At 39.2% G+C, this 144179-nt stretch overlaps 4 protein-coding genes and 2 long non-coding RNA genes across 7 annotated transcripts in view; 2 read left to right on the plus strand and 4 right to left on the minus strand.

The window, feature by feature from the left end:
- Positions 1–18508: 18508 nt before the first annotated feature.
- On the minus strand, positions 18509–19929 carry LOC119895414. Its single transcript, XR_005443061.1, has 2 exons — positions 19335–19929; positions 18509–19202 (listed from the first exon to the last, which is right to left on the minus strand). It is a non-coding gene; the product is annotated as an uncharacterized LOC119895414 (long non-coding RNA).
- Positions 19930–21694: 1765 nt separating this feature from the next.
- ugt5d1 (UDP glucuronosyltransferase 5 family, polypeptide D1) lies at positions 21695–27822 on the plus strand. Its single transcript, XM_038708534.1, has 4 exons — positions 21695–21851; positions 23338–23636; positions 24473–25174; positions 25701–27822. Exons 1-4 carry the CDS (start codon positions 21848–21850, stop codon positions 26283–26285), a joined length of 1590 nt encoding a protein of 529 aa, XP_038564462.1. The 5' UTR covers positions 21695–21847; the 3' UTR covers positions 26286–27822.
- Positions 27823–37659: 9837 nt separating this feature from the next.
- On the minus strand, positions 37660–61204 carry LOC119895445 (periostin-like). 2 transcript variants are annotated; one of them, XM_038708580.1, is made up of 23 exons: positions 60926–61204; positions 60121–60219; positions 53812–53876; positions 53530–53687; positions 52236–52400; positions 51975–52121; positions 51602–51743; positions 50072–50284; positions 49830–49964; positions 49411–49559; positions 48812–48948; positions 44581–44711; positions 44262–44392; positions 43089–43191; positions 42928–42995; positions 42761–42806; positions 42640–42675; positions 40845–41063; positions 40699–40728; positions 38964–39008; positions 38638–38724; positions 38516–38551; positions 37660–38222 (listed from the first exon to the last, which is right to left on the minus strand). In XM_038708580.1, exons 1-23 carry the CDS (start codon positions 61042–61044, stop codon positions 38167–38169), a joined length of 2517 nt encoding a protein of 838 aa, XP_038564508.1. In that variant the 5' UTR covers positions 61045–61204; the 3' UTR covers positions 37660–38166. The 2 variants fall into 2 exon arrangements, with proteins under 2 accessions (XP_038564508.1, XP_038564509.1); XM_038708581.1 differs by lacking the exon at positions 38964–39008 and having other exon boundaries at positions 60926–61202.
- A 2878-nt stretch (positions 61205–64082) lies between these two features.
- trpc4a (transient receptor potential cation channel, subfamily C, member 4a) lies at positions 64083–93282 on the minus strand. Its single transcript, XM_038709460.1, has 15 exons — positions 91708–93282; positions 87932–88161; positions 86601–86819; positions 79835–79975; positions 79132–79308; positions 78546–78746; positions 70152–70497; positions 69070–69209; positions 68776–68976; positions 68561–68676; positions 68099–68294; positions 67778–67972; positions 67095–67136; positions 66620–66709; positions 64083–65824 (listed from the first exon to the last, which is right to left on the minus strand). The coding sequence occupies exons 2-15, from the start codon at positions 88088–88090 to the stop codon at positions 65105–65107; spliced, it is 2943 nt and encodes a 980-aa protein (XP_038565388.1). The 5' UTR covers positions 88091–88161; positions 91708–93282; the 3' UTR covers positions 64083–65104.
- Positions 93283–101463: 8181 nt separating this feature from the next.
- LOC119895960 lies at positions 101464–102793 on the minus strand. The gene is made up of 2 exons (XR_005443139.1): positions 101836–102793; positions 101464–101718 (listed from the first exon to the last, which is right to left on the minus strand). It is a non-coding gene; the product is annotated as an uncharacterized LOC119895960 (long non-coding RNA).
- A 38246-nt stretch (positions 102794–141039) lies between these two features.
- The window catches only part of ufm1 (ubiquitin-fold modifier 1), a 14958-nt gene continuing 11818 nt past the window's right edge, over positions 141040–144179 (plus strand). The window contains exons 1-2 of the mRNA XM_038708822.1: positions 141040–141124; positions 141226–141282. Of these exons, the coding sequence (XP_038564750.1) occupies positions 141123–141124; positions 141226–141282 (59 nt within the window). The 5' untranslated portion in view covers positions 141040–141122. The remainder of the gene's footprint in view (positions 141125–141225; positions 141283–144179) is intronic.

A 144179-nucleotide genomic window follows, 5' to 3' on the forward strand; every position in this document is an offset into this window, starting at 1 on the left:
AGGTCTTCAGGCTAGTTTGTCTTCTCATAGTTTTTAGATTCTTGTTGTGCGCTTTCACTCACCTGTGTTCTCTTCTGCCCTCTCCAAATCATTCCCAAGAAACTGACCCTCTAGAAAAGTATCAGCTCCACTACCTCCGAGGATATTCTACCAGACAACCCGCTGCCACGGCCTGACCCCCTGCTTGTACCCACTCACTCAGTCCGGACTGAATTCTTGAGTTTTTTGAGAATAAAATCTGTAAACGTCTTCCCCCGCTACCGGAGTCTTTCTCTGCACTTGGGTCCACCTGTAACTACACATCACTTCCCACATTTTGTCATTACAATATGTAGGTTATGTTGTTTGTTTGTCAACTATGGTAAAAAGTATTTTGCTATTGTTATTGTTTATGATGTTGGAGAAAGAGGATTGTCTAAGGTAAAAACTAAAGTCTTTCTCCTACGTCTTGTCACGACCTTGGACTTGATTGAGTGTGGTGTTTTTCTGTTATTTTGTTAATGTCCATTCCTGTTTTACGCTTTGCCTCTGTGTTCTTGTTTCGATTTGGTTAGTTGATCATAGGTTCCTTGTTCTCTGTCTGGTTTCACATTTCCTTGTGTATTGTCAGTGGCTTTACTTCCTGTTTTATTTTGTAATCATTGGTGTTTGGTGTTCTTGTCTAGCTTTGTTTCCTGTCTGCCCTCTTTCCTAATGTGTCTCACCTGTGACTAATTGTCCTGCCTGCTTCTGTGTGTGTGTGTGTGGTTTGTGCCAGTGTATATTGTGTTCAGTCTTTGTTGTAGTCTAATGTTGAGTGTTCTGCCTCATGCCCTGTTTTCCACTGAATTTCCGGATTTTTCTTGGATTACTCTTCCTTAATTGGATTTACCCCCTGTGTTTGGATTACCTTTGCCTTTTGTTTGGACATTTCTGTTAGTGATTGTTTCTATTTTCTAGTGTCTGCATTTTGGGTCCATTCCTCAGTTTGTCTACCGTTGCACTCTGTCTACCTGATACACAGTACAATGCAACAATGACTGAACACAACTGAGGGCAATATATACTGTTGCACATGTCTCATCCCAAGTCGTGTGAAAACGCCTCTTGGAGCCACACTCAAAACCCAATAGGAAGTCAGCCATTTTGATTTGAACGTGGAATTTCAGCCATTTATGGCCTATTACACAGTCTGTACTTTAACAAACCACTCCTAGAGAATAAATCAGAGCGACTTCAAATTCTTGCTGTACATTCTTAAGGCATTAACGATGAAAAGTCGTACTATTTGTGAGTTTTTGTTGATGGGCGTGTACAATGGTGTGGACTCAAAGATTGATGACTCACCATGAAACAGGAAGTTGTTATAGCTTCACTGTACATGCTCACATCTGTACCAAACTTTATATGATTCACTTATTGTCATAGCACCACCTAGTGGCAACAGGAAATTAGCCATTTCTTTCAATCGTCGTTTGATTTACAAGGGTTTTTCACAGCATGGTCCACACTTCATTTTAGGCACACAACACATAATTAGCGAGTGTTCTTATTAATTCAAAGTGATATAGTTCTGAAGATTTGTTATCTGAATACTTCTTTATTTGAATAAGTCTATAAATTAAATTTTAATCACTTTAGCTTTTGTAAGCAGTTTATATATTTGTTATATATAACAGTGTGTAATGATTTTTTGTTAGTTTGATTAGATTAATTAGATAAAATTATGGCAAGTGGGTTTATTATTGAATGTAATAGGTTTTTAAATGTGTTGAAAAGTTACTTTTGCAACTGCAATAATGGCTTCACTAAATACAAATGTGTACTGTTCCCGTTACGTATTATATACAGCTTGTATGTTAACGTAAGTAAATACCCAGCCAAACTCAATTTTCACGAGCCAGGAAGCGAGCGCGTTGCTCCTTTATTGACTTTGTTCTTCCTGTTTGACAGGTGAAAACTTAAGAGTGAAACTGAAATAATAAATAAACAAAAGGCAGAAAATACTTATAATGTCTCTTTGATAACAAACAAACAATAAAGTTGCTGTATGACTACAAAACAACTGGCCAATAAGAGCTAACATTAGCCATCAACCAAATTACATGCAAATAATGTGTTACCGTTAGCATCTAGCCTAACTTTATCACAAATTAGCATCTCTGTCACACTAGAATAAATTCCTGTTAATTCTGTGCATTTACAACTAACATTGTACACAGAAAGTAAACCTAGGTCACTTATACATGTCAAATAATGTAACAGCCAAAACACTTACAGCCATTGCTTTTGGGGGACAAAGAAAAGCGAAAACACAGGAGAAACCTTCACCACGTACACATCCATGCCTGCAACTTTCAATTGGGGTTTCCTAATCCAGCCTGCAAGGCATGTCTCTTGCAGTAACAAAATAAAGGTTCATCTTTCAAAATAAAAGTTCATACAAACCAGTTTTACTGATTATAAATCAGAAGGCAGAACAAAATGTGTTTGGTTTTGGTGTAGTTAATGTTTATATCAGTTTACTTAAATAATTGCTAGCCTTAAAATTAAAAATTAAAGAAATTCAAGTAGCTGTCACTTACGTTTACTTTATATTTAACAATTTTTATTGAATTTCAATTAAACCATGTAGCTTTTTCTACAGCACATATTGGACCAAATGTATACAAACGCATTATGGCTGTATTTTACAGATATTGACCAATATGAAAGATACCCCCTGACTGTTAAACTGACAAAGGGACACGAACCAGCGATTAGCATTTCCCTGCTAACCCTATCAAAACTGCCCCCCACACACACACGTAACCATGGCAACTATACTGGGTCTGTGTTTCATTACCCCATCAAAGGGATACTCCTGGTCTCACCCGCTTGTGACATAACCCAGGAAGCCGAACTTTACATAAACAAAGACTGCAGTCTCCAAAGACTCAAAGCATTTAATTAAGTTTAATTAAATCTTTTAGTTACTTGATTACGTTTGCCTCTATTTGAGTAGTTATGTTACCATGTTGTTGCTATCTGTTGCTGATATTAGTGCTGAAAAGAATCTAAATAAGTTACTTTTGCAGTGTTTTGTATTTTCAGCAAGACACTCCCTCATCTAATGTGTAATCAATGCTTGTTCATAATACTTTCCTACAAAATTCCTTTAGAAATGATGATAAAGAAATGTCTTACTATACTCTTAATCGCCAACTTGAATTTAAGGCTGAATAACTAAATTCCCCAGTTCCTAAGGAGAGATGGTCTTGGATTAATCTAAGCTTTCCTCATGTAACCTGAGCTCCCCCAAGTGGACGAAATAAGTATTACCATTGTTGGAAATGCCGTTAAATGTATAAATATCCTGACCAATAATGTGACAATTGTTTCCTGTTACCAAATGCTTAACTTAGAACGGTACAACCGTTTGACCATTGAGGTTCGTTTGTGGAATATATTTGATTATAATACGCGCAAATAGATTTCTTTTCTTTTAGACATTAAGTTTAGAAAGGCAGTCCCTCTGGAAACCTGAAACGCCCTCTGGGGAACCATGGCCCAGGCAACAAAAGAGTGACACGCGACGTTGTTCGCTCTCTCTCTCGGCTCTCTGCTCTTCTCCTCCCCTTGTGCCCTGGCCTTCCGGTCTGCTCTCTGGATACTTCGGCATACGTCCGGCGTGCCTCGCCAGGCAACGCCTAAGAGTCCTACCAGCGCAACAGGCCTTTGTTCGCTTGAAGCTACACACGCGAAGTGCCGCAACATCGATCTGCCCCTCGGTTTGTTTTATTTTCTTTCTTTCTTTTGTTTTGTTAAAGTTATCAGTCCGTTAAGTTACACCGGACTAATTCAGGAACGACCAAGTTCCATTTTTAAGCTTTTTCGTTGAGCCAACTTCACCGAGGTCAGACCAAGCCACGTCCCAGATAGCAAAAATCATGCAATCCTTCATAAGTTCTGGGACAGATCTTTAAAACGGACCCGGGCCGGTGTCCTTTAGCACAATGGGCCAATGCCTGTGCGGATCCGGTTTTCACATCTGGGCCGGCACTGGTCCAGCTCCAGAACGGATGACAATTATTATGTAGTCATTTGGCCCAAATGACTACAGACCTGGACCAGTTCCATACTGGATCTGGCCCAGAGTCTCTAAGATACTGTTGAGGATCCGGTTTTCACATCTGGACTGGCACTGGGCCGGCACTGGGCCAGCTCCATTTATTAGTTCTGGCCTCTTTCATAACCTTGATCTATACCCACAAAACATATACAAAAATGTGGATTTTTTTGTTATGGCAGGAGCTGGTCTATATAATGTATAACAAATAGTGACTTGTATATCACTAAAGGTACACTAAGATTTCTTGTTTTACTTTCGTTTTCTTTTTCCTTGCATTTTAAACTCGATTACTTTTTTCTTTTTTCTTTAAAAAGCATGGACAGTCAAAACTACTGTTACACTCTGTTACAAAGACTGTTTCTATTTGTCCTACACAGAATTTCAACAAAGAAAGTGATAGAACGGATGAGTGACACATTTTAAATTTTATTTAAAATACACATTTTAAATTTTATTTGAAATGAAACTTAAAACAAAGTAGATAATTGCCAAACTAACAATCAATCTAATAAACACATTTTACAGCTCATTTCTGTCTTTAACAACTGTAGGAACAAGAAACTTCACTCCAGTTGACTTGCAGGTGACAATTAGTTTCTAGTAACTGTACAGTAACCACACACCTATGACACAGGTGTTATTTTTAAATGAATGCAGAAGTATTAAACTCTAATAATAGCAACAGTGTGGCTTAGTTAAAAAGCTCAATACATTGACATTGCTAGCAGTCTTGCATAGTGTAGTGTACCATTAATAATGATGATGGTAAGAAAGTAAGATTTCTTTCTCCCTGAGAAACATATAAAGCTAAAGCCAGGAGACACACGAGATTCTACGGCCTAAACACACAAGATAACGTTTTAATTAACGACAAGCGACAAAGATTTTATAGGCAAAATACAATATCCAACTCCAACTAGTCATGTGAAACCCTGAAAAAAATGTAAAATGTTCATACACATTGTTTGGTGGCTTTACGGGAAACATTGATGAGGCAAGTGGAGAGGTGGGAATGCCATAACCCTCACATGACACCCAACAAATCAGTAGTGGAAGAGTGGGGGATGGCCGATGTGTTAATTTTTGCAAAGGATAAAAGAATGGGTGATTACTCAACTGATAATGGCAATCACAAATTACATAAAATCCACAGAGATTAGTCATTTTAAAGGGGGCTGGACTAGACTAGGGCTGGAAGATTTGACCTAAAATCAACATTTTACCGCGATTACAACTAATGAATGATTATATAGTTTTTTTTGCCCTCCTAGTTCACTGACCAGGCTTGTACCGCAAACATGCTCAACTATTGTAGGTGGGGTGGTTTTTTAGACTCACAAATGTCAAAAAACGATTAAGTAAATGTTAATTGATAAGATAATGTTGAAGTGCACACAACAGACGTACTCCCCCTAAATTTGGCATATTGCCACTGCTCACTGAATGAGTGCCGCTACTAATATTTCACATGATCAATTAATATCAATGCGCATTAATCTCGTGTAACAGTGTTGTGTGCATGTGACCAAATGTGAGAGAGTGAGCAGCTGAAAGTGACGGTGAAAGTGAGCGAGGTTGTTGTAAGTGTGGCAATAAATGATCAGTGTGGGTCAAAGTGTGTCCATAAATAAATGCTGCTGGAAAATTAAGGAAGTTAGCACTAGCTAACATCTCCCTGTGCTCCAGACTCTGGGAGCTGAGCAGGACAGGGCGGAGTCACTGACTACACACAGTTTTTTAAGGGGAAAGTACATAAACACACACACTGGGGGACATTTTAACAGGAAATAAAACAACTAAATAACTGAAATGGTAACTAACAGCTGTTAGAGCTCGGAATTTGGGTTTCAATTACTTCAATTAGACGTCCAGCCCTAGAGGGGAGACATCATGAAAAACTCCCCTTTTCTCTCCCCATTTGGGTATCAAACTGTGAAATAAGACAACCCAGACAGATTTTTGTGGGTTGCCTAGATCACAAAACATGTGCTTCAACAAGCCATTCAGATTTGGTTCTCCTTCCTATGTCACATGCAGGCTTATTAGAATATAAGATAAAATAAGATACAACTTTATTAAACCACTGCCTTCCCCATCTGAGTATCCCCACTCAAGGTTAAGTACCATCTTTGCAAAGCTGTGGCATATTTTTCTCGCAAGCCAATCAGAGCAGACTGGGCTTTTTCAGGATGGGGGCTTTAACGAGACAGGTGCTAAAATGGAGCGTTTCAAAAAGAGGGTAAATACAGATTTACCACGGTTAATGCCTCTCTGGCCATGGCACGTTCTTTGCAGCCACCTCCACGGTCAGAGGCCAGGTTGAACCAGCGGATGGCGTGCTGGTTAATTTTGTTGTCCGATGCGCTGCTAGCAGCTTGGTTCTTCCGTACAGCCTCTGTTAAGAGAGAAGGTCAATTGGTTGATGAGCTGTCATTAACAGACATTTTGAAAATTATCTGTAAGCCAAGCTAATAACCAACTTTTTTGAGAAATGCTTTAGAGGGTTGAAAAAAGTACTCAATGCCCATGTTTACTATTGTTGGTGTGGCAGTAGACCTAATTTTCTATAGCATTTAATTTAGTAACTCAAACAAATAGAATTTCACTCATGAATAACTAATTATTAAAAAAATCATTCTGATTATGAACTGAACAATTATCAAACCACATCTGGATTGTATTGGATCAGCCTTAAATCTCAGTGCATCTTATCATTACAAATTTATCTGTGTGGATTCTGTATCAGGTCATGGAAAGGCATTGGCGGGTACCAACATTTCCCCAGTATCTCCAGGCAGAGGACATTTAGGGGAATCACGTTTAGTAAAAAAGTAAATAAGTAAAAGCTCTCAATTCAACTCCATGTAAAACATTACAGCAAACAAGCTTCTCGTGCTTTTATTTTGCTGGCAAATCTACAAAGAGGAAGTGATTATGTGAGTAACCGGTGCTGTCATGACTGAGATCTATTTCACCACCGCTATCAAAGTATTTTTTATTTTTTTATTTTTTGGCTTTAAAGTTACATCCCTGATATATTAAAATATACTATTTAAATATTTTATTTTACATAAAAATTCGTTCTCATCTACTAGTCACCTCCACATATATTATGTATACTAAAATACTTACTGATCAACAGAGTTCTTGTTAGCATTTCTTTAAAATATTTCTTTTCCCTTTACTCCTTTCCAATTAATCTGTTTGGCCACTGTGTTTGAGAAAACCATTGAAAGTATATTCCAAGATTGAACAGTAAATACTATTAACAGAATGTTATCTGTGAAAGTTGCTAAAATAAGGATGAAAGAGCACTGTATGCAGATCGGTGGTGAGGTTACTAGTACAGCAGAGCTGACCGGAAGTCAGACAAAATGTAAAAAGTAGTCAAAACACACAAAACATTTTTTACATTTGACAGTTATGTGTAACGTTACCTGTATCTATATAATCATATGAAAAGGACAATAAAAAAATTAAGACCTTTGTAAATAAATGTAAGAGCCTTATTTTGAGAATATTAAATTCAATGAGTTTTTAATTATTTTAAGACACAGTGGGTAACGTTACCCTGCATGACAAATGACCCCAGGAGCTCAGCTCTGCTAATGTTACAGGTTTGCACTGCATTGTGATTTTGGAACAAACCCCAGTGGTAGTAATGTTATGTACAAAGCCTGCAACAAACAAATGTGAGGCAAATTAAAAAGAATGAGTAATGCTGATTGTACCACTGCCAGCCATCTCAGTGTACTGATATCATGAACCTCATTGTAATTTTTAACTGTACAATTTGATTAATTACTGAGAACCATCAGCCTCTAGACAAAATAACATTTCTTACAGCTCCTGACAGAAATCTGAGGGTAAACACTTGGTAAGCTTAACATAGCACACTATATCCCTCGGAAAACGCCCCAAATAAATATCCAGAATGAATCAGGAACTGCTCCTCAACCATAATACCGCAGTGTGATTTCATACAAAGTCAATGAAAAGACACGGAGAGAGGAGATTTCCCGCCCATAGACCTTATTTGTCATAATGAATTTACGTTTTGATTAATGTCAGATGAAAATTCCAACTTCTTTAGATGGCTTTGATTTTTTAAACACTTAACTTACCTATCATAACTTTATAACGTTATGCTTAAATATAGCCAAGATTTGAAAATCAAACAAAGCCAAAAATACTTAAATTAATTTAACTTACCCTATAATCCCGGACTCTCAGCCAGTGGTGAAGAAAAGATTGAACCTAAAAAAGGAGACAGGTGCTGTCAATTGGTGTTGTTGGAAACTAACGTTACAACATCGTTGTAAGTTAACTAACGTTAAACAGCATTAAAGTTTTGTGCTAGCTGCACACAAAGTTGTTTATTAATGCTAGCTAGCTTAGCTATCCGTTCATTCAGTTAATTTAGCTAACCCAGCTAAAAAGCTAACGTTAGCCAATGCCTCTTCAACAGTTTTAGCTATTTTAAGAAGTTAAAACCCGGTCAAAACATTCCGATGTGACGATGTTAACAAGCATTACACCACTATTAAAAACAATCTCACTAAACTGTTTGACTGTAACATCGTTCAACTTACCGTTATAAACTCTTTACCCAAAGCTTCCAGTCCGAACTGATCCAAAGAAAGGCAAACAGTTCGCGCGCTCGTTCCGACGGCCCTGGGCCAGAACAACTACGATTCTGCCGACTGGTATGAACCGGTTCGAAAGAAAAAAAAAGAAACAATTCGCGCGCTCGTTCCGACGAGTCCGGGCCAGAACTATTATGATTCTGCCGACTGATGGATGCTCACGCCCACTCCTGAGTGTACACAGACTACATGCTGTGCTACATGCTATATCTGGAACGGGGCAGTAAAACCGGCGTGACTGTTACACGGATCTGCCGGTTTGGAGGTGGATTCGGCCCAGAGTGAGCTGCTATCTGGGGTGGTCTCGCCAGCGGCAACGAAGGAAACCTGAAAACAGCCAAATTGCCATACGGAGGACGGCGTTTTCTTCAGTCAGACACGGAGAACCCCGGAGAATCCCTAGCAAAAAGCCAGGATCGGGCAGCTAGCGTCGGACCCGTGCAACAGGCCAAAGCAGGCCGTCGACAAGCCGTAAGACCTAACCAACATTCTGTGGTCAGATATGTCCCGTAAGGTTAATATTTCCTTTTAACTCCTAAACTTATTGCTTACTTTTATTAGTTCTCCTATGCCGTATGAGTCAAATGCTTCCCACAATCGAACCTCCATTTGTCATTGTTCAGCAATTGTTTATTTTCCCTGTATTTAACCACCCTTTTATATCATTAGTTAGAATAAATTCACTGTAATATAATCAAGAACTGTGTGTGTTGCCTATTTCTACGTCCCTGCCAAGAGAATTGACCCTTTAGATATGAGACTGACTGATTGATTTAAGATAATTGAGCGATTATTAACTAACTGATCACTAGTAATAATTGTATAATTATTAAAAGCTACCTAGAGGTCCGGAGACTCTAGGATTATAACAACTCCGGTGGTGCCCTGAAACGAGGAATAATTTTGATTTTATGAATATTAAAATTCATAATTGGGTATTAATTATCATAAATTTATTAAATTCATAACTAATGCTATGTGCCATGCTACAAAGGATTACAGAGGTATATACAGTATAGCATGATGTTACAAAATAAGTGATTACCAGTACAGTGAAGGAATGAGTGGAGGACATAAAAGAGGAATAATATAATAACAATAATCAAAAGAAGCTATCTAGATAAGTCCAGTCAAAACAATAAAAAATCATATTAATCATAATTCACTTTGATGACAACTCCATCCATATTTAATCGTGTTTGCAAACTCTCATAGTACTCTAAAAAGGGGGCCCAGACCTTCCCGAAAGCTTGCAAGGAGCCATTGAGTGCATATCTGATCTTCTCAAGCTTCAGGAAATGCATTACACCTCTTATCCACCTTGTGAAGCTGGGTGGTGCTTGCTCCTTCCAGGAGAGCAGGATGAGATGCCTGGCAATCAGGGAAGTGAATGCTATAAGAGGGTGATTTTGGGGGTGATTTTCAGGGGTGAATCCAAATAGGGCAGTTACAGGATTGGGAGTAATGTATTTTTGGAGCGTCTTAGTGTACGCGCCAAAGATATTGGCCCAGTACGTATTAATTTTAGGGCAGGACTAGAACATATGTACATAATCCGCTGGCTGGCCTTTACAGCGAGGGCACGCAGGATCCACATTAGGGAAGATTTTCACCAGCCTCGTCTTGGTCAAGTGCGCTCTTAGAACTATTTTAAGTTGTATCACGTGGTGTCTGGCGCAAGGAGATGATGTATGAACTGAGTCAAGCACAGCTTTCCAGTGAACATCTGTAAATTCTACCCCGAGATCATTCTCCCAAAGTCTTCTGACATCCTGCAGAGAATGCGTGGAGACATTGCATATACTGTTGTAGAGAGTCGAGATTAGACCTTTATGTGAAGGGGATAACGAAAGGATATGGTCAACTATGTTGCTCGCTGGAAAATCTGAAAAGAAGGTTGTGCTTTTCTGGACAAAGTGCTTAATTTGAAGAAATCTGAAGAAGTGAGAAGTAGGTAAATCGAATAATTGAGAGAGTTGGGCAAACAATCAGAACTTGCCGTCTACATAAAGATTGGAAATGGACTTAATGCCCTTCGAGGACCACGTTCCGAAGGTAGAGTCTGAGAGAGAAGGTGGAAAATTATAATTATTCTTTATGGGAGAATGCACTGACGTTGTCTGTAATTTAAAATGTCTTCTAAATTGAGACCAAATTCTAATAGAGTGATAGATCACTGGGTTGGCGCAAAATTGGCTTTGAGGGGGAGGGGAAGGGGCACAGAGTGTGGAGCCTAAATCAAACAAGCTGGAGGAAAGCTCCATTTGTGTCCAGGCCTCGTGCCCATTGGGACCCCCTCTCCCCATCCAGTGTAGCATTGTCTTTATATTACATGCCCAATAATAGTAAATAAAGTTAGGTAGAGCTAGGCCAGCCAGCTTTTTAGGTCTTTGGAGGGTGCTTCTTTTGATCCTGGGTGGTTTACCGTTCCAGATAAAAGAACATATACTACTCTCTAATGAGCTAAATAATGATTTTTTAAATCAGGATAGGGATATTTTGAAAGAGATAAAGAAATTTAGGTAACATGACCATTTTGATAAGATTAATTTGCCTTGCTAGGGACAGCGGGAGATTCCCCCATCTAGCCATGTCTTTTTTACATTTTTCAAACAAGATGTTGAAATTCTTGGTAAAGAGGGTAAAAAGCAGGCGTAATCTCTACCCCAAGATATTTGAAGCCCTTGGTGACTACTCTAAATGGGAAATGTGATGCAGAGATTGAAGCATCTGCTTGATTAAGAGGTGAACATCTCTCTTTTTTCTAGATTGATTTTATAGCTGGAGAGGTTTCCGAATTGAGACAGGATGTTGAGAATGGAGGGGACAGAGCTTAGTGGGTCTAGGACATATAAAATAATGTCATCTGCATAAAGGGATCATTTCACCCCAATGCTCTATGCTCCGGAAGTCCCCTGACTGTCTAAGAGCAATGGCCATGGCGAAAAGCAGTGGAGACAGACTGCAGGCTTGATGTGTGCCTCGTCAAGAGAAAAATACTCTGATTGCTGTCCGTTAGTAATTATTGTGGCTGTAGGATGAGAGTAGAGGAGCTTAATCCAGGAGATGAAGGAGTCTCCACACCCGAATTATTTCAGAGTTGCAAACAAATATTGCCATTCAACTTGGTTGAACGCTTTTTCAGCGTCTAGAGATATAACCATTTCCAGGGGGATGGAGGGGAATAAACAATATTGAAAAGTCTTCGGAATTTAAACTAGAGTGCCTATTTAGGATGAAACCTGATTGGTCCGCTGCAATAACTTGTGGGATAACTGTCTCCAATCTAGCCGCCAAAACCTTGGATAAAATTTTATAATCTACATTCAGGAGAGAAATTGGACGGTAGGAGGAGCACTGAAGTGGATTTTTATCCCCTTTTGGTAGAAGCGTGGGTGCAAATTTTTTTATAAAAAATATAAAATGGGAATACCCATCTGGACCAGGAGGCTTGTTGCCTTTTAGGGAATTGATAGCTTTTAGAATCTCTGTCTTGGAAATCGCACCTCCCAGTAAAGGTTGTTGTTCAGCTGGAACAGAGGGAAAATGATGAAATGAAGTGATTGAGCTGTGAAAAGTTACCATCACATTCAGAGCTGTATAATTTACTGTAGTATTGTTTGAAGGTGTCGTTAATTTCCAAGTGGTTTGTGACAATTTCCCCTGTTTGACTATGAATCTTGGGTATAAGGCGAGATGATTGGGCTTGGCAAGCTTGTTGGGCAAGTAGCCTGCCAGCCTTATCCCCTGAATCGTAAACTCTAAATCGTGCTTTAGTGAGTAAATAAATGGCCTTATCCGTGGAGAGTAAGTCATATTCTGTCTGTAATCGCAGTCTCTCTTTGAAAAGTGTTGGGGACAGAAAGGAGGAATATTGACTATCAATCCTTGCAATGGCTCGTGAGATGTCATTGGATTTTGAGTCTCTTGCTTTTTTTGTCCTGGAAGAGTATTCAGTTATTTGCCCTCGAAGATAGGCCTTAAGGGTCTCCCATAAGGTCGAATGGGAAACTTCCGGAGAGGTGTTGGTTTCAAGGAAAAAGTTAATTTGAGAAGAAACATGATTTACATATTGTTCATTGGCAATGAGGAGTGGGTTAAGCCTCCAATTGTGAGAGGGCCTAAGGCAGTTGGGTAGAGCTATGTGAAATGACACAGCCCCATGGTCTGAGATCATAATACTATGATATGAGCAAGAGCTGACATGACCCAGCAGCCTATTGTCTAAGAGAAAATAGTCGATGCGAGTGTAAGTGTGGTGGACATTAGAGAAGAAGAATACTTTTTGATTATTAAATTTGAACCTCCAAATGTCCGAAACACCATTGTGCGCTATGAAATCTTTGACCACTTTTGCAGATTTGATGAGGGGTTGGGTCTTGTTTGATGATCTGTCTAACACGGTGTTGAGTACGCAGTTAAAGTTGCCACCTATTTTCAACTTATAATTGTTATCACAGGGAATGGCGGAAAATACTTTGTTAAAAAAGTTGTCATCGTCATGGTTTGGAGCGTAAACATTGATCAAAATGACAAGACTGGTGAAAAGTCAACCTGCTACAATGACAAATCTCCCATTTCTATCAGCAATCACTTCCACAGCTTGAAATGGAATGTCTTTATGTACGAGGATTGCTGTCCCTCTGGCCTTAGCATTAAACTGGGAGTGGAACACTTGACCAACCCAGCCTTTTTTAAGATGGCTGACACTGTCATTCTTAAGATGGGTTTCTTGTAGAAAGACTATGTCCAATTTTAATTGTTGTAAATAAGTTGTTATTCTTAATGTTATTCTTTTTCTTTTCACCCAGGCAGTCATACCCTTGGTATTTAGAGAGACAAAGTGTATGGGCCGATTGTGATTGTAACTAGTTTTAGATGTCATAATTTACAAGACTATAGTGGTGTGTATAGTGAGCAGCGGCGTAGGCGGGGAGTGGAGAGGGGGGAATAAGGTATATAAATAAATAGAAATTTAAATGTATAAATTTAATAATAATAAAAATAAAAATACATAAATAAATAATAAAAGGCTAAAGAAAGAAAGGCATCTGGAAGGGGACAGGGATCTCGAACGGAACTCAGAGCTGCCAGCTTAGAGAACACCAAACTTACACTAGAGCTCTGTTCTTCAAAAGAACAAAACAATTAGACTATTACAGATTTCAACGTGTAACTATACAAGACACTGTGTGTCAGGGAAAAGCAATTGGAACAATTGTAAGCTGTAGTCACCAACTTATGTGAATATTTATGTGTAAATAGCCAGAGCACTTGCAGCCGTAGGAGAGAAATGTTACAGAGGCAAAGGATACCGCCAAGGTTTCCACATTTCGGTCTGCCTGTGTTCTTAGGGCTTGTGCGTGCAAGTGTGTATGTGATATATATTTTGCATACATGTGTGAGTGCATGGCTGTATGCAAAAGGAAGGGCTTCTATCTTAGAGGCCTATTATGTGAATTTAGAATCCAAAGACTCATGGGTATTCCTGGTAAAACATTGAACTGAAAACAGCATTTTAGATTAGGTGCTTGTCAACTTAGATTGTATATAAGTCTGATGATAAAAGCATAAACAGAAAGCATGACCTGTCTTGGCGAGTAGTAGAAGTGGTGAGGCTGTGTCAACAATTCCAAGGCACATGTACCATATATGTCCAACAGCCTCAAACTACATATACAAAGTATAACGACATGAGTACCAATATATATGAAAACGAAATAAAAATATATAAATAAATAAAAATAAGCAGACCATAATAAGCACCAGGAGTAACAGATCTAATAATGTTTGCAACACTGTCCTGCAAGAGGCTACATGGCCGACAACAGAATTACACAACGTGGGGCGATGAAAACCCAAAGATCACCAGCAACAGGATGGCTGCTCACGCCTCAGAGTAGCTTTAACGCCGTCAACATCAATGTTTCATGAGGTAGAAGGAGAAGAGGGAATACCTGGCCGGTTGTTTTGAAGAAAGGCTGAAACTTTTTCAGGGGAGGAAAAAAGTAGTTTCTGAACGTTTTTGTCGGCGACTTGAAGTTTGGCAGGAATAAACATCTGATATCCGAATCCAGCATTCCTCAACTGTGACTTCACTGTGTAGAACGCTGCTCTTTTCTTGGAGACTTCCGCGCTGTAGTCGGGGTACGTGTGAATCGGAACCGTGGAAAGAGAGGGACCCAGCCTCTCTCTGTGAGAGATGGCTACTCTATGCGCCCTGTCAACCGATGGGGGTGAGGGAAAAGCCTCTGCGCCGAAAGTTTCTTCTAGGAATACCTCCGACTTTTTCAGGTAAGCTGGTAATATGGATAGTCTTAAGTTTGAGGGCCTCGTTTTCTCTAGACAGGGTCTCTAGACAGGGTTGACTCGAAGGTTAGTAGCCTGGACATATCATTAAGTGACGTTTCCATGTGTTGGATGGTCTTGTCATGCCAGTCAATAGTTGCTCGGTCTGCAGAGAGTTGGACAGACAGTTTGGTATGGGAAAATCTAAAGATATTTCTTTTGCCATCTCAGTCACATCTTCACCCACTTCAGCTCTTGCTGTTTGGGAGTTACTGGAACACTGCCTGACACAGTGTTTCCTCCATCATCAAATCACTACATAAAGGTTGTCTTGGAAGAAACTATCAAAGAGTTTTGGCCACCGGTAGTCCTAACCACTGTAACGACTGTCGTTACAGCAACCAGGAACACTAGCAAACCAGCAGTATCGATGACCCTGGCAAACGACCCCACTGAGGTTAAATAGCTGAGTTTCCCTGCGAGTCAGTCAGAACTGAAGAAGTCCTTTGGATGAGGGACGAAACGTCTTCAAGTATCTTCAACCAAGTCCAGTTGCCCGTGACTTTAACCTTTGTTGGATATCAGAGTTTCATCCTCTTCAGCTGACTTGTAACACTTTACAGTTGTTGTTTTTTTTACAACTGCTTACAGAAGTTTTTTAAAACAATGTCTCCTTTTTTAAAAACTCTACACAAAATTCCCCAAACTGCTCACATGAAATGCAAAATGCCTCATGTCCTTCAAAATGAAGCATTGGCATCAGATGTCAAACGCTTTATTCATAATTGTAAATTATTAGATATGCCATTTACACACTGTTGTTCTAAATCTAAAGCTCTTTTATCTTTCATAGGCTTATGTGTATGTTTCCGTACAGCGTTGTAGAGTGAAACTAATCTTCTATGAGGTGTTGAAAAGTACACTGTAAACACCAATGCAACGTTGAAACAGAAATTTGGCAAACATTACTGTTGTAACACTAGCACAGTGTTGTATCCATTAGCATACAAGAAAAGGAAACCATAAACATATGGAAACCATAAACATATGTAAACAAAAAGTATCATTTTTACTTTTATTGCCAAATAGTAATACTTACGTTACAATAATGTACTGCTGAAAAAAACAATAAATTGTTGCATACTTGTTCTAATTTGTTCTAATAAAGTTGGGCTGGACTCTCAATACAGCTTCTGTCATTGTCAATCTGTGGTTGATCACATGATCAATAAGTGTGATCTCATCAGAGATGGCTCTCCTTCCTTCTCTTCTTTGCCCTCGTCCTCTACCAAATCTTCCAAGTCCTCGTCCTCCTCTTCCTCTTAAAATAAAGGCTCTTTCCATATATGATTTACAGTTTTTAACAATTAACAATTGCTTACACACAAAATCTTTACATGTCACACAATCTTTGAAACCTCTCACTCAAAGAGCAAAACCTCACCTCAAAACCCCAAAGCCATAGGCTATTTCTCAGCCTTTAACTCAGTTTTCCTTTGCATAAAACACTTTTTAAAAAACACTAAACACAATTCTCTACCTAAAACACAAAAATCTAACAGGAAGTGACTTGTTTTCCTGTTCAAAACACAAACAGTCAAAATGCTACACTTCTTCACCACACACTCCTCACATGTGCTAAACTAACTGTTTAACCAATCACTACTTTAGTATACAGTAGGTCACATTACCTGTTTTGAACAATGGATGCCAACAATAGACAGAGATCAAGGGGAGTAGGAGGGAGAGGCAAGGGATGACAACGAGGACAAGTTCAAGGAGAAAGAGTTGGAAGAAGAAGAGGAGGAGGAGAAGAAAACAGTGATTGGTTGGTGATCAGTTAAGCCATTAGTGTCAGATTGTCAACAATCAGAAATTACTTTGTAATTTTGTGATAACTGTGTGCTGCTCTGAGAGATCGTTTTCCTTTGCCTATAAAGGTATGCACCCGTATATCAAGTTCACAGCAATAAGACACCAGGAAAAAGCAGCCAACAGGACCCTTGTTAGACACTAGAAAAATCAATGGATAATGTTTTGGTACTCAGGACCAGCAGCTTGATTTCCCCAATGAGTGAAATTTCAAAAGTTCACTAGCTTAATTGCATTACCCCTAAACGTCAAGAGATAAACACAAACACCTCATAAGAGAAAGCCATGGACAGTCAGGTAAGTAACAACCATTTGCCGCAATAATCAATAAATGAAATCTCATCCACAGTGAGAAGTAAGCTGGACATACTGTTGCTCATATGATGTATCAGTTAGTGAATATACTCATCCATCCTTATGCGCAGTATTTTTTTCAGAGAGGTATATTTAATAAGCAGATAGAGATATTTGTCTACATGACTGAAAACAGTACATGAGAAGCACAACAGCAGGAGCCACAGTTGATTCGTTCAGCCACATAACCGCTGTGCAGAAGCGTTATAGCAGACCAAACAATCATATACAGGCGTGAGGCCCTGTTCTATTTTTCAACAAACAATCTGTCCAGTAAGCAGCTCTGATGGCATTGCTACACTCTAAAAAATAAAACATTGGGTCAAAAAAAAAAAAAAAATTGTTGTAGAATGTTTTCCACTAGAATTTATGTTAAGACTGCTGGCTGAATTCAAAGCAATGTTTTGAGTGTGGTGAATTACCTTTTAGGCCACAATAAAATGCATTTCTAAGTAACATGAACTTAATAATAGTCAACATGAATGCAAGTATTTAAGTTGATCCAACATAATGTTTTAAGTTAGGTGAAGAAGCTTTTTGGCCACAATAAAACACATTCTGTTACTTAGAAACTTAATTATTATGTTTCTAAGTAACATGAACGGAATAATTAAGTTGATCTCTGCAAGAGTTAAGTTGTGTGTTAGTGAGTTATCTTTAGTATTTCTTATCTGAATCATAGTCTAATAATGTCTAGCTAATGTTAGCCAGCAAACTGGCTAACGTAGCTACTTGTAGTTTATAAACGCAGCTAGCCTACATGCTAACTGGAGCGGTGGCTAATGGGTAATACCATATTACAGTTTTTCTCAGTCGTTAACAAGCGCTTACCCATACTTCAGATACTTTTTCTAAACTCTTAACACAGACTCACACCTACAAAACACAATTGGCCAAATGGATAAAACACATTTTGTTAAATATATACTAACTCTTCATTTCAAAAAAATAACACATTTTTCTCTGCACACACTATCTTTACCAAAACACTGGAAATCTGACTCAAAATGAAATTATTCTGTCAAAGAATGACACTTGTTTTCACTTCACGAAGTACATGCAGTCAATCAAAGTACACCAGGTTTCAAAATACTGGCTATTGTTGACATTACAAAAACTACATAGACTTTTATGTTTCAGTTTTACAGGTATTTGCATGCAAAACATGCAATCCACCGTTTTTACACTAAATTTCTTGGTTGGTAACTGTATGTCCACAGTAATGTTCACATTAAAAAGCATTCCAGTAAAAATCAAATCCGTTTTTTTTTCCTTTACTGTTTACTACAGGAGGTACAGTAGAAACACGGTATGATAGAACAGAAAAAGTTTACAGTATTTCTTACAGTGAACAAAATATCCGTGAAACACACATTCTGAACAAAAAAACAACAGCAAAAAGTCCAGATAAAAATTGGGGGAACTAAAAAAAAAAAAGCACAACATTGCTGATCTTCAGGGTTAGGCCACATGTTTTCGTCAACATCACATCTGATATTATCCAAGGCAATGCACCTGGGATAAAACCGCTTGGTATGTCGGATCCACCCTTGACAATCCTGAACTGTGATGTCCCTGCAGCCAGCATCCATGGCTTCAAGGAGGGACATCTGGTCATGTGGCTGATGGTCATAAACCTTCCACCTCCATGCTGAAAAGAACTCCTCTATGGGGTTGAGGAAAGGTGAATAGGGTGGAAGGAAGAGACTTACCAGTCTTGGGTGAACTTCAAACCATGTTGTTGCAACCTAACATCTGTGAAGGAGTAATCCTGCATTTGCAATTGCTGCACACATGGTAATGTTTGTCCCTCTCTGTCCTGGCACATCAACTGTGGCCCTTTTTCCAATTACATTTCGTCCACGTCGACGCCTTTTGGCCAGATTGAATCCTGCCTCATCTATGTAAATGAATTCATGAGGGGCCTGGTTGGCCTCCAATTCCAAAACTCTCTGAAACAAAGTTTATGTAAATCATGTCATTACTGTAATCCATACTGTACTGTAACCTATTACTGTGTAGCTTACCTACTTGCAAAGTGCAAAGCTTATAGAACTGGACATTGAATTGAATATACACTATACCTGGACATATTGTTGTCGTAGCTCCTTGACTCTCTCACTGTTCCTCTCAAAGGGAACAGTGTAGAGCTGCTTCATCCGCACTCTGTGTTTGGACAATGTCCGCGTAATGGTTGTGAGGCTGATGCTATTGATGTTATCAAACATCTCATGGTCCTCCACAATTCTAGTCTGAATTTCACGCAGTTTTATTGCATTGTTTGCAACAACTATTTCTACAATGGCAAGCTCTTGATCATTATTGAGGAGCTTTCCTCTTCCCCCAGAGGGTGGAAGACGTTGCATTCTTTAGAGGGACAAAAAAATTAAACATATGCATTACTGTATGACCTTATTGACATGTCAAGTGAGAATAGAAACAATCCATGTAAAATGCAATACTTACCTGTTGGTTTGTTGAAAGATGCGTATAATGGAAGCAACCGTTGACCACCTCAAATTGGGCTGCACTCTTCACCAGCCTCTCTTAGTGAAAGACCGTGGTTGATTACATGGTCAATGATAGTGGCACGAATTTCATCACTGACTACTGTTCTTGGAGCCCTTGGAATGCCACCACCACGCATTCTTACATCTCCTTGCTCCTGCACCTCTCACTGGGCCTGCTCTTCTCCCTGGGCCCCTTGCTCTTACTCTTCCTCGTCCAGACATTACAGTGTTTGTCTTTTTCTGTTTCTGTTTCCAAACACATCACTCCTCAAACCTCCTTTTATATATGTGTCAATGTAATAGAAGAAAAAAACCCTGCCACTAAGCCAGACTGGAATCAGCTGTGGTTGGCCCAATTTACCCAACATAAATCAGCTGTGTGTCAATTATTTAAATGTTTGTTAACATTCGTAAATACTACAAAAGTAATCCATAATTTTGTTGGGAGGTATAGCTTGTCTGTTAAGAAAATTTAAGCATTGTTGAAATGTGTTCACTGACTGCGTATTGTGTGAAAACGACATGAAATGTGTGAATGGTATGGCCACAAAAGACCGATGCTGTGCTAACTGTGTTTAGAGTTTTGAAAATGTGACAACTGATTGGACAAACGCTTGTTAGCGACTGAAAAAAACTGTAAGTTAGCTTGCCAAAATGTTTTCCCTGGCTGCCTGGCCACCTATTACTCCCGCATTTATGCCTACTCAATCAGTGACAGGCTACAGCTACTAGCTAACTTTACCTCGGCACACAGACTGTACTATCAACACTGCTCAAATTTCAGAGTAAGGACTTCCAGATTTCGGTATTCGGTTACAGTAGGCTATCACTAACAGAATCCTGAGCGAATGCAAATATGTGTAATTAAGCATAAAATGACTTACCATTCAACACATTACGCTTCAATGAGTTTCAGCTGTGGCCCTGTGGTCACTTGTCTGCCTTGAATATGCCCGCACATGCAAGAGAGGGAAACTGTGGGCCTTTTAAACGTCAACAAATTGTATTTTATGTTAACAGAACTAAAATTATTAAAAAATTATTAAATTGTTAAATTATTTTTTGATTAACTGAAAATGTTAAACTCTGACAAGTCATGATAGTATATTGAATCAATAGGCATAATTTGTGTGTCATCCAAGCTCAATAAAATAACAAATACAAGTAAAAAGTCTAACAGTATCTCAGAACTTGATTTTTTTATTTCACAACAACATATATATTTAAGTAATGACTAAAGGTCCCCTGAATTAGTTTTTAGAGTGTAGGAGGTGCATTATTGAAATATAAGGAGCTGTTTCTTCTGAGCCAGTGCAGAGCTTCATGCAATAAATGTCAAAGCCAAAAGAAAAATTATTCTCTTGGTTAAACTCGTCGTAAGTAGCGGTGGAAAGTGACTAAATTTACTCAAGTTGAGGTACATGTACCTTAAATTCAGTATTTTCAATAGGGATTTTACTTGTAATTGAGTATTTCTACAGTGTGGTGTTTGTACTTAAAAGTGTCTAAATACTTCATCAACCTCTAATTTTATGAGTAAGTTTATGCCTTATATCAAGTGATTTCAGCTCTGAAACCTGTAACTGATTGATTGTAGTAAAGAAAACTCCTGGTCAAATACCTGGAGAAAATAACTGTGACATTCTTAAAGCATAATAGGTTATTCCCAGGAATCCCATCTGCATATTTTCTTCAGGTATTTATTTGTGCCTTGAATATGACATTTATGGGACACGTGTGTTAACGGTTACACAACCCACTTTAATGAGCTTATGAAAAAGGTCAGTGGTTTGGACCCAAGCATTGTTCTCTATCATTTCATTTACAAAACTCCACTCCACAGAATACTACCAGTAGTTTAACAACAAAATTACTAATTGAAGTAACAAAACTATGATGATGTATCAAAGAAATCACTTTATCTGTGATTTGTAGAACATGCATGGCAGTGCAGTATCTTCATGTGACATGAGCCACATGTAACTCATTTACCTTTGAGACTGGAGTTTGAACTCAGATGCGTAAGGAATCCTTTAGATGGACATTCAGTCTGCCTGCAAATAGGACTACTGTTGCCCCTCTTGAGCATGGGTAAGTGAATTTCACGCACATTATGGCTGGCATCATACTATAGGCCTATTTTCTTATCAAGGTACAGGTTAAAATATAAAATAACCTGTAGATTCATTGGTTTTCTTTTTACCAGCAGAAACTTGTACCTAAAAATCCATTGTTAAGCACATTACTTTTAGATCATATCTTAAGCTGAAGAGGTCTTGTGGGGTATAAATAATAAATGAAGGATTTGATGGAATAGTGCTGCAAGATCAATCAGTCAGAGTTTTGGTTCTGCAGATGGTCTTTATTCTTCAGAACTGAACTGCACTGGCTACAACCCATCTTATATATCCTTTCCCCACAAATGGTATTTTAGATCATCAACCTTGACAATCTTGTTCTCGGAATTTACTATTTCTGTTGTTACTAGTTTCATGTATGTGCTTGTAAAACTCTGTAGTACTTTCACAGCATTTTTTAAATTTGCCTCACTCCTATTTTTCCTTGATCCTATCATCTCCTATTCTTATATTTTACTCATCCTCGGCATGGACTGCATCAGTCATTGCTTAGCCTGAAAAATGAATCATCCCTCTTTAGTCACTGTGACCACCCCGTCAACACACAAATTCCTCTTAACACCTCTAAAATTGTGTTAACATCACCTCTGGTGTGCCTAGTTTTTCTCTGTCACTGCTGGTAAACTGGTCTGTGCCTCTCAGAGAGAGAGAAGTGAGGATGAAAGTAGCATGTAAATACTGTATAAGTTGTCTAATCAAAGAAAATATTCTGATTACTTATAACATGCAAAATATGATGAATAACAACCCAATGTAAAGGCAACTTACAGTTTTTCTCAACTGCTCAAAAACATTTCTTGAAATTAAGGCTCTTTTCTCAAAAGTCTAAACACAAATCCCCAAACATCCTATTTTCAGGTCAAGATGAAGCTCTCCACTTAAAAACCAAACTTTGCCCTCAGATATAACACACAAGCACTCAAACACACACTACAACGCAGTCTTACACACTGGTGAAATAAATTCAAAACAATAGTATAAACATTGTTTATAAGAAATGTTGCTTGGGGTTCTCCCCTCAAAAAATATTTTCACATGATGAACACAACAGAGAAACACCAAATGTATACATTTTCACAGATTTTATTCCCTGGTGTACTGTACAGCTCAACACACCAAACCACAAATTATTCTGGCATAGCATCCTGTCTTTGGTCTGGGAAAGGCCAGAGATTGTAAACCTCCACCTTCACCTCCTCTTCCTCCTGCTCCTCTCTGGTGTCCTCTACCTTTTCCTTCACATCCCTCTGGATTCATTGTTTCAAAACTGAAGAACTGACTTAATGAATCGAGGAAAACTATGATACTCAATCATTATCTTAACTTTGACTGTGTAGATAGTTACTACGTTATATTGGAAACTGCTTTCTGACACAGTTTGGGCTAAGTTTTCCTTCCTACAGTCAATCATTATATAATTTCTCTCTTTCACATTTTAGGAACCATGCCATTGCATCGTGTGTGTGGAATACTTGTATTCCTCAGTGTTTGTCTGATTTCTTTCACACCGTCTTGCGGTGGAGGAAATATTCTGGTGTATCCTGTAGATGGCAGCCACTGGGTCAATATGAAGATCCTGCTAGAAGAACTTCATGCCAGGGGACACAACATCACTGTGATCAGGGCATCCACCAGCTGGTACATCCCAGAAAAGTCTCCTCTCTACACATCCATTACCATCAAAATGAATGAAGGATTAGAGGATTTCTTTGAGGTGTACCTAGAGGAGCATATGAGGGTAATAATAATAAAATAATAATTTTTATTTCTATAGAGTGTATTGACAGTGTTTCAAAGTGCTTTAAGATAAATATGATTAAATAAATAGAAATAGTATAAATAAATCAAACATACATTAGACCACAGATTTAAGAGAAACTAGGGACTGTCTAGGGACTAGCCTACTGTCTCTGTATTCAGTAGGCAAAGACTTCCATCGTTTGGGGGCAAAACGGTGACATGGGATTAACTAGTAAGCCCCCATCTGTGGATCTCAGTTGTAGAGAGGTCGCATACCGGGTAAATTAATCAGAAATGTATTTAGGAGCAATGACATTAAAGGCAAGAGCATAATAGTGAGCAAGAGCATTTCAAAATCAATTTGAAATCTAACAGGGAGTCAGCGTAGGGAGGTACAGGGATGATGTGATCATGCTTCTTTGTTCTGGTAATGAGTTGAGCAGCAGTGTTTTGAACCAACTGGAGACAGTGGAGGGAGACCCGGCTGATACCTAGTGCAAGGTGCATTGCAATAATCAATCTGAGAATAGATAAAAGCATGTGCCACTTTCTGTAGACCTGCAGTTGATAAAATATCAAAGGTAGCACTTAAGTCTGTAATAACTGACATCTAGCAGACACTGTTTGCAGTCAGCAGTAGGTCAGTAGATCTTTAGTTACCTTACCAAGTGCTGTTTCAGCAATATGAAGTCCTCTAAAAGCAGACAGGATAAAGTTAAAAACAGAATTATTAATCATAAAAGAATGTATTGGGCCCCATGTGATTAATGTAGTCATTCAGATGAAGAAGAAGAGAATCACTTTCTCACAACTCTTTTTCTAACCATTTTTCAGGCGCAGAGAGAGGGGGCTTCAGCACTTACTTTCTTCAAACTCACCAAGGATTTCCTTTCAATGATTTCTAGGGCCCATTCAGTGTCCCTTCAAGTCTTTGATGATGAAAAGGTGATCAAAACCTTCATGGATTCCCAATATGATCTTGTTCTCACTGACCCAGCCATAGCAGCAGGGGTTGTATTAGCCAAGTATCTAAAACTGCCCATGGTGCTCAATGTTCGCTGGATCACCAGCGGAGAAGGCCACTTTGCGATAGCCCCCTCACCGCTCTCTTACATCCCAGTGCCAGGGTCAGGCTTAACGGACAAAATGAATTTCATCCAGAGGATCAAGAACATTTTTTTCTACAGCATTGTAGTGTTCCAGCAGAAATTCATGGTGGGACCAAGCTATGATGCCATCTGTGATAAATATATCAAGGGTGGATGTGACATCATCTCGCTACTTCAGGAGGCAGACATTTGGCTGTTCAGGTCAGATTTTGTGTTTGACTTCCCTCGGCCCACAATGCCGAATGTTATCTACATAGGAGGGTTCCAGTGCAAACCAGCCCAACCTCTGCCAGCAGACCTGGAGGACTTTGTTCAGAGTGCTGGGCAGCACGGAGTCATCATCATGACTCTGGGCACTTTGGTCAACGCTTTGCCCAAAGAGGTAGCTGATGAAATTGCCAGCGTCTTTGCCAAGATGCCTCAGAAGGTAAAACATACTGAGTGATTCACTTTTGCAATGACATAAAATGTAAATGTTTAATCCAGAGAAAGATATTCATGCAGCAATGAATCCATCAAAAAAGCAATACTTTACAGCTAAATTGATAAAAATACAAAAATCAGTCCTCCAAGTAATACCTAAAATAAAAATGTATTTTTAGCACTGTGACAGACTCCTGAAAGCTGCACAGGGAGTCTAATGAGTGGGTATAGAAAATGGATAGACACAGATTAATGTTACCTAATAAATGGTGGACTGTGTAAATCAAGGACTCCATCTGTACAACACTTTACACTGCACTACACAATGATCAAAACCCACCTTTTTAGAACTTCGCTACACTATTACACTACTCTGGACTTTCTTACTTTTCTCTAGATTTCAAGGTTCTTTTCTTTACAAAGTGCTCTACATACAAAATGTATTATCATCATTAGCGTTAATACATGATGTAAAACTGGTGTAGAGATATACAGTTAATTCATAATGATTCTTTTCATTTTCTGATCAGGTGATATGGAGGCACAAAGGGGAGCGTCCCTCTACTTTGGGCAAAAACACCCTGATAGTGGACTGGATGCCACAGAAGGACCTCCTGGGCCACCCACAGACCAAAGTCTTTGTTGCTCATGGAGGAACCAACGGAGTCCAGGAGGCCATTTATTACGGGGTCCCTGTGCTTGGCATACCCTTGTTCTTTGACCAGTATGACAACCTTCTACGTCTGCAGGAGAGAGGAGCAGCAAAGATCATTCAGCTGGGTGACGTTAGTGGCCACAGTTTTGAGCGAGGTATTAATGAAGTGCTCCATCAAGAAAGCTACAGACAGAACATGCAAAGACTGTCACGTTTGCACAGAGATCAGCCAATGGCACCCATGGATCGGGCCATCTACTGGGTGGAGTATGTGATGCGCCATAAAGGGGCTCCTCACCTGCGTACAGAGGCCTATAAGATGCCATGGTACTCATACTACTGTTTTGATGTACTGCTACTATTGCTGACTGCAACGACTGTACTGCTGTTTTCTACTTTGGCTGTTTTCAGGTTCCTATGCTGCAGAGGTAGAAGAAAGACCAAAACCAAGCAACACTGATTATGGTCAAATTTGTTTAGAAATGTTCTGCACTGAGTTCTCTAAAGCATTACATTTAGACAAAACCATACATACATATCTTAAGGTCATCTCATTTGTATATATTTATTGTTTATGAAGTCAATTGATTTAGCCATAACAATTATAAATACAGTATGCAAAATATTTTCTGTTTCAAAATTAATTGCCAGATGTATTTGAACAACTGTAAAATATCCATAAATCTATAGTTTTACATCCACTGTAATAATAAGATACGGAGCCACTGACTCAATGCACAGACACTGATCATGGTCATGATCTTTAAAGTTGTTGCCATCAATTTCCGATACAACAGAACTCTGAGCACTTTCTATCTTTCGGTTTTTTTAATACACTGTTTGAGACTCCTGATCTTACTGATGAGGAAAGCAAATCTTTGAAAATGCTCCAAGCTACAAAGGCAGTGACGGGATTTATGAGGGCTAGAATAACATTAAGTATAACATTCAAAAGAAATGGATGAAGAAAAAATAAGGAGAGAGAAGATTTGTGCATCTTGCTGTAGGTTTGAATTCCTAATGTGTGTATAGGAGTAGTGTGATGTGTGTACAGTCACCTATAATGTTAAAGTCCCATTCAAATTAGTAAAACGGAAAAGTGTAAATCACATTTTAATGACGTGGAAAAACAGACCAAGCTGATTCATGTAAATCAGTCTGTTTTATTTAAACAAACACAAATCTAATTGGAATTGGTCCAACAACTTACTTAAGATGACATTAATGCAATTGCTGAATGCCTTTATCATGTGGTGTAGACAGTCCAGTTTTCCCTTTATAAGTCAGATTCAGCACTTCCAAACTTCAGAGAGATCACACACCTCCGTTGTGTTGCAGAAACGTGTCCTCCTGGCAGATGAACTGCATTGTTTCAGAAAAAAATATACTCTCACGGTCAAGGACAAAGCTTCAAATTCAGCATTAACTGCACCCTACTTGTGTGGAAATCCACGTAATTCTGAAAAGCTGCTCACTGCACAACTTAAAAATAATTTTTGCCCTGAGGCACCAGTCGAGACATAGGGTCAGACACCCTAACATCTGCTGTAGGAACAGCCAACATGCAGACATAAAACAGGTGCTGTGCATGTCCCTGTCTCATCACTGGTATCAGCAACTGTGACAGTGAGGGCACAACCTTTCTCCCTTTGTGTCCTCATATCCCTCCCTCGATCAGTTTTCAATTCCGGCTCTTTTCCTGTCTTTCTCCCACCCTGCCTCCATCTGTGATTTTCACCCCCTGTCTGACTGGAAAATCATGGTGTGATCATGATTTGTATTGGATGATGTCACTGTGCATGTTCTGTGTTAGAGACGCTTGTTAGTCAAGGCTGGACTGTGAATACAGGGAAAGCAGATCCCTACATTTGATTAAATGCTTTTAAAAGTTTTATTAAATATTTTGAGTTTACTTTCACCAATGCCTAGATTCTAAACAATAAAGGTCAAATAAAAACTAGACAACTGCCAAATAATAAAGGAATGACAAAAAACAATGCAATGCAAGGTTGAGAATTTAATTTCATTGTTTAAGAGCGGAAGCATCTCTACTTCACTTTCTGAAACTGGAAACAAAGAATTATAGCCAATGTTTGACCCAGCAAGGCCACCTTCATTTGCCTGGATTCCGGACAAAGCTCAGATTTTTCAATGTAAAAACACACGGGCCACGATTATGCTTGTACACTTTATTCTGAAAAAAATACAGAATACTGAAAAACTAAAATGTTCATAAATAAGCCGATGCTACGCAAACACTAGCCTTTACACAAAACTTTAACCATCAAAACTACATGCATAACCTTAACCCTACTCTTAACCTATTTGTAAGCTAAACCCTAAACCTTAAAAAAGCAGTCTCTACCTCTGGGGACCAAAGTGGAGTCCCCACCGGGAGATAAAAACATGAAACACACGCACACACACGTACACAATTCAATACAATTCCTCCTCTTTGGCTTGTGCTCCCAACAGGCATATGTAAGGCGTGACATCATCCTCTCCACAGACACACAGATCACATAAATTGCTATCTCTAGGGAAGAGCTACTGCCCAGAAGCACTAATGGATCCCCTGATCTGCACAGCAAATCCAGCTCTGCTTTGGTTTGGGTGTTTGCACGTGTTGCTGTCTGCTGATACTTGGAAATATTAGTCATACTTCAGAACTGTGAAATTCTCCCAGAGAGAGGACACAATATTCCATTCTCCAATATCTGTTGGATCATATGGCTAAAAACATGGTGGCACCTGCAGTGTTTGTGACATTTTTCGGAGTCTACATGTGTCTTGATTATGCTTCTTCTCATTGTTATTTGTCTTACACTAGTGAGTCCCCTTAGGGTTAGAGTCCCTAAGTGTTAAAGGGTTAAGGCCTCTACGTGTGTACCTACGCCGTAGGCTATGCACGTATACCCTACGCAGGAGTATGCATTTATACCATAGACTATATAAAAATGGACGTACCGTCCATGACGTCACCCATTGGTTTCTGAAGAGCCAAAAATGGGCAAAGAGGCGGGTCGTAGGTGGAGCTGAGGTGACCTGTTGCTGAAACCAGTCCCGCCTAGCTCGACGTGACCGAGTTAGCTCATGCTAAGGAGCTAATGCTATTCTGCGGTACTGTACGGTGGAGGTTGGAGGTTGTTAGCAGTTTACCGACATTACCAGCTAAAGTCAAGGTAAGACACTGGAAAATATTTAAATAACTCACATATCTGTTATTGACATTATACTTCACAAGGTTATAAATGCTTTTTAATATATAAATATGGTAACGTTAACGTTATTTTAAAGTTAGATTTTGTTGAGACCAACATTGACAGTTAACATTAACTATGAATCAGTTATTAACTACCTAGTTTACTTTACGTTACAGCTCAAACGAACAGTTTCAAGCAAATCAATTAACCCTTTTACATACCGTTGGTTACAGCGGTTACGAGTCGTTTATTTGGACGTCACCTCAGTATGTTACTCGTAATAAGCTAGCGGTAGAGTCCTTAGTTACATGATGGAAGCTGTATATCTTGTAAAATGTTAGCCATGGCTGTTATCATGTTAATTAATTCCCAACACCGCTATTTTGAGTAACGTTGCTGCTGTCGGCAGGGCTGTGTGGGATTATTGTCTGGAATAGGACACTTGTGAGAGAAAGGTACTTTTTATATTTGTCACAAGATTGTTGTTGAGGATCTGATGCCTCCACATCTGCTACTCAAAGCTTAAACTTTGAGTCTAAAATAACGTTGCTAGTCTTGGCTACTGGACATTTGACAGCTGATATAAAATTGTCTGTCTTAAAAGGACAACACAAAAACATTTAAAGAGTCTCCCTTGATCCATTTTCTCCCACTTATGTGACATAATAGTGGTGTCAACATTAAAACAGTGAGGCATCTTTTAGAGGAGCATCTCTAGAATACTGAGGAAAAGTTCATTGTGAGCATCAGAACCAGACTGAGAGAGTTAATTAGCTGATTAGAGAGCTCTTCTCCAATTATTTCTGTATAATTGATAATACAGAAATGTATTTTTATTCTAAAATGTTTATACATTTTGAGATAGTGGAGTTTTTATTTCCATGAGCTGTAAACCGTAATCATCAAGATGAAAGCAAAAAGGGTTTGAAATGCTTCACTTTGTGTAATGAATCTAGAATATATCAAAGATTCACTTTTTGAATTAAATTACGTTAGAAAATTAACTTCACCACAATATTCTATTTATTAAAGAATCATCTGTATTTACTTTTTACTTTTTTTCTATTTTTTATCACCTTAAGAATTTATTACACATTTTCCTCCTAGAGTCACACTGTGGACCAGATGTCCCAGCTGGTACCAGAGAGCTGCAGAGACCTGGAAGTCCTCATTGTGCTGATCGGGTGGACTGATGTGGAAAGGCGTTCTCTCCTTCTGTTTACTTTGACTTTTAAATATTGTCCATATTTGTATTATAGATCCATTAAAAAAAAGATATTGTTTATGGTTCACTTGTAATAAATTCTATATATATTAGCACTCCCTGTCTTTACTACTTACTGAAAAGCTAATTGTATACCACAGATAAAACATGAAACATTAAAGCTGAACTCTTGCTTAAGAACATCAGTCTAAGTTGAAAAGTGAAAATACTCCCAAACATGTTTCACATGAAATGTTGAAAAGTAATTATGTAGTGTATTTCTGTGTGTGCAGGAGTATTTTTACTTTCTACCTTATACTTTAAGATAAATAAGGAGCCATACACCCAGTACCCATATACTGAATAACAGAGCCTGAAGTTTCTGAAGAGTGCCTTGTTTGCTGCTCTGATATAAGTCTAGTTTAAACACAGAATAATGTGGGCACATCCAAACCATCCTGTGCATAAGTGCTGAAACAAAGAATGATCTGCACAGAGTAATTATGATTCCCACTAGGTGGTTTTTATTGTGACCTTGCAAACTCTGAGGTCTCAGAGCTGATCAAATGCACATGTAGTAAATAGGTGAGTCTATACAATGTAAACCACACAAGACCTTCTCAGAGGTCGCAATAAATGACACCTCCTACAGGGCTTCACATCTTTTCAGTGTGCAGATAATTCTTTGTTTTTCCACAACAGAGTAACTTCTCAGTCAATGTCACATTTGTCTCTTAAAGAAATGTCAAAATAAAACAGTATGTAACATCAACCTTTCATTTTTTACTTTCTACTAACATATGTAAAATGTTAGCCTGTAAATAACATCTTAATATTTTCATTTACAGCTGTTAACTATAATATTGTTAAGTTTAGATCATACTATTTAAAATTAAAATATGAAACTGATGATCAATGAAGAATGATTTTATTATGTATAAATAGTTTGATACACTTTATAACAAAGTATTCCTAATACACAAGCAATAGTTTAATAAATTAAACTCTTGTCTTGCATTCATGAAAACATCAATATTAAAAGGTTACAAATGTAAAAGTAGTTTTGTATGACTTGAAATGTGTTGAGAGTTATAATAATGATAGAATCTGTTGATAAGGACCCAGTGTCATAATTTCACATCAGTAGTGTTCAGGTGTTGTGAGCTGGAAGCTGGAGCTGTTCTCTCCTGTAGAGCTGGAAGCTGGAGCTGTTCTCTCCTGTAGAGCTGGACACAGCTAATCACATCTGGAGGGTTCTGCAATCAGCTCCTCTGGCACCTGTAAAGACAACAATGGGTAGACAGTTAAGCAGCTTCCTCCAAAGAGCCATAAAGCTACTGAACTCTGAGATCGCCTCAGCATGATAACCTCTCTGGCATGTGACAGTAATAAGGGGTGGCAATGTGAAATACACTGTTTACTAATATGTGCAATTTACAGTTTTCTGCTGGACACTGCAACAATAACTACTCAAGTCAGATCTTATTGAATGTTTATTATAAGGATCTTATTTTGTATTTCTTATTGAACTGTACTACCTTTTTTGGCAAATTCTAACCCACCAAACAAACTCAGACGGCTCTCACACACCTAATTTCTCGCCTTAACTAAACCATCGCCCTAGTTAGAGACCAGATACCTGTCTGCAGGCATAACGCGCATTATATGCTGACAAAAAAGGTGGATGTAAATCTCTGCTCAGCTGTTCTGCCGAATTATGCATCCACCTCTTAAGCTCCTTATCAGAAACGTCGCTGATCAAACGCAGTTATCACTGTTATCACTGACTGTTTGCTGAATCTCAAGGAATGCTGCATGTACTAAGTGTAATAAACTGATGACTCTAAACTGCATTTAATATGTACTTCGAATCAATCATCCCCACTGATGAACCCCACAAAGAGTAGCATAACGTTATTGTTTTTAAACAGAGGTGCATGGCTCTCCTCGGGAGAGACAGCTAGCTCAAATAGTGGCATCAGTGCTCCTCGGTGTGACAGTTTCAGGCAGAACTCCGCAGCCGCTCCCCCCTTGGCTCTCTGCCTTTAAACCCTTCGTGTCCATCGGGATCAGGTGTAGCCACTAATAATAGTATCTGACTAGTACTGATTAGTGATACCGTTACAGGATGTAGCTAAATCTCACATCGCCTGTTAGTAAAAGTTACCAATAACATAACGTCAGCTAACAGAGCTGAGCCTTTACTTAACGTTACAACTTCACACAGACGCCTTTTCTTCAAAGCATTATCACCCTAATGTAATGTAATAATGTAATGTAATAACACTAAGGTTAATCTAATAATGCTACATTTTGGCTTCTCCCTTCTTGCTGACTTGTCTTTGACTCATTAAAAGCTGTGGTTAGAACACACTAACTTACTTACTTAAACTAACTTAGCAGCTTGGGTCTGCTCGTATCTGGCTAATTAGCGTAACAAGCTAACGTTAAGCTAACAAGCTATATGCCAACAGTGATACCTGTTAAATGTTAACACATAAATAAAATACAGGAATTTCACTCACCAAGTAGAACACAGATTTACTGGAGGTTCTCTCTCCAATGAACTGCACAGCCGGCCATTATTCATCCAGTATCTGCATGTAGAAATGTCCAAAAGGCTCCGACAGGCTGAGCCTCAGAGCTCTGTGTAGCTGAGTGAGGCTAATAAACGGCGGACTGAGTGCTAGCAGTGGCAGCGGCTAATGGCGCCTGTCAATCAAAGCAGCCACACCCCTAATAATGCAGAACTTTAAGGCTTAATATGATTTAAACAGGTGAGTTAAAAAAAAAATTCACTACCCTCACAGTTGTCACAAAGGGCAAAATTAGCGATATGCACTAAAACCATTTTTTGAACCAGGCTGTAAACATGTTTTATTCTGCTGTAAAGTTGGGCATTTTAACATAAGGGTCAATGGAGATTGGCTCCCTTCTGCAGCCAGCCTCAAGTGGCCACTCAATGAATTGCAGTTTGAGATACTTCCGTATTGGTATCGGAAGTGAGAGCCGGAGGTTGCCGCTTGATTTATACTTGTGCGTAGGTGTGTCCGTTATTCTGCAATTACACCCCCAAACACTAGTCAGCAGTAGCGCTAAAGTGTCCACTGTGTTGACTTTTGCTGGCCGAGCAGGCTAAGTTCCGGTTTAGCGCTCCGCTAACATAAATGGGGGTAAAATTGTATACGTGCGGCTGGTGTAGCCTTTTCAAATGTTACCGACAGAATGGATCACATTCTGATAGTGAAACGAGTCATTTCGCTCGGGTTGCGACGGCCAAATATATTGATTCACTGTGTTACAGCTACCGTTTTGGCAGCTAGTAAATGTTACTTCAAAGCGCGGGGTACTTCCGGTCGGCTTGGAGGCATTGCGAGGCTACCCAGCCGACCAATCACTAAGCTTACGATCCGCATCGACTTGACGTGTAGTTACATTTTTGAGGAGGTGCACTTAAGGCGTAGCCCCATAGCCTACGCCGTCACCTACGCCATCGATTTGACGCAGAAGTATAAATTACTCTTTAGAGTTCCCTTAGGGTTAGAGTCCCTAAGTGTTAAAGGGGGGATAGAGTGGGAGATGGGGAATCAAAGGAGTAAAATAAGCAAAGGTGGGAGACCTACCTGTTTTTATTTTCTATTTAACTTTTAAACTTTTTTATATTTTTTATATTTCCCTGTTGCTTTTATGTTTTATGTAAAGCACTTTGAATTACCTTGTTGTTGAAATGTGCTTGTTGTGTACCAACAGCGTGGATTTGTGCATTTTATTTTCTCTCCCAGAGAGAAGGAGGAGGGGGTTTGATTATCAACCCTCTACAGACATCTGAAGCGACTCCAAGGAAGAGGTGAAAGGTTTCTCTCCCTAAGTGCTGTCTCTGGGAAGTCTGATCATAAAACTTGCCACCTCTGATACCGCAGCCAGATAACGCGGTGCTTGATTGTTAAAATGACACAAGGAACACTGACCAGAGATTAGCGTTTTCCTGAACAACTCTTCTTAAGAGAGGGCAGGAAACCCTAAACTGCCCCCCCACACACGTAACCATGGCAACTGACCTTCCTCTTTGTTCAATTACCTCACATCAAAGGTTATTTTTCTTTCATGCCCAGGTGTGAGAAGCTCCAGGACACCAGTGACAGCCCTGAACTTCTTTGTGAAAACAAAGCATTACCTTGTTTAATTAAATCTTTAAAAGTTACTTGACTAGGTCTCTCCACTACATCCACTACACATTTGAGTAGTTATGTTATCATGTTGTTGTTGTTGCTATTTGTAATCGAAAAGAATCTAAATAAGTTTTGCAGTGTTGTAATTTTCAGCAAGGTCACCTGACTTTGTTCATTTTATTTTGTAACCAATGCTTTGTTCACAATACTTTCTGACACCTCCTTTAGAAATGATGATAAAGAAATGTCATCCTATACTCGATTAATTTTCCAGCTTGAATTTAAGATTAAAAATGACTAAATTCCCTAGCTTCTGAGAAGATTGTTTTAGGATTAATCAGAGCTATCCTCATGTAACCCGAGCTCCCCCAAGTGGACAAAATAAGTATTACATGCCATCTTCTGAAATGCCGTTAATGTATAAATGTCACTCGGTATTTATCATGTCCAATAATCTGATGCCATTCGTGTGTCTTGCCTATATTCTCTAAGAACGTGTAACCGCCAATATATCCAGCTAGTTAAATTCTTCTCCTCTGATGTGTGTCATTCTGAGATGCTAACCTCAAAGTTGAACTACTGACAATTGTTTTCCTTTTTATCAAGTGCTTAAACTAAGAACGGAACAACCGTTTGACAATTGAGGTTTGATTGTGGGAAGATATTTGATTAAAATACGTGCCAATAGATTTTTTTTGATTAACCTTAATATGTCTAAAGAAAAACACTCTCTCGGGGACCCGGACAAGCCCCTCCTAGGGAAACAAAGGAATGCCCTCTGGGAACCACGCCTCAACCAACAAAAGCGCGACACACGCTGTCGTTCGCTCTCTTGTCCTCTGCTTGTTCCTGACTCTCCAACTGCGCTTCGGCACGCGCCCAGCGTGTCCCCTCTCCCGTCAACGCCCTAAGAGTTACTTAATTAGGGATTGTAAGTGATTGTAATCAATACACTTTTTGTTAAATTCAGTGAATATTTCCTCACGGTTCACTAGCTCTCTGTTCGTGACTTTGACCTTGTGTTTACCCCAATGTCAATCTGATTCTTGTTTGGCCTGATAGGCTTTAGCACATAAGTTTTCTTATACAGCTCTGGTTCTGTAAATGGAAAACAAAGATAGTGGCAACAGTTAGTGCTCATGCACAGGAGTGTTGTGGGGAGGGAGGCAGTGAGAGAGAGAGAGTCCTATATGTTGTTAAATGTGCTGGATTCAAGGCACTGTGAAGAAAGAGAGATGGCCGAGAAACAGCCAAAGAGGAAAAGGTCTGAAGAGTATAAACAGAGAAGAAAGTTACATGACCAGGCAAGGGCAATAATGTTTCAAAGCTGGAGATACCAGACATTTGAAGTTCTGGGGGCGGAGGGAGGTATGTATTTGTTTGGCAGTTGAGTTCAAAAATCAACAATCCTTTTGCAGAATTACTCTCACTTTGCATTTGTAAGGGGACAATGGATCTGAATTAAGTCAGAATTTTATCCTGGCTGTAACTTCAATATTAAACATGCCATAATATGTCATCTAAGTACTTAATTATCTATGTGTTGCTTGTCTGGTCATTTGGGGATGGACCAACCATCTACAACTGTCCAGACTCAATCTTTGTGCTGATCTCATGATATCATGATCTGAAGTTGGGTTCAAAAGAAATGTATAGAGTTGTGTCATTGTCAAAACGAATAATCCATCATTTCAAGCCAGTGTATGGTCCAGGGGTGCAGCTTCATAATGTGTTTTTGCAATCAAAAGGAGCCAAAGAATCTGAGCTTCTAAACCCATGTGCTCCATGAGCACACCTACAGTAAGCTCACATTTATCATGACCTCTATTTGTACCTTGTTATCAGCACTCAGTGACGTTAAGCCTGCAGTCCTTGTGCACACTTCAACTCCCCTCTGCTGCTGTCAACTCCCCTCTGCTGCTCATTTCTAGCTTATGGTCCCATGTTTCTCTTCTTCTCAGAAGGAAAATCTGATATGCTGCAGGAAGAAAATTAGTCCAACAGAGAGAGCATACATGTGTAATGTGCTACAGCAAAAATTTTGCATCGTGTAGCTATTATGTAATTCCTTACTGTACAATGTTTTTGTACATATTTTTACCATGCAGATACCCTTTGATCAGGACATAATGTGAGGTACGCAAGTGGTGGTCCAAAGCCAATAAGAGACTTGCAAGTGCAAATACTCAAGAGAAAGAACTTGCTCTTCTCTCCTTGACACACCCTCATGTTGTAAATATATGGAAATATTCTTAAAGGTATGTGTAAAAGAAAAATCAGTGTTCATTAAATAGCAGGAACTAGATAAATTTTAAAGGAGTGATTAAGAAAGATATATACAGTTTTTGTGGGTTTTTTTGTGTGTCTGCATAACTCAGATACTAATGAGTATACACAACTCCCATACTTAACACAGTATGTTATGCATGCTTATTAGTATCTAGTGAGAAAAACACATAATGATCATGAATGGTGTCTAGCGTACCGTCGAGTATACAATATGTTAACACCTTAGATAAAGTGAGAGAATGATAAAAGATAAAGAATGTGATATAAAATGTGAAAATTATTTTGAAAAGCTATGGAATTAGTGAAAACCTCTTACTTATTATTCATAAACAAATTTGTGAAACCACAAAATCAAGCCAGAGATAAAAGGCAGCATCTATAGAAATTGTGGACTCAAAATATGTTCTGTATTAAGCTTTGGTTTATGATCCACATGGAAATAAAAGTTTGGGGTTGCATTAACATGTGGCTAATGGTGGGACTGAAACTTTCTACTGACCTACCTTTGTGGTGGTAAATTACATGACATAATGCAGATTTGACTCATCTCATCTCTAACTTTTAGACATTGATGTATGTTGTTCAATATGTAATATTTTCATGATGTATTTTCAAGGACTTTATTTGCTTCCATTGTCAAGGTGAAAATCCTTACTGTTAGCATTTTCATATATGAACAATAGAAAGAAAAGATTAAGACATTTTTATATAAATACAGAAATTCTGTTTTATTTTTATTTGGCCACCATGTCAGTTTCAAATATTATTGAGGCAGGTAGCAATATAGAAAGGTGGCATTACTGTAATGAACACATTTAATTTCTGTAAAAAGAAATATGTGATTGTGAAGCCTGATTGTACAAGGGCGTACACTAGTCAAGCTCACATTCAACAGCATGAAACATTTTGGTATAGTAAAAACAGAGTAAAAACTGTCTTGGAAGCTGTAAAGAATAACTGAAAACAATATAAAAATTCACGGTAGTCTTTAATTACCATGTGATAATTTACAGTGGTACAGTACAGCATATAATGCTAGCAAAACACTGTTTGACACTGTTTGACTCGTCCTAGTCATTAAAATGCATCCATTGCAAAGAATGCAAGCACCATAAAAAGCATAAAAGCAAACCTTTAAAAAATTTCTCTCAGTGGAAGAATATATCTCACCTGACACACCATCACCTCACAGCAAAAGTTTATATTTCCCTTGCACACTTACATTACTTACATGAAGGGTATGCTAATTTCATTGCATGAGTTTATACATAATACCTATCAAATACAGTATGGTCTAGATGAAATAGTAAACAATCTTAGGGATTCCTATTGATGGTTTGGACAAAAAAATAGCTAGATTGATTTGATCTCTCCCTATTGGTCCACAGTTTTTCGATCCTCCAGCGCTCGACCAGGAGCACTGGAGATGGATTCAGTCTCTGCAGTGAGCGAGAAGGTGTTTAGTTTCTGTAAGATTCACTCTCTTGGCTTGGAGTGACGCCTGGCTGGCCTTGCTCTCCTCTTCATTCCAGCTATAAAAGAGGAGACAGAGTTAATGGGGGGAATCAAAGGTGTGACTAAGTACAAACATAAAAGCAAACATGTCAAGGAGGAAAGACATGAAACAAGTGAAGAATAGGTGGAACGATGCAAAGATAGATAATGGAAAGAAAGAAATCACATGAGCGAAAGGGAAATCAAACAAATTGCTGTTAGATAGTTGCTATGCATATTTTCCAGCCGTGATTATGTGGTTTCTGTCAAACTCTTTTTAGTCTGATCCAACATTGTTGATGAATGCTTCATCAACTAAATGTAATCTTACCTGGAGCTCTCTTGGCCGCAGCGAATCTACCTCCCTCTGCAACATGAAGAGACGACACAGTCAATCACTGAATTTGGACTTACACACATGCAACTACTACACAAAATTTGTGCAGTGTTCACCTTGAATGATTTTGGTGATTCTCTCTGATTCCTCATCGATCTGATTTAGGTTGCTGTGGATGGTGGTAATCTTAGAGAAGTCTGGGCCTGAGCGTCCAAAACAAAACCATCAGATCCAAAATACAGAGTAATATGTCCCTCACATACAACATCATGTAGTGAGTTACATCAGTTTTAAAAATGCATCACATTCTTTTTTCCACCTTGAAGTAACCACTTGTTTGAATTAATACATATTTGTAAACATGATTATTTCAGGGAGGAAAGGACACAGACATTTAAAAGAAACCTGTTTGGTGTAAAGAGTTTGTGTAAGGAGACCCTACCCTCAATGATATAAGGCTCGTTCACCGTGGGGAATCTGGCTCCACCTTCAGACGGGCAGCGGAGAAGGGTGTTGAAAGTCACTTAACGACTTAGCAACTGTACTGACTGACAGACGGACAGACTGACAGGTACATACACCCTGATAAAACACCTCCTCCGCCACCGCCAACACAAAGTCAAGTACAGATGTGCAGTATTTATGAACACACACACACACACACACACACACACACTTGCACGCAGTCCACAAACTAAGCTGCAAGACACCAATGAAGCTGCTGTAGGTGAAAACTCACCTTCACCCACACAAGCCAATGGCTCAATGGTCTGATTTTAGCACCCCAAAATGGCCCATTATAATTTGCACACTGCTCACACACACAGCTGTGTTAGACAGAGAATGGGTAATATTGTATGTTTCTTGAGAGACAAGAACACTGACAGAGAGATGTCAAACAGATGGATATGTGGTGAGATGGACAGGCATCCAAATCATGGTGCACCACGGCCAGTAGAAGAACATGTACAAAAACTTGGCTTTAGCTTTATGTAGTTATGTGTGCCTACCCAGAAGATGAACTATAAAAATCAACCTCCTGAACATCATTACTGAGCCTATACCAACAACATAAACCAGAATGAGCTTGTGATGTTATGAATGGTGATTGGCCAAAGATTGTCATAATATACTGTAGAATCCTGTGTTCTCTATGTAAAACACATCTGGCTCTATATTATTGCAGCATGTTATTGCAGATGATTTGTGGTTCTCCCCCGAAAGTACAGCAGCCAGGAAGCAACATAACTGGCCCAGCAATTAAACATACATTGAAACTGGCTTTCTGTCACTGGTCTTTTTCATGAGCCTGACTTTTGTGACAATATAGGCAGGTAGGACTGTTTAGAATAAGAAACGTGAGCATTAAGTGTAATTATATTGAACTGTTTTTCTTCAGGATGATATCAGAGGTTATATTTTGTGTGATTAGTGGTGGTACCCCTCAGATTTACTTGGATACATGGATAGATGGGTCTAGTCCTCAATACAGGTTCTGCTTTACTTATCTTTATTTGCAGCCATTGATGAATTTGTTTTTTGTTTTTGTGGGGTAATAACATATCTCATGATGCCACTGGCAAACAGGTGGATGTGAAATACTCTTTTCACATTCATTCAAATGTTTAGCCACTGCTTTTAGTGGATGTGACCATGTCAGGTGTTTTATGAGCCAAAATTGAAGTCTGATCAAGAAGTTGAGAAACTGAAAAGACAGGCTCATGCAGCAAGAGGAAGCCAAAAATGCTAGCCTTAAAGACAAAGAATTAGCTTGAAACCATCGGTGGTAGCCAAAACAAACAAGTCACTATGCTAGTGACTTTAAGCTAGTGCTTATATGATTGTTAAACAAGCGTAGCACAGGTTTTACAGTATAACATTCTTAAATTTGATTGAAATGGTTTTGATTTTCAATTACATTTACCAATCTTAAAAACCTCCATAAATTACACAAAAATGTGCCTTTGAAGCTAAAATGGTGCACACCATGAAGGTTTTCTGTCTGATGATTTAATTGATGAACACCAAATAAAATGTCAAATGAAATGTGAAATGAAATTCACATTAAATGATGATGCTCAGTTAACTGTGGGCAATAGGACCTTGGATGCATTTGTTAAAAAGAGATATTAGAAGATCCATGAAAGTTCATCACGCTCTTCAAGGGAGAAACTGACCTGTTTTTCCATCTGTATCAAGAGCTCCACCTGCATTAAACAAAATGTGTTGTGTCATCAGAATCTATGTTGAGCTCTTTGTGAAGTTCAGATTTGATTATCTAACTTATCATTTGCACATAAAATATGAATGATTTAAATCTTACCTGCGATGACTCTTGTAACCTTGGTGATGGTAGGCTGTCTTTCAATGACCCTGGTAGCTTTTGTGGCCAAAGGATCTCCCCCGATGACCCTGGTTACTTTGGTAATCACCGGCTCCCCCTCGATGACCACCTTAGTGACTACTGGTTCTGTCTCGATTACTCTTGTTACCTTGACTGGCTCCCCCTCAATAACCCTGGTCACCTTTTTTACATCAGGGACTGTAAAGAAGCAGAGGTAACATGAGCGTCCATTAAGAATGATAGAGAGAAAGGTTAGCTTTAAAACACTCCCACATTTTCTCTGTTATGATTGAGGAGGGAGGTTCAAGCTACAGTATGTGAAGTTATCAAAGCATGCAGAACAAATAGAGGCTGCGTAGGATATTAGATTTCACCACTGAAAAGAAAGTCTAATAATTGCTGCTGTTACGCTTCATGGTCCCGTGAGCTGCTCCCTGTGGACAGATTTCATTTTCGCTTCTACTTGTTGAGTTTCAAGCATCACATTACAGACATGTTTACATTTTCATACATTTTCATGAGTTTTGGTATTAAAAAAATCTTGTCTACTGATTTTAAAATGATACAAAAGGAGAAAATGTGACATGTTACACAATCATAACAAATTTTTCTTCATTCAATTCCTGTCTGGGGGCAGATATGTTGGCTCTGCAAAACCTTACAATTCCTCTTCTGAATCAGCTTCAACAGAAACTTCAGCCAGGGACATTCTTTCAATTATTTTATATTTACGGCTTTTGGGCGATGATTTTTTTAATGTGACAGTATTTATATGAGCTTTAAAGTGTTGAAAGCTGACACACGTGTTTTAATCAGAGGGTCTCTAATCTTTGGCCTGAGTTCCCTTGATACGTGGCCTCGTCGGGTAATCAGAGCCAGACTCTTGTTTTCTCTTTCAAACAAAGTCATTAAGAGATTTTGGTAATTTATACTTTAAACTGACTGTTTTGCTTTATGAGCGTATACTGCTACAAGGATATACATGACCTAATAGCTTATTCCGCATATGTTACAAACAGTAAAAATAATATAATGATGGAATTTATAATTGTGTGCGTGCACATTTGTGTGTATTTGGCATGTTTTTTTTTACCACATTTTGTTTATACAGATATTATATGTGAAAACTATTAACACAATTCCAAAAAATAGTCATTGAGACCAAAAGTAAAATATACATTGTAAAACATTGATCAAGTATAATGTATTTCCATAAATTTATAGCATAAAATGGCAATCCTTAAAATTAAATCCTCTGGATGTCCAGACTTTCAGGTGTATAGTCCATGTAATGTGCCTAATTACCTTCGAAGAATAGGACTTCATCTCTCCTATGTTACCCAATACATCAAGGCATGCTCCCATCTGTGTGGAAGTGCACTGGCATCAGCCCAACTGAATGAACAACATCCAAGAGTCCTTTAGGGTCTCTGACCCTGTTTGGCTTTGACAGCCAAATTACCTCATCCCTAAAGGAGCTGATTAAATATGCCAAGAGGTCCAAGTGGACTTAAGCAATAGCGAAAGTGGATAATCAGAGGAACAAAGACGGGAACCACAGAAGAGACCTGAATGGAGCGATGATCTGCATTTAATATGCCTGTGGCTGCAGGTTGGACTTTAAGAAGAAATGCTCATTATTGAACAAAGAACATGAATTAGTATCAAAGGCAGTCATGTCTTTTGTATTCACCACCAATGATAACTATATCGTACAACCACGACAGATTCCAAACATGTGTTTTAATAAAGTGGTTAGGAATAGCAGTCTTACCTGTTTCAAAATAATGTGTAGTTGTGATGGTACTCTCTGTGAAGTAACACAAGAAGTTTTAAATTGTCACAGATACAATAATAACACATCATACGGTGACAGTGGACCTAAGCAAACTTACTGAGGAAGGTGAGTGGGATCTCAGCATAAGAAAATCCAGAAACAAACTAAAGAACAAAAAGCATACCAGAATGAAAGGGAATAAGAATAAAGACACACAAAAAATAATAAAAAAATTATCTTTGATCTGTACATATTCAGACATATGAATATGTTCTCTTTCTCTACCTTTATCTGGATGTACTTAATCAATTTCTTCAGGAGGACCAGGAGGTCCTGGCGGCCCACAGGAAGGTCTGTAAATAATATGCATCATCAGAACATAACATAATGCCTCCCAGCACAGTGTGCACATTGCATGAATATATCATAATGCATGCTGTTCTCACCGGCAGGATAGAGGACATTCTTCACCACATGGATCACACCATTTTTCGCCATCAGGTCACTTTTTGGCACATCCACAGAGTTGACATGAATAGAGTTGTTTACCTGGGAAAAACAGATTTTTCAATGTATTAATAAACACATTCTTATTTTATAAGCTACATCAACTACTGCCTTAAAAATACAATACCAAGACATTTATTGTCTAACACATCTAAATTTACACTTTTTCAAAATAGTTTGACATGAGTGGTTTTGAGGAAATGAATCAGGAATTCATTTCCTCCAATTTAATTATCTCCATGGAGGTGACTGAAGGTGGACATGCTGAGTAGAATAGAGATAGGTTTCCTTTCTCCCCCTTTATTTTAAAACCAAACCCCAGGCTTCCATGAATCACTGTCCCATTTTTTCTAATTGAAGCCTCAATAGCCCACTGTCCTGTTGGTGAATTATCTCAAGAATGCTTTCCTGTGCCCATTAAGGAATGATCTGAGACCTGATAGCACGATAGAGCGGGAGCAAAACTAAGGTAATGGGTTAAATGAAGATAAAGCCGACATGTAGACTGACAAGCAAGCAAGAGCAAGGCAGACAGAATGAAATGGCAGGTGGAAGGTATCAGAATGGGAAGCAGGGAGTGGTGTGTGAATACCAAGACTGGGTGTTGATGGAAATGACGGGAAGCTAGGTTTTTATTACGTCTGGCCTTGCTCCAGAGACATCCAGCTTTGAAGTAATAGATTAGCACTGGCCCTTAGATGCTATTATTTAAATGAGAATGTGGGGAAAGACTGGGTTTAAGTCTCACAACAGAGACCTGAAAAAATGTAAATCTTGATGCCAGATATGCTCTTAAAGGAAGAGTCAGCCCTTGAATATGGTCTCCTCTGCTTCATGCGTTTTAAAAAAAATCTTAAGTGGGCAGTAATTGAAATCTAGCTGCCAGCCAACTAGTCTGCGGGGTGTAATCATAGATGAACATCTTACTCAAAAGACAACATTCTCGATGGGTGGAATTTCATGTGCGGATACATCTGTTAATGCATTTCCAAATTGTTTGATTGATCGATGACATTTCATCCCTGTTTGATTGATCGATGACTGAAATCAGTCCTTTTTCTTTGATTCTAAGAACACAAATACACAATCAAATGATGGCTGATTCCACATACAGACAAAACTTGCAGGTTGTTGCCCTGGAGGGTTTTGAGCAGATTGGTAACTCCTCCCTCTAATCCTCCATTGATGAAGATACCATTACTGAAGTGGTACAGCAGAATGATCCTCAAAGCATTCAGATCACCTATGAATGACATGAACATAAGGCAAACTTGAGTTACCTACTGTAAAGGGGAGTGTGCATTCTACGTATATTTTTTTTCTTTTATATAATTACATATCAGTACAAACTAGTTCGACACCTATCCCTAGTCTTATAATTGAGATAAATGAAAGGATGTTGGTATGTGTTCATTTCAGTGGCGTACTCACTTTTGAGCAAAGCCAAGTCTTCTCTACTGAGACCATCAAACGCATCATCAGTTGGTGCGAAGACAGTGTAAGAGCCTTCTTGCTTCAGCAGCCCAGTCAGACCTGCGGTCTCCATCAGCGACAGGAAAATCCTACAGTTATTCAAATAAAATAAAAGAAAGAAAAGAAGAATGTCAATAATTCAGACAATCAACATTTGTATTTTTTCATAGTGTGTGAGAAAGCCTACATTTTTAAACTTTTGGGTTCATGGAAATGATAATGTTGAAGATGTTTTACACAAACAAAAAAGAACAGAAATAAAAATGAAAAAACATTTTGAGCCCTACCCCAGTTTTTTTAACGTAGTGGTCAGTGACATCACATAAGGGATTCCCTAACCCTGACACAGTGTTTTTTATAGACAGACAGATATAATTGAATGTGTCAAATTTTTTCTCTTTTCTTTTTTTTGCCAGTTCTGTGAGGAACTACTGTGTTTCAGACTGCACAAACAAGGACACAAAGAAAAGTACAGCTGTGGATAATGGCAGAATGATTAGTGTGCTGTTAGTAGACCAGATTTTATGTTGCATTTGGACCAAAAGCATGTCATGTAAGACAGAAGGATTATGGTTTTGGCAATATTATAAGATGGAGTTCAAGCTGGGATTTGTGTGAGACTTATGTGCTTGTGTGGTCCTATTGATTCAAACATCTGCTTCCTGAGTTATTCATCATCCGCCTTTACTGGTGCCAATATCAGTCATAGAGCCAGAAACTGTGAAATGTGTTTTGTCAGGCATTGCCACTAATGTTTGCTAATTTTTTTGTGATGAAGGTAACATTCTCCTGACAACTCAATTTCTCACTTTTCCCAGTATCTTAGATAACTAGCAGGCTCATCATTTTAAGTCTGTGTTCTATCAAACGTGTGAGCACAAACCAACCTTATCAGCCTTATCATGTTTTTATTATTGTTGTACTTTCTCTTACCTATTGTAATGACCCTGTTTCTCCTTACAAAAAGGAGTCCACATGCCACCGTAAATGTGTGTGTATGTGTGTGTATATATACTTTTGTTTTACTTTTGTGATAAAACCACTGAATGTTTTTGTTATCTTCGACATGCTAAAATATGGTGTAACAGTTGCACAAGTAAAGGGGCATCAAAATGTTGGTTACAAAGTAAAAGCTAATGTTCGCGAACATTGGCTAGCATAAGCTACTGGTCATAGAATTTAAGGCTGTGGCTACAAAGTGCAGCTGAGTATTTTGAATTGAACAACGGAGTGTTTTATTTCTTATGAGTTAAACTTTTCAGTTATTAGAGGACAATGTTGTTATTTTTTCTTTAACACATTATGTAGTCTCTCTTTAAACATACAAATTGTGTTTCCAAGTCAGGAAAGCAAATATAATAAAAACAACAAATAAACACAATGATGAAAATAATTAATGTAAAACCAAATACAAAAAAAAAAAATCCATGTATGTTTTTTTCTTTGATTATTTCGTTTCAAAACCAAATCAGAAAAAGTTGTTTTTTGGTTTTTCCATTTTAAAACCAAAACGGAAAAACAGGTAACTGGAAAACAAAAAAACAGACATCAGTTTTTGTTAATCTGTTTTAAAACCAAAATGGAAAAATATTGATTTTGATATTTAATGTGTCCGATTTGTGTAGCTTTGTGTGTTGCGGTGCCTGATTAGCCTAATTGTAATTAAGATGAGCTTGAACATCAACATAAGTGGTAGTAGTTTGAAAAACAGGACAATATTATATAGCTGCAGTAGGGAAGGCTGCACCTATTGGCTCAAAGTTCAGTTTGTAACTCACTAGCAACAGGAACAGGAACGCTTTCCTGAGAATTCTCTGGTTTTTAAGATTTCTTCAGTATCACATTAATTCAGTGATAGTTGGCAGTAGCCTACATCCAATGGTACACAGCAAACATGAACTGTTATTAGTTAATTTGGCGAGCTGTATATTAACAAATCATACATGGATTAAAATTTTCGTTCAGCCACTCTAGGCTACACTGTTTTGACCTGTCCTTTATTTTCTGAGATGGAAAAATTTAGAAAGTTGCACAGCGCTGCGGAGAGCCACCAGCTGCAGGAACACATGGATTAGGACAGTGGTCGGCAATAGGCAACCTGGCCAGAACTGGCCAGAAATCAATAATATCTGGCCCGCATAAAGATTGCTTTGATAGCAGAAATATAAAAAATAAAACTATTGATAGTGGCTGGTTCTGAAATAGATCGCAGACATGACAGCTACAGTTACTCACTTAATCACTTCCTCTTAAGTGATTGTGCTTTCAAAATAAAAGTGCGAAAATGGTTTTTGCAGTGCTTTATGTAGAGTTGAAAAGTTCTGAAGGCCATTCAAAAGAGTATCTGGCTTGTTTGACACACCTCTGAAAAAGCGTCAGTAAACAAGTGATCGGATTAACCTGAATTTCCTCAGGCAAACCAAAATAAGAGTGCGAATCAAACGGCGGTGTGGGTACACGCTGCAGCACATGCTTTCTTGTGAGCATGTGCTGTTGTGTGTTCTTATAATGAATTTGTTTAACAAGGGAGAAAAAAGGTCCGCAGGATGTTGGGATCAATCATACAATCCTGCCAGCGGGAATCTCGCACACTACTGACTGAACCAAATGTGCACACGTAGCCTATGTTCAAGGATTTTAAAGAATTTGATTATATTCTGCCCCGCCATGTAATGGCTTGAAAAAAAATTTGGCCTGATGCCAGACATATTTGCCGACTCCTGGATTAGGAGCATCGGACTTCATCCAGCCATAGGGAACGACCACTGACCGTCCAGTGCACCGGTTCCACTGGCAACACAACTCATAGTAGGTCTACCGCGCGAGAGGGAGCGGGCGCTGGAGCCTACATGGCGAAGGAGAGGACGCTGCGGGAGCGACCTGCTGCAGACGATCCCTTTGGCTGGATGAAGCCCACTACTGATTTATGCATGATCCATCATGATAGGCTACAGAAAAATAGAAATGAATGGCAAAAATAGCATATTGTCAATATTTTAGAGACCCCACAAAATATTACAAATCATGTTTTCAAGGGAGGTCATGTCTTATTAAGAGGAGTAAAGCTCCCCCTGGCTCCCCCTTAAGCCTTGAATATAGGCCTACTCTGGAGCAGACAGGGACACAGATAATCCTTGCCAAAGTGCCTAGATGGCACCCTGGCCGTAGCCTCAAGACAAAACCCTTGATAAATATATTTAGGTATTTTCTTAGATCACTCAGGTAACCAGCTGCTTCAGATCAGCCCAAAACAAAATGCTTCCTTGATGCTGACGAGGCTAGAAATTGAAAAATTGTGAGTGCTTGAGTGGCTCCTCCAGCTTGACTCCAGCTTTTTTCGTATGTGGCTATAATAGGCCTGTAGTGCTCACTTCTATAATCAGATTCACCATTGTTGATATGGGATGCGACTTGAAAAGAAATAGCCTTAGACTATAGGCTATAAAATAGAATAAATAGCTTAAATATATAATATTGACTTTTTGTTTCACACTGGACATGAACACCGTTCTCCTTGTTCTGGCCCTCCATTCACCCCAACCACATTCTCAGTCTTTTCTGTTAAATAGCATCTACCTGCCTTTACCATCACAAACTGACGCTACAGGGTTTTCACCACTGCGTTGACCCATGACACTATAGGGATCCCCAGTGCATTACAGACAGACACCGATAGGCCTTAACCAACGCATTCTCATCTCAATGCGTCATAACTGACGCTTTCAGACAGCGTGAAAAAGCGTAAGGATTTTACGCTAAAGGTACCCTTCAGCGTCCACATGAAATGCCCCTGTTTGCTACGCAGCAGAAGGGTTTGCCAGTTGACATGCATAAAGTCAGTGACTTAGGTTAAGGTACTAACATTTCTGATGGTTATGGTAAGGGTAGGGACTAGCTAACTAGCACTTCGGGTCTGTACGGGACGTCCCAAAGCGTCTCATATAGACGTTTCCGGAAGTGTCTCATAGAGACGCAACCTTTAGCGACAAATAATGTTTTCCGTTATGGGTTTATGGATGGGATGTCTGTTTTTTTGTTTACCGTTTTTCCATTTTTCCGTTTTGGTTTTTCAGAAAAAACAAAAAATGATTTGGTTTTTTGGTTTTTCCAATTTGATTTTGAAAAGAAATAATGAAAGAACGAACCATAAACGGATTAAAAAAATTGTAAAATACAATTTAGTTCTTACTTGAACCGTCCGTCAGCAACCAGGAGCTGGTAGATTGATTTCTCTGCAGGTCTGATGAGGGATTTCATAACATGGACGGCAGACTTGCTTCCCTCTTTACTGCCGCGCACCATACATGCATTTTCTATGCACACAGCCTAACAAAGGGAGAACATTCAGAGAGCAGGGTTATAGGCCTAAAAATCCCTGTAGAAATCTGGATACTATTCAGCTGACTGGAGGGGTCACACTGTTCTGTTTGATTGTAATCAATCAAAAAAATAATACAAAAGTTTCTGTGAGTAAATTAAACGCAGCTGTTTCTAAAATCTGAACCACCAGAGCAGGAACACACTTTATCTGCCAAGAGCTGGACTAATTACCTGTTTTATTGCATTTGTTAACAGTTGAATGACAGCAAGATCATGTTAACACTTGGTTAGGGGCCTGGTAATAGCTTTCAGATTTCCATTATGGAAGCAGACACACTTAACTGTCTTTTCATCACTTCCCATTTATCTTTTATTTCCTGTTCCTCCCTGACTCTGTTTGACTCAATACACAACAATATGTACACGAACACACACACACACACACACACACACACACACAGGTCTCACAGTGCGGTAAATGAAGACTCTGAGCAGTTTGCCACCCAGTGTTTCCAGCAGCTGTCCATTGTAAAGCTCACTCAGTTTAACTTTGAACTTCACGATGTGGTTTTCCAAAATGAGTCTCAGCAGATTCTGGTCTGTTGACTTCACCTCATCTGACAAACAAAGAAATAAGTTACAGATAGAAAAGACTTTGGGTAATTAAATGCCAGTCCTGATAAAACATTTCTTTCAGTGTTAGCCTTAAAAAGTCCTAGTAGTGGAAAGTATAAAATTATTATTATTATTTTTTTATTACATATGCCAGTTTTGATCTGGAAAAAAACAAAATATATATATTTTGTTTACATCCATGCTCAAGGTAATTTCTCTAAATAATTGTGCCGAACTGCTGCCCATAAGCACTTGTCTGAAGATTGACTCACTAGTGAAGGCAGTGTTGAGAGGAGCAAGTAGTGTGTACTCCGTCTTTGGACCCAGGGAAGCAGCTAAGCCTAATTCAGACACCATGTCGCTGAAAGTGCTCTGGGAGTCTCCCATCAGCTCCTTCCCTTCCTTGGCTGATATGAATCACATAAACATGACATGTCTGAACAAAAAAAATATTTGAACGAATAATAACATTTGCTGAGGGAGAACTTTGACTAAGATTCAAGATTTGTTTTACCTGAGTCAGGGATGAGCACCTGGTCGATGAGGTGGATGACCCCATTAGTGGTGACAATGTCCTTCTTCAGCACCATATTGATGCCATTCACTGTCAGACTGTCGCCATCACAACCAATTTCTATTTTACTGCCCTCTGCGGTCTCATACACATTCCCTGCCATGATTGCTTCTGCACACTGCACACTGTTCAACAGGTGGTAGTTCACCAGGGCTGAGTACATGGGTGGAAGTGGGATGGAGATGGAGGGACAGAAATATATTTGCTGATCAGATTTCACACTTTTATAGACTTTGTGGGTTGCCTGTAATTATTTTTGTAATCTGATGACATAATTCAAGCTTTACATGAACACAGACACATATTCTTTCAGCTCTTTCAGAAATATTTAGGCACTTCTATCAACATTTAGATATAGGCTTACACCTCCGACTGAGTCCAACTGTCAAACTGAGCTAGCAAAACTGGCCTGCAAAAGCAATGCAATGACAATGTGAAAAACCCTTTCAAAACCACAAAAATCATTGTGCACTCTGGGCCAAATTACTCTGTGGTCATACTGTGGTCAAACCTTCCCTTGTAGAAACAAGGCACAAGGGACAAGGCTCCATATGATCTTTACTTTGGATCCTGTTCTAACGTGGTTGGTCAGCAAAGTCTGTTTGAGGTGTCCCCAGTGGGACCTACTCACTGAGGATGCCGCAAACTGGCATCATGCTAATAAGGCTTTTGACTCAGCAAATAAGCAGATAAGCTGCCCCTTTGGAGACATGAGTTTCCCACTTTCATTCTGTGGTTTGTGGATGTGTGTGTATCTATTCCTTAACCCCGGAGAATTTGATGGGCATCCAACTTTAGGCATGCTTTTGGTAGGAATTTGCAGACTGGGTTTTGAAGATGGTATCAGTAGTTAAATTTTAATTTGATATTAACTTGTCAGCATAATTCAAGTTAATTTCAGAGTGGGTGTCAAAATCAACCAGAATAACAGACTACAGCCATGCTAGAGAGTCTGTGATGCTGTCTTTAGGGACAGTGGTGCTTTGAGCTAAATGCTAATGTGAGCATGCTAACAAGTTCACAATGGCAACGTATTTAGTCACAAACCAAAATATTGGACAAATTGAAATGTCTGAGGATGGTGCTAGAAGATAGGAATACCCAAACTCATTAGGATCATCTGGGAATCTCGAATGTCTGTACAAAATGTTGCGCAAATCCAAACTGTTGATATTGACATATTTCACTGGTGAAAAGTGAAAATTTTGATCTGCTGGTGGCACTAGAAGAGTCAAGGGAGGACCAGAGTCAGTAGGATTCATACTCTGGGGACCATGGAAGTCTATGCAAAATGTCATGGCAATCCATTCAACACTTGTTATTTACGTTATATTTCATTCTGGACCAAAGTCATGATCGTCTGACCAGCTGACATTGCCATCCATAGAGCCATCCCATTTTAAGCCAGCGTGGCTAAAGAAACTTGAGTGCTCTAAATGTCATCATTAGTGTTGGACATGTACAACGTACCTACAATAACAGCCTTGTCCTCCATAATGCGCTCCAGGTGGCCTGGGCTCAATTTGTTAAAGGCTTCATTAGTGGGAGCAAACAAGGTATAATGGCCTGACTGGTCCAGCTTGTCCATCATACCAGAAGCCAACACTGCAGCCTGGGTAAGAAGACACATGTAACATTTTGTCATACTGAGATACTGAACTGAATTAAAAATGTTGCTAGAAGCACTGAGTTTCCTATTGATACTGTTTTAAAATCTTTTTTAAGTCTATTTAGTGTTTTTTGTTTTTTTACACACGTTTGACTTTAAGCACATTAGTCAAATGTAGTGTTGGCTTTGTAACCCGTTTTCAGAGATCAGCTTAAAGTGCTGTGCATTACATACACTGAAGGAGGAGAGCTCATCACTGTTATCCAGGACGTCCTTGATGGTGTTGCCCACAGCGGTAATGACCCGATCAATGACGTGCACCACACCGTTTGTGGCCACCTGATTACCATGGACGATCCTGGCACAGTTCACTGTCACAACCTTCACAAAGAGGAAATGTTAAGCCAAGAACATCACTGGGGCCAGAAGGCTTTCATAAAGGTAATTCAATCATGGATTCATACTTGTTCATTTCTACACTGTGCATTAACTGACCCCATTTGAGTAGTGGTTGATGTAGAGCCCCAGGTCATTGTACATGGAAGTGACAGTCATGTCGTTCTTCATGTCTTTGGTCAGAAGACGCCGATTCACCATGTGGAAGTGAAGAGCGTTATACAGCTCGATGTTCACGTTGCTCACAAGTGCAGACCGTATGGTCTGGGGGAATCAGAACATTAGTTAAAGTGCAGTAAGTGTATCAGTAATTATTATTAGTGCTGGGCAACGATTAAAATTTTTAATCATGATTAATTGCATTATTTTCGCGATTAATTGCATAGTTATGCGTAAAATTGAATAATGAATTCTAAAGTAGTGTATTGCGCACTTTTAATTTAAATGTACTGCTATATACACAAAAGTGCAATAACATGTGGTAAGCAAACACTTTAAACAAATAAGGTGTTTTTTACCAGCAGCATTCCCTTTACACAGTAGCAATAAAATATTTCTTGTAAATCTCAACTTAAACATTAATGTAATCAAATCAAATATAAAACCAAAGCTATTTGCCACTGCCAGGGCATTACCTTTTATAGCTTGTTAAAACAAGTAAGAACATCATAACAGGCACCTTCAAGGCAACAGGTTAATATATATGAGACTGATTCTCGCTGTTTGTGAGTTTCCAGAATCTATTACTGTTTAGACTAATAAATAGGACATCAACAGGAGGAAATTCGCATGGCAGAGCATCCCCTCAAAACTAGATGTGGGCCTATCAGGTAAAGTTATGTATAATTTTGACTTAAGTTAAATAGGCTACAGCTGTTTAGCGCACAGAAGCCGTTGCCATCGTTAATCTCAATAGAGCGCCTGCCGTTTACTTGTTGCTTGTCTCCCTTTCTGATCACCGGAGCAAAGAGCATCCCCAAGGGGCCAAGTGACTACGTTGTAATTTTAAGACCGTTTAAGACCAACATCTTCCCCAATACTAATCATCATGCAGTGTGTAGCTATACACTTTGCTATGGCATTTGATCGCTTGTCTTGCTTTTGTTTATCTGGCTACTTCTCCCACATGCTGCACTCAGCATAGTCTCCCTTCACTGCTTGTTTGGGTGGGTGATTTGCAGGCTGATCAGCATCCCACCCCTCCTGTGACACATGGTGACCCATGATTTGACAGTATGTGTATACAGAGCCAGTGAGCAACGGACTTTCAAAATAATAATAAAAACTGCGTTAAAGTGCGATAAAATAATTGTCTGCATTAATTAGGCCCAGCCCTAATTATTATATTTATATGTGTTCCCAAAGACAAGTTTTAAACCTCCAGTCTACTTACAGGGTCCAGCTGATCCCAAGCATCATTGTTTGGGGCAAACATGGTGTAGGAGCCTTTCCCTTCAATTTCCTCTCTCAGCTTTGACATGTCAGAGTATTGCTGTGTGGTCGTAGCCTTGACGAGCCCCAGCGTACCATACACATTGTCAATGGGAACCACTAGGGGAGAAAGCACAGGAATTGTTCATGCTCAGAAACAGCCTGACTTTGAATAAACCCCAACTGTGTGTGGGTTAATAAATATTTTAAGACCATTGTGTGTGGTGTGGTGAGAGCTACCTACCTGCAGGGCATCCTCTCATGCCGTCCAGCTTCATGTACCCAGGACAGCACTCATAAAGGACCACGCTTTCAATAAAAAAAAAGAAAAGCACATGTTAGACCTGTGAGTGATAGAGTAGATAAGCTGATCATGAAAAAAATACAGTAAAGTTATTCAGGTAGAGCTATACATGACAATGAGTGGCTGTTTTTGAAAAAACAAAAAGAAAACTAGAACTGCAAGCAGTTATAAGTGGGGTTAAAGCCTCCCGGCGGAAGCCGCCCCCCTGGCCCCGCAGAGGGTGCGAGTCTGCCCGGGCCCGCCATGATTTATTGTGCACGGGCCTTGCTGTGGCTCAGGGGGCCTGTGGAGAATAAATGACCAGGGTTCTAAATGCGTTTATGAAGATGTGAAATGAATGTATGTCTGTGGGATTGTTATTTGATTTCCAGTTAAAAGCGCCACCTAGAGGCTGATTGACGCTAAATTTCAGACAGACAAATTTCCTCTCGGGAGGGCGTGCCAGATAAGGTCCCCAAGTTTGGTGTAGATCAGACATTGCAAACGTAAGATCGGACATGACACCCTGTTTTTAGTGTTTGTGCAAAAATTTGTTAGCTTGTAATTATGACATTTTTTATTGGATGAAAATTCCCTCTACAAACTTTATCGGCTCGGTCCAGAGATGGTCCGTGCCAAGTTTGGTGCCGATCGGCCTTGCAGCTTCGGAGGAGTTAATTAAAATAGGTTTTCCAGTTTTTGCAATTTAGCGAAATGAAAATGTCATCGCACAGAGGTGTGTCCTATACCATCGGAATCGGCAGCATTCCCCAAAGATGTAGACATAAGGTTTATGAATGTGCGATGTCGTAGGCCGTAGTTATGAGGCCAAATGTCCTTTCGTTGAAAATCCCATTGATATGAATAGGATTGTCCAACGGTATTTGAGCTTCAATTATAGCGCCACCTTTAGGCCGAATTGCACCAAACACCCTGTTGTCTATGGGAGTGTTTGTACAAGTCCAATCGGATTTGCGGCTTCGGAGGAGTACATTAAAATAGGTTTATCAGTTTTTGCGATGTAGCAAAAAAAAAAGTCTCTGCGGAAATGGGCGGGGCCTATACCAGGAGATTTAGCTCGATCTCCCGAACGCGTGGATGTAAGGTTTTTGATATCTGCCTTTGTATTCAGGAGTTACAGCAATTTGAAAGTTTGGACCTTGCTTGTAGCGCCCCCTAAAGGTAGAAGTGAGCGAACTTTTTTGCATGCTGTCTTCACATGGGCCTGAACCTACCCTGTGAGTTTTGCGCCTGCAGCACTTACCGTCTAGGCTGCAGTATTGGAATTAGGCGAAAACGTATGGAAGAAAAAAAAAAAAATTTACAAATTTAAATCCGAGCGAAAACAATAGGGTTCCCAGCTGCTTTGCTGGTACTGGGATGCCTTGCATTCGCGGGTTCCCAGCCCACTCGGGCTTGGACACCTAATTAAAACGTAGCAAGATAAAGGTAAAGTGAATGTAATGCAAGTTGAGAAAAGAAAAGAAGCTTGCCAGATCAACAACGCAGAATTGACATCTGAGAGTAAGAAAAACAACCCCTGGAGCTGTGATGGGAGAGAATGGCGAGCGCTTGGACTGAGAACAGTGAAGACAGTCGAGGCCGGAGTGCAAGCCTGCACAAAGAGGGGATTTTACTCACTGAATACAAATCAATAATTGGGCTAGGGCACATTTGAAAGTCAGAGCAGAAGAAGTGACAGTGTAAGAAAACATCCCAATAAAGTAAGCGAGTCAAGGAGAATAACAAAAGACAAGAAAAACACCATTTACATGAAAGTGGTTCATTAAACACTTCCACAAGAAAACTGGCAGGGAGCACACAACTCCCAGCAGGCCAATCACAGAGAAACACTGGACTGAACTGAGAAAGAAAGACTAACGCTTGACACTTGTTTCAAGTGAGCCAGGCAATGTTATGTCCGATATCTCAAGCTACAGCAGTAAACGTAAGCATATGAAAAACAGAGACCCGTAAGGAAACTCATAAGCTTTAAACTATTTTGTACTCTCCCTACAAACTTACTGTTGAATAAAAATGCTAAGGAGTATCTATATAGGCTGTCACATTAATCACATCTAACAGCATAGTCTCAAAAACTTTATGGAAACCCACGTTTATCAAATTCCTAAGGAAGTCAGAGCTTTACAGTAAATACTTTATGTTCATCTAGGTACTGTTAATATGCTAAAATAAAAACCAGACAGGGGTGTCTGCTGCCCCCCTGTCTGGTTTTCTTGGCCATTAATCTAATTCCCAAGGAAGTCTCCAAGAAAAACAAAGCCTTGATATACAGTCGACTTCTTGTGCCCATGTTAATATATTTAGAGGGAGGGGTGGAAGTACCAGCTTATGAACATTTGTGAAAACAGAGCTCAAAGAAGTAGAAATATCCTGGCAGGAAGCGGAGAGGACCTGTGAACACTAAGCAAACCAAAGGAGCTGTGCAGCTGACCCATGCTTTTCATTCAGTTGCATGGCGTACAAGAAATCAAGTTGCACTTTCTTCCAATGTTATGAATGACAGCATGATGAGTGAGAAGAGTGGCAGTGTGGATCACAAGTCTTTATTCAGTAAAATTGAGGTTTAATGGAAGAATAAATTATAGTTTTCAAGTAGAGCTGAACCAAAAACAGTAGTCAAATCAGAAACACAAATCTTCTAAGATGGAAGCAAACTAGCAGTGAGTCAACACTAGATGCTCAGCAATGATCCACCAGAGGAACAGCCATGGAGTTTCTGAACGCTGGAATAAGTTTAATTGGTGTTTAACCAAAAGCACTTCATGGCTTCCAGTTGGAGCTTTCAGTGTGTTTGCTAAAGAGGTTTGCTTTGAGAGCTTATTACATGTTCACTGCAACTGGGGCCAAGTTTTAAGGTTTCCTGCTTTCTGTTTTCCCATGTTTTCCCATCCAAAACAAATAACTGTTTTCTTCTCTGTCAACAGTAGTGATACATTATGCAAGAGCAACTCACTCCCCTCATAGCTCACTGCAAGCAAACACACACACACACACACACACACACACACACAAAGCAACATCCCTCACTTTCTCCCTTCAACTCCCTAAAATGACTCACATGTCTGGTAAACCTCTCTAATCCATGTAAATCAGCATTTGTGTGTTTATGGAGATGTGTGCGATTTGTAATTTTTGTGCACATAGTCGCGCCGCATGTGGAGCAATGATTCTATGCTTTGACACTAATTGTTATAATGTAAAATATATATACATCCATGCGCAGCTGGCAGTCAGGAAGGTATGAAGTCACTGCTCCTTGGCCGTGCTCTGACAGGATAATGGATGCAGTAGAGACCAGAGACAGAACTAGCCAGCACGCTGCAACAAGGCCTCTGGCAGTGTCACTGCATGAACCAGCTCAATGTGGCTTCCAGATGAGCAGATGTGCAAACACAGGGCATGAGTGCACACACATACACACATACTGTACTCACACAGCAGCACTAGGTGGGGTTGTATGGCATCAGATAAAAACATTACGGTTTCTTCCTGATATGTAATCTACAGTCTCCTGTGTCCTTAACAAGTGTTTTTTTCCCTTTGGTGCCAATGGCTTCCTGATTACTGTGCTAATGTTTTCTAATTTTTTTTTAACATGGTAATGGAGTGTAAATTTAAATAGCATAGCTTTACCACTTCTCTGATATTTTTATGATTTGACAACCAATTAGCTTGTTTTTAAGCATGGGCACTAGCACCTCTGCTTCCTGCATCTTGTATTTGTAAGCTTATCACATTGAAGATAATTGCTTCCATCTGAACCTCCAGCAGCTGACTTCAAGAGTTGTTTGTGGAAATGAAGGCATTAAAAAACCCCAGTGGTATCATTTAACTCCAAAGTACATAATTAGAAGATCACAATGCAGGTTGGATTCACGTCAACATAATTTGTTCTTTATACCCGCGGCCTCCAAGAGATTCAGTCCAGATATTAATTAAACTGCTACACACTCAAAGCTTGTTTGAACACCAGCTTGTTCGTACACCAACCTGCAGTAAACACTGGGACATGAATAGCCACACAATAGACCTTAACACCCTTTCCTAATCTCTCACCAACACCAAATCCAACTCAGACATAACCACAGCTGGGTGGATTTCCTCCACTGCTGCTGAACAATGTCTTCATTGTGACCACAGACAGAGGGAGAGAGAGAAGAACCACTTTGGTGAGCTTTTTGTCTGTTTCTGTTCTATTTTCTTCATATTGCTATTTCAAATTTGTATATGCTTGCTGATGGAAAATCTGAATACTTTGAATATACATAGTGCAATATATTTCATGAACGTATAATTGATATAGTTTATATGGCCCTATAAATGCTACGTGTTTCTCCATTTCACTTTTTTCACTTGGTAAGAAAGACTGAAATGTAGATGAATTGATGTTTCTGTTTTTTTTACATTTTGTTTGTTAGTTGGTTGGTTCTGCAGGCGGATATTTTACCTTTAACATGATTACATCTTTCTATTACTTTGTTGTTTCATCCACATCTTTTGGCTAACTAACATATTTTATGCCAAACTTTAGTTAGTTTCCTTTGAACTTATAATAAACTTCTTTAAACTTGTTCTAAGCACCTTACAGAACGGACGTAATGGAGTAATGGGACTTTAAAGAGACGAACAACACAATAGATGATCTTACCATCATGTTATGTTATCTTATTTTTTGTGGTGCCATTTAATTTTATCTCAGTGTCAGTGTACTGTGTTGGAGAAAATGACTCACTTCTGGACTCAATCAGTGTTTTATCCATTCTTTCTCCCTTATTTTCAAGCATATCCTAACAGAGCAGGTGTTACAGCTGTATGCACAACTGGGTGTGTATGTGTATGTGTGTTCTTGTATGTGCATGCATTTGTATGATTGAGAGTGACAAAGAGTGTGCAGTTTTTCTTTCAAGCTCCCACCATGCTTTAGTCACCTACAAGGCAGAGCAGCTCCAGCCGAACCTTACACTCCATCAACACATCAGCAGCTGTATTTCATATTTTTACTCTAATTCTGCACATCACTTCACAAGAAACATTACACTGACTATCAATCCATCAACAACACGCCCTCTGATATATTAAGCAGAAGCCAAAAAATCTAAAACAATTCAAACCACTCTGCTCTTTTTCTGGTTACCAAACATTATGTATTATTAATATTTTAGAATTTGGCATTTTTCAACCAGAAGAAACAAATTCTTACAGTTAACATTGACTCACTCTAAAACAGCTATCACTCCCGCCGTGGGACAGAAAACTCTTCACTTAAAACCACAGTATTAAAACGATCTTAGCTGTTGTTCTTTACAGCTCTCAAGGGAGGTCATTTGGTTCAAAATAACGAATAACTTTTTTAAAACTCAGTATGACACACACACACACTGTTGCATGCATAATCATACAGTATAAATGAAGTACCCACTGCCCACGCCAACAACCCAAATCTGGTGAAACTAAAGCTGCAAAATATCGTTCGCACAACTGCACACAAACACTAAAAGCTTATAGAATTAACTCTTTTCCTGAGCACCTGAAATGTGTCACAGAGGAAGTGAGGCATCAATCACTGTTGAGAAGAGTTTACAACATCAACAGGCCCATTAAAAGAGTGAACTACTGGCCCGCAGGCTATATAGCATGTTCGGGCTTGAGAGGAGGGGAGGGGTGCATGAGGACAAAGAGAGATAGTTATACATAAAGATTTGATGTGTGGGAGAGTGTGAAATCCAGTTGTAAAGGGAAAAGAGACTTTATGTCTTGAGCTAAAGCGCTATAAAAAACAAGAATGATACACTGTAGTGTGTGGTCCTCTCTCAAATCTCTCAAAATCCTTAAAAATATGTATTTAAATGTGATTAAATATTCAGTCATCCTCATCATGAAATGAACATGAACCCTGTGGGGTTTTTTTGACAAAAGTGAGACAGCAGCGTGTTCAGGTAACTCGAGACAGAAAGAACCTGAGGGTCCAGAAAGCAGGGGTCATACAGGGCTGACCTCTGCTGTTTGCAACATAATAAAGAAGGGACCAGGTAGCAGCTGAGGAGGTTTGTCTACAGATGAAATCCATACGCATGCACAGACACAGGTACTGTAAGTACTTATTCTTATCTGACTTGTATTGACATTTCTGAAATACTGCTGTCTATGTGCAGGATGTGTGGAAGTTGGGAGTGGTAAATAAAAAAAACAAACAACAAAACAAAAACACAGTTATTTGATCCATGCAATCTTTTGGTAAAAACTTACGCCTTCTTGCCACAGATGGAGCCTTTGTACCAGTTCCTACATGTGCTGAAGTACTTCTTTTTAGTCCCCAGGACCTGCTGTAGAGCGCAGACATTGGGTCTGTAAGAGGACGGAGAGGAGGGAGGGTGATGAAGGAGTGACAAATAAAGTGAGATGCAGGTGAGACAGGATGTGTGTGAGCGTATGAAGGTGGAAGACGGTCGAGGGGGAAGACAGAAAAGGTAAAGAAGGAAGAACGATGAGAAGAGAGAGGTGAGGGTTGTTGAGGGAAGGCATGCATACAGGTAGAGAAAATATTCGGAATATTATGTACAGTACACACAATGAATACTTTCACTTGCTTATTTAGTCTAATCAGCCTTTTCTTCATTATAGGTCATTTAAAAAAACAATGAAATTCCTTACACTTAAATTAAACATTTCAATTTCAAACCCCAAATGGAGCCACATTATTTACAGTAGAAGAGTGAATGAATGTGAGAGACACTATTGAATTTTCCATAATGGCTTGAATCAATAATTTTATCGATGTGACTGACCTTTTTTCTCAACCTAATGTGATGTGAAGCCATGTGATTTAACACCACCTTAAAACATAGCACAAATATAAAATCTGACATGCATAGGTACATATCTGTCAGCTTGTGACTAATCATCAGTTATCTGCTGAAACAAAAACAAACAAAAAAACATCAATAACTGTTACACTGTTCTTTAAATTTTGCATGTATCGCCTCTCTCTCCCCTCACAATGCCTCTCATCTCTCTATTCCCCACGACGTCCCCCCAAGTCCCATCTCCTTACCCTTCCGTCCTGGCCCGTATGCGACTGTGGTATACTATCTTGTCATAAGATGAAGTATCCAAGCTCCCTAGACAACAGAGTGGCCCCAGCACTAAGGCCACCAGTAGCAGCTGATGCATCCTGGGGAGTTATCAGTCCTCGGCACTGCAAGGGCACAAGCAGTCTTCTTTTCTTTTCAACACACACACACACACACGCACGCGCACTCGCTACCCCCCCAAAAATACACAGGAGATATGGGACTGCATGTGAGAGAGGGAGCTTTTATACCAACAAGTCTCTCTCTCTCTAACACATACCCGTACCCACCCACTCTCTTTTTACTCCCTCACTGTCTTTTCCATAATGTTACGTTGTGCTCTCACCCGCACACGCCCTTCTCTTTAGTCAAAATCCTCCCCCCAGCTCTCACTCGAGCACAAGCTTATTGTCTACCCCCTCCCTCATTGTGTTTCATATGATTTCTCATAAATTTTTCAATTACTACCATCACATCCCAGAGGCCCGAGGACACCCTGTAACTCAAACCTTACATTGCTCTACACTCTATAATGACAGACAGTTTTTCAAATGTGGATTGTCCTTCAAATGTATATTAGAGTGCTCTGTAACACAGAGGTTTTGACCCATGCATTTAAGATTGATCGAGTATTTTGAGCAGGGAACACTCTTGGAGTTCCCATCACGGTTGAAAGATGCACAAAAAGAAACAAGAAATTATAGTGACTAATTACACGTCATTCTATTTCACATTCACACCTAAGCTCACACACATAGAGGCAGTAAGTACACCTCTAATATCAGTCCTAGGGATATTTGGCAACAATATATGGGAATTATATTGACAGAAATGTTTTTAATAGGCTTGAAAAATAGGGCTGTAAATCAAACTCAGAGACCCATGGTGATGAATCTGTATAGATGATATGTTTACACTTTGCTTGACAGAAGCCTAAGTGTATTTTTATCATCCATTCCCTGGGTTACACTCTTCTTCTCATTGCTTTCACGATGTAGATTCATCATTCCCACCATCCTTTCCTTTCCTTAAGAGCTGGTCTTCTACCTTCATCCTCCCTGCTGTCACGTTCGTTGTTCATCAGCTCAACTCTTCTCCAGTCTCACTGTTTCCCTGGCTGTCGCTGTCCCCCACGCTGAAGCCAGATCTGATAAAGCTTCAAAGGAAAAATCCATCATGAAACAGCGCTGTGTACAGTCTTGACTTGTGAACACGAACAGGTCTAAACTGGAGACGTGCAGGTCAGCACTCCCTTGATGTTGTTCACTCACAGCTAAATCTTATGATTGATGACGGTTACGCCACAAAATGTGACCACAGAGTGCACCCAGGTATAGTTAAATGTTTTGAGTCTTAAATGCATATGCATGTGATGCAGTAAATCACTTATTATCGTTCGAAAATAAATAGTATGTGATCAGCAGAATAAAGACAGCAGATTTTGTTCTTTGAATGATGAACTCACATTTACTAAGCTACAGTAGGCTACATCATTGATCTACTCACTCTTTATGAACTCTCATGACCTCTGATCCCAGAGTAACATGCAGGAGGCTGAGTCTTCCTATCTGTGACGTCTTAGTATATTCAGATCAGCCTGAAACTTACAGTAACTTTCCAGCTATTTCTTTTCTTTTCTTTCCCTTCCCTGCTTGAGGCTCCTCTAAGATCCCCCCAAACACAATGCAGATATCTTTCCAAAGAGGAAGCAAAGAGCAGGAACTCCATCCTGTAATTCCATCCCCCCCTAGTGGCAAGGACTTGTCAGTACAGTATTGTTGAGGCTTGACCTGGATAACACACACGTTTTTAAAATGGCATTACCGCATGTAAATAGAGGAAAACTAAAGTTGCTATTTTCCCAATTTTTTGGTCTCACAAGGACTAGTGAATATTTACCAGTCAAAAGGTCTGCGTTCACATACTTGTATAATTAAAAAACAGACATGTTTGTGTTATTGATTAAAGTGGCTCATCTTGTGTAAAAGCTCTTAAGGGCCATGATGAGTAGTATGAAGTCTACACAATCTATTTATTTAATCAAATATGTATAACTGAATATATTACAGACTCTAGTGTGCAGAAATTCTATTTTGTTCACCTTCTTCTAAATTTTGAGTTACACAGGTCCTATTTGAAAGTTCAGGTGAGCTCACAGTGATTCCTGAATCCTGAATCTGATTTCATCCTTTTTGTTTAAATCTAATTAATAATACATTTTGATCCATCACATGCACTCTAAATGTATTACATAATACTAATATACTGAATAAGATCTAAGCATTTAAAATGTGAGTGTGAGCACATATGCTAGTTTGAAAGCTTTCTATTCATATGTTTCTCCATCTGTGACAGCCTGCTTCAGTGCAGTTGGAAGAGCCATCACAAACCCGGGAGCGTTTCAGCAGTAACCTTTTGATCATACGCAGAGTGCAGTTTCATCATCTTTTAATTTCTTTTTCACTTGCTTGGTCACTCACTGTTAGAATTTGCCAGCCACTGAGAAAAGGTAAGTGACAGAAAGCAGTCAACACTGGAGAAAACAATAATTAAAAATAAATTAAATATCAGGACATAGCGTGACTGGCTTCTGTTTTTAACAGCAGGACAGTGTGATGAAGTTGTTGGAACATAATATTTCTGCTGGGCTTTAGTTCTTCTTTGTATGGTCTTTAAAAGAAGAAAAATGTGTCTTTGTCTTTCTCTACATCTTTCTCCACTTACAGAAAGTAATTAAGAACGGTTTGGCTACCTGGATTGAAGTATGATTATAATGTAATGACTGTAGTACACATTCGATTAACAAACTCATGCTGCTAATAGGAGTTTTCAGTAAAGAGACTAGTTGCTGAAGTGCAGAAACAAGCTGCCAAATAAATAATACATTTACAAATTTCCTCTCATTGTGTGGTTTGACTGTTAATGGAAGGACATTTCAGCTGTTAATGGACAGATTGTTGTTGGAGCAAGAAGGAAAAGTCTTCCAGAAATGATTCTGTCATCCTGTACAGTACTTGTTCTAATTTCGTTAATGCACTCATTATATGACATGAACCTTGTGGATAAAAGTTTTTTTTAATGCGATCACAAGCCAAGTTAATAATAAGAGACTGTCTGGTCAATTAGCCAGACAAATAAAAATGTGTAAGCTTTCTGATGATCAGGTCATCATGACGGCAGTGTTTACCTATTCTGTTCATGTCTGTATCTATCTGCAATTTGCAATGAACGAAAAAAAAAAAAAAGCCAAATTAAGAGTTTTCTTTATGGTTTTAATCTCTATAACATCATTCATTCAAACTAACATGACATCTAAAGGTACTAGTTAAAAACAGCAAATTTGTTCAAAATGACAAGTTTATTTTCTGTAGGAGTGAATAATATGTTGCTTTAAATGGTTGTGGCTGTGTTCATATAACTTGCGTTGTTCTTTGACTGACAGTTGGCCACGCTCTAATTTACACAGTCATGAACTGTTGCCGTAAAATGTACTATTATCCTCTTCAGAATGATGAGAATGACAATCCCAGGTTTTTGCATAGAAAAACATTGACAGAATTGTTGTTGCATCTTCAGAGCTTGACACGTATTTGAGATACTGTGTGACAGTGTGTACAGTGCAGAAACGGACAGAGTAAGGCAGAGAGTTGGGTCTATAACAAAACACATCTATTGCTCTAGTGAGATAAGGGTAGGCAGAGTAAAGCAGTGTAGAGATAAACAGGAAAGGAAAAGAGGTAGAGAGATATTGATGAAGGAGTGCGTGTGGTGAATGATGGGATAACTTGAAAAGAAGGGCACATGTCAGATCAGGGACAGGGAGAGAGAGGAGGTTAAAAAAAGAGAAAATTATCAGTTTAAGGAAATAATTACTTTCCTATCATCTGTAGGGATGAGATCAGATGAAATGACTTTAATCTAAATCCAAATCTAAATCCTTGCAAGGCTCCCACAGAGCTCAGTTCACCTTTGCTGCATCTTCACTGCTAATATAACAGCATTTAAAACACTTCAACCAAAGGCCTCCCTGAGTCCACACAGATCAAAACTGATCATCAGTTTAGTAATAACTGGAAAGGTTAGACTCTTTGTAAAACAAACAATAACATCCTCACTTGAATCCTACATTGATTGTCAATCTCTCTGTCTTCAGGCCAACATTACTTGGCCTGTAGTTCTTCTCTGGATGACCCTGACAGACATCCACCAGCTACTGTGTCACTGCAGGGTAAACTCTCATTGTCCTTGTCCTCTCTGTCTTTTTGCCCACTTCCATCCAAACTGTTATTCATATTCGAGACCTCGCTACTTTCATTCATAGCCTCATGTACTGCAGCTTTGTCCTTATTTTCTGTCTCCAGGAGTCCTTTCTCATCCGTACCTCCTGTTGCATGCTCTTTGTCCTGCCCCTCTGCTTCTGAGCCCCCAGACTCGGTTGTTTCTTCTGACAAAGAGTACATCTTTCTGGAAACCTCTGTACTTGACATGGCTTCATTTCTGCCACAGTGGTGTTTCTGGAATAAGCCAAAGTCATTAATATCTTTGGGGAAATTTCTCCTCTGGCTTGACTTTTCGCTGGAGCTCTCATCAGAGGCCACGGACAAGAGTCCATTAGGTAGACCATTGAAGGCTTCAGGCGGCCTGGGTGAAGCTGTAGAACTGCCCTGCTTGAGGATTGACGTGATGAGCTTGAATCGATTGAGTTTGCTCTTCACCTGGCTGGTCTCAGGGCAGGGAGAAACCTCGAGCGAGGAGCTGGGGTAAGCAAGATTGGAGTCCATTGAGCTGCCACTGGCCTTTGCCCCCTGTAGAGCAGGCTTCCCTGTCTTCATCATGCCCATCACCTCATAACGAAAACTGGAGATATCTTGTTTGAGCTCCTGTGAGAGTAAAGCAAAAAGTGAGCTCCCCAGGTAAATTACTAATGCTTTTCATTTAATTATGAGTCCCAGTTGGTATCAGCAGAGCACTCCATTGAGTATCGAATCAATATCAACTAAGTGGATCGAGTGTAATATCATAAAATAATCATACAGCACTTTATTTTTTATAACAAAGCACACACATAGATTTTAATATGGGGTAATTTTTAGGCAATTCCATATCTTGGAAGATGCAAATCAAAGACAATATGCCTTCACAAGCCGAGTCTATAATGCTTTTTGTGTATGGTAAATGTATTTATTCTCTGGCTAATTAAAAACAAAATATCACAATTCATTAATTTCATCATCATGATACCTGCAGTAACCGATTTGTTTGGCCTCTTGAGGGCAGCGGAAACAAGCTTTACACACTATCACTATCAGTTGATAAGGCAAACCTGTTAGCAAATAGTTGCTTACTTGTTCATCCAGCAGAGATGGCGCAACATTATAATTAATTTGTTTGTGTCCACTTGATGACTTCATGTTAGTCTTACATTCACTCTAGTTTTAGCTCAGTCTTTGTTCTCCACCAACTCCTGAGGAAAATATCTGGCCAGTAAACCAAAACAATGAGTTTAAAGGAACTACAAAGCACCACCCAGACTACAGAGTTGGGTGATAATTCTCTGTGGTTTTGTCACTATGAGCTACACATCACATACATGTAGTAGTTATATGATCTAGTGTTAATATAGAGATATTAATTATAGCCGCTTTAAGTCTTTGCTCTGTAGACACCTTGCTTACCTTGAAATTCTCTTCAGTCAGGCCTTCCTCTGTTTTGGCATCTCTGATCATGGCGGCCACATAACGTTTCACCAAGTTCCTCAGTACCTCCTACATACAGAAAAATACATTTAAACACCATCTAATACTGAATGAAAGTGTTGCATGAATACAAAACTCACAGTCAGTCAGACAAATGTAGACGCACAAAAGGAAACACATTTCAAACTGCAGCTGTAAAAAAATACTACAATAACCACCTGCAGATATGGACAAATGGGAAATAATTGAACAGAGAATGGCGATGAACATCCCACTGAGTGTAATTGTTATGCCTATTGTGTGAGACATCACAAAAGCATTCTATTGACTGATTTAAATTTAAAGTGTAGAAAGGCGGTCGAAGACACGAATATCTGTCACTCTATCACACACACACACACACAGTAGAGGAAGATAATCAATTTCAGCTTGCTTTGAAAGAGACTACATTTACCTGATACTGATGGTTTACCCTCAGGTTCTCTGCTGCTCGTCTCTGCACAGACATCCGATGCCAGAGAGGTTGAGTTAGAGAAAGAATGGAAGATGAGAGAAAAGGCATGTTTAATTTCTCTTCACAGTGTCACACATTTGCATTAAATGTTGCTGTCTGTGGGTCTCACTGCATGTGCCCCCTGAGTGTTGCAGCACAAAACAGTAAAAAATAAAAATCAGATTACTGCCATCTAAAAAAAGGGATTCTACTCTTTAAGGCTGCAACTAATGATTCCTTTTATTATTGATTACTGTAATCTGCCAGTTATTTTCTCAGTCGATTAATCATTTTGTCTATGTCTCACCATCACTATCTCACCAGTCAAATAAAAAAGATATTCACTTTACTATCATATGTGATGAAGAAGGGCAGCAAATCCTGACATTTGATAAGCAGAGAATGTTTGGAATGTGAGCTTCAATAATGGCAGAAATAACTGATTATCAAAACAGTTGCCAATTCATTTTCTGCAGATCGACAAATCAATTGACCGATTCCACTACTTATCGTTTTAGCCCTACAACTCTATCAAAATGACTGACTGCACTAATAAGTGCAAGTGCATGTGTCTGCTAGACAAAATAATAGCACATTTCACAACTCATACAAACGTGTCTTTAAGTGTTTGAAACCCAACTTACTCCGAGAGCTCCAAAAGTTCCGGGGCGCTTGGAGCTTGTCCTCTTGCACACTTGCCTCTTGATCCAGCACATGAGGTACCAGAATGATTTGGGGCTAGGGACGATGTTGAAGGGGGGCGGCAGTGTGGCCCCTTCTTCAAAGTAACTCATCCACAGCTTTGTCCTGGCAAACTTCCACTCAATGTCTGCATGATCCTGAAACCAAGATTAGGGCGCATGATACGATCTACCAACACAAATACTCGATTACATTGCATTATCTATTGCACACACTCGTGTTTGTTAATTTTTTTGTACGCAGTATGACAGATATGTGCTCACAGCAATGTGCTGGTAGGAGTTGTTCATCATGGCTATGAGCATGTTGAGGAGCACCACCAGTGAGATGATGTTGTAGGTGCCGAACATGGTGGCACCGACAAACTCAGTGAACTGATGGTCTGCATCCACGTTGGTCACATACAGGCTGATCAGACCAAAGATTGACCAGAAGAGAGACTGCAGGGTCTCAAATAAACTGCAAGGGAAGGATATGTGTTACTCCGAGACATAATATTTATTATCACTGTTGGGTGAACATTTTATCAGTTGAAGGATTTCACATAAAAGTGGAGAAAATGAAATTCAGCTACATGAGTTTCTCTTTGCAACTGACAAATAAGTTTTCACACATTTTGCAACCAGTAACAGCGATACGCACAGAACACTCTCTTTCTCTGTCACCCAATTTCATAACGTAACTCAACTTCACAAACAAGTGAGTTTGGATTTATGCGAACTCACGTGGAGAAAGCGTTATTCTGCTCCACACAGCGGATGCCCTTGCATTTGGCATCTGGAACCTTGGTCTCATAGTAAAAGTACAGCTGGTTCAGGCCATTTGCAAAGGCCAGTAGGACCTGAAGAAAAAGAGTAGAGTGTGAGCGTACCCATGTGTTTGTACCTTACTCGTATACTTGTTTATGTTCCCGCCTGCATGCAAACATTTGTGTGTTTACCAGACAATAGATGAAGAGGAACTTAAGGATGTCGAGCAGCATTCTCCCCAGAGAGATCTGAAGTGGCCCCAGGTGAGAGTTGGCTGTGAACAGCGAGATGAGGCGCAGGGAACTGAAAATGTTTGCTATGGCAAACACTGCCTCAGCTACAAGTGTTGGGTGCCACATCTCCCACTGGTTCCTGGGTTTACTACCACTGTACTGAACAGGGCGAGAGGATGGCGAACAGATAAAGTCAGAACATAGGAAAGTAACACTACACCTGTATGTTCTTCTGCTGTTCATAGTGGTTACCTTCGTGTAGGCTACAATCTTGAGGGAGATGGTGGCCAGGTATAGAGAGTTCATGACAAAGTCCATCAGGTTCCACCAATCATGGATATAGTCTTGGAAACCACCATCCCACATCTGTTTGATCTCTGCCCAGATGAATCCTAGAAATATAGAGATTGTCTGATTATCTTTTCAATAAATATCTTTATACCATGGACACAAAAAATACTTGTTCCTTAATGTCTGGAAGGTGTCTCCTAGTATAGTATAGACTAATTTCTGGTGTCCCAGGGTTGTGCACACAAAAATCCAGCTCATTTTATGCATAGCACTTTTAGCTTGGATTTGCATGAAACTCCCTGACTGTATCAACAGTACAAAAGATCAGAAATATCATTACAAAAAATATCTGGTTATTTTATTAACAAGACTAAGAGTCTGCAGCTCTGTGATCTCGTATTTAGGCACAGTGGTGCCTTGAGTTAAATGTTAAAGTCAGTATGCAAATGTGCTCATAGAGACAATGCTAGCACGCTGATGTTCAGCAGAAATTAGATTAGCACTAAATGCAAAGTACATCTGAGGCTGATGGGAATGTCATCAGTTTTGCAGATAATGGTAGCGCAAAACAAACAGTCTGGGGATCACCAATTTTATGACTAATCATTCTGAGGGGAAATTCACACGGAAAAAGTTCCATCTTGGTGGACAATAAAGATTTATTCGTTCATTCATTCATTCAAAGCCATCCAATAGTTGTAGAGACATTTCACTCAAAACCACATATGTAAACCTTGTGATGGCATTAGAGGGAAATTCTGATAGAGACAGACTGATTGTTCTGAATTTGTGCCTCTGACCGGTGTCTCCTCGATGACAACGCCAGCTGAGGCTAATGGGTATCATAGTAATTGGAGCCATCTACCATACCAAACCGATGAAATAAACAAACTAAATCTCTCAGAAATGGAGTTGGGTAAACTGACTACACACAAACTTTAAGTTTAAGTTAAGTGGCCATGGCATTATTTCTGTACATCAGGACAGCCGTTAACAACCATCCTCGATAACAAACACCCTCAGCCCTAACCCCTTTTACTCACCCAGCACCCAGGGCAGGATCATCCATTCTATGGTGGTTGGTGCGGGACCCTGCCTGTTCTGCCTGCCCTGCTCTGTGGTGACGATGTGTTGGGAGGCGAGGAGCAGCAGGAACAAAAAGGTCAGGTAGGATGCTGTGTGGCAGATGAACTTGATAAACGGCTTGCGGATGAAGAGGCCGTAGCGACTCTTAGGAACGATGAGGTAGCAGAGAGCAAACATGGGGTAGAGGAGCCCGATGAAGACACAGGTAAAGAACTTGACTGCCCAGTGACGACGTCTCCAGCCAGGGAACTCATCATACCACCGGGACGCCAAAAGCTGCTGGCAGTTTGGCTGAGCTACAAACTTAAAGAAATAACAGATGGGAGGGAGAGTTATACCTTTGGTCTGTTTGATCTAAAGAGGTAAAAAATGACTCACAAGAACACTATTCTAAGGTATCATTGCTGCGTGTAAGCGTCCTGGAAGACAGCATCCCCAGCCTGAGGCTATTTAGTGGTTTTACGTAGAACATAATGCCGTAGTGACCACATGCCAGAATTAGCACTTGCAGCAAGTTACAGTTTAGAACATAGAAATGTAGGAGTGGGATGTGTTGGTGGTGTCAAAAATTGAAGACTAATCATCCACACAGAGATATTTTAGGAGGAAATCAAGTAATGGCTGCCTTGACACAGAAAAAGACAAAAATAAAAGCTTACACAGAAGTCAGTAAAAAGGAATCTACATGTCAAGAAACAAGAGGATCATATTTTTAGATGACTGCATTGCATTTCTTGTTGATTTTCTTGAGATAATAATACAGTACTCCTTCCTGAATATGATCTTTATCTAAAGCAGACAGCGTTTTATGTCTCTTACCCAGAAGAGGACTGATTGAAAATGTTTGGAGCATTAATGAACATGTGGAAATATATATTTTGTGTTCTTTTTTGTTGTTCGGCTTGTTTGATGTTTTGTGTTGCTGTGGGATCAATACCTTATGTAGCTGCAAATGTGAAAAGAATAACAAGAATTTTAAGTTAATGCCAGGCTCCTCTTGGTAACGTTTTGAAATGATCAGAAATATCAATGCATCAAAACTGCAGCTGTGTTGTGGGACTGCCTCAGCCAAGTGGACTGATGCATAAGCAGCATATGTGATAATCTAGAGGTATCTGGGAGACATTCTATTTAAAGACAAAAACTAAAAACTCATACCTTATTGTATAAATAAGAGGGAATGCATGCATACACAAACATACATGCAGGCACACACAATGTTGTGAAATAACATTAAGGCTGTATATCAAAGTCAAAGTGTTGACCGGCACGTTAAGTGCCAATTCACCAACTCTGCAGCCTCGTTACCATGGGAACCAGAGATCCCTATGTGCATCGGGATCTGAAGTAGAATGGCTTTTATTTCCATACCTTGACTACAGTATCTGCACAAAACTTGAGAGGAAATGGAGACAGGGTATATAGTAGGGGATGAATTTCATGGATGAGTTGAAGAGGAGGTGAATTATTTTCTTTTTCCAAATGAGAGTAAGAGTGAAAGAAACAGATAAACAAACAGAGAAAGAGAGAGAGAGAATTTGTGACACAGCATTAAAATAATAGGGGTTAATAGCTTCACCGACATAAACAGATTCTGACGATGGAAGAATAAAGAGGCAAGGAAAAAGGAAAATGCCCCCCTGCTTCTCTTTTCATATGACTCATTTTGAGCATGAATTATGGACAAAATGGCTAACCTCATTAAGTTGCAAACAAAGTCTGAAGCAGACCCATGGGTGCAGGCTAAGCCTTGTAATGAAGTACTTTGTTTAAAAATAATAAAATAAAATCGAGCCATTGTTTTAAAATTAAGCAAAAATAGATGGAATTTTCCAGTCTATTTAAAGATAGCTTTGATCATTTTAACTGTTTTGTCATGGGTATTTGGACTTTTGGGGGCAGTGAGTTATCCATTCACAAACAAAGGAGTTCATTTTTAGTTTGTATCTTTCACTGTTTGTTATAACATTATTCCTAATAAATGACAGCAGAGAGGTCCTTGAGCTGCCTGATGTCTTGCTTTAATCAACATGATATATTAAACACCGACGGTGGCGCTAATGAGATCAGAAATTAAGCAAATTGATGTTATAATTAGGAACTGTATCCATACTAATATTTGTCTTAGCATGAGCTGTAATAATACACAACTCTACAAAACCTAATTAGATAATCTAATTTCTAAGGGGGATCTGTGGTCTTAAGAATAAGTTTTTATTTAGTTATTTTGTTCACATTATTTTATTTTACAGAAAGACACAACATATTTTAATCAGTTTTCAGTGTTCATTTCCTTTATTTATTTTGATGTAGTATTTTGAATCCCCAACCAGAATCCCCTGATCTTAACTTCCCTTCATTATGCACAGCTGTTTTTTTATACAAAACCTCTCTTCCTATTTCTTTTTCCTGGAGGAAACAGTACAAATACATCAAACACCTCTGTAATTTTCCCTTCCCTTCATCTGTCTCGACTCTCAATCACTTCCAAAAGTCAGCTGTAGTAAAGTGTCATATTTTCCTTAGGTGGCTTGTTCACACAACTCAAACAGGAGTCCAGCAGACAAGTCTAGCTGGGAAAGTGTCCTTATACAACCTTTGCAGTCTCTATTCCTTGGTCAACTAACCAAAAGTGCCAGGAAAGTGCTTATCAGTGTGTGAGGGGACAAGTAAGGGTGCTTCCCGGCCATGTGAAAGCAGGTTCCCCTGCAGCTTTACTTACATAAAAGGTCTGCTGAAACTCCTCCACTTTCACAGACACAAACTGACAAGCACACACTTTACCGCTGGTTATGTTTTTTGCTTTAGTAAGAGTTTAAACAAACATGGATATGTCCACAGTAGACTGAGGATTTCAAATATATTTTCAAAAGAACAATAAAGCTCTTGCCATATAGTGAACACTTTTTAAAAATGTATGAGTCAAATATGCCAAGATCATTGACAAAATCTGATCATTCCTGCTTGCATTGACACTCGTCCACTTTTCACCGCAGGTAAATAAAAAAAATTCTTCACGCTTCAGTGCAAGGTCTATTTCAAAACGAAACCTTTATCCTGAATAACTTCATCACATCTCATCATTTAGATTTTCTCATTTAGACTGAGCCCTAGCTAAAGACTGAGGACTGCTGCCATGCCCTCCATACTACAGTTAAATGAACTCCCATAGGTGCATGGGCAGAAATCTTGGCATTATATTTGACTTTCATTTGAAATCTGAAAACTATGTCAACCAACTGGTTCAATTGTGTTTTTTTAACTTTTTTTTTGTCTTTGAAAAATCATACAGTTACTATCTGACTTTGAAAGCATCATTCATGTCTTCATTTTCTCCTGTTCCAACTTATGCAATGCCCTTTTCACTTGCCCTGCCCTGGCAAGTCTACAGCTTCTACAGAATGCAGCAGCTAGGTTTTTTTTAACTAGGACTAGTCGTAGATCATACATCACTCCTATTTTAGCCTCAATGCATTGGCTCAGGATTGATTTTTAAATTTTCTTTTATCTTTTATCACTTTTCAGGCACTACATGGCTTAGCTCCTGACTACATTTCTGAGCTACTAAACCCTTACACATCTTAGGTCTTCCGACCAAAACCTGTTGGCTATACCGCATGCCAAATCTAAAACAAAAGCATCCATACTCCATCCAGAACGATCTCCCCTCTCCTATTAGATCAGCTGAATCTGTTGCCAATTTCAAAAAACATTTCAAAACCCACTCTTGAAGTTAGCTTTTCCATAACTCCGAATGGTTTGCTATCTGTGGTTGTATGTGTGTTGTTTTTGTGTGTGTGTGTGTATGTAAAAATCTCTCAGGAGGGAGGGGTGTACTCACGTTTGTGATATACTGTATGTACAGCATTTTTTAACCTGCGTTAAAAAAGGTGCTTTATAAATAAAATAAAGTTTTACTTACTGTCTGTCACCTTTAATGCAGCTAAACTGGTCTCACGCTTATTAAAACAGCGTGTTGATGGACATGACACCTACAAAACAGCACAAACATGGAAGATGGTCCTGAAAATGTCCACTGACTCCCTGAATGTGTGTACATGTATAATATAAACTAAGTACTTTTGTAACAATCAGATCCAGTAACATCCTTCTTATGACTGCAAAAGATCTAACTGGTCATTCAGTTTACAAGTAAAAAAAAATCTAGCTATAGTTTGAGTATTATTTCACCTGTTAGAAAATAAATAATCTTGTGTGAGTATTTTTCTAACTGCACTGAGAACACGCAGGTCTATCTTTTTCTTGTTGAAGAAAACCATTTGAACATTGCTCAACACCGGAGAGTGAATTGTAAAGAGAGATATCTGTTGCAGTGAATTGCTGAAACAACTCAGTGCTAATGGTCCTTCACTGCATAATATTCATTCCTTTTAGCGCAATTTCATCTTAATGGAGACATTAAAAACAACTTGAGATCCTGATGTGCACTTTTTATGAGATATCACAAGGGGGCAACGGCAAACTACAGCATGTAAAATTTATAGCTTTCCCACTGCGCCCATCAAATGTAAGACATTCATTTTCACTCACACTGTGAATTTTCAATGTTCTCACCTATATTTTTTAGTTGTATCAGTACAAATCAGAGTAATCCACTGTTGAAACCCTCAGGGAGATAGTGAGGATAATCGGCAGTGTTACTGATCATACTTATCTGATTTGGCCTCCCGCTGCATCAAAGCGCAGACTCAGCTCTTTAGACTGGAGGCCTGTGGAGATTTCTCTTCAAACCATTATAAATTGCCTTTCTAATCCCTGAGAGCACAGCAGCAGCAAAGCCAGAAAACACACACAGATGTAAGGATAAATAAAAAAAAGTAATCGGGCATGCACACACACACATAAGAGGGTTGAGAGGAGAACTGTCCTTCAGTTTGTTCAGTTGTGGCTTGTGACTCACTGCAACTTTCACAAACAGCGAGTTCTACAAAAAATCACACATGCAGGCTGAATGTCAAGCCAATTATAAGAGCTTGAGTATTTGTCTGCAAAATGGCTAAAAGAGTTGAGTGGAGATCACACTACAGACAAAATGCCCTGAAATAACAACTGCTAGCTGCAAACTAGCCTTTCCAGTCCAACTGTCTACTTAACCCTTCATGCCTCTCAGGGGGCAAAACGCTGTCTGGCTTAAAGATCATCTGTCACAGGCACAAAACAGCCACTATAAATACTTCTGTATGTGTGTGTGTCATGTCTGTCATTTCCCCTCTCAAGAAACTGCAGCAGAAGTCTTTGTTATATTGACAGTTCTACAGTGAGTTTAACTGTTTTGCACTGCAAATTCTCATTTGGGTGAAAATGTCATGGTTATAATGTTGAATGCTGTGCAATACTTCACACATTTTATGTTTACTTCCTCCGACTCAATTATCAGTTTACTAAAGAATGTCTGAAAAATCCCACAAAATGCTACACCTTATGGCACAATGCTGGCACAGTAACTGCTGTTATTTGCTTGTGAGGTTGAATTCATATCAAATCTGGTTTCACTCATTTTGCAAGACTACTATATTCTCTGCACATGCTACAAAGGTAAAACCAGTGGCTACATAACTGCTGTACTACATATTCTGCAAAAAAATATATATCAGTAATTCAATTAATCTCTATCTAAAATTGAGACCAAAACAAATGGTAAAAAACTCCCAGTGTAGTATGATTATTGTTTCCAAAAGAAACCAAACAAGAAAGAATAAGGAAGTTTGCTTCAATAGAATGAAGAAAAAGGTAACTTGATTTTATAAAATGCATGAAAAGACAGTGATACAGTTAAAGGGTTAAAACACTTTTGTAATTGGCAAATTTGTTGTTTTAGGAAAATAAGATTTAAAGCCAAGCAATGTTGGAGAAACCGACAAGAGACAACTAGATTGTGAAAGTATCCGACTGAAAAAAATCCCACCCCCTCCTTTCAGTCCTCCCTCCAAAGCCACTCCCCCAAAACACATTTTCATGCGCAGTGAATGCACAGGCAGAGTGCACGCAGGCTTATTACAGAAACTTTTCCATTTTTGTGTCAGAGCATTTAATCTATTGATTGCTGTCAGGATGTAAAAAAGAATTTCAACAAATATAATAAAAATGCTTCTGAAATAAATAGCCTACCCCAGCTTTAACAGGCTCAATTACAGAGATAACTTATCTTATAAGTAGGATATTGTTTACATTAAATACACAACAATATAATAATTTATTGCAACACACACACACACACACACACACACACATAGAATGAATATTTCCAGCAGAATAACTTTACCTTGAAATGACTGCTAACCGTTACAGGTAGCTGGGACATTTATCATTTGAAAAGGGCAGCTGGCTGGATTTTTACCCACATCATGAGACACTGTCCTCCATCAAAGTCCTTGTGCAATTGAAGGGTGTTATTGATAGGATACAGGAGAAGGGCATATTGGGACATCTCCTGGATAATTAAAACACTCCTGGAGAGAGGTGTGTGGAGGAACAGTTGTGGCAGAGGCAGCAGGAGGGGATGTTTGTTTACTGTGTGTGTAATGACATATTTACTGCCAACAACACAGAGGTTGGGTAAGATGACAGGTGACTGTCCATCATCATGTCCACCCGGCAATTCGCACTACTCCCAGTTGTCCTTTTGTGACCCAACATGCTTATCTGCCAACCTGTGTCTCGATGCGCAACAACTGGATGGATGATGGAGGAAACAGCAGCCTCATAAATCGCAATGTGCATCTGCTCTGACAGCCAGGCAGAGCTAAAGACAGCTGAATGAATTATAGGTCCCTCTTGGGAGTGCTATGTCTCCTTCCTCATCATTTTTCTTCACCTTCATATTCAGTTGAACAATTCTGCAGTCAAATAGTTATTTAATCGCTTTCTTGTTGCCTGAAGAGGCCTTCAGCCATCCCATAACTTAGCACGCTATGAAAACCGGGCCTCCCACATTCTCCTTTAAACCCAGACAAACATAGCTTATGCATTAGTCATATGATTTTCTGAAAACCCTTTTCTATTCATCCACAGCACTAAGCTTTTGACAGATAAATATCTGGTAAATGCAGTGCTTAAAGTGGGCCGGTACGCACCGGTACGTTTTACACTTTGGCGTACTGGGACTTTTTTGGCATACCGGCACTTCTCCCAAGCTGCCGGTACCGGTACCCTCTCCTTATCAGGTTCTCTGGGCAATACGCGACGCTCACCTGTTTCTGTTCTTGCCTGCCTGTTAATCTCTGTCAGCAGAGATAGAGCAGGGAAAAGCTCGGGTGCCCTTCATGCAGCCGTGTTCCTAAAGTAGCTTGTCAGTGTCACTTTTCATGAACCGACCAGTGCAAATTGTTCCTGACTCTACCCACTGAGAAAAAATGGATAACATAATAGAAACAAAAGCATGAAATCAATGGACTGTAGCAGGAAAAAACACTGTGGTGTTATCAGGTTTGAACCATTTCCTTTATAATTGCTTAAATGTGTCTAAAATGCAATTCATGTCTTACAAAGCAGCTGAATAGCACAGCACGATTTACTTATTAGTTTCAGGAAATTGAAACTGGACTGTAAAAGTATGTACATGTACATGTTCTGCAATAAACATTACAAACCATTATAGATCATGTATGTATGTGTAACTGGGTGCAACTGCATGCAGAAACATGCAACTGTCATTTCAGTGATATTAATGACTGAACTGATTTTTTGAAGCTATCTGTATGTTATTTCAAGGAAGCAAGTAGCGCTACAGTTATAATCTTAATATGGAATCTGTATCACCTTGCAGCTGCAATGCTTTGGTGATGGAATTCAAGCTTTGTCATCCATGTGAAAGTGAAAACGGATACAATCCTACCCGAAACAGCATCTGGCACCATCAACAAAGAACCTGATGCTAATCTAACATCGTTACGCCAGTTCATATTTGCTGGCAGTGACACCTGTGAGAAGACATTGGCTTGGTGCAGCAAAAACTCCAAGCTTGGCACTCTCCCCAGGCTTACAACATACTGAATGTTGCCTGGCATTGAAATCTAATAAGAAGCTGTACAGTAGATAGAGGAAAACAAAGGAAAGGCATGAAAAAAACAAGAAGGGATTTCTTACTGCTGTATTCTTGTGTTTTAATTGTTATATAATGGCAGGGGGAGTATCAAATTAACAGCAGTTTTCAAACTATAGCACTCACTCACTCACACTGCCTTTCTTTTCACAGCTTTTGCCATCTGATCCACTCAGAAAACTATGGATTAGTCTTCAGTTATAAGCTGAATACTTTGTTCTTAGGGTAAAAATGAAAGCAAGGCTTATAAATAATCAGTATTAACATTAATATTACATCTCATGCTTACCTCTTTTTGGTGGTACTTGATAGCTAGCTTGAGTCTTGCCAGGTCGCTGTTGCCCTCCTCCTCCAGTAAGTTGATGTCATCTCTGTAGTTGAGGATCATCTCTAGCTCTCTGGAGCTTCTTGTCTGGTCCAGGAGGTCTTTGGCAAACTGTTTACACTGCTGAGACAGCTCCTCATACTCTGATTTGAACTCGTTCTCCACCTTAAATGTAGGGCAAGATATTAAGGAAAGTCTCAAAGAACAGGTGCGTTTAGAAAGTGATGTTTCTAAATCAATCATTGCCTCTGGTTATTTTGCGTCATGAAGCTGTTTCAAACTTGTTTACAGATATTTATCAATAACAGGAAAGGATTCAGATTTTGTAATTATTTCTTGTGGCATTTTTCCTCCTTTTTTATCAAATGACATTTACCAAGACCAATTTATACTAATGCTTGTTTAATATCTTGACAGGCCATTGAATGTCACATGAAAGGGCACAGTGAGGCTAATTAATGCAACAGTAAGCTTATATTTCAGTTCTTTAAAATCAAATACAACCAAATTATTTTCTAGCCCCGTTATTAGCTGGCTCTCTTGTCTTCACCTTGCTGAGCTCCTGCAGCTCCCAGCTGAGCCTGAACGCAGTAAGGAAGGGGTCCTCACTGGAGAGTGCAATTAGTGAGGGACTTGACAGTGCTTTGTAGATATTGAGGCGTGAGCGCGAGTGCCGCAGGCTGTCCACGTCTGAACTAGACACACACTCCACACAGTTACAGCGCACCTGCAACATCAAACAAAGCATGGACACGTCTTAATAAGGCTTTCCTGTGTTTTGTAATAGATTATGTTTCGGTCTAGCAATACAAGCACTGTAGCAACCATGTGAACTAATGGCTGGGTATGTTATTTAGGTGTTTAGATGAAGGCCAAATCAGTGAATTTTTGATTTTATAAATTATATGAAAATTTACACAATATATTAGAAATTTTGTAAATTGTTCATAATCTAAACACGTGATTACAAACATTGCTCTTATAAACATGTTTATTATTTGATTATATCTTATAAATAAGACCCTATGTCAAATACTGTTTTTAGTCATACTCTGTATCATCTGAATGTATTCTATTAATTGACTCAACATTTCATAACCCCACTGGATAGTATCAAAACTGCACTTTTATCCGGCTGCACACAAGCCTTTTTCTTGTTCCCTGGGCGGCTGTTGACATTTTGGAGAAGTGGTTTTATGCAGATAATAACACCAAAATACAGATACCATTTACACCATGAATGGTTTACCCACCTCATGTGGCTGCGGCATAGACACGCCTTTCTGCACCAGAAGCTTAATAATTTCATAGTTATTGGTGTGTGCGGCGAGGATGATGGGAGTGATGTCAGGGGTGAAGTCAGAGAACTGCTTGTCCAATAAGATAGGAGGAACCTTTCAGGGGAGAGGAGAAAATATAAGCTTTAATCACACATAAATTGAATAAAGCTCTCGAAGAAGCACATTTAGCCTTTGTCCTCTATTCTATATCTATTGCCAATTTATGGACATCAGAGTCTTTTTTTCCTCCTGCCAGGTTTGTCATGCTCAGTGCACAGTGGAAGTAGCCTATTTGGTTTGCTTAAACACAGAGCCTGAAAGATCTTCTCTTCACCTCAGAGTGCAGGTCAAAGGTCTTTACAATGAAATGGAATATGCAGGATCAAGAAATCAGTATTTTGGCAGCTGCAGTGGAAACTGTGGAAATGCCAGCAAGAAATTATTCCCTTGGTCAAAGTCGCAGACAAAATGCCATCCATATCAAGACAACTGTAAAGGGTAGGTGTACAGGCCACAGTGTAGTAAAAAGCATCTGCATTTCACACATTTCAGAGGGAATTATTATGCTCAGAAAGAAACCCATTTCACCTATTCCTCTTATCACCCACTCCAGCTAAGCCCTTTTGCTATTCCCATGTCATACAGGGCTGCAGGTTGCAGACGAGTAAGCTGGCCCTTTTCGCTTCTTTTAATTGAAGGCTTATTATCTGATTCTGTGGTGAGGGAGAAAGAGACGAGAGACAGTCAGAGAATGGTTGGCGACACGGTCGGAATAAGAGGCTCTAGTTCTAGTGAGACAGCGTCACCAAGACTAATGTTTAAGACATGAGTGACTAATATCTTGAAAGAGCAGGCCCTCTTATTGTAAAACCTTAATCTAATATAGGCTGCCATTTTTCCGACAAACACCTGTGGGTCATGAGATTCCCGTGGGATGGGAGTCAATTTTACATTTACTATGTATACTATACAATACTATTCATACGGGACTGGGACAGGAAAAAAAGCCAATGGAAGTGGGCAGAATGGGAATCGTAGATCAGTTTTTATATATAAATATGCCGACAGGAGTGACAATCCACTTGGCTTAGGCTAGGCTTATTAGATTTGGAAGGTCCTGTTGAGCTGGTGCTTTTTATTATTATATTCAGTTATTGTCTTATTTCTGTGGTATATTTAACTCTATCACCAAGGTGTTCAAAATCCGCATTGTTTTTAAAGGCAGGAAACAGATACGTAGAAAAAAGGGAGGGAATTAGCTTTAGCTACAGTTAGCTGGGGTTATCTCACCAGCTATAGCTAGCCGGAGTGCAGTCACTGCAGTTTTGGCTCTGTTTTTTTGTATGTGCTTCTATGGCATAATCATTTATTATATGTGTTTTCTATGTGCAATAGTAAGACTGTGGATTCAACGCAATTGTCGTATTTTCATAAATGAATGCATTATTGTATTTCAAGGAACGGACAGGAAGCTTGGTATACTAAACTGACAATATGCTTATATTGATCTCTCAGAGGCAACCAGGTGTTCTCATCTGATAACCTGATCTGAAAAGCCATTAGCAGCAGGAGGCTTTCCAGAGGCAGCTTTCTCCATGAGAAGAGACAAGTGACAGTAAAACACAGTGACAGGTTGACAAGTGAGGTGACAAGGGACTCATGGGAAATATTCAACTGTGAGTCTCTCAGTAACTAGATTAAGAGCCAGGGCCATTTTAGAAATAGTGAGGTCCTAGTCAATAATTCATATAAAATTTGGTGGTTACTACACCCACAAAACAAATGTTTCCATAGATTCCAGGAAGTTGTATAAAATTGTTGAAAAGATACATAGCCCTAATATGTCTTATAATTTGATATTTACCCATATGACCATTAAAATAAGAGTATATGGTAAATGTAATTCTTAAAATAAAAAGAAGAGGTATTTCTTAAGTGAATTATAGTAATAAATGAGATATCACTGAAAGGTTTTTGTAATAATCACTGGACACATACTAATCTGTCTATGCCTCATTTCCAGTACATTATCTGTCGCAAAGATTCTGATAGTGAAGGAGAAGGCATGAGAGAGCGATAATTACGATATCTTGTGATTACAAAATCTTTAGCAGCACAATGACACAGAAGAGAATGACAAATACAGGTTTAGTAGCTACTAACTATAGTCAAGAGTTTTGTGAGCTCAGATCTTAAACACAGTTACTGCTTCTGTTCCTGTGGTGTAACTCATAGAAATTGGTTTTGAGTATGTAAGTCCGGTGAAATACAGCTAATGGATGGTCATAGCCAGGGCTATCATATATATATATATATATATATATATATATATAACACTGATCACTTTGCTTGTTGGTCGGTGTTTTAGTAATGTTTAAATTTTACAACTCTCAATATATAGACAATACATGTGAATGCACAAGTCACATTTAAGACAAGAGCTGAGATGTACCGTACTGTAAGCTGTTTCAGAAATTGTCTATTGCCTGGATTTGCAAAAGACTGTACCTCTCCCAGACCCTCCCGTGTAGAGTGAGAATGTATAGTTTATGTGGGATACACTCAAACATTTACATTTATTCATTTAGCTGACGCTTTTATCCAAAGCGACTTACAATTGCTATATATGTCAGAGGTCGCATGCCTCTGGAGCAATGAGGGGTTAAGTGTCTTGCTCAGGGACACAATGGTGGATGGATCACAGTGTGGGATTGAACCCGGGTCTCTCACACCAAAGGCATGTGTCATTCATTTCGCCATCACCACCCACCAAACAGACAAGAAAATACTGCTATGGATCAAAATTATTACAAAAGTAAATTAATATTAATATGTTTACATAGTATGGGGTCACTCCACAGGTAAGTTTACCCCCAAACACAAATAAATCACTGTATACAGCATCTCAGCATTGGCTGATGACCTCATCAACTTTTATTTAAAGGTTATCGTTAAAGGTTACATAAAGTGTCCATATTTTCTCATGTCCAGCTTTCATTTTGTAATAGTGGGATATACTGTAGTTTGATATCTCCACCTTTCACTGAAACAGTGTTGGAGAGGAAGTGGCTTTCTAGCTGAGAGCAATACTTAATTTGCAGCAATAAATTCAAAATTACTGAATTTCCCTTGATAGCAATCACCAACATTAAAGGTACTAACTTGTGCTTCCAATTGTAAGAGGTATAATGTACATTTGAACAAAACTGTGACCACTCCTCCACATCAATGTTTTCCTCAAGATCAACTTCCCATTTCCTCTTGGTAGAAAGATCTCTATCATTCATTCATTTAGTTGATTTTTCTGATTGCCTTTGTGTTTTCTCTGTTAGACTATTCTCAAGGCCCACGCAGAAGAAAAAAGGTTTAGCGCCACTGTGTCTTATTTTAATTCGATGCTCTCCACAAATTTGTCTGTTTCTTATACAGAGCTCAACATAATGTCCTCATCTTTCCATTTCAAGAGCAACTCTGCCGGAAAGTGAAATGTGAATGGGATGGGTTTTCCCAAATCAGTTTTTCACTGTGGCGTATTGTGCTTTTGGTACAACTCCGCAGACATGTCCACACTGATGAAGATCCCGCAGCCCCCAAGGACCAAGGGCCTGGTTTTGTTTGTTTGAATGGTCAGATGCAAAATATTATCTTTCTCTCTGTAGGTGAGTAATCTGGCGATAATACTTCTTGGATTACTACGCCCCTCTGCTTGTGGTTTGATTCTGTGCACGTTCTACCGTAAGCCGATTGGGGAGTTTTACAGCATCAAGTTTTCTCTATAAAACTCTCCATCTTCTGGGTCCCACAACCTTCTGGGAAGTTGTGAAGTGAAGATTGGAGTGGCAGCTCCTATTCTCCATGTTGGCAATTTTATTTCCATCTTCTTTAACATATTTCCTTGGTCACCTTTCACCAAGTCCTCTTCGTGGCCAACTTTCTGCTCAATCTCAGTCATCGGCTTTCCGTAGTTATTTAAGTCTGTATTTTCTTTACCTGTAGATGACATCCTTTATTGCCAAGGAAATGTTCCTGTATTCCTCGTGCATTTCAGTTAAAAGCATTCAATGTTTGCTGGATCCATCATGTCTCAGTTGATTGTTTGCTTCTTCAATCTGGAACTATGCCACTCGAATCAGACATGTTCCCAGGCAATGTTAGAGAGGATAAAAAATACATTTACCGGACTTGCAAAATTTCATACATCCAAACTTCTTAACATGATCCGCTCCACCTGCCACCTTCTACCTAGCTGCCCTACTGGAAATCTCACCACTACTGAGGAACAAAATATGAAGAATTGTTATCCAGGCGATTGGTTCATTTTCTCAAAAATGTTTCATCATTCATATTGCACAAAAAGTCATGTTATCATGTGGACACTAATAACTTGTGTAGTTTACTCTCAGAGCAGTCATAGTGCAGCAGCTGCTCCAAAGAGTGGCACAAAGCCATGTCTGACAGTCATCATACTTCACAAAGGAGGGTGATCTAATAAGCTATATACTCTGTTCTCCATGTGGGAGGAGGAGGGACATCAAATAATCTTCATCAAACAGCCTTGGCCTGTGTCCAAGCACAGAGCAGGAGGAGTGCAGGCTGGTAGATGTGAAGTTATGATAATAGTGGAGAAAAGAAATGAAATTATAGCCCACTTGTCCGTGTAATGCTTATTTGTTACTCATATTGATTACAAATGTAACATTAGCATCTGCAAAAGCAAAGTGTGTTTTGGCTTTTGTTTTCACTGTGCTCCTTTTCGAGCCTCCCCACTGGTTTTCACCCGTCATCTTCAAACATCCCAAATGTTGTTTAGCTAAAGCTGGTATAAAATGGGACAGTGAGCAGTTTTGTTTTTGAATGACACTGTGGGTAATATGCTGAAGTCTTTGTGGCTTCAAGCAAGCATGATTATGCTTGCTTTACTTTCATGCTCTGTGTTATATGTAGGAGAAGGAGGGATTCCCTCACATAACTATCGCGCATATGATATACTGTACAGGTACAACACAGACACCCACAAAACAATGAGCAAAATGTGGACTATGAAAACAAAAAAACAACATAACACAGAAGCGCCCCTAGGCCCTTTTAATTGAGAAACACTGTGAGCGCCAGTGATTGTGCCTCCGACAGATGCATATCTGTACTCAGAGGATAATACATAAAGCTGTTTAAAACGCTGATATCCAATACGCTCCTCAGCGGAAAACAAATAAGCCGTACCATTTGTGAGATTATTACATACACATCATTCAGACAGCCTGTAAAATAGAAAGACAAATACACACAATCCCAGCAAAGCAAAAAATGAATGTCCTTAATAATAAATCTCAGAGAAGACACTGGATACAGATAGGATGCTGTTTCCCAGACAGCCTTTTAATATAATCAATGAGTTTCTCTTGGGTAAATTTGGAAGAGCTAGAGTGATCTATTTTCACAACCTACTCATGTGATGTGAAGAAGCACTATCTTACGAAGGCATTAAGGTAAAGAGGAAATGCGGCAAATGATTAATAGAAATTGTTGGTCTCTGTATCTCAGCCCCCCCCACAACCATTTAACAGACAAGCCTGAGCTATCTAGCGTGTTTCTGGTCTCTTTTGTCCCGTAATATATTCTTCCTTTTCTATCTTTTTCACAATTTCACTTTAGGAACAGGAACAGCAATAATGCCTCCCCTTCAGTTGATCAATGAAGCTAAAAACATCTGTTCCTAGTGGTTTATGGTGCGTTACTGCTGCTAGGAAGAGGAAGATAGCATGTGAAGCATGTACGAATGTGAGCTCCAGTGTGCACAGTACATATGTGGCAGGAACAAGTAAAAAAAAAGGCTCCTTGAGTGGTGATCAATCAGTGCAAAGGGCCACAAATCTGAAATGAATTAGACTCTATTTGTTTTTGATTACAGTAATTAAAGCTCTTAACAGGCTACTACTCAAAGACGGATTTGTTTATGATCAGCAATGTTGCATTCCCAAACTAATCTGAATCCTTACGGGATTAAAAAAGAATTATGAATTCACTCTAACTTTGGACAAACTATAAATAATTTTTTTCTCTAAGTGAACATGCTCATTAAATCTCTTTCTGTTGGACCTGTTTCTTTTCCGAAAGACAGAAAAAGGCTTATGAAGACAGCTTTTTGAAGTGTCGGCTGTTGCTATTTCCAACAATACTTGGTCAATTATTTTGGATGGTATGAAAGCTCCAGGCAACTACATACAGCTTATAAGCTACACAATGACAACCAGTATTTCACTGGCTGAAACTGCATTCTACCAGTCATTAAGATCCAAAATTCCTCCTGTGATTTGACACGTGGGCCACTGTGTCAAAGTGATCCGTTTTCTAGGCTTTGAAACACAGCAGGCTGGGAGTTTTGTAATCCATTGAGTTATATTCAGTAAATTACTGCTCATAAATGTAATGATGAAACAATACATGTGGGTGCACAATTGTGTATTTGTACAATATCATATTCAGTTGGTAAAAAAGGTTATTACACCTTTAAAAACAAAACTTGCACATGTCACAGTGTTCAAATAATAGTTTTTTTGACTATTATGTAATTTGGTCGCAGGAAAAACTGAAAGTAGAGACACAAAGTAAACATCAACAATCCTCTTTTCTCCCCTAGTATGCCCCTAGCCTTGTCATCAGCCCACTGTCTGTGCACTGACACACTCCTACCTCATGAATAAAGCACTCCTAATTTGAAATCCTTCCACCCCCGCCTCACCTGCATGCCACCACTAGGCTTCTTGTGATTGAGCAGCAGCTCCACAGCTCCCACCACTTCCTTGCGGATTGCGTGCAGCAGGGCATCGCCGACGTAGACGCTGAAGCTCAGCAAGAGTTCAATGATTTCCAGGTTCTCGTTTTCAATGGCAATCAGCAGAGCCGTGCGTCCGAGAGGGTCGATGCAGTTGATGTTGATCTTGAAGTAGATCTCTGCTTCCTGACAAGATATGGTTGTGATTGCAAGTCAGGTGTTGGTTTCATCATTGATTAGAAGGGAAACTACTCACAGTCACAAAATACATCAATTTTTGTTCTGTTTTGCTCTGAGGCTTTGCAGTACTGATGACCACATTGTGGTAACCTACCAATTTTTGCAATAGTTAAAGTGGAACTCTTTGCAATTTTTACACATCAAAGTCTTTTGACAGGTCTAAGGGGAAGCTACTGCATGTGTGAAAACGTTGTATATAGCCTTTTGTGTCTCCAGAGGGAGCTGTGTGGAATCTGATATATTGCCTCAAGTGGAGTGAGGTTACCGGACCTTGGCAGCCCACTTCTCATCTTTACTTGAGGCTAACAGCTCAAGGCTACATTAGCTGCTACTAACATAACACAGCTGAATCTCTGATTGAACTGTCAGTGGCCGAGTTGCATTGTGGGTAATGTAGGCACCAAGTTTTGACAAAGAAGAAGAATGTGTGAAATAAAAAAAAAATCTGTTCTGATCTCTGGTTCTGCTGCATATATTTTAATATTTGATACAACTGTCCATCAATGTTATAGGAGTACAATACTTAATTGTTGGAGTACTATTTGAAGTAGTAGCTTTGGTGGTCATATTCGGCATTAGTTGGCTATAGCAGCAACATTTTAGGCTAGAGGACTACAAGGGCAGTCATGAAAATCTGAGCAGCATATTGGGGCTTTTTCTTGCCTTACTCCATTGTGTTTTTAACTGCATGTGACAAGCCCTCTCTTCTTCTTCTTCATCATCATCATCATCATCATCATCATCATCATCATCATCATCATCAGTTTGTGCATCCTAGATGGTATGGGATTACTAAACAGCTGGTCTCCAGCAATATTTTGTGTGTACTAAAGGGTGACACTTGTCAAGGTAAATAAAGGCCCCAGATGTTATTGGAAATGATTATAATCATAGCTGACGTTACCCATAAATCTTCTAATCTTTTCTAAATCAATCTAATTAGATTGAGGCTCTAACATCATCCATAATTTAGACTTTCAGTGGCTGTATTAATTCATCCATTTACCGATCAAATTCAAATTATGCAATCTTCCATGTATTTATCTATACACCCATACCTCCAGAGCCTGTTTGACACTAGCATAGTCCCCCTTCTCCACAGCTCCGAGGTAGGCTTTCTCCAAAGGCGATAGCTCCGACTCCGACCTCACAATTCTCAGCGGGATGCGGTCCCGGTACGAGGAGCTGTCAGTCCGCCGGTAGTACAGTTGTGACATCTCCCTGGGCTTCAGCTTACAAGCACTCTGCAAACACTGCTACAGCTGCTGCCAGCCTGGGGAAGTTCATACTAGAAGGGACAAAGGTGTTATATGAAGTAGACACTTCATGTTGTTGGTATTGATTTTCACAAGTAAGAAAAGAGGAGTAAGAGAGGAAGAGGAGACAGGGACAAAGGTGAGAGGATTATACAGAAAGTGGGAGATGAAACAGGCAGTTAATCCCCGGCCCTATTTTCAATGAAACATATCTAAGACAAAAGACATGATCATTGATTTTAGATGACACACACAAGTTGCATCCATTAAGGGTCAGACAGAGGAATGTGCCCAATCTTACTAATCTTCCTAATATGTTGGGACAATTTTCGACTCAAAACTGAACTTTGAAGCAAATTGTGAAGCCGCGTGCAAAACGGGGAACCAGCTGTTGTTCTGTTTGAGGAAACTGTCCACATGTCCACTATTTCCACATTGACAAAACCACAATGACCTTCATTTACCGTGCTTTTATTGAATCAATTTTGTCTTTTTCTTTGGTGTCAAGATTTGGAAATCTATCCTTAAAGAACAGAAACACTCTGAATCAAATTGTTAAATGGTCTAGTAGGGTGATTGGTGAGCTTAACCCAGCATCACTGTAGACCAGACAGTTACCGTGGATAACTGGCTCGATTTTAAATGATGACTCCCACCCTTTGTGCAGTGAATTCCAGCTTCTTCCTTCTAGACGAAAGTTTATAGTCCCAAAGTGCAACACAAAGCGATATAAAAATAGCTTTGCTCCAGCAGCCATCACTCAGAAGAACAAGTTGCACAGATGATGCATAAGCAATGTTTAATTATTTATTTTATTTATTTATTTAGTGATGATTGAAACCTTGAGTACTTTTAACAAACAACAAATCTACCTATTGGTACAAATAAAGTAACCTGAGCCTGAACCTTAACCTAAACAGTTTCAGAGAATGCCTGCAAAAAATGTCTGGAGGATAAAGGAATTTCACAAATTTTCATACTTTATAATTTGAATATAAGTTTATTAAAACATATGTTTACTGCAGATAGGTCCCGCGAACTGTAATTGAAACATTGATGTCACATTTAGTGCATTGCTTTTATGTTATGCTCTCACTGCATGGAGGAGAACTCGGTAGGGGTAAAGACATCATTATCTAGTGTCGCAGCAGAAGTGGATGGTAAGATGTTTGATTCTTGAGTTACTAATAGCTTTAGTTATAGTCATTAGTGATGCTTGCTAATTGATCGACAGCAGCTGACTTAGTGGTTGCCTGGTGACAGCAAAAATTATGCTTCCAGCACTTTTGGCAGTGTTTCACAGAAACAAGCATTCACACTGACACACTGACACTGTACAGTGATTTTCTCCTAACAAGGCGACAAGATCTCTGGGTTCTCTAGAATCTGGAGGCGGTGAAATCTACAAATAGCCTACACTGTAATAATAAAATACTGAACTTAAATAGAAGATGAGGAAATAGTGTGCGCAATTACATGAAAAGTAGCCCTAGTAAGCATAGTTTCTTTTATAAGTTCATCGTAAAAATTAGGTAACCATTTATTTTGATCTGCTCATCTATACAACCATAATAATGACCTCATTCTAAAACCAGTGTTAATAGTAAATTAACGGAACAGATGCACAAACAAGTGAATATAAACACAAGGGATGGGCTGTTGAACTGACAGGACAAGAAAATAATGAGATGGAGGGGGTGAAAAATAAAACAGGTGAGAAAAAAAACTTTGTGAAGATGGTTACATGTTACTTAATATAAAAAAGCTGGTGATCCCCTCTCTCAGGGCAACTCATTACTGCTATGTGCCTCTATTCAATGAATAAAAAGTGAGTTAACAATGTCACAAGCTTACCCCTGCTGGCTCTACCAACAGGGGTAAGCATAGCACAAAGACTGTAAACATGGGAAAACAGCTAGCCTGGCTCTGTCAAAAGGTAAGAAAACCCGCCTACCAGAACCTCTAAAGCTCACTATTTAACACATCTTGTTTGTTTAATCTGTACAAAAACCAAGTGTAAAACTATTCCTTTAATTGAGGTGACATGATACATATCCAGTTACTTTGATACTATTTCATCTTCAGGTTTGAGCAGTAATATTCTGAGGCAGGTGGCAAGCAATAATCAGGTTCTGCACTATAACAACCCTATTGTAAAATGATGTGCTGCAGGAGAAGGAATTTGAGATGGCTGATTTTCCTAAGCAACATTTCCCCCCCACATCATGTCACCAGTCATCTCCTCGTACAGCCAAGGTGCCACTTTACTGCTGTAAAAATGCCCCCAGTGCCCTCTAATTTCCCTCCACTGAGAACCTTTTCATACCAAAGAGCCCTTTTGATAGCAGTTTTTCACACCTCATTGAGATCCTGGACATTCGTTTGATATTGCTGTGGCCCTTTCTCTAACAATTTCACTTTGAATCAAAACACCTCGGGGACCCTGCAGTCACAATCTCTGAATAACTTCAATCTTGTAGAGTAAAAATCATGCACAATGCATAGAAAGTGCATGCACTACAGTAAGAAAGACTCAGTAAAAGTAGATAAACTATAAAATATGTTTTCCACACTTAGTTGTCAGCCGAATAGTCTTCTTTTATGTGCGTCTTAGTTGTAGTTTTGGGAGTTACTAGTCCACAAAAGGGTATAAAGGCTTAGAAGGAAGTGATGTCTTAGATATAGGGTGACATCACATATTGCACTTTATGGGTGATGTCACGTCAGCCAGGTATACATTTTGCTCTGCTCTGTGCTTATAATGCTTTCATTCTACAGCTATTAGGCCAATTCCAATTAAAAAAACACACACAGGCACTAGGTTGACTGTTGATCGTGAACTTGGGAAAGAATTGGCAGCAAAATACAGCAACTATGAAGAAAAGCTATACCCACAAGCAGAAACTCCAATACAAAAGGATTTGTGGATGGTCTGCTGATATCCCTGTACACACACACACACACATACACACACACACACACACACAGAGCCTTCTGCCCAGAGGACTCTTTCATTTACTAATCACAGTTTATTGGAATCAAGAATACATGATTTAGAAATATGAAATATGTTGTTCTGCCACACAAAGAGTGCATCCCCACTCAAGTGCATTGGCAGGGAATATTCTGAGCAAGATTTCTTTTATTCTGAAAGTTGTATTGATTTGAAAGCACACACTTTCCAGCAGACCATGCAGTCCATTTAGAGTGGCCTGCCCTGTGTTTACAGTGACAGTAAAAAATAAAAAATCACAACATTGTCAGCATTCACTAATTAACACAACAGGTCTGTGTAAATTGGCACACTGCATGTGCTCTCTGTAGTGAATGGTGCCTGCATCCACTCACAGGTGTGATTTTGACATTTTTATTTCTGGGTTTGTGTATGCGAAACGGTTCCAGGAAATAGCATACAAAAAATAAAAACTGTTGCTGAAATAAGAGAAAGCTCTTCTTTGTACCTACTGGTGTCAAGCTAAGGGATCCTTAAGAGACCCAATTACATTTTTTATTCTCGATCCATCGACCCCCCTCCCAAAACAATGTTTTAATTTCAAGTAAAAAAGCAAACAACTAACCTGTGTGCTGTTGGGCATCGGAACTTCGCTTGTGGAGACCAATGTTCTTCCTTTGGAAAATATTCCAAGAGCCCATGAGCTAGTAAAACAGATGCATAAAGCTTAAAAAAAACATTCGCCTCAACTTCTTGAATTTAGCATCCCTCAAATGTGAAAACTGCAGTGTGGATCTCCACGAAGACCCTGCTTGTTAATGTACAGCTAACTGTGATGCCAGTCTGTCTTTCTCTTGGTTTATAGTCTAGTCTACATTCTCCCTTCTCATTTTTGGAGACTTGACAATATTTCCACTGTACATCCAGATTCGGTCAGTTTTGATCACGACTTCCATTCGGTCTCATTTGGGGAAAAATACGCAGACCGGTGCACGCCGCATTCAGCTCACCGCGCAACAAATGCTGGAAACGAAAATAAGCGACAGCGAAGTTTCCTCGGTGGATTACACCTGGTTCAGCAACGCGTCCAGTTATCCCCAGGGTGTATTTTCGCCGATGTTCTTGCCTACTAGACTTATCCACCTGTTGGGGGTGATTAAGCAAAAAGCAGCGCCTCCAGAAATAAACGCAGAGCAGCCAGATGCCTGGCATGCGGTCTTCGGAACGCTGCTGCAGACTGGTCGTGCGCACTTGGAGACGCATTGAACACTGTGGCACTGCAAGAGGGAGAAAAATCATCAAAACAAGCAACTGAGCCAGGCATTCAGCCTCTTTTCAAACAAATGAAAATGACACTCCACACAATCACATAATTCCATTTTCCAATTCAGCTTTACGTGTCTCACGAGTGAGTTGACATGCACGATAGGAAACAGCAAGACAGTTATAGTGCGGATTATTCTAATAAACGATTCTAGCTTTTTTATTTGTTTTGGAAAACAGTTAAATTGTTTTAAAATGAGCATCTATCTTGGTCAATTTCAACTGAAGGCGTTTAGTAAGACACGATTTTGCATGCAAATGTAAACGCAATATATAACAACGACAGAGAGCAAGACAAAATGTAGAATAATTAAAAGGCTTCTAATATTATTTCAACATTTAAGAATCTGTTAACGTGTTAAAACCTGAAACAACCGGATTACTTCTCAGCTGCACAGATGCTACATTCAGGAGACCTATGGGATGGGATGATATGGATAATGTGACATGACATTTCTCTTCAACATGGGAAACTATGCATATATCACTTAATCAGCCTTCACTACAAGTCCACTGTTATGAATGGCAGTTTATGTGAGTTATACTGAATATGGATCCCATCTATTGACATATTCAATAGCTGGATACACTGCACATGCTTAGTGTTAAAGTTGTAAATCATGGGTTGCCCCCTAATTTCTTCCAACATCTTCAGTCTCTCTCTTTTTTCATCCTCTTTCTCTCTGGCTGACTTATAGGCCTGTTGATGTTGTAAATTCTTCCTAATAGTGTGTAATGCTGTTGAATGTCCTGACATGTTTATAGATCCTCCAGGCCAACATAAACTAATTTCTTGTGTATGTCTCTGTGTATGTTTGTGTGTGAGTTTATGTTGGTAGAACTTGCTTTTGAAATGTAGGTGCAGTCACACTGAAATGCCACTACAGACCTTTAGATATTTGCATGGACAGAAGATGCATTTGTGAATTTGCGCTACTTATCATTGTTCTTTGTTATTTTCAAAAGCACACATTTCACATAAGCATTACTGAGTGTAAGTATTGCATGTGGTCACTTTTTTTGTATGATGCAAGCTGATAAACGAAAATTACCAAAATTAGTCATTATAGAAGAAAAACGAAAGAACCAGCATCATTGCAGTTTTGTCTGCTTTGAGGCATTTCCTAATTAAAAATAATTTAAGGCTTCACGTCCCTGGTGCTGCTGATTTCTTTGATGTACTCTATAGAGTCAGATTAAATGGCTGTACCCATGGGGATAACAGGGTTCCCTAAAACTCAGCCTGAATCCTACATTCAGACTTCTCTCAGGCTGCTACTCTGTGTCTCCCATGTCTGTATTTTATTTTTAACCTGGTTCCTTCAGAATTATTACCATATATTATGCCATGATAGAACACTCCCCTTTTAGGGTCAATCCAATCCAACCGATTAAGGAACACACATGCTCACAGACTTTGCAAAGCAGCAATAAATTGATCTTGGCAGGAAGGTAGGAAACTGAATTAGACAGTAAAGAATGTGAAATATTAGTCATGTCTCTAACCATTCTGTACCAGTGAATATGCATCAGTGGCACCCGTGACCCAAGACATGATAATCAATAGTCAATTAAGATAAGCTACTATATCAGTAACTCTCTGCTGGTTCTTTTCTCTGTGTATGCTTGCAAGCACGTTGCAAACAAAAGCTAAAGTAGATTTAGAGCAGATTTAAATAATCTCCTTTACACTGCAGAACACAGCCTGTATGGCTGACAGGTCAGAAATTAAAAAATATTATTGATTCTAAAAATAGTCCTGAAGCTAATTCTTCTGCCATAAAAGGGCCTTGAAAGGGGATTGATTGGAACAGACATTTAAACAACATCTGATGTGATGTGGAGAGGGGAAGCAAAATGTTAGGTTCCACTTGCATCACTTACACTGATTTATACACTTTTTAAAGCTTATGAGAGCATAGACCCTTTGTTGTGAAGACAGGAGCGTTCATAAAATGTTGCATTGAGGGGAAGCACAGTACAACCTCTGCAGCAGAGGAATTTAGAAGGAGGAGGCTCATTTTCTATTTTTACAACAGCTGCCCGATGATGGTGAATTGCCTTTAGCAGAAAAATGCAGCGTTGTTTCTCAAAAACATTACAGCATATTGCAGAGTGAGCATAAAGACAGTGTTATTGCTGTGCTTGGTGATGAGACGTTATTTCACAAACTACTCTTCTGCTGCAGCACATTTTGAGCTTTTGGGTTGTTGCTTCAGTCCACCGTCCAGTGTCCAGACACTGTAGCGCAAAACTTTTCACAGAAAAAGAACATTTTTTGCAGATGCCCATTTATGAACAACTGGAGCGCTGCCTTGTAGTTAAGAGTTACATGAGTTTTAGCAGATGGCACTGTTCTCATCAAGGTAAGAGGAGACTCAAGAGAATGTGCGCCAGGCTGTTTCTGTAGTTACAAAACGTCTGTGAAATGTAACATGCCCACTATTCCAAAATGAACATCCAGTTGGCAGGGACATCTCACTTTGCAGCCTTCCCTCTTTCCGTCCGTCTCCCACCCCACCCCTTCTCATTCCTATCTCTCCCTCACATTGTCTCATAGAGCAACCGTTTAAATCCCACTTCTGTTAAAGGCTTGACAAAGACTTGGACTGCTCTCTGTTATAGAGGTATGCATGTGTGTGTGTTCCCTGAAACCTAGAAAACTTGTGCTCTAACCCAGAGTTTTATCTCCATGGAAACGCAGTGCCGTCCTCACGCTGTCCTACGCTTCTGAGAATAATCAGGCACCCTTTCATGAAGTTACACCATGCCACATATATAAGCAGTTTCTTTTAAAGGCAGCACCCCTGTCAAAATCAGGATAATATAAGTCACAGGTATTCATAATACCTCTTTTCTGCAGGGTGCATTTGTGGGAGTCACTTTTTATCTTTAGCTCTCAGGGTTCCCGGAGGTTAGTGTGGCCATCTTAGCTGTTTGAATCCCTATTACTCTTGTGCTCTCTTAGAGGCTACTGGGTAATTAAAAGAGATGCAGTGAGGCTGAGGTTGCCACCCTGGCTCCCCTGCACACATTTCATATTTGTGTTAGCAAGCAAAAAGATAAGAAATGAGTATAATCTCAGCAATGCACAGTGAAGGGCAATTATTTACTTTTGTATTTCTTAATATTGTTATGGCACACTTCTTGATACCTGCACCTAAAATTCCCTTTATAAAAAGACAAATTTGCTTTGCCAAATAAATTATTTAGCAAACATAAATGCTGCTTGTATTATGGTCGGGCTTATAACATTCATGGCTATGACACAGGAGACCACAATAAAAGTCCCAGAAATGGGCTACAAATTCACAACACAAACATAAAAAATATTAATAATGCTTTAGTTGCCAGAGATGAATAATGTCGGGGAAACAAATTACAGACACTGACATTGAACATATATGTTGAATATAAACATTTTATTGTTATATTGATAACATCTGTAATCTGGGCAGCATTACAAAAGTATGTAGATGTCGACTGGAGTGCAGCCAGGGCACAAGCTTTTCATTGTACGGAAATAAACTGGTGGTATTTTAATGCATATGACGATGACTTCAAACAAGAGATGAATTATTTAACTAATTTAATAAGCTGAATCATTGAATCTACCGTATAAAATGCACAATATTTAGTACAAATTAGTTATATATGAACAAAGTCTTTGGAAGACACAGGTGTGTTAATCTCCGGTCAGCACAGAGTCTAAAGTTTGCTTGTTTTTTTTTTCATATTTTAATGGATAAATATATTACATTCTATGTAAAGCACCATTTCATGACCTTAAAGTCCTGCAAAAACAGATGCCACAATTATAATTTAGCTGCAAAGTTCCATTAATACTTCCTGGATTTTGGGGTACATTTTGGGGAGCTCCAGGTTAGTGAGCATTTTCGTTAAAATGAGGTTAAATGATTTAGTTATTGTTATTAGTATTAAGATTTATTATAATATTATTATCAGTATTAAGACTAGGGTAAAGTACTTGTCTTACTTTTGTTGACTTTCATGTGAAACTCCAGATACACATCAAATCGGAGTAATGGGCATTTATTCTTGGACATAAATACAGTACAGTGAGTATAAATTCTATTGACTTTTGAAAGCTGTATCTTGTGTAATGCTGAAACACTTATTATTATTTCCCAGGAGTCCTACTATGTGAGCGATGCCAAGGACAAGGAGCAGCTCTTCCTAAGAAACCACAGTTTGCAGCAGCAGAAATGGCTCACGCAGCTCAGCTATCACTCTCCAGACATAATAAACAGATTGTCTCAGAGTACACACATGTCCTTTGTAAGTACATCCTGAAGCTCTGGGCTACTGTGCAGGATGTTCACCAACGCTGACCCTTATGAAAGAAAAGCTTTGACTCTGCTGCAGTGATCTCATGGACATGGCAGTTATCTGCAGTTATCTTTGGCTTACGTAACATTAAATGCAAAGGTACATTTTTTCCCTTACTTGTATAAAAAGCACAACATGTTTCCAGAGAGTTGTATGATTTCTTTTTAAGGAACCACCACTGAGAGTTTTATTTGGCTGACCCCCTAACCCTAAACTATGATTAAAGTCTGCTTGTTAATGTTGCCCATTTAAAGAAATGTTTAATGCCCGAATCCTTAAAAGGCAATGAAAGGTTATCATTTCATCTCACTTGGCTGCTCTTTTGTTTTTGCAGTAACCATGCTATTATCATCCGGACTCAAATGAAAGTGGTTGCCCTTGAAATCTCAATCACTTTTCAAACAACATAATACTTCTATGTGCACATATTCCCTTTTATCTGCCACCCTCATCTGTTTCTTTGAGTGGAATGGCTTGCTGCTAAATTGAATGTCTACTGTCTGTTTTAAAAGCTACTTTAGAAAAGAATAAGGGCTGTATTTATGATTTTAACATAGGGTAAACTTGCATAAGCAAAAGCAAATCAGATTTCAAGCCTTTTCCAGTTAACATAAAGGAAAAAAAAATAACATAAGGATAGGGAATAACAAAAGAGCATTCATTTTAGAAATGTTTGGCATACCTTCACACACTGAAATGCAACAGAGGGCATCATTTCACATCTACAAGAGAGCGCCGCCCAGGCAGGACGGAGTTTTTAATCAAATGTAAGAGTGTCATACGATAGCTTAAATGTTTATTAATTTCATCCATAACTATAGTTTCCTAAGGGCTTAAGCACTTCAGTTGCAGCATGCCAACTTGTCAAAGGCTATGTAAGAGGTAGAAGCTTTTAATTAAAATTTCTGTCAGTTGATTTTGTATTAGTAAATTTATGGAATTTGTGTGTAAATTTCAACCTTTCACAGTGAGGAAAGAAAAAAGGCATTCTGACCAAACAAGGCCTTTCCTGCATGGGAAACTTTCTTGGTAGGTCAAGTCAGACATATCAAAGGCTTCTCTGGATGCAGTCAGTGGAATCAGTTGCATAAGCCACACAATTTCTGCTTTTTTAATTGGCATAATTTGGTTTAAAGTTGGCATGGTTCTACTTTTCAGAAAGCAAGTCCTATGCCCTGTAGTCATCCTAAATTTACAGATAAACACAAACACTGCATATGATACTGTGGGAGACTATCCTCCCAAGAAAAGCAGCATCAGCCTTTTTAGCAAGCACCCCAAAACCACATTTGTTTATGCTCAAGTGGCAAGGCCCTATTACAGCTGTAGTAATTATAAACAGTTATAGCAGAGGTGGCAGTTAGATGACGTTATTAGAGCAACAAAGTATGTGCACATAGACAAATGCTTCCTAGCACCACTTAAAGTGCAGATATCCAATTTAGTTTGTCCAATTGAACATTGTCATTCTGTATTCTTCTGTTCATCATAGCTTCTGAATACTAGAAAATGACTGGAAAGGTTAATCCAGCAATTTATTGCACTTACCTAATGTTGCGGGAAAAAAGGTCAAAACAGATGCAGCAGATATACTGACTTTTAGTCCCTAGGATGAGTCAAGATCCAGAAATAAGGTAAGTGTAGACATCACTATGGTTATTTTATCACACTCCCTTTTCAAGCCTTCACACGGTCAGTAGTACTCATCATGACAAATGTTTATCCATCCATCGTCAACCGCTTATCCTGCATACAGGGTCGCGGGGGGGCTGGAGCCAATCCCAGCTGACATCGGGCGCATGACAAATTCACTTCTTCCAAATTATTTCCAACTTCAGAAACAGTGTCAAAATTAATATTGTACAAAGTATGTAGTTTATTTTTTCAAACTGTCAGCACAATCCACAGCTGGAACGGCTTTCAGACAGTGCCAATGTTTGGGTAATCGTGAAAAACAGGACTCGACACCAAATGTATTTCTCTGGTGGCACAAAACTCGGCTAATGTCCTGAGCTTTTGTGTGGGTTGCTTTCATATCAGTGCGCAAGCATCAGCATTCAACCAATTCAGCATGGCAGGCTGTGTGTGACCACAAGGGCAATTTAATCATCCCAGCTATACAAGTATAAGTTAAACTTTTTAAGCTTTTATAGTGACATTTCTAGCAGACACTATAGATGTAAAAACATCATAATATTTGTGTACAGTAGTGTCAAAGTCATTTTTGGTGGTAGATCTCGCTGTTTTGCTTTTCTTTACAAATGTAAGAGCTATTTCCAACCTCACTTTTAATGTGAAGTTTTGTCTTTTGTCCGATACTGCAATCAATAGTCATTTGTAGTAAGTGAACAGTCCGTGCAGGGTCTTGCTCAAAGATACTTTGAATAGACACATGGCTACTGACACTCACATTAGCCTTTGCTGGTATCGTATCCCCTTTAGACCTAATTTACTGAGCTTCCTTACTCCTTCTCACTGTCATCAATTTCTAGTGGGTCTGTCATGTGCTGCCCACATAAGGGAACAACCACTGAGGAACCACCACACAATGTACCACAAAGAAATCACTAAGGGGTGGTTAATGAAGCTACATGTATAAGGAACCAATATGTCTTACAGCATCAAATACATTTTAATCAAGCCTATGCAATGCACTTTCAAGCGGAAAGAAAGAAAAAGTTAAAATATTTTACTTTACAGAATTCCTTCAACTATCTGATTTAATAGACATTCTGTAATTATCAGTACTTTTTCTTTAATGTTGTGTTATTTTTTGTTAAATAATACCACCACTGCAGGTGTGCTTTCTATCTATCTCCTTCTGCTGTATAATTCCTCCCAAGTCTCAAACACATGCAAATCAGTAGGGCATCCATCTATAATCATCCGTCAGTGTCACTCCTTTAATTGACAGGCAAGCAGTCCAAAGTCTTTTCCTATTGTGCAACAAAGATTCAAGGATTTTTTTTAAGCAGGCAGAAATCTGAATGGCTCCTCAAGTGGCCATCACTCTGAAAAACATCTTGTATCAATGCACCCAAGCATCTCTACTATTTAACGCTCTCAGGATTTGCAAGCTGACAATAATGAAATATTGTAAAATCAAGATCAGCTTAAATTTTTAAACATATGCTGCACAAGCACAATAAAGAAATCAAGTGTGTAGTCTAATTGTGAACTATGTAAGAAAATTATGTATCTGTATCTTGTTTGAAAATGTTTCAAAGAGTTGTTTCCTAAATTGTTTTGGGTGTAACTTGTAAGCATGTGTTCAGAGAGAATGTAAAAATGAGGGGAGAAATTACTGTTGCTAAGGCTACTGTTATCCCTCAAGATGCAGCTTATGTGTCATTGTGTGTGTAGCTGTGAGGGTGTACCCACATGTATGCTCTAAGCGTCAGTGTGTGTGCATTTGATTTCATGACAGAACCTCTCACATTTATGTGTGAGCCTCTGTGTCCCTAGGGAGCTGGTGGAGAGCCAGGTGTTGCCCCCTGCCTGACCCCCTCTATCAAGGGAGTCGAGCAGATGAGCACTCTACAAGCCTTTTAGGAAGCAATGCTACTGAACAATATCCTGGAGCCATTTAGACACCTAAACAGAGATGACAAAGAGTGAGGGTGTTGACATGTTTGAGGTGAAAGTGAGAAAGAGGAAGGAATAGAGTAAAATGCTCTATTCCTCTCCTATCTACTGTAATCTATTTCTCTATTTACCTCTATATAGTACATCACCTTTTTACAAGCAGTTCAATAAGGAGATTTTGCTTTTTTGTGCACTTGTCACCTTCCTCCCAGTGAAACACGACTATTGATTTTTGTGATTGCCCTCTTCCCACCTTCCTTGCAGCCTGTCAGATCAGATTTTAAGGCACGATATCATTCCATTTTTTTTAAAAACATCCTTCGTTTTCCAGCCACTGGATACTAATTTACTGCTCTTCCACACCCTGAAGTCCAAACAAAGCATTCCTTTACCCCAAAGCAGGTGATTTAAGTGGACTGTGTTGTCTAAGGGCATTCTTTTGATATGGCTTGGTTGGCTGTCTGCCAGGCTGTCGAACATGTTTGTTGTCTTACTGTGCTTTCAGACCAAAAGCGAAACGAGCGTTCGGAGAGGTGAGTTTACATACAAAGTCAATGCAATGACGCATAGAGCCGCGATTTCTTGTCGGGTGGTCGAAGCAACGCAAAGGTAACTCAAGGGAATTTTTGTTAATCGCCTTCTCGCGCTGTGTGTGACCACTTGCAGCGAATTTACTCACGCGAGGAAAGCGTTGCAAGGATTAAATTCATGTTTGGTCTGAAAGCACCATTAGGCTGAGAATAGAGTAGAGTCAGAGCCAGCCCTAGACCTTCAGGGGCCCTAATCAAAATTTAGTTGGGGCCCTTTTGACTGTCGGGCGTCACTATATATAATACAGAAACAACGTCTCTTGTTTTTAAATAAGACCCGACGCATCTTTCTTATATTCTTACACCTGTCACGTTTGTTTAGCACAAAAACACAAAAGCAAATTTCTTAAACCTGTTTGACTATAAAGCTGATTCTGATGAAAAACAATAACTAGACTATACTCTATATTATTATATATACTATGTTTGATGTCAAACAGGAAACATACGATACCACCATGGCTACTGAGCTTAATGGCAGTGCAAAATGACACTGATGAACTTAGTTCTGAATCAAAAGACTGATAAAGTGATTATGACCAAAGCTTAAATCTTTATTAACAACCAGACAAGAGATTAAGAGATAGAAAATATTTTGTGTCTTTTTGGAAAAGCCAAATGTCTCTGTCAACCTGTGCTGGTTTTACTGCTCACCACATCAACGTGTAACTGGTCATTAAGGACTGATGGCCAGTCAGCTGGATCCACTGGAGGAGTAGAAACTGGAGAAGCAGGTGTGGTAGTAAGCACGATGGTACTGCCCTCCACTTCAGTAGGCACAGGTAGACCTATGAGGAAGATTAACACAGAAAATAAGTAATTTTAGTAAGTTGACACGTTCATACACTGAGTGTTCCTAGAGGTGAATAATTGTTTAGTTATTGCTGATGTAGGCCTAAACTTACCAGCACTGTAGAGGTGGAGGCTGATGGACCTGCTATGAAATAATAAATAAATATAAATAAATTGACTTAACTGAAATGACTGACTTATAACTAATAACTGTGTTATTAGATGTGGAGGATATTATAATGCAGGACAATCTGCAAGAGTTTGATGCTGTCTCCTTTTAAAAAGTGACTTTAGATAAGATGTCCTTTAAACACTGGCAGCTTTGGAGGAGCTCCATGATGTTTCTCAACAATCAGTCCTTTAAAACAGCTACTACACACTCCCTACCTGACAGATTTGATATATAATGAAAGAACAGGTCATCACTTTAGGTTTAACTAAAACACATAACCTACCAGCAGAGTCAGCTTCTTGGGTTATATGACCTGTTAAAACCTGGCCTATCTGGTTTTGTCCTGTTAAATGCTTTATAACTGTAGATTTGAGCAGCTCAGCTCCAAAGATAGATAAAAAAAAGATAGGCTAATGGCTTAAACTGAAAAAGACCCATGTCCTAATAACACTACTAACCTAATCAACTGACTTTAATAATACGAGTTAATCCTAAACTAAGGTATAATATTAATACTATACTATGTTTATGCAGTATGTAAAAATTGTTATGCTAATCGCGCTTAGCATGTTAGCAAGCTACAGCGTTAGCATTGTTAATACCAGCGCGGCTAACTAAGACTAATGTAAGACCTTTAGTGCAGATTATCTAAAAACACAGGCATAGAAAAACGGAGCCTGTGGCCTTAAGTATCTTTATCTTCTTGCCTCTTCTCTTCTGTTGTCTTTTTACATGTCCAGACAAATATGAGCTTCTCTTGTCAGACATCAAGCCTGACGGACCCAGCATAACGAGCGATGTCGGTGATGTCACAGGGTCAGTCAGGCTTAGGAGTCACAGGTCACAGCTGATTTTCCAAAGTAGCCTATATAACTAAATTAAATAACCCCTATGCTTATTATGGTGTATAATATAAAGAGCTGTCTTTCATTCTATTTTTATTATTTTACGTTTCTTTTTTCAGTGATTTTTCTTCCACCACTAGCAAGCAGTGACTGTAGGGGGCCCTCTGCTGGCCACGGGGCCCTAAGCCACCGCAATGGTCGATTAGTGGCTGGGCCGGTGTAACACTAAAATCTGTGACCTATCAGATTGTGTGACTACACTCAAACAACGATGTTTTCCTAACCATAACCAAGCACTTTTGGTGCCTAAACCCAACCAAGTACTTTTGGTACCTAAACCCAACCAAACTGAAACCGCTTCACATCTTCAACAAAGCCTCTGGCGCTTAACTTGCCATTTGGGTCACAGAATCTGATAGGTCACACATTTTGGTGTCACATCGGCTCTGAGTAGAGCAGAGTAGAGACGTATTCCCCCAACACATGGTGCACAACCCCATTCAGTGAAAAGGTTTTTGAATGTTTGAGCAGTTTCAGCTGATTAATCTTAGGGTATCTGCACATGGCAACTACACATTGGGCTGGCAACTAAAATACTTGGTATGTCAGGAAGGTTCAGTAAAGATCATTATTGTCACATACTAGGAATGACCGAAGTGATAAGAATTCATTCTCTGGACACCAAGGATATCTGTACCAAACTTGGAAATCCATCTGATTGCTGAGATTTCACTCAAAAACACACGTGTTAACCTCACGGTGGCGCTACAGTCATGGGATCACCAAAGTCAGTAGAAAACACTGCCTGTATGAACGTCTGTACAAGAATTAATTTAGATTTAAAGAGAAGTTATTTTGCCAGATAAGTCAACACTTTGACCTGCTGATGGCAACGAAGAGTCAGGAGATTATCAATATTATTAGGACTTATCCTCTGAGGATCATGAGTGTCCGTACACAATTACATGGTACATAAATATCCATCTAACAGGTGAGGTATTTCAGTCTGGACCAAGAGCAAAAAAAAGAAAGGTTTATGAGAATCAAGTTCCTTACAATTATTCAACAGTTATTTCAAAACAAAAATGAATCTGTTTGTCCAAAATAGCATTCCCCCTTTCTTCCCCTTTTCAGTCTGGAGTTTGCAGACATGTCCCAGTTTTGCTTTTGCAGATGCTTTATATCACTTTTCTTAAAACAGATTTCAAAGCCATTTTTATGCTGGAGTCAGCAGCTACTACTAAGTTTGAGGGAAGAAACTATGCTTGGAGAAAATTAGGATACAGAACAGTTTGTTTTCACAGGAGGTGTTTTCACAGATCTCTGTATGCGTGTCAGCCTTACAACACAAACATTACTTTTTGTGGCTCTGGTTTACTGTTGAAATATTCTTGAACTGTATCAACAAAGGCTTTGAACTATCCCTTGTTTCTGTGTGTGGCAGGACGGACTGAAAAATCTCCTAGGTTACTGTGACTACTGTGACTTCTTTTGTTTTTGTACAGTGCTCGTGTAGTGCAAAATATTCCCATAATTGATGTTGCAGAGAGCTCCTGCTGCACATGGTTAAGAAGGAACTTCTGAAAGCTCTGAAGAAGTAAAAACAGTGCCCTAGTTGCAAGCGTACAGAGACATTGCTTTGAATTCTGGTCCTTCTGATATTAGGTTCTCAACTTTTCCAGACTTTTCAGGCAGGGTGGTAATGGGACAAAAGTGAAATATTCATGTCTGACAAGTTAAAAGATGACTTGATTTCATTAAATAAGGCATTTTGAATGTAGAATTCTGGTGGACTAATTTTCATAGATATCAGCTCTAAAATAACACCTGCTTAACACACATACACACAGAAACACATCTTTTACAGTATTTTTTCTATATCAATGCACATAGTAATTTAATTTATTTTAAAAATATCAGTGCTGCAATACAGTTTTTCTCAATTGTTTACACAGTAACACTGGTACTCGAGACAAATGACCACAACCTGTAATTCACGTACCAGTTCTATGAAACAATTCTGCTAAAATACAACTACATTTCCTGCTTTACACTCAGACTGCAGTTCTAACCCATCACTTTTCAAAAACTACATGCAGTTCTCACTGCACATATAAACACAAAATTTATATTATACTATATATTTTAGTCTGGTTACAGCAGAAAGGCAGGAATTTTGCCATCATTCTGTTTTGAATGTGTTTTTAACAGTTTGGCCACAGCGTGTTCGCACTTGAAAAATGTGCCACAAATATATAGTGTTTCACAGGTGGAGTAGTAATGAGAAAAGAGTTTATGGATTTTGGAGAACATGGTCATTAAATGCGGGCAGTGGTTAGCACTGTCGCCTCACAGCAAGAAGGTTGCGGGTTCAAACCCCGGTTGCCCCGGCCTTTCTATGTGGAGTTTGCTCCGGCTTCTTCCCACCGTCCAAAGACATGCGGACTAGGTTAATTGGTGACCCTAAATTGTCCTTAGGTGTGAGCGTGAGTGGTTGTTTGTCTATCTGTGGCCCTGCGATGGACTGGCGACCTGTCCAGGGTGTACCCCGCCTTTTGCCCGATGTCAGCTGGGATTGGCTCCAGCCCCCCGCGACCCTGTACGCAGGATAAGTGGTTGATGATGGATGGATGGAAATTAAAAATAGTTTACAGTTTGGGCCACATACACTTCTGTTTTGCTGACTGTGTGAAGAGTTTTGACAATGTAACTTCCAGATGTTTGCCAGATGTTATATATCTGTGCTACCAAGGTTATTATTGTTTACGAAAATGAACAAAATTATGAAAAAACATGTTAACTGAAATAAAAATAAAAATGTGGCTTTACAGTAAACGATAAATCAAAATGTATTGTAGGGTTGCAAAACTAACAAAAATTAAAGCTGCAAGTAGCGTAGGGCGGGCCCTCACGTCATGACGTGCGACATTTTGGACCAGTCACGAAAAAGTTTAACATCACTTCCTGTGTCCACTAGGTGGTGCTAGACAAAACCTGCCAATTATATGTTTTATACCGGAACATGAAGTGTGGACCATGCTGTGAAAATGTTATGTTAATCAAATCAAATTTTTGTCACGAAAGGCTTACTTCCTGTTGCCAGAAGGTGGGCAAGGCAGGACTCTTATCAAACGAGTAACGAGTTTGGTACAGATCTGAGCATGTAAAGTGAAGTTGCAACAACTTCCTGTTTCATGGCAAAGCATCGAACTTCGCCGCCACGCCACGTACACAGTGCTATGTGAAAACTCACAAGATTCACAAAAGAGCATCATCAATATGTTAAGGGGCTTGTGAAAGTGTTTTGAGGTTGGTGCGGCAAACCCGCTAGGAACACTAGATACCGGCATAAAACTTGTCATTTACTGTTGCCAGAAGGTGGTGCTATGACTTTGAGTGAATGTAGACATATGTGTATATGTACATTTTGGTGCAGATTTGAGCATGTACACTGCAGTTATAACAACTTCCGGATTCATGGCGAATCATCAGTTTTCGGCCCCATGCCACAGACCATCCCATCAATGAAAACTCACAGATAGCACAACTTATCATCATCAATGCCTTTGGACTGCACAGCGAAAATTTGAAGTCAGATGGATTAATTCTCTAGGAGGAGTTTGTTAAAGTACGGAACCTGTGAGCCTCCAAACATGGCTGTTAAATTCAAAATGGCTGGCTTACTGTTGGGTTTTGGGTTTTTAATGGGTGTAAGCATGATACATCTGCCACAAAAATTTCATAGATATTGGAGAAATGTGGCCCAGGGGCTGCTCTTTAGGGAGCACTTGCGAGCCATTTTACTAGCCCATGCGCGAAAACCGTATGAAACATAGATTTTCGCCACCCTTGAATTTTGTGCAAAGCTTGTTGAGTTTTTGAACATGTTTAGGTTGCCAAAAATGTGATTACTTTGTAGAAAAATAATTCCTTTAGTTTCAATAGGGTCCTCGCATGTTTCATGCTCGGGCCCTAATAAATTATAATGAAAGAGTAAGTATGAATGTCCTTAGTTTTCATCTTTGTCAATTTATTTGATAGAGCCTACAAAAGCCTATATTTTGGGTGGATATGAACCCGGATGGAACTGAAATTGTGGGGCAGTTGGTTGCTGGACCGGCAGTTCAGAAGTCTCTCTCTCCTAGTGTCTGTCCCACATCAATGCAGGGTCCATTTTTCGGCAACTAGCTCTCCATTTCTTCCGGTCCAGGTCGATCTTCGGGGGTGACATTGGCGTGTTTCATATCTTCCTTTGTCCATCCACCGCTTCTTTGGCCGGCCGCGTGGTCGCTTTCCCTCCGGGTTCAGGCGCATTGCTCTCCTTGCTACCATTTCTTCTTTACCGTGGACTGCATGGCCATACCATCTAAGATGTGCTTCCCATATCTTTTATATGATTGATGCAACACCCATGGTTTTCCTGACATCTTCGTTAATCACTTGATTCCACTGGGACAAGTCTTAGCGTCCACCAGCATGCGCATTTCCATTAGATGAAGGGCCTGTTCAAGCCTGGTGGTTGCTGGCCAACATTTGGCGCCATAGAGGGCAACTGGATCGATGACTGTCTTGTAGATCTTCACCTTGAGGTGTCTTGGCATGCGTCGGTCACAGAGTACACCAGTGACGTGCCGTTACCTTATCCAGACGGCGTTGACTCTCGATCGTGCGTCTGGTAGGCTTTCGTCATCAGCCGAGAGGGAGGAACAGAGGTATTTGAATTGGGTGGCCTTCTTTAGGTCTCTGCCGTCGATCCTGATGGTTCCGTCGGTCTGCGGGCCACTCCCCATGTATTCCGTCTTGTCATGGTTGAGTTGCAGTCCGTTTGTGTCCAGGCGGTCTTTCCAGCACTGTGTTTGCTCTTGGAGGCCTTGTCGCTCTCTGTCAGCAAGGAAGATGTTGTCAGCGTAGAATAGGGACCAGGATTGTGGAGCCTGAAGGTCCGCCGTCACCGTAGATGAAGATGAAGAGCAGTGGCGACCTGTGGTGGACTCCAACATTGATGGCAAACGGTGGTTATATCCCAGCTGGGCAGCGGACGGCACTCGTGACGTCTCGGTATAGAAGCTGGGTCCAGCCGACGTAGGCTTCAGGGACGTGTTGGGAGTGAAGCCCAGATGAGCTCATGTGGTACACGATCAAATGCCTTCTCCAGGTCCAGGAAGGTCATGTGGACAGGGGTGTTCTTCTCACGGTGTTTCAGTAAATGGGTCGCATGGATGGCGTCCGTAGTTCCGCACCCCTTGACAAAGCCACAGTGGTTTGACGTGATGGTGATGATGCTGCGGAGGCGACTGTCCAGGATGATTTCAAGGATCTTCATGGAGTGGCACAGGAGGTGGATTGGGCAGTAGTTCTTACACTCGCCAAAATCGCCTTTTCCCTTCCAGATCGGTACTGTTATACTGGTCATCCAGTGCCTTTCCCTCAGTTATGATCTTGTTGAACAGGGCAGCGAGGAATTCGGCTCTATGGTGCCCCATCAGCTTCCAGACTTCAGCTGGGATGTCGTCTGGGCCAGTAGCTTTCCCATTCTTCATTTTCTTTATGGCCTTCGCCAACCGGCAGTTGGGCAGTGATTAGCCAATTGGCACCTGTTGATGAGCTGTGGGTGTATTATGCTTTTGTCCTCTGCATGAAGAGCTGGCATGCTGCATTTCGATTGGCTGTCCTGCCACAATGTGAATGAGTCAGATTTGAATCGTAATTGGTGTTCTTGCTTTATTCATCAAGACAGCTCAGGTCTGAGTAGCATCTGGAACACATCAAGTGGCAGACCACTGTTATGAGAAGAGCAAGAGGTCAGAGCGTCGTCTGGCCGCAGCGTAGCAAGTGGTGGACCGCTGTTAGCAGATTTTTTGAGAGCATTTCCACGTAACGTTAAGGGTATTTTAGTCGGGGAGACCCAAGTAGGGGCCAGCTGAGTAGCTGGTGGGGTTCCCCTTAAGCTGAGTGAATGTGCCTGCTGGTCTTTTTTTTTTTTTACTGCATGTCAGCTAGTCTCTTTGTGCTTAACATAGTTTTGATCAGAGTCCCATTTTTTTTTATTAATAAAGGTTTAGATTTTGCTTTCTAGTCATACTTGCTTTCAGGGCACTGGGGACTTGCTCTCTGTGGCTCAAGGGGGGCTCCACTATCTTCCAATTTCTTAGCTGTGTCAGTTTTAGTCCAAGCTCCTCGCCTGGCATCATGCAGTAACAAAGATTAAAACTAGCACTGAAACTAATAAAAACTAAACTAAAACTATCAGGATATACTGTACATTGTTGTCTCCCCTGTTTTGTACAAAAATATATAAATGCATCTTTGTCTCCCTTCATTTGTTTGAAAATTATCGTCTGCCTCTGTCAAACAATGGAAATGTCACTAGCTGTGATACTGTGTAGGAAGGCTGTCAGCTAACGTGGTGATACCACAAATATGTGTAAACATATCAAAGTTAATCAGGGAAAACAGCACAGGAAAAAGGAGTAAAAGCCTCAGTAAGAGTCTTTGTCAGAATCTATTGCTTTATTTTTTATCCTTCTCTTCCTCTCTTGTTGGACTGTAACCAAACTTTGTGGTGTTGCCCATCACTTGTCAGTATTAGTACCCTCAGCCTTTAACAATACACACAGCTGTTCCGGTGCTCTGGAATAATTGGATTATGAACGCGATTGTGATCTGTCCATACATACACACACACACACACACACACACACACACACACACACACACACACACACACACACACACACACACACACACACACTACCTTTCAGACATTAAGCCATCTCCTGTCATGCTAATACTAATGCCACTGGAGGATAATTACCCTCATTGACCTTTCCACAGGTATCAGAGTCATGGGTTTTCAGACAAGGGATCCAGTCACAATGCAAATAAAGGTAAGTAGAGAGAACTGATGGAGGTCATGTTGTGTTATGTTTTATTCTTCCTCCCTCTTGTCTTGGGTGAAAGAAAAAAATCCAATTATTTGCTCAAACTGCAATGAATGTGTCCTCCCCTAATAGGATATTAGGCAAAGCCTCAGAGAAAAGACAGGTGTGTCTATGTCAAACATAATAGTCTGATCTGAGGATGTGGGGAAGACTTTTATGCAACAACACATTGCTAGCAATGGCTTTGTCATTTAAACAAGCAGACACTATATTCTTCATGCGTTACTCAATCGGCACCTTTGATTATCGTTCAACGTTTGAACCGGTTGTGGAATTATACCTGCCACATGTAACAAATCACATATACGTGTGCACAATAAAGCAAACACTTACTGTATGACACATATGAGCAAAGGAAAGGATAAATCAGTCTTAAATTAGGTTTTGTGACATGCATGCATTCTGTAGTGGGTCATATGTAATCACAACAAGCGCTGTTTACCATCCACATCCAACACAACCTGCTATATAGAAATCAAATCCACATGAATTAGAAACTCCAGCTACACGTGTTTGGGATATCAATTAGTTCATCATGACTGCCTGCTATGTGTGCATCTGTGCGAGTATGGTTTGGGGGGCAAAAGGAAAGAAATACAGTAAAGGACTAAAGGTGAGATGCAGTGAGGAGGAGGATACATACATATCCACATAACAGGTGGAAAAAAACTGGGGGGTTATATACAAATGATAATATCATGTGATAAAAGTATTAAATTACAGAACAACTTTCGGCAACAAAATTAAAGTGCATGGACGTGTCAATGTATATAATAGCAGAACAACATTACACTGTCCCTGGGTGTGATGTCCAAACCAACAATAAATTCATTTTCTATAGACCAGAGGTTCTCAAACTGGGAGGTGTAGATCCACTTCAGGGGAGTCATGGAGTGCTCTGATGCTAATAAGACTATTATGCTAACCTGAATCTTGTTTATTTCAATTGCCAGTGTTGTTATTGATTGATAAAAATGAAATCCACTTTTGCTGGGGTGGGAGGGCATAAACTTTTTTTTAGCTTTTGAAGGGGGGTGAGAAAAAGAGTTTGAGAACCACTGATATATATGGACATTTGCAGCCTGTGCATACAACCTTATAAAGAATTGTACCAATATGTTCTCACACCCAACTCGTCAAATACAACACCTCAGACAGTGGCCCTACACTTCACATTATGACACTCTAAATACCCCTCTAGCATCATTTTGCACATGTGGTTATTCTTGTGAGACACAGATTGGTTAGGTTTAGGCACAAAAGTTAACGTAAACGTATTTAACTAATAACATATTTAACCTATTAACTTAAAGGCAGCACACTCTCCGTTTAAAATAACAACATTGTATCACTACAGATACAATGAAACTTGAAGGGGAATGTCCTCTGGCAGCAACATTCTTAAGGGCCCGTGTCCACCAAAGCATTTTTTTCATCCGATCTTGAACGAAACGATGTGTATACTCGCCGAGGTCTTTCCTCGCCCGCAAAATCTCATGAATCCACGTACGTAGAGTCTGTGCTCATGTTTAAGCCTTCTCTTCATGCAGAGCAAAGGCCAGAGCAAGCAGGCCTACATAATTTGTGGTGACATTTTTATATTCAGTAAAATTAAGTAGCCTACTCTACTTGCAGCACATCACCTCCACAGACATTGTGTATCATAGCAACCACAGAGTCTCTAAAAAAACACTGCGCCTTAGGGCCCGTGTCCACACGCTTTGGTGGACACGGGCCCTAAGAGTCTAGTCACTGAAAGAAGGACTACAGTAGAGACCAGGACTGTTTTCTTGATCCCGCTGATTTTGTGACCATTACCACCCGCTCCCGCAACACGTGTGTTACTCTACCGCCCATTCCCGCAACATGTGTATCTGCAAACATTGTGACATGCAGAGTTAAAGAAGGACACAAATGTTTGGGTTATGCTAAACGCCCGTGGGATGGAAACCATCGAGGCTGTGCGGTGAGTAAACCTCACTCCCAACACCTTAAGGAGACATACTGGCGACTGATGTCAGGGTCCATGGGGTTTAGCTCCCTCGTCAGCGTGTCCTCCTCCTGTACCCGTGGTCACTGGTTTGAGTCTGGTTGAGTTTGAGAAGTATGTTCTTGTGAGCATTTTCATGTGCTCTTTTTAATCTTCTTTTCAACTTAATTTGTTGACTCCATCTTATCAGCGCTACTGCGGGAAATGCAGTATATTTTTTAACCGCCTGCTCCCGCCCGCAAGCACAGTTAAAACCTCCCGCTCCCGCGCGATTTGTGTTGGGTCCCACGGGATCCAAATCCCAATGCAGCTCTCTAGACTACAGTCTGAGACTGGCCATAGAAACACCTTGGCTGTTCCGTCCTTCACAATCTGCACTTGTGGATCCTCTTGTCACTGCTTGCTAAGCCTTCCATTGGCCATTTCTGTGGCCTGGCTGTCATTTCAGTAAGATGCCATCTCCTTCTTTGACATTCGGCCTGTCTTTTGTCCACTTTCAGCAGCTCAATCTAGTAGACAGATATCTTCCAAAAAGTGTCAACAAAACGGTTCCTATGCTTTCATTACAACTGAGCCATGACGTGGAGCTGCTCAGTGGCCAACAGAGTTGTACTGGGCAGCTTCCAGGTGTGAAAGTGTAACTGTGTGAATGTCATCAGGGTCTTCCTGCAAAAGAGAGGCTTCATCTGAATAAATATAAAAAAAGTTAGTCCATCAGTTGAACCGCAGAAGTTTTGCTGGACCACAAGTCAAGACAAATCTCCTTACAGCATGGTTTCAATCATTTCAATATGCACTACTCTGGCTGACATGCATACGAAGAGCTTGACTTCAGAGTTTGCTGGAACATTGCACTTCCCCCTCTTGTGCAACGTGTCATGATAGACCTTGGCCCAATGATATCAACGCCAACACTATGAACAGAAGTTCAGGAGTGAGTCTGACAGCAGGCAGATCTGCCATGTTATGGTCCTTCAAGCTCCCTCCCAGTTTGCGGCAGGTAATACACTTGTGGATGACAGATGACACGAGGCGCTTACTTAGTTATGCAGTACTCAGCTGCTACTCAGCTGATAGTCTCTTCGGCAGTGCACATGTATTTATCAGAGAAGTATTCAGTGATTTTATAAAACGTCACGTTGCTTAACGCCACTTTCTTCCAACGAGTCCAAGCATCACTGGCAGTAGCTGCCGGAGTTTCATTCTGTAAGTTGTCACTTTGCTGTGCTGCTTTAGCAGATGCTTCAATAAATTAAATGTACAATTGTTTGCGGTTGAAAGCTTTTTTCTGGTTGCACAAAGTTTGCAGACGACAATGTTCTTTGCATCTTAGACTGTGACACAATAACGGCAGTAGCTACTAACAGCTGTCGAAAGAACACCTCCCTCCCTCGTTCTCCACTCTTCCTTTAGCTTTTAGGTTAACAGTTACTGAGTAATGCGTTATTGAGGAACACATTACTGCCCCAGCATTGCTCTTTGGTAATGTGACATCCTTGGTGAGCTACTTGTTCACGAAAGTGTCGCTTGAGAAGTGCGGACATGTGATGGGTGGGGGGGATTATGACTCGGTGCTTTTCTTCTTTCGAAGGGTAAGCAGAAGAAAGATGACCTCTGACACAAAGCAAACCATCTTTCTCTACAACCGGATTGAGCTTCTTGAGAGTGTTTTGCTTAGGGTCACACACTATGCGAGCTGACAGTGGCTGTGTCACCCAACGCTGGTCTCCAAACCATGTTTTTTCAAGAATACACATGTGAAATGTGAAACGGTGTTCTGCAGGAACACATAGCGCATACATGCTATGTTGCTGGACAAAGCAGTGGTTGTTGACGTTCTCCTCTGTACACTGAGTTACAACAATCAGTGAGTTTGTTATTGTACTCACTGGCCTGAATGTTATTCTGCTAGCTCTGTTCATACCATAGTCCTTCTCAATCTGCTCTGGGTTCAACCTTTCTGCTCATTTATTCTCAATGCATAATATAACCAGTCCACTCAAGCTCTCTGTCCCACTATAACTAGAACACTCAACCTCACTGTACTACTCAGTTTTCCAAAACTCTTGCGATGAAAAGCACTCAGTAGTCACAACTGTAACAATGATTAGAGGTTCCTGAGTAAATATAGAAGTCACTGCTGGGGAATCCACCGTGAACATGTGAGCTACAGCACACCTGTTGGTCACACAACATCGAGGGTGTGTTTGATTTGGGTCACTTAGCTAGCCGACCAAGTTATGCATTAAAACAGAGAGTAATTATTCAAAGGTATTGCTCATCTTAACCATAACCCATAATGATCATAATAATAATCATCCTTCATTTTATAGCCTGGATGTGCATTATTTGGACTGTTCACTAACTTTTAGCTCCAGCTCAGGTAAAACTGAACCCCGCAAATATCACCTCTCTGCACATGGTGGTCTCTGGAGCCTTGCCTTCTTTCAGCGGCAGACATGCCAGAAGCGTCTTCTCTACTGCAGCTGCTGATTTGGCTCTGTTCTTTTATTCCATTCTTACATGGTTTATCATGAATTTTTTCCTACTCTGTGAACGATGATACATGAAATGTAGAAAAGACAAAAACAAAACATTTTTTTGTATATGTCTACCGCTGCTACTACAACTGCTGGCAGGAAGATAAAACTATGCAGAATGTCATAGTCACACACGTCAGTTAACAGTGTCATCATGTAACCATGTATGACTTGAACTGGCGACCTCGGGTACAGGAGGCGGACATGCTTACGAGGAGACTAAAACCCATGGGCACTAGCGTTGGTCGCCAGTGCGTCTCTTAAGGTGTTGGGGAGTGAGGTTTACTCACTGCACAGCCTCACTGTCTTCTGTCACAATCACACAGTAACAACATTGAAATCTTAACAAAGATCTTTTTTGTGTCTTTTGTGTTGTGAGTTTTTTACATGAGGGTTTCCTCCAAATGGTCTGGCTTCCTCCAAGACCAAAATAAATCCATGTTAAGTATTAGGAATACACCTGCCCCAGCAGACACTGGCATCAGCTGGTTCTTTGGTGCCGTGGAATGGCTTTGCACTTCTCTTAAATAGGTCTGGTGGGGCAAATCCAACTGATGAATTTCCCCACTGGCAGCAATAAAGTACAGCTGCATTTAGGTAACAGGGGTTAACACTGTTGCATTATGGTACAGACAGACTTGTAGCTACAGTTACATTTAGTGTTCAGTGAATTTCTCTCTCACCATAATGAATTATGCAGCAAAGTCCTGAAGTCCCAGGCTAAGTAAGTAAAAACAGCTTTGGATCTGCAGGTCTACACTAATTCTGGCTGCACACTAGAGGATATCTGGGCCTTATTGACAATCACAGGGTTGTTCCCAATCTGAGGCTGGTCAGAACAGATTAAGGGCCCAAATGATACTTCAGTGTGAGGACACAATGTTAACACGAGTCACCAACATGTTTAATATTTACAATACAAAATTGGGGAGCCTGCAACAGCCAATGAGAGCCAGGTGACTAGGAAGCATCTTTTGAAATCAGCTTGTAGCACTTTTATTTAGGGGTTGTACCAGAATAGGTTTACATGGTTTAATTTTTAAAATAATGTATTGTGTAATTCTCTGTTTTAGCTAGGGAGTGAAGAATCTCACTTCTATTTGATCTTTGTTGGAAGTTGCACGTACACAGTACCTAGTTAAGGACTACTAGCCAATCAGAAGCAGAGTAGGGCGGGTCCTGACAAGCTGGTAACCACCGCTTCAGTTAATTGTACGTGTTCCCAAACAAGCTTCACAACCTAGACTGGAGCATGAGTTTCAGATGGTAAGATATTAATTTGTAACAAATTGATCTTTAATACATAGTATTAGTAAGTTTTAACTGTGCACTGTCTCTACATCACAGTAACAACATTATGTCCATTGACTTCTTGGAGGGTATGTAACATTCAATAAGGAGGGTGGAGGAGAGTGGAGGCAGTGGGCGGATATCTTGTCATTGTGTGTGCTACAGCACAATGTGTTCCACAATATGCCCTCTTTAAGTAACTTCATAGTACTGCATAGCATAATTGTGATGGAGGGGAAGGTATTACTCAACAATACACAATTGCTGGATTCACAAAAACAGATGGGAAGAAAAATGCTACAAAATAATAAATCCAGGCAGAGACCTGAATAGCGAGGGAACTCAGGAGTCCTTCAATGACTAAAATGTGAGCAGAAACCACTCATTTTCAGATGAAGTGGTGGAGCATGGAGACAGCATAAAATATTTAACCATATCACAGCTGCATAGTCGCAAACCTTTCTTTTTCACTTATCACAGTTATGAAGACCTTCCCTCCTGACTCAAGGTTGAGCAGTACAGAGTACCAGCTGAGAATATTGTAAAGTCCTGCTGTTTTAGTCCTTTCTCCTCATGTCTCTTCCATTAAAACGTGTTTCTCTGCTCATCTGGTGAGAGTTTAAGTTGCATCAAAATAACCACTCAACCGGGTTCCTTACTTTTCATTTTGCCTGATAGGTAGCTGGTGTTAGTGTATAATTACTGCAGATGGGTTCAAAACAACTGCAAAATGTTCAAAATGTGTCATCTAGCACCTTGGGAGGAGAGAGCTTTCTAAAGCCTCTCAAAGGATACCATCACCATGGAAATGAGCAGTCTCTGAAAACAACAGAAATTATCAGCATTCTGTAATTATAGGTGTAGAAACATACATTCCATTATTTATTTCTGTGTTAAAGAGTGTTTTCTCTTTAGAATAGCTCTGCATGTATGAGTGATGAGTAAAAGAATACAGCATGAACATGAGTTGTGGATATGTATTGTAAAAGGATAAATGACAAAGTACTTTCCAAGAATAAATACAACATGCAAACAAGAGAGTCATTTTGTCCAATTATTTGATTTTCTATATAGCTTGTTATGTTAGTACGACATTGATTATACATTTATCCCGTCATTAATCATGAAGCATTGTATACTTACTGCTTTACATCATCTTCTTTCTTCTTCAGTTACTGAGGAAATGATCACCAAACAAAAGAAGCGCATATTCACGAGTACTTGCTCCAAACGTATGGAACTTGACTTCTAGAAATACATCATTAAACAGAATTTCAGTTTTTATGACTTTGGTTTGCAGTCTGTTGCTGCAATGGGTTTAAAAATAAATAGTCCTAATAATCCTCTTTTAGTCCATGTTATCTGTTTCTGAATCTATAACAGGGTGCAATTTGCGAGAAAACAGCGGAGGGATGTTTTGAAATGTTTTTTTTGGTCATGAAAATACCCCCCACCACCTCCCTCCGCACGGTTCGGCACGCAGGTGAACTGTGGATTGACTGTGAGAAAACGTTTTACTGTCACTGCTACTTTTTAAAGTAGTAAATATATTACCTTACATCGAGATCAGTGAAAAGACAGAGAAGACGGATGAGTGGGTAAGGGGGGAGCGACTGATTTAAAAGCCATCACTTTCAAGAGTGTCACTAAGTGAAACCCAGAAGTGACTTTGGGCATGTTCACTAGTGTAACAGGGACACTGCGCTGTTTGTCATTATAGAAACAGATCTTCAGATTTTGATGTTTATTGCACCTTCAGTAATATTGCCTGATATGTATATACAGTATATATATATATATATATATATATATATATATATATATGCAAACTTAGAGAGGGGGTTTGTCAAGATGTATTAGGGGTTGCGTTGCCTAAAAAGTTTGGGAACCGCTGCTGTAGAATTAAGTCAGACAGTCTTTTAGGTCCTTCTCACTTCTTGACAACTATAAGTACTAACTTTAGTGACCTTTCAATTGCCTCTTATCATTATAAAAGATCTGTCATCAATGATGTTGCCGAAGATAATTTTGAAGGGCGCCGTCTGCATAATAGTGAAAACTGGTGTTATTATTGCAGATGATAGCTTCAATGACAAACTGGAAACAAGGTCAAGACAAAAGAAGAAAATGTGAACTAAATACATCATGCATTTTTTAAGGATGATGATCATATCTTACTCTCCTACTTCTCCTAGCATCCTACTCTCATTGCAAGTCAGTCCGCTGCTGCCATGAAAATATATATTGATTTCGATTTGAGGGCTTTTGACAGTTTCATCACATCACCTTTTGTGGTTTTCTAAAAGCAAATTGTGGCAGTGTCAAAATGTACTGGTGTACTATGGAGTAAGTATAATGTCTCTTCACATGCTATCATTTAAGAGTGAGTGAGTGTTCACATTATTTTTTCAGTGTGCATTGCTACCACTCAGCCATTGTGTCTCATTCTACCTATTTCTTCTCCTGCTCATTCCAAGTCACTGTAGCTGCTTCCACAGAAGTAAACCATATAACTCTGACTGTGCAGAAGAGTATATTCCCTGCAGAGATAACTGCTTACAGGTTGTGGATATAGATTTAGTGATTGTTATTGCCTGTTTTTTGTGCGTGTATGTCTTTAAAAGGAAACAAAGATAGTGATCTGGTTATTGTTCACAGAAGCTGAACAGGAACATGCAGCAGTGTCACTCTAAAGTGCTATTAACATCAGGTTAATTAACATGCATGCTGGAAGTTAGGGGAATGGGTGAAGAGGCGACTAATGAAAGTAACTGTAAAATGACAGCAGCTGAGTAAGGTGAGACTAAATGTCTACAATGCTTGTATTCCTTCCGCTTTAGGAGGGAAAGAGAACTCTTAAACCCACGGGTGCTTAGTCTGTGAATGCCATAGTATTCAGCTACACATTCATACACATACTCAGTTCAGTGCACATTCCGTCTTTTTATATACTGTCTGGTCTGTAAAGGGAAAGGTACAGAACACATTTCAGCCAAAGAAACAGGGAAAGAGAACACAAATGGAAATGGGAGACACATTATAGTGACTGTGAGCAAGTTGCTGAAAAAAGATCTGTTAATTTCTCATTGCAATATTTTTTTACAGTCCAATCTGTTTAGTTTTTGCCCATTTCTATTTTCATTTGCCTTCACATGGATTCTTTCACTTCATCTGTCACATTAGCATGTGGTGCTGTTCTTGTTACCCCTGTTGACTGAAGGTGTTAGAGTGCTTGCTGTGCTCACTGAACCATATGGGACTTGGTCAAGTTAAATGGAACACAGTAGATTTAAGTGATGTAATGGATTTTAGCAGATATAATATGTTAAAACATATACGGGTATTTGGCCTTTGTTTATAAGAAGTCAAGATTATTACAGGGATATCATCAGCTGTAAGATGGTGATAAAGGGATAAGAAGAAAAATTAAGGTGTTTGTTATCTTCTGGTGTAATAAAAAGTACCTCGTAAATGACAAAGGTGATTTGCTGTTGCTATACGTCTTCAGTAAAACGCATGCTGACACTCACAAAACTCCATTTAGAGAGATGTATGTGATTTTTGTCTTATGTCAGATTTATGTAATTCAGATACACAATGAGAAGGAGAGAGAGAGAGAGAGAAAGCTCACATCTTTATTGGATCCATTAAGGCTGAAAGCATTTAATTTTATTAAAGGGATTGAATAAAAAACCACAGGGAATCTGTGCCAAAGACAACAACCAACCAACACAAAGGCCGCAGAAAATCAGCATAAGGGCACTTAAAACATGTAAAAATGATACAAAAGTGATATATTTTTATGCTCCCATGAGGAATTTACTCTACCATAAAATGAACAGTGTAGGGCTGTTTGACTGTAACTTCCCTTTTTGAACTCAGCTTTTGAAACAGCTGCATCCAAAAATGATATCCTTATTATGATGATTTTGCTTGTTACTGCTTCTCCCACTACAGAATATATGTACATTTCTTTAACTTGTGATAAATGATGCATTTCAATGTGCAATCCAAAATGTTAGTATGCATTAATGAAACATTGTGTGTAAATGCTCATTTTCTGGTCAGTTGTGAAAATAGAACACTTTCAGAAGCATACACAGAAGCATGCTTTTTGTGGTGTTGAATAATGAAAAGAGATATTTCATATGCTGGAGAATCTCGTGGCATATGGTATCAGACACTCCACGGGCTCTCTGCAGCATTTTATGTGACAACTTCAAGTCTTCAGCTTGCTTGCCTTGGCATATTCAAACACTGAATACTAACCATGGGCAAGTACTTGGTATCAGCTGTATAAAAAGACTTGTTTAGATTCACCCATTGTTTGTAAATCTTTGTCAGCAATTCTGGCTAATTTAGCATAGATGAAAGTATGTCTGCATTTTGAAGGTCTGAAAAATGAAGTTATCTTCTTGAAGTTGAATGTCATGCCTGTGATTTAAGTTCGATAAATAAGCAGAACTACTAAAAGTTGCAATATCAATATTTTAATCTTTTATTTTTCCACTATTGCATCTCTTTGACCAAATTTGTTTCCCTGATCATGAATGCATATTTCATTTAAAGGTCATCAGTTTACTTCAGTTACTTCAGGGCTGGGTGGGGTTATTAATGCTTTCTTACAGACCTTCACTGTGAGCCTGGTTGCTCATTTCTCTCAGGCACTAAAGTATTTCTGTGTGGCTAATGGCAAAGCAACATTATCTGGCTCTTGTACAGTACTTCTATTTAACTGTTAAGGTCATGTTTCCATCTAGCCTTTAAATTCAGATTATGTGTCAGCACAGACACACTATATGGCGCCTCAATCATGCTGACGGTACAATGAATCACATTCAATGTAGTACAACATAAAAAGCTTTGGGGCATTTAACCTTAACTTCGAACTACAAGTGTGAGAATATCCATCTTCGTGCACCGTGGGAACTAAACTAAATAATACTATGTGGAATAGTTTGCCCCAATAACAGTTATATTTTACAGGAAGATGAAAATAGATGTGAAAAACCATTGATGATGCAAACTAAGATTCACTATTTACCAGCCTATATGGTTGGTTATACAGTACTGTGCTCTCTCACAACAGATTATCAATAGGTCAGCTCCACAGAACCCTGACCTCTCCAAGGTTCAAGCAGAGCTTCATATTGGTGATTTAATAGGTTGGCCTTGCTGTCTTCCTAACTTCTCCACTCTTGAAAAGCACAAACTGCTATCAATTCATATGGTCGTCATCCATCATATTGTAACAAACATTCCTTTTTTACTTCTACTAACATTTGATCAATATTGGAACCCTCTCATTTATCATCTTCAGTACGACTGCACAGACACTTTTGATAAAGTCATCACTGTTTTCTTCCAGTGGCTTAAAATGTTTTGAAGCAAAAGTGACACAAATATTCACTTTGTGTCTTTTTTGTTAATTTTGTACACCACTCCCCTGAAAACAACAACAAAACAATTTACTGTTACAAAAATAAATCTTTTAAAATGCTTTAAGGAGAGCACATTTGGAATTAAAAGTCCATCAGATGTTTCCCAGAACTTGCAGAAGCAACACTTGGTGAATCATTACACTTGTGTGTAAGTGTGTTATTGTATATTAAAGTCCCCTGCACTTGGCAGCTCTTAGCTTGGCCGCACTACTTTTGTACAATAATGTAATAGTCAGTGTTGGGCAGTAGCGTCGCTACAAGTAGCGCTGTTACTAGTTTAACTACATTTATCAGTAGTTTGGTGGTAGCGTCGCTATTTTCTGAATCAAATAGCTTTTCAGTAACGAAGTTCTTTTATTCACCGTGTTGTTAGATAAAATGTTGACAAAATAAAAAGTAAAGTTAAAATATGAATAAATGGCCATTTATTAATAAATGGTCATTTTTCTGACTTAAACCACCATAATAGCCATAGGTGGTGTAAAACTAACTACTTATAACATTCATATAATGGAACAAATACACTGAAGTGCAGCTCTCTATAGAAGACATTTTAAGCCAGGAATCAGTATACCTTTGCCGGTTTGTGGGAATAAAGTGATTGCGGAGTGAAAGATCTCTGCCTATAAAGCAAAGAAGACTTTGTTGTTAAATATTCAAAGTAAAGGCTTGTCCTATCATGCACCAAGTACCCGTTGCCTTTTAAGTATGTATACAAGGTTAGGGAATATAGGAGATGAAGAGAAAAATGCAGTGTAGGAAGATTTTAAACTTGGTATGTTCATGGATATTGGTTTTTGAAAAGGCAAAATGAGGTTATAAGCTAGTTGCTGGACACACATTTCCCCTTCTGTGTTTTCTAACATCATTATGGCATTACAGATGAACGGTTGCGTGTAACACGAGCTCAACCACTTGGAAAGCATCCCCTCTTGGTTTGAAGAATAAAAACCTCCTCAGGAAGTAATGCCCTGAATTAGATTTGCTGTCCATCCGGCCGCAGCATGTTTTAACTCAACACCACCAAGGCCTATTGTTTGAGAAACAGCAGGAAATCAATGGTACCCTTTCTTTACTTCCGTGTGTGCAGTAGTTGGGATATCCACAAAAACGTCTCTCCACTGTATACTTCTACATAGTATAGTACACAGCAGAGACACTGCATTCAAAGAACTGTCTAATCAGAATACTGTATGTTTTATATTTTTAACATATAGTCCAGTCTTATTATAACACTTCTTTATGACACTTATAACACAGTCACAACACTTTAACATCAGGCAATAATTGCTTTCATTTTAGTTACACACTTTTTTGAGAGGACGCACTCAGCTGAGCCAAACTGACAGTACATACAGTATGCTGCCACTGGATAATATTATATTTAATGGGTTTACTCACTGGTGAAGTAAAAAAATACCCTTTGGTTTCTGTAAGGATAAACTTTCTCTGGGATAAACTGTTTAGGGAGTTTAGGGATAAACTGTCCCAACTCTGTAAGGAAAAATTCCAGAGTTTGTCAGTGATTTACATAAAGTCCTGTTTTGATTCTATTTATTGACTTTCATTCAGTGAGCAAATCTGTGTATCTCTGAGTGCAGTGTCCCCTCTCATATCACACGACAGCCATGCTAGTGGCTCTGTAAGGCTGTAAATAGGCGCACAATGACTATGTTAGCATGTTCAACATCTTAGTTTAGCTTGGTAGCATGCCAATATTTGCTAATTAGCACAAAACAATGATGAGGCTGAGGGGCTGAGGGGAATGTTATTTGTTTTACAGGGATTTGAACATAAATTATTGGACTAATAATTTTAACCTGTTGTTGGCTCAGACATGTTATGCTGATAAATTTGGATATCAAAAGATTTTTCTTTTCACTGTTTTACACCCATCTTCATATTCTGATTCATTCACAACTTAGTCACAAGTGGTTACCAAAAAAAAAGCAAAGGAGGACAATAACAAGGCTTTTGCAGTGATTTACAGAAGAGAAAACTGATCATCATCATCAAGTTATTTGAAAATAAGTACTGTGTTGTGAATGTACTGTTGCATATATCAACATTTCAGAAGGCCTATTAGCTAAACTGAGCATCAAAATATTTTCCAATAGCAATGGCGTATTACTGCGAAGACGCTAAATGAGCAGGAGTGCACTGTATTCATATTCCCTTCTGTTGTGTGCCACCGTTTGACCACATGAAGGACAAATTACTTAACTCAAATACACCCTTCATATCTTCTAGTGGCTTTTTAGTTCTCTAACTCATTTGACTGAAAACGTGATGTTTATTATTTATTATTTACTGTCCATCCATTTTGCCCAGTCTGCCTCGCATGGCTATCTTTTCTGTGTTGCAGTTTATAATAACCGTGGCCCATCGGCGTTTATCAAATGTAATAAATAGTTGTATTTCACTCTAACATTGTTCAGACACAAAGTCTGGCAAGCAACCAAAACACAAACACACCGAGATATGCGCTGCTCAATGAAATGGAATGAAATGGCTAGCTGCAATGGTAACTTAGCTAACCAGCTAACAGCAGATTCAGTTAGCAGCAGTTATCGGTTGGGCTACTTTATTTATACAGTTTTTTTGTGCAGTAATCATTGTGCCCTCAGAAACACTCTGCTCCGGCGGCACCTATCCTTTTTCCTACCAAATTGTCTCATTTTTGTTCTGATAAACAGTTAATTCATCAAATTCAAGTTAAAAACAACAAAGCATTTGGTCTTTACTAACTGATAAACGTGTTTATTTGCATATAGAGTGGTGAAGTTAGATCCGATGATGGCCACTCGAGACGCATTCTAATGCCAGGTGTGAACTGACTTAGAGCGGTCCACTTGTGATTGGATTTCCCATGTTAATGCCAGGTGTAAAAACAGCTTATTTCTAGTGGAATAGTATAGAAATCACTGCAGCAATCACTGGGGAGTATTGCTCTCTCCTCGCTGTTCCATCAGCAAGTGAATTTGATGAATTTTGTTGAGAGTGGGGGAGGGGTAAAGGACTGGCTATGCACAAGACTGTGTGAGTGTTTGTGTGTGTATGTTTGCCAGTGTTCATGTCATTTTTATGCAGTATTTGTGGTTTTAAAGGTATTATATTGCACAAACAGTTGGGTGTGCTTCAGAGTTCAGGGGCAGTTCCAGATTTGGTTATTCACTGCACTCTGGAGTACCTTTCTCTTTCAGATAAGGGGACAACATGGAGAACCCTGGAGGTTTAAAAACTGTCCAGTCTATGTATCATCAACACTTTTACTTTCACCTTGACAAACGACTGACTCACTGGACACGTAGCCAACTCTAGCTGGTGAGTAGATGTGTCCTGATATGGTTTTATAGCACAGAACCTCTGCACTGCCTTCAACCTACATGAATTGCAGAAACTTTTTTTCACATCTGTTCTAATTGCATCCATATACTTTTATTGTAAACACCTTCAACTAGCAGTCGGTGGTTTCATACATATCTTCTTGGATCAGATCAGCAACATGCATTGTCTCCACCCCCATAATCAAATGTGGTCAAAGTGGTATACATACACAAACGCATACCTCTGCACAAATCTATATCATTTTCTTCATGTGAGAAGCTGTATTGAACTGTTCTAACTGAATCTGTTGCACTGCAGTAATTTTTACTTTGATAGAGTTCATATTAAAATACTTAAGTAATTTGCCCAGACTTTTTCAGATCAGAACAGAAAATGTATATATTTATAAGACTAAGAATAAGGTTGAGGTTAGAAACATGTAGGTGTGGAGCTTTGCATCAATTTTCAGTATAATAAGTTCCTGTTAAATTTTGGTGTTTGTTTTATTAGTGTTGGCTAAATCATCTATCATTTATCATTTTATTTAACCTAAGTAGCAGCCAAATGAAAACCATTCATTACACTAAAACTGAGAAGTTAAAAAGTATAAATATTAACTAAGATTCAGCGTGTTGATTTGCTTATAGTCATATTGACATCATTAGCAAGATTAAACGTTTCACTACAGTTGCAATGTCTGTAGAATATGTCACAGACACAGGATTTGCTGTATATTATATATTTACACACTTCATAACCTTTTCCTGTCTGAACTAAATAAAACTTTAATTTATAATGAAATTAAATGAAACATTGTATTACTGATGGCCTTTATCAAAGGCAACCCTGTCCAAACGCATGCAAGCCGCAGCAGTGGTAGCCAGGTAGGCGGTGTGACCTGGCAGTTAAACATGTCCATGCATGCAGCTGGATGATGCTGCCCACATGGAAACATGATGAAAACTATCAGACCTTTTTACAAAATTCACATTAACATTTTCTAGAGAGTTCTTTAATTGCACATTATTCCTTCCACAATAAAACAAATTATGTCACAAAAATCATGTTTAATTTGGGATATATGCATTGATATGAATAAAAACAAGTAGTTCGGGGGACTTTTTCTATGACACATGTCTAGATACTATTTGATGTTAACCACTCAATAAAAGATTAAATACTTGTGCATGATCTCTATTCCACTGAGGTTCAGAATAGTGAGAGTGTGCTCCACTACAGGTGTTTCTCCTTTATGTGGGCAAATTCTCAAATGGTATCCATTCTATCAGACATTTCCAGACAACTTATCTGCCGAACTAATTGTGATGAGTTTGCAGAACTATTTTTCAGTTGTCTCCCTTCCTATCCTATTCTCTTTCATCTCCTGGGGTGGTCACTGAATACAAGGAAACATTATTCATCCTCAGACAATGAGCCCAAACTTGTCTCCATGGTTACCAGGTGTGCTACGGATATTGTCAATAGTTGGCTGGTTTCTAATCTCTAAGCTGTCTTAATTGTGTCATCCCCCTCCATCTGCTCTGCTTCCAACCACATACAGTATACAGGACTCAGTAGAATGGATGCTCAGGTGTGTTAGATAAGGCAGATATTGTGGTATCGACCAGGTCTGACCTCTCTATAGTGTAACGATGCATATTGGTTGTATGATGACTTATTACTTTGTGGAGATGGAGTGTCATGAAGGCCCGTCCATAAAAGGGATTTAAGATGGTAAATGAGCTTTGTTCAGAATCTATACTGCCTCTCTATATATACACTATATACTGCAATATCCATTAACATCTACTCCAACCCCTATGCACACACACAGACACATGCAAGCACACACATACACACACTCCCTGATCTGTGTTTTCTCTCAAATGGTTATTAGTTTCCCACAGGTCACACAACATATAGAAGCACATTATATCAGAGTGCCCATTATGTTTGCACCATGAGAGCATTTGTGTATTGGAAAGGGGACAAACACTGAATTCAGGCACTGTGACGATGAAAGAATTATGGCTGACAAAAGCAGGCAGGCCTTAGGGCATTGGGAATCTCGTAAGCTTTTGTAAGTTGTCACAGAAACTGCATGAGGCTTGTCAAATAACCAAAACCTACTGTAAAATGTTGAATGTTGAGACAAAAATATGTTAAAGGCATTGTGGAGAAAATGCAGAATAGTGGTATTAGTATTAAAATCAACAGTATCAAAAACACTTGACTGAAACAATGACAATGAGATTGTCGAAGTTGGTTAGAAAAACAAGCAGTGGCCTCAAGCATCATCCACCACCACTGTGCTGACTATGCAGCTGAAGACAAATTCAGGATCAACAGATTGACAGGGAGGTAGCTTGATAGACAGGTGCATGAGTCAACAGCCACTTAGTCTAACCATCGTAAACTTATAACTACTGTATATAAATAATGTGACCAAATAGCAGTAACAGAAGCACACAGATGGCTCTTTAATCTCTACGAACACATTGTTGTGACTCATTGTTCCAGACCTTACAGCTAAAATTAGATCACCACAGTTTCCCATTGAGAATAAAACGCCCGTTGTCTTTACTGCGTGATAAAGTTAATAATCTAATCCAATATTGATTTAACAAGTTTAGCACAGCCTACCTGCATTTCACTAAGCAAAACGGGAAGAATTTGTTTGCTGGTAAGTTTTGAATAGTATCAGGCTAGACAGGCGTTACATGTTAAAGCCATGAGAATGGCACAGGCTTTGACTACTGTTGGTAACACAAGTCTCGATGAGCAGCTGTGCTTTGCAAAATGCTGCCGTCCACCATGTGCTGTGCAAAACTAATGCCCTATTGTCTCTGAAAGATCACATTTTCTTCTGGGGACCAAAAGTGTTTGAAATCCTACAACCCCTCTGTGTGTATGTCTGCATGAGTGTGTACCATTGAGTGTGAAACAGGCACATCCTGAGTCATACCTCCATCACTTCAGTAAAGCCCCTGCAGTTTCCCAGGCCAGTCATCCATTAAGCCTATGATTGCTAAAGGAGGCCCTGGGTACACTCTGTGCTGACACCCTGGTGCCGAAAACAGCAGGCTGATCTCCACCAGCTTCACAGCCTTAACTGTTTTTCATTATCTTACCATCTCTCTCTCTCTGTCTTATTAACATGGTTATGTATCTTACTCATCTTTTCCTGCATTAGCTCACACCTAGGTAAACACTCAGGGGACACACCATAACAAGTAGCAAAAGCAACAAAAGCATGAAAACTGATTGATGTTAAAGCCGTTTACTTATTGGCAACTATACAGACAAGCATGACTGTTTAAATAAGAAGGAACTGTGGCTTGGAGGATCAGTAATGGGTATGTTTTGCAGAACAAGCTACATTTCAACTGGAACCCTTCTTCAGCAAGTTTTTATGTGTTTTGTGAATACAATGAAAATAAGCTGTAATTTACCAAACTGTTATCTTTAGAAATGCACTTAAAATAGGGGAAAGTGCTAATATAGAGTCATGTTTCCTCATTAAAAATATTCATACATCTCATCCCCTTGAGATTGCATGGAGAAATACTGGAGTAATTAAAGCAGGGATCTACTACATTATGTAACTTGCAATCTCTGCTCCAAGGATGGCAAAGGCTGTAACATAAGTGCTTTGCTCCTGCCATATTGCTGTATATATTAAATGCATATTACTGTCAGGACAGTAACTTTGCAACAGGACAGACTTTTATCTTCCGTTGTAAACAAAAAAACTCCTTTTTATGCAACATCGACTGAGTCAAATCTACATCTCCCAAAATCCCTCTTCTCTACTCCCTCTGAAAATTGAATCCTCGCACTAATCTTACAACAAGAGACCCAAACTCCTTAATAGTTTTCATATAACAAGTAAGGAACAAATCAGGCACCTAAGTTGTAACACACACGTAGTTAACAAGTCAACAGCTGATTGCTAATAAATAAGTTTCTGATTTGTTCGCTCAGCCATTGTACATCTCATTGTATAACTTATTATTAATTGCTCTGTCCTGTTCTATTTTCAATTGCACCTTATAACCTTATACTATATTTGTAGGTCATTTTTTTTTAACTTTCAAGTCAACCAAGCCATGAACACGGAAAATTTGTCAGCCTATCATTGTGAGCCTTGCACATGTTGGTGATGGAATTTAAACCCTCTACATAACTGCTACTGCAGGTGCACTCAAGATATCTCTGGATAAGTGCATCAGCTATCTGCTATAAATGTAAAATGTTTTAAATTTTGTGGTCCGATAAGGCTTTTTTTTTTTTTGTGAGTGAGGTACAGCGATGGTTTATAGTTTCATGAGCGTTAAGCAATATGTGCTATTTATTTTTAGTAACAATTTGCACCACAATGTTTGGTGTTCACTTTGTACTATTGTGCTGCATGCTTGCCCTGTCTTTCATCTCTGTTTCATCCTCTGTGTTGGAACAGAGCAGCTCTGCTTTCATATGTTCCTAATTTTATCTGTTAAATCAAAATCCATCATAGCAACACTTGAAGTGTCATTCACAATGTTGAATTTACAATGAAGCAAATAACCTGGAAGCCTGTTGGCATAAAGATGAGTTTCCCCCTCCCTGGGCTACATCTATCTCCAGCATCACACTATATCTGACAGGGCTTAAATTTGAGCTTTCCTCACCTGGAAAATCTGTCAGGTACTTGGTTTGGTGAATTAGGTTTGTGGAAATTGTCTGCAAGCCTTCAAGAAAACACTGCTTTTAGGATTAAAATATTATGTAGAAACATACAAGTCAGAGGATGTCGCATCCTCTTTTATATTTTAAGACCAAGAACTACATTCGGATTGGCTAGATCCCATCAATGAAAGCCAACACGCATATACCATGTTCTATGCTTGCCATGATCACGCGCTGACGTAACTTAAGTTCATGTACAGGAAATCTGATTTCTTTAACATGATGTCTCTCCATTGTACATATTCCAAAGGCATGGCACAGTTACCCAGAGAGCATAACTAAAAATGGACAGAAAAACATAGCATAATAACCTAAGAGCTTTATGGTTTGATAGAATGAATAAATGTCCTACCAAGAACCATATTAACTTTATCTATCGGTTACAATAAATATGCAAAAAACTGACTTGGTTGCATTGGTGCTTAAACCAAAGTCAACATTTACATTCAGCATTCAATATGCATACAAACTGCATGGCCGTGTAACAGCCAGGAGCAACAGGCGGTCAACTGAACACGATGACATCCATGAAATTAATTATGGGCATGACAGCAACATGGAAATTATTTCTTAAGCTAATGAGTAGCAGAAAAGCATGTGCCTACATGGATGTGTGTGTGGATGTAAGACATTTGGAGTGTGAGAGACAGGACACTGGCCATCTGCATTGACTGGCTAGTCTTTATGTATGGCAGAGGATGAAGAGGTATCAGTGCCAGACGGATTAGAGCTAAACACAGCTACTTAGCCATAAGATGTAGTCACCAGTCCATCACCACAAAACTGGACTAAGAACACAAACCACAAACACATTTCTGTATGTATTTTCTTTAGAGCAAATGGTTGAGGACATAGTTGTTGTTTTATCCTTCTCTTTACAAACCTACATTATTCAACCCAAAGACTTCATCCACTCTGATCTAACAGTTATCAACCCTTCATGAGTGACTCTAGATAAGCTTGCATAATAATAAGCATTAAGGGCTATAATTTCATCAATCTGTATTCTTGAAGTGACCAAACCAAATATGCACAACACCAAAGAATTTAAATGGCCACAAGGTTTTAGGTATGTAAATCCTATTTCTTTCCTACTTCAGAATAATAATCCAAACTGATATGTTTTGGTTTGTTTGTTTTCTGCTGACAGCCAGCCTTTTGTAGCCAGACATAAGCTTTCACTCAAAACCTACAGACTTTTCCACAGCAATGCAGCATTGCTCAATTCATCAAGCATATGCTTCAATGAAATCATTGTGTGGATGACAGAAATGTCCTGGTAAGCTGGAAGAGGGAAGATTTATTATGGTAAGATAAGATTTTCTTTTTAAATATCCTGCAGAGGACACCGCCCTTTTCTTTTACTTCCAAAGTTAGTCATGCAATTAAAAGTTATTTTGCTGAGAAAATTTGGCAGGTTTAGTTACATTTATGACTGTGGCCAGTAACCATGCAGAACTTAGTTTTCACTGATTAAACAGTGCTGTCTTAAACACAAAACTTAAAAGGCTCCCTGCAGCATAACAAATGATACCCACTAAGCAGGTTAGTATTGATTTCACAGAGGCTAGCTACACTCACATTCATCTGTTCCAAAGAGTTAGGTAAGGATAAAAACATTGATGGTGCAAAGGCCTATTGATTTTTTTTAATTTAACATAAATTGAATGATCGTCTGCGTAGGCGAAATTCTGCAACCCTTGGGCTTATGGACGGCTTTCAAAACTCAGTGAATGAACTGGAAGTGCTACAGCTTCAGCTTCAAAATACCTACTTACCTTGCTAGAAATGCCAATTATGCACATCCCAGACTGACTGTGGTACAGTGATTTCTGGCAGAAACGCTGATTTTCCTCAACTAAATTTCAGGCATGCAATTTGTTAAGGGTTAAAAAAGGTGAGAAGGATACACAAGCAGAGAAACACCCAGAAACAGAGTAAGAGGGGTCTTTTTTTAAGCTTACATGTTGTGTAGATAAGAGAGAGAATGATATGTTGAAAAGTAGTGGGGACATAAGGGCTCAGATTAGGTGTGTGAAGATACATAGCTCATGAGGGTATGGCGATGCACCATACAGGTGTCACGAGAACGAGATGTGACGATAATTTAACAGTATTTAATAGAAAACATCAAAGCCGAAATATACGAGTTGAGGGATCTGGGGGTCCCCCCCCCCCAAAATTTTGAGCATTAAACACTTTCCTATTCTGCCTTTCCTACATCAATTTATGATGGAAATGTTTTTATTTATGTAAAGGGAAACACAAAATTCAGGTATTACAGAATCTAATGCAGTGCAGCTCTCAGTCATTCTGTGTTGCTTTCACATATTTTTCTCCTGTAGATCAACTTTTCTCATGTAATATCTTCTTATCTCGGGCAGGACCCTCCTCTTTTGTCATGTTCACAGGGAGAGAACAGAAAACTAAAAGAATCTTTTACAAGAAGTTGTTAAAGTTACTGACTGGTGCTGCACGTTTTGGGGTCATTTTATTATCACTAGCTTGTTCATTCTTACTTAAAACAAATAAAAAATAAGTGCAAATAACCTTTCTCAAAGCACTTTCATTTGTTCTTTACGATTTCATGTTACAAGCTATTTTTCAAAGCATTTTTAATAGGGCTGGGGCAATTCGTCAACGTAATCGATTATGAAAATACGACTCACGTTACGTTCGTTGAAGTGTTGCTGCATCCGGTGTTAGCAGGGATTTCCCCCGGACAAGCTCAAGGTACAAGTTCGCGCCTTCGACTGTCTAAAGTTTGGGAGTATTTTAGACAGACACTCAGCCACGTGCTGATTCCGTGAGCTCTGGGAACTGGAGATAGCTTCAGTGCAGCACAACTGCTGTCCACGAATACGTGAAGCATCATAAACATGGGAAGCGAAAGTATCCCAAAGCACTTTGTGTAGACGGCAGCACTGCAAATCGTGTTTAGTTTGTCTCCACACAAGCACGGCACATTATCAGCACGAGGACACGTAGTCAGTTAAAATGTATTTTCAAATTAGTTAACAAGTCAGTTAACAAGTATTTCTTCATCACCTTCATGTTCAAAGTAATGTCTGCCCCGCTGCTGTCATGCTAACGTAACGTTACACCGTGTGTCATCTAACGTTCACCGTTTCATATTTTCTGTTTATTTAATGGCCACGTATGAGTGTGAACACAGAACAGCTGAAACTAACATAACGGACAATCTGTGACTGTTTGTAGTCTGTAATCGTTTCAGTTTTCTTTGTTTTCTTTGCCCAAACTGATGCAGAAATACATACTGCATTACTCAATGTTGAAATAAATCCATGTCAGAAACATTTAAAGTTTTAAGTAAAGCAGCCTAATTAATGTCTATTATTATTATTATCACAACACATCAGTGACGTGGACATTGGATTCATTTTAAGATATGTTAGAATATTGTCATTATTCTAATGTGCTTTATCAGGATGATTGAATAAAATATTGATTTACTGATTAGACATGTTTTTGATAATTATTGGATAAATTAGCAATAGGTAACCTTTTTGTTTCTTTAGAATACACAAAATTAGTCATTAGATTGATTGACTAATCGAAAAAATAATCGTTAGATTAATCGACTTGAAAAATAATCGCTATGTACACTTTCAAAAAGTGGTGGGGACATGTCCCTATAGCTCCCCCGGTGTAAACAACACAGATGCCGACACGTTTTATCTTGTGGATGTTAGCCTACATTACATCCAGGTTGCTGCCACTGTTCTGAACAATTAGCTTGGCTAACATTATTGGTTAATAACAGCAAGCTAAGTTATAAAACTGGCAACGTTACTGTATCTGACAGGACAGTTATTAGTGTAAGCTAGCTTACTTCTGTCTTACATCAGGCTTGCTTTCCGACAGACAGTTCATTCAGCAGTCTTTCACCTTCCTAATGTGTTAAGCTGTCAGATTCTGCAGTGTAGTAGACTTGAAAAAAGACCTGCCCTACGCTGCCTCTGATTGGCTGTTGGGTTGAGGCATTAGGAGTGACGATTAGTAAAGCAAAGCTTATGCTAGAGAAGAGGATAAATTAAACATGTAAATGCTGTCTTAGCAACGGCCGACCCTCTCCCCCCACCCCGAGTGACGGCAGAAGAATGGGACTGACTGGTAATCACAGAAGCTCTAATTAATGCCTTAGGCCTTAGCATCTGTAGTGCAGTCAGCAGTGGCACAAGTAGATGCACTGCTCAAGCTAACACACACACAAATATATGGTATCTATACACATATTTTGAGGAATAACACTGGGAGGTAAGCAGCTGCACAAATGTCTAGTACTGGAGGGGTTTACAGTTACGGCCTCTCTAAACCTCTGAGAGCTATGTGCCCCATATAATATCTTATTTGAATTGATTGTGCAATTGTTGGTGCTTTTGGTTGACCTTTGGAGAATTTGAGGAGGAGGAAGCAAGAAGTAAAGACACCCTAATGCTATTATGTGTCGACTACGATGGGAGGCTGCTTTTACTGTCAGCAGCACATTTGATTCCAATCTTTGAGGAAGGACAATGATGACAGAATGACTAAATAACAAATTGAATGCAGAAGTGTGAAGATGGACAGGGGCTGGAAAGGAGAGTGGTGCTAAATCTGGAAAGCTATGGCTGCGCATGAGTGTGGACATTTTTTAAAAAGACACATGACCAAAGTGGGAGAGATGGTGTGGGGTAAAGCAAGTGGAAAAGAAACAAATAAAATAATCATATTTTGTAAATGTCCAACTTTGCATGCAAACTCACAATGTTTGTGTAACTTCTTACACTTATAACTCTTATATGGTTAATCATATAAGACAAGTTACACAAACATACAAAATGTTTCTATGATAGGAAATCTCACATGGAAAGAGTACTGTGTGGTACTAATCTATCACATTAAACATTCAAAATATTACTTGCTATGAAATTGATGTAAGCCATAATACACAAACCCTTGTATTTTTTACTTGTTTATTAAATATATATATATATATTCATTACATACAGTAGCTTGAGATTTTAACACCGTTTTTTGTAAAAGCACGCTGCAATAAAGCTGAAATAAAAGCTGTCTCGCGTTTTGATTTGTCACCAGGACCACACACATACATCACACCTTTCCACATTTCCACAACCCTGCTTGATGCCTGACTGCGGTGCCTTCTGTTTTCATCTCTTTTCTGTCTCCTCTCCTAGTTTACGCTTCATAAGCTTCACATTGTTCTCCATCAATCCTCTCATTTCTTTTGGCTCTTAATGCATCTTTTCCACACTGGTCGGGAGTCCTTCTAGCAACATCCGATCCATTCTGAATGAAGCAATTAAAATGCCTGCCTGCCTGCCACTTTTGGCTCTTGCCCCTTCAATGTGTTTCTGTCTTGACATCACATTGACAACCCCTTTTCTCGCCTGCTACCTGAGCACCAGTCTGTTGGTAGAAATGATATGCTGTTGACTGCCGATTGTAAATGAGTAGAAGAATTGGCAGCCATTAAGTGAAATGCAATACATTACTAATGTCAAATGGTGTTTGCAGTATAAATGAATAAAAACATCACCAGTTGCTCTTCATTTCCTAAACCGATGGTGCATCCGCCTACTAAATTATTCTGTCATGCATCATATCTCTCTCTCTCTCTCTCACTTTATATATATATATATATATATATCTTGCATCTGTGATTTATTTTGTTTGGCTCAGTGTACCACCAGTAAAATGACTAGTCTCCTGATGAGCATCTGGGGAATGCATTAATGACAGGAAGGTTAAATAGATCTATCAGTAATATTAATATCAGTAAGAGACTGTGGAGCAGTGTGGGGGTTATTCACTGTAACCAAAATGCCCTGTAACTGTTTCTCTGTGCAATGCCCCCCCACCCCCCACCCCACCCCGAGTAACATTTGGACATATTTTGATATTTTGGAAAAGCTGCATTGGTGCTTTGCTTATCATGCCCTCTCCATGTTGACACAGCAGAGTTATTCCTCAGCTGAAATTTAATTATAACTCAGTATGCTGGGGATTATGCAAAGTAAGTAAACATTAGAAGAGTGACACATGCAGGGGCTTTTGTCTCCTGAGGTCACTTTGCAAAGTCATGATTATTCATCATCATGTTTTATAATAAATGAAAGGCCACCCCTACCAAAAATGTTTCCCAGTTTAGTATCGATGAGCACTGTTTGAATATGTTCTATGCCCAATCATCAGTAAAATGATACAGTGATACAATTTGGATACCATACCTTGAAACAAACATGTTTTTAACAAAATAAGCCAAAAGTCTCAAATGCATGAGAGTTATATAAGATATACAGTACATAACAAAACTATAATTATTCCAAACACTAGCCCATCACAAAATAAAGACAGAAGACCAATAAATTGAGCAAAAATGTGTTGCTACTTTAGTAGGGATGGCACAAGAACCGATACTTCGGTACCAAGTCGATACCAAAATTCTGAAAACATGTCGATACTCACGCTAGGTACAGAAGGTACTGGAGATCTAACACGTGGAAGATAGCGACAAGTGGAGCTGCGGCGTCAGCTCCGCCTCGACTCGTTAAATAGAAAAGAGGCATGTATGGAAACCAAGTGAATAAGGCTGGACGATATGGCCAAAAATGTTATCACGATAAAGATTTTCATATCTTTCGATATCGATAATTATCACGATAAGTATCAAATCGTTATTTCTTTTGAGTTTAAAGGCTGATTTTTGCTCCTGAGGGGAAGTTGAAGAAACCTGATGGTTAATTGTGTTTTAAACTCTAAATTATGGTCAACACTACATGCTAAACAGTGGATCACTTAACAAATCTGAGTTATCACATAATTATGATAAAATTTTGTCAAATATGCACGAGTCAAATTAAGTAAAAGCTTTTTTCGGTCCCTTTTCCCCCACAAAATAAACATCTTAATAAAAAAAATAAGTCCTAATTTGTGTGTAATTCAAGTGAATAAAGTCAAACATTTAGTGAATATTTATTGAACATTTGTTATATTGTTATTGAAAAAAATTATATTGCAATAATTATTGTTATTGTTTTATTGTCCAGCCCTACAAGTGAAGTTAGTTTCACTGCTGTTTCCATCAGCAGCTCAAAGTCAAAGCTTCAATTTCTCCCAGTTTTGCGACATGTTGGACAGCTAATTTAGGCAGACGTTTCACAGCTTTGATCATCTCAAAATCACCAAAGATGACGATGCAGTTTGCAGAGCTAAGAGCTGAATGTCTGTCCAACATGCCTGTCACTGTAGACAGGGTTAGGGACCGTCTGAAAAGGGCTATATGATCCATTTCATTCATCGCTAACTGTTTAGTTTTTAAATATAAAAATCTCAAACCACTGCCAATGTAGATAGTGACCACCCATAAACATTTGGTGAAACAACTTGATGAATGATACTTGAAGAAATTTCAAAACATCTGCAAGTATCTCCTGGCTTGATTTTTCAATCAAAATTACCCTCCTGATGACCCCTTTCTCTACTGTTGCAGGGACTGTTTGATAAGCTAAGCCCTGGCTTTAAATCCAGTCTTAACTCCAGGACAGTGCTATTTTGAAAAGCAGGGTGCTCCTTATTAAAGGAGACCTATAATGCTTCTCTGTATTTTATGACTTATCTACAATGTTACAATGTTGGATGTTCACATTAAACATGGCCAAAGTTTCAAATAATAAGGTAAACGTATTTAAAAGAAATCCCAGCTTTTTCTACCAGTGACTCTGTTTGACGACACACGGAGCTAGACGGTGCCAGTATTCCATATATGGTCATTTGCTCCGTACAGCTACACTCAGTCTGCTTGTACCGCTCATCAACAGCCTGTTACATGTGCCTCAGGTCTTGGCCAATCAGAAGACAGTGGACTTTGCGAGGGGGTCATTAAAGAGACAGGAGCATCTACAGCTTGTTTCAGACAAAGGCTGAAATAAAGCCCTACATGAATAGCCAGTATAAGATAGAAAATTATTTTTTCGAACATTGAATCATGCAAAGCTGCTATGAAGGAGTCACAGGACAACAATATAGGGCTGGAAATGCCATATAATAGGTCTCCTTTAAGGCATTAATTATGAACTACCCCTCTGTCTGGAGCAGCACACTTTGCTGGGCTTATATTTTAATTGAAGGAAAATCAAGGAACCAAATGTCTATTATAAACCAATTCGACCAACCATCCAATTCGAGCCAGCAATATGCAGCTTATCAAGCAAGCCGTCTTCTAATTTTCTGGCAATATCAGCAGTCAATGCGGAGAGAGGAAAGGTCAGGAATTGAATGAACGTAAAGTTTAAGACTTTTCACATATCTACATCATATCTTGAGCATTGATTTGACACTGATATATCTCTCAGGTCAAATGCACTGGGTTTAAAAGTAAATAAAAATAGGGCATGCTAGCTGAATGTGTGTGGTAAGTAGAAGTACAAAACATAGGAATATCCAACCCCTGAATCAAAAGCAGCATACACAAATCAAACAACTTGGAACTCAGAAGGATTACTGAGGGGGTGTTGCAGAGTATTTGTAGCAACAGAATGTCCTACATATAAATAGAGAAGGAAATGTGTTTGTAAGTCTCCAACAGCAGCTGTAGACACTGACTTTCATTTACACACTGTTACTTATCTTGGGTTTTTTCTTACTGGGTCACCGTGATGTCTATGTCCCTTTGCTGAGGGTGGGAGTATGTGATTATGTCAATATTTCTGTTGTTTAACAGAAAAATAATACAGAGAATTTATCAGTGACCTTTTCGATCAGTAAGGTTGGCTGGTGGATGCACACAAGCACATATATTATTCATGCACTCTACACCTACAGAATATGTGCACATCTGTTTGTCTGTGCATGTGTGCACATGCTCACATACATAAGCAACAGTATTAGCATTGATTGTTAGATTTATGCAGGTAATTGGCATTTTTCTCTCTCTGCACATGGGACCTTTTGGTATGTTAATAAGCTCTTTCAGTGAAGGCTGCTCAATGCACTGAATGCAGTCGTTGTATTTTGCATTTTGAATGCACTGAGGACTACTCCAAGAGGATGATAGACAACTGTCATATTTTCAACCAGTCTTTCTGCTTCAAAGCAAATATTCCTTATTTACCGCAATGATGGATTCAGACAGTCCTTAAAAATCTGTTTCTGTATGGAATGTCTCCCTGATTATGTAATTTCTTCATGATCAAGGAGAATAAGATCAGGCAAGACACGTGAATCTGACTACTTACTTAAAATATTATACTGTGTCCCTGAATATGCTGAATTAAGTCACTATTTTCATGCCATCTACCATTAAAGTTGTCTTCCTTTGTTCCATTGCCAGCCTCACCACATGTTCCTCTGCATTTGCACTTTTTTCTGGGGAAGACCCACCACTGATATTCCAGAGGTGTGTGTCTGAGTTTCTGCACTGTAACTCTGAGTCATCGTAATAAGTCTGCTCCTATTCTCTTTGCTGGTTGTCATTCCACTGCCTACAATGCATCACCCTCTCTCTGTCTGTCTCTGTCTCTCTCTCCTCTCTCTTGCTCTCTATTGATGGTACAGCATCAAGAGGTGAACTCACATGGGCAGTATCTCTGAAACATGGACATGCAATATACATCTAAATAGGCATGTGTGATTTGTCATATTTAATTTGCCCATTTCATGTATGTAACAAAATTAACAAAATGGTCCACTTACTAGCTTTCAGAGGTTTTCTCACAGTCTTCTTCAGCGAATGGAGTTGGTTCAGTTGTCATCATGTGTCATACGTGTGGAACTTCAGTCACAATAGCTTTCCTGATCCTTCTCTGGTCCTCCACTGACTCCTATTTAATGACCTTTGACCTCCTGCCAGTTGATGCTATGGCTTGTTTTGTTCTTCACAGACAGCTGATGTTGTTTGTTTCTGGTGTTCATTCAGCCTCCAGGGTCCTTACCATTTAACTGATCAGATTTTCCCCAAAGTTATTGCCATGTTATGTCGTACACCAGTCCGGTTTTTCTCTTAGTGTGAATTAAAGTCTCTGGCTAGGTGTTCTTGTAGCCCAATCACATCAGGGAGTTGTCCTGGGATGCTTATGTTGATTTAGCTGTGTCTTTAGCTTGGTCTTAAGTTGGCGCAAGATTCTCATCATCCTCTCTTAAGAACAAATGGTTCAACAATAAATAAAATATATCATATGTATATTTCTTAAATACTGATTCCTTGTGATGGATGGAGAGGTTCAAATGTCCATCCATCACAAACTATTCAGATGTAGTTATTGAAGGCAGGAATAAACTGGACAGGTCTTTGGCCTGGTTCATGTATTCTGTGGATTGATGAGAACAGCGAGCAGCTTGACGTGAAATGCTGCCGTTGTGGCCAGACAATCCAGCCATTATTACATAATTTGACACATCCACTGCTTTTAGTTCAGCATTAACCAGGCTCAAATACTTGATTCATGTTTGCCTTGTTACACATACTGTCCTTAAACATAAACATGATAAGTTTTTCAGTTGTACTTATCTAAGTTTGTGTTCTGCTGCATTGACTTCTGTATGAACTCATAATAGAAGTGTCTTAACTCTATTGTTGCAAATCTTGTATACCTTGACAAACCAGAAGCCTAAACATTGTGAATGTTTCTATATTTTCCCCCCAAAGTTACATTATTGTTGTGCAGCTGCTAGCACAGATTGATTTAGTCTACAGCACATGATAAACACTTGGTAAACGTTTTGAATTAGTATTCACGTTCAGTTTCATTAGGCCACCATGCATGCACACACTTTGTCCAGAGTCTCTCAAAACACGCAGGGCACATTCACACTGCATATTTCCAGAGCCGGTCATGACCTCCCTGGGGCCCTGTGCAAAATTCTGCTATGGGGCCCTCCTACCTGACTCATGAGCCATGTAAACAATTCACTATTGCTGCACAGTCTCACCTGACACTGCAGGGCTCTCAGTATGATCCTCCCTCCTTTGAAACTGTCTCTGTAATAGGTTTGAATGGAAACCTGTTCTAGAAAAATCCAGAGCTGGTTTGAATAGACCTCTGTGCACTCCTCATGAAGTCTGTTAAGACTAGGGGCCAATCTGCTGGGTCATTTGGTTGAGCAGCAACTGTTCCAGTTGGGTCTGAGCTCCTTGTATCTGATGCTGGCTATACATCTCTGACTGTGCTCGTACTGGATGAGGCTGCCTGTACTTCACCTGGTTCTGTGTGACTAGCTAAGGACGTTTGTACTGGGTCTGTGATAATACTGGCTGAGGCTGGATGTGAATTAACTTTGCTTGCGCTGGCTGACAATCCAGTATCTACTTTACTGACAAACTCAAATATAGCCCCTATAGATAACAATACTTGCTAGAGATTAATGTTATCAGCTGCATCAGGACCATTTAAACCGGCTCCCCCAGGTTTCCTTTAATCATTTTCAAATGTAAAATATTACTTATACTATAACTTGACTAAATAAAAACACTGCTTTAACCAATCCGCTAGTAAAGTAATAAATAGTTGCAGGCTATTTTATTGTAACATTGGTCAGGCAAAAAGAGAGACTCACTGCAAGCTAGCACTAACTTAAAGTTATTGTTATTTACTGACATCAGACTTTGAGAGGAGAGGATTCAGCAAATTTCCAATCTCTGCAAACAGATTTTTACACAGGTCAATAACCTGACAGTATACAGTTTGTATGAATACACAATGTGAGAGTAAATAATACAATCAACTTTTCCGTTAGGATTAAATAAAAAAAGTTGTTTTAACTTTACCTAAGATCAGTGCCATGTATCCATCTCCGCGTCCAAGAAAATGTCAGCGCGCCTCACAAGTGTGTGCACCTTTTTTGTCATTTACGGCAACCGTTAGTCGTTCGGTATGACTGCCTGTCGATAATCACTACAAATTATACCTTCAGTTTTTATCATAAAGCACCTATTTTTAGTGCAAAATTCACCAATTTCAAAAAATAACGAAATACCCCGCAAAACAACAAACATACTTAGACGTATATCAAAAACAGAGCTAAACCGATGACGTGTATGTAGGGGTCCTTCGGACTTCCGGGTGTGTATAAACAGGTCGCAAACGGAGTTGCCTCTCTCTAAAGATGTGAGTTTATGCCCTTTTTTGTGTAATTTGTTCTTGGGTAAATTCACATTACTTAGCCAGCATTAAGGTGCCAGTAACGCTGATTTCATCCTCTTCATTAGGTCTAAAGTAACGTTTAAAATCACCCTGACGTCGGATCCCCGGCTGCCATACAAAGTGTGAGTACCGGTGATACACTGACAGCTCAGCAGTCACAGCTTTAACGTTACATCCAAGAACATTTCAGTTTTTTTAACCGTTTATTTAATATTTTATCTTACCATTACTGTATTGTTCTATATTTGATGCTGTTGTGCAAAGTTGTGCTGATATTTAACTACATAAAATGTGGTCAGTGAGAACATCTGTTAGTGTAAAGCTGTGATTCACATGTTGACACTGAACAGCTACACCGGCTAGTCACGATAAACTTCCGTTTTAGACATGTATAACAGGGCTAACATTACAATATTTTGTGAGTTACATTATAAATGAAATGGACCTGACAGGCTGGTCTTACAGAGTGTTATCAATGGAAATTATATCACATTGTCATAGTGCTCATTTAAAACAGTGCTCTCAAATTTTATAAAAAGTGTGATAACTCGTGTTAGAGGAGGAGCCACTCAAATATTTGCAGCAGTGGCCCCTCTCCAGCCAATGCTCATCAAATCAAGATTTTACTAGCAGTTCAATTTTACCTATAGTTCATAATTAACCCGAACAAACAGAAAGTTTAACAATAGGTAAATCTGATAAAAGAGTGTGTGTGTGTGTGTATGTGTGTGTGTGTGTGTGTATATATATATATATATATATATATATATATATATATATATATATATATATATATATATATATATATATATATATATATATATATATATATACACACACACACATGTATGTGTATATATATGTATATGTATGTACGTATGTATTTATATATGTATATATATATATATATATATATATACACACACACATGTATGTGTATATATATGTATATGTATGTACGTATGTATTATATATGTATGTATATCTATATATGTATGTATATACTTGTATTTCAAAAATACAAATGTATCAAACTAAAAAGAAATTTGGCCCCAAATGAGCCCACTGAGCAGCAGTGTTGTACACATAGGCCTACAGTAGGATGGCAGAACTTGCCCTATTGATGTATGCCAAGCTGTGTGTGTGAGTAGGTTACACATTTCAGCTTATGAATGGTGTTTGTGTTGTAATTGTTAGTTGCACATTGATGACGTGAAGAGGTAGGGAGCTCTGTGGCTCAAGGCCAGCCATTTTCACCATCATGATGGATGCTAGCTTACCGTCCAAAGCCAAAATATAGAAAAACATCTCTAGTCCTTTCCTTAGTTTCAGATAGCCAAAGCTAAGCCCAGTGGTGGACACTAACAAAGTAGTACTGTATTTAAGTATTACAATGTATGAGTATTTTCTTTTCATGCCACTTTCTACTTCGACTTCCCCACATCTCAAAGGGAAATATTGTACTTTTTACTTTATCTGACAGCTTCAGTTACTAGTTACTTTAAAAAATAAGCTTTTTACACACAAAATGTATGAAGGATTTGGTTCCAGCTTTACAAATGTGTAGATTTGCTGCTTTTACTTGATTATTTTAATGTAATTATATTTATTTTGAGGTTTCGACTGAGAAAACAAGCATTGTGAAGGTGTCACAATTTATTAAAATCAATTAATGGAGAAAATAATAAAATAAAATACTCATTAATTGCAGTCTGATACTAAATAGTTAAACCTCAACCAACTACATTAATGCATGATGAATAATAATCTAAATATATAAGAGTATAACCGTCATATGGGACATTTTTCTTTCTGCTTTGAATAGGCTACTTAAATTTTTGATTGGCTACTTCTACATTTTCCTGCTTATAGCCTACATACATAGTTTTACTTAACTTTTTCAATACAGTAGGCCTACTTGCAGAGTATTTTTACAGTGAGGTATTGGTACTTTTATTTTTTTAAAGGATCTGAATAGGCCTATGTTACTTTGCTCACAACTGGCTAAAAAAGCCAAAGCTTCTGAGGTTGGAAAGTTTTTGACTGCATTAATAATAATTTAGCGTGCGTTTGGCTACACTCTGCAGCATCAGCTGCTCTCACTCTTTGATCACAGGCAAGTGATATAGTCCAGGAATCGTAAAATGTCCTCTATCCTCTATCTTTCATGTTTTCCATTTGTGTCAATTTGAGTCAGTTTGACAGCCTGAATACAACCTTCAAATGTATAATGCAACTGCAAAAGCGTCTGCTTCTTTGTGAGATTGCTTTTTCCAACAAATTTGACAATATTTCTCTGGGGAGTGCAGTAATAGACAGTGGCAGCGCCAACAGTTTGTTGGACTTAGCAACAGTAACTAAGGGGGGCGGGGCTTAGCGAACAACGAATTTTAATTTCTGATCGGCTTACCGGCTCTGGCATTTAGTAGGCTACACAGAAAGCTATGAACTCGGCACAAAATGTCCATTAATCCAATCCATTAATTGCGGGACAACTTAGAGGACGTTATCTCTTAACTTAGCGTGAGAAATACAAGGTGTGGCATGTGAGCGTGTGAACTGGCTAAAATGTGTGTGTCTCGTCTCACGATGAATGCATGACACTTGAGAGCCCTGCATTTACCTAGGTGATAACTTTGAGTCTTGTGACAGCCATAAAAATAACTAATACAAACCAGCATCACTATAGGTAGGTCTCCTCTGAGCAGGCATGGCTAAATGTACAGTGGACATTGTAGAATTACACTTCTAGACAGACTGCGGGCAGTAGTCTACATTATTTCTGGTGTAGGTGACAAGTTATGGCTGCGACATTCATTTGGCGCCATCAGACTGGAGCTAAAAACACAGGCAGCAATAAGATTAATGGAGGGTCATCCTCTGTGTAGAGGACCCATAATTTCTAGGTGAGCCTGCCGCTGTTTGCACAGCTTAATCCATGTGTGATGTGTTTTGTCAAAGTCAAGCACAGGCCTGTTTTAAGACAGTAGAAAATACTTTAAATAATCAAGAAGTGTTT

Source organism: Micropterus salmoides, unplaced genomic scaffold (assembly GCF_014851395.1).
Source record: "Micropterus salmoides isolate LMB-PRFRI ecotype aquatic unplaced genomic scaffold, ASM1485139v1 Ms_hic_scaffold_9, whole genome shotgun sequence".
Lineage (NCBI taxonomy): Eukaryota > Metazoa > Chordata > Actinopteri > Centrarchiformes > Centrarchidae > Micropterus > Micropterus salmoides.

What these genes read in the sequence shown, in the direction of transcription:
- LOC119895445 (XM_038708580.1), bottom strand. Translation starts at nt 61,044, where the DNA reads ATGCATCAGCTGCTACTGGTGGCCTTAGTGCTGGGGCCACTCTGTTGT. An exon ending in TCTCAACACTGCCTTCACTA is followed by an intron (nt 49,560 to 49,829) that starts GTGAGTCAATCT and finishes TTTGTTTGTCAG; the next exon opens with ATGAGGTGAAGTCAACAGAC. An exon ending in TTAAGTACATCCAGATAAAG is followed by an intron (nt 42,807 to 42,927) that starts GTAGAGAAAGAG and finishes TTTGTTCTTTAG; the next exon opens with TTTGTTTCTGGATTTTCTTA.
- ugt5d1 (XM_038708534.1), top strand. An exon ending in ACCTAGAGGAGCATATGAGG is followed by an intron (nt 23,637 to 24,472) that starts GTAATAATAATA and finishes ACCATTTTTCAG; the next exon opens with GCGCAGAGAGAGGGGGCTTC. An exon ending in TTGCCAAGATGCCTCAGAAG is followed by an intron (nt 25,175 to 25,700) that starts GTAAAACATACT and finishes TTTTCTGATCAG; the next exon opens with GTGATATGGAGGCACAAAGG.
- trpc4a (XM_038709460.1), bottom strand. Translation starts at nt 88,090, where the DNA reads ATGTCACAACTGTACTACCGGCGGACTGACAGCTCCTCGTACCGGGAC. An exon ending in CTATGCCGCAGCCACATGAG is followed by an intron (nt 79,309 to 79,834) that starts GTGGGTAAACCA and finishes TTGATGTTGCAG; the next exon opens with GTGCGCTGTAACTGTGTGGA. An exon ending in TCCTCTTCATCTATTGTCTG is followed by an intron (nt 68,677 to 68,775) that starts GTAAACACACAA and finishes CTTTTTCTTCAG; the next exon opens with GTCCTACTGGCCTTTGCAAA.